The sequence below is a fragment of the Gadus macrocephalus genome, chromosome 4 (genome assembly GCF_031168955.1).
Source record: "Gadus macrocephalus chromosome 4, ASM3116895v1".
In the NCBI taxonomy this organism is placed as follows: domain Eukaryota; kingdom Metazoa; phylum Chordata; class Actinopteri; order Gadiformes; family Gadidae; genus Gadus; species Gadus macrocephalus.
The window spans coordinates 14,519,891-14,639,678 of record NC_082385.1 but is presented as its reverse complement, the minus strand read 5'-3'; the positions used below and the strand labels follow the sequence as shown (position 1 = coordinate 14,639,678).

The 119,788-nt window shown below is 45.4% G+C and overlaps 6 protein-coding genes and 1 long non-coding RNA gene across 20 annotated transcripts; 3 read left to right on the top strand and 4 right to left on the bottom strand.

Moving 5' to 3' along the window:
- Window positions 1-1,140: 1,140 nt before the first annotated feature.
- On the bottom strand, window positions 1,141-18,487 carry c9 (complement component 9). Of its 2 annotated transcripts, XM_060050405.1 has the most exons (11): window positions 18,342-18,487; window positions 18,094-18,184; window positions 6,689-6,839; window positions 6,260-6,404; window positions 5,827-5,965; window positions 5,531-5,737; window positions 4,885-5,125; window positions 3,889-4,008; window positions 3,586-3,761; window positions 2,916-3,150; window positions 1,141-1,493 (listed from the first exon to the last, which is right to left on the bottom strand). In XM_060050405.1, exons 1-11 carry the CDS (start codon window positions 18,413-18,415, stop codon window positions 1,336-1,338), a joined length of 1,737 nt encoding a protein of 578 aa, XP_059906388.1. In that variant the 5' UTR covers window positions 18,416-18,487; the 3' UTR covers window positions 1,141-1,335. The 2 variants fall into 2 exon arrangements, with proteins under 2 accessions (XP_059906388.1, XP_059906387.1); XM_060050404.1 differs by lacking the exons at window positions 18,094-18,184; window positions 18,342-18,487 and adding an exon at window positions 6,941-7,091 and having other exon boundaries at window positions 6,689-6,883.
- Window positions 18,488-21,214: 2,727 nt separating this feature from the next.
- LOC132454875 (uncharacterized) lies at window positions 21,215-24,758 on the bottom strand. Its single transcript, XM_060048421.1, is given in 3 exon segments — window positions 21,215-21,800; window positions 21,802-23,781; window positions 23,878-24,758. Coding segments are annotated over 3 exon segments (2,982 nt in total). The 3' UTR covers window positions 21,215-21,679.
- Window positions 24,759-30,694: 5,936 nt separating this feature from the next.
- On the bottom strand, window positions 30,695-31,903 carry LOC132456155 (uncharacterized). The gene is made up of 2 exons (XR_009525390.1): window positions 31,730-31,903; window positions 30,695-31,178 (listed from the first exon to the last, which is right to left on the bottom strand). It is a non-coding gene; the product is annotated as an uncharacterized LOC132456155 (long non-coding RNA).
- Window positions 31,904-49,026: 17,123 nt separating this feature from the next.
- dab2 (DAB adaptor protein 2) lies at window positions 49,027-59,279 on the top strand. 7 transcript variants are annotated; one of them, XM_060050392.1, is made up of 17 exons: window positions 49,302-49,634; window positions 50,997-51,126; window positions 51,211-51,247; window positions 52,591-52,860; window positions 53,351-53,490; window positions 53,844-53,942; window positions 54,431-54,562; window positions 54,757-54,840; window positions 55,008-55,034; window positions 55,180-55,230; window positions 55,356-55,418; window positions 56,087-56,704; window positions 57,347-57,482; window positions 57,705-58,334; window positions 58,427-58,611; window positions 58,699-58,791; window positions 58,879-59,279. In XM_060050392.1, the coding sequence occupies exons 4-16, from the start codon at window positions 52,737-52,739 to the stop codon at window positions 58,771-58,773; spliced, it is 2,364 nt and encodes a 787-aa protein (XP_059906375.1). In that variant the 5' UTR covers window positions 49,302-49,634; window positions 50,997-51,126; window positions 51,211-51,247; window positions 52,591-52,736; the 3' UTR covers window positions 58,774-58,791; window positions 58,879-59,279. The 7 variants fall into 7 exon arrangements, with proteins under 7 accessions (XP_059906378.1, XP_059906374.1, XP_059906372.1 ...); XM_060050391.1 differs by lacking the exons at window positions 49,302-49,634; window positions 51,211-51,247 and adding an exon at window positions 49,028-49,267; XM_060050390.1 differs by lacking the exon at window positions 51,211-51,247.
- A 1,135-nt stretch (window positions 59,280-60,414) lies between these two features.
- zgc:162472 (uncharacterized protein LOC553495 homolog) lies at window positions 60,415-87,142 on the top strand. Of its 4 annotated transcripts, XM_060050380.1 has the most exons (28): window positions 60,415-60,552; window positions 65,708-65,940; window positions 66,660-67,320; window positions 67,447-67,553; window positions 67,707-67,772; window positions 71,425-71,583; window positions 72,202-72,335; window positions 72,444-72,538; window positions 73,362-73,416; window positions 73,682-73,816; window positions 74,088-74,333; window positions 74,719-74,782; window positions 74,878-75,394; window positions 75,683-75,807; window positions 76,252-76,651; window positions 76,852-76,992; window positions 77,322-77,358; window positions 77,446-77,550; window positions 78,010-80,295; window positions 81,117-81,187; window positions 81,227-81,273; window positions 81,635-81,734; window positions 81,825-81,858; window positions 82,038-82,148; window positions 84,768-84,863; window positions 85,132-85,363; window positions 85,500-85,779; window positions 86,338-87,142. In XM_060050380.1, exons 2-28 carry the CDS (start codon window positions 65,714-65,716, stop codon window positions 86,446-86,448), a joined length of 6,642 nt encoding a protein of 2,213 aa, XP_059906363.1. In that variant the 5' UTR covers window positions 60,415-60,552; window positions 65,708-65,713; the 3' UTR covers window positions 86,449-87,142. The 4 variants fall into 4 exon arrangements, with proteins under 4 accessions (XP_059906363.1, XP_059906362.1, XP_059906364.1 ...); XM_060050379.1 differs by having other exon boundaries at window positions 81,117-81,273; XM_060050381.1 differs by lacking the exon at window positions 76,852-76,992 and having other exon boundaries at window positions 81,117-81,273.
- A 215-nt stretch (window positions 87,143-87,357) lies between these two features.
- LOC132456152 (rhotekin-like) lies at window positions 87,358-104,213 on the top strand. 3 transcript variants are annotated; one of them, XM_060050400.1, is made up of 13 exons: window positions 87,358-87,615; window positions 89,960-90,159; window positions 90,438-90,490; window positions 90,629-90,682; window positions 91,198-91,315; window positions 91,655-91,894; window positions 92,762-92,856; window positions 93,154-93,260; window positions 93,406-93,534; window positions 94,061-94,223; window positions 98,322-98,420; window positions 99,869-99,953; window positions 103,625-104,213. In XM_060050400.1, exons 2-13 carry the CDS (start codon window positions 89,987-89,989, stop codon window positions 103,626-103,628), a joined length of 1,320 nt encoding a protein of 439 aa, XP_059906383.1. In that variant the 5' UTR covers window positions 87,358-87,615; window positions 89,960-89,986; the 3' UTR covers window positions 103,629-104,213. The 3 variants fall into 3 exon arrangements, with proteins under 3 accessions (XP_059906383.1, XP_059906384.1, XP_059906382.1); XM_060050399.1 differs by having other exon boundaries at window positions 87,359-87,565; XM_060050401.1 differs by lacking the exon at window positions 99,869-99,953 and having other exon boundaries at window positions 87,358-87,565.
- A 148-nt stretch (window positions 104,214-104,361) lies between these two features.
- On the bottom strand, window positions 104,362-110,910 carry arid6 (AT-rich interaction domain 6). 2 transcript variants are annotated; one of them, XM_060050397.1, is made up of 6 exons: window positions 109,048-110,910; window positions 108,151-108,360; window positions 107,901-107,953; window positions 107,681-107,778; window positions 107,398-107,551; window positions 104,362-107,221 (listed from the first exon to the last, which is right to left on the bottom strand). In XM_060050397.1, the coding sequence occupies exons 1-6, from the start codon at window positions 109,073-109,075 to the stop codon at window positions 105,713-105,715; spliced, it is 2,052 nt and encodes a 683-aa protein (XP_059906380.1). In that variant the 5' UTR covers window positions 109,076-110,910; the 3' UTR covers window positions 104,362-105,712. The 2 variants fall into 2 exon arrangements, with proteins under 2 accessions (XP_059906380.1, XP_059906381.1); XM_060050398.1 differs by having other exon boundaries at window positions 108,151-108,313; window positions 109,048-110,409.
- Between the last annotated feature and the right edge of the window lie 8,878 nt (window positions 110,911-119,788).

The window sequence follows — 119,788 nt, the reverse complement described above, 5'->3', positions numbered from 1 at the left end:
TACAAATCCCTAGATTGTTTGGTAGGAATATATTGAAGCTAATGAATTGGTAACTGAGATTTTCCACTTCTTTGAGGAGTGGGAATCGTTGAAACCATGGCAACAGCACATCCTTGAGTTCCCATTTCAGGACTGATTCCTGCAATAAATGAATCATATCTGTTGTTAGTCATTGCATTTGCATCCTTCATTTACAAGGAATTGGCATCTGCAAGACGTGCTTTATTCAGAGGCGACAAATTCTTTCCTAAACTCTTGAAGCTAAATAATTTAGAAACTAAACCAAAATAATGTCTCTTCCTCTCTGCTACATTAGTTTCTCTGCTATTTGAGAAGCGTTGCAATTAACGCACCTGTGAATTAAATGTAAGATTGATTTCCTGAATCAGAGGTGATTGACATGTAAGATTGATTTCCTGAATCAGAGAAGAAATACTCTTGATAGGCAAGATATTAGCAAGCTATGTTGATTTGTAAAACAATTGGGCCAGTTCCCGTCAGAATATTGGGAGTTTAGCCTAGGGGATTGAAACAAACAGGATATATTAGAACAGGATAGGATTTGCTTCAAGCACTTGCTTGAGGTTTGTGTTCAGTTCCCCGAAACATCTTCATTCTGTTCATTATTTTAACTGCAGTAATATTTCAGAACTCACAAATTGAATTAATCCAAATCAATCAGTAAAATTGTAGCATCATTTCCTAATTGATATACCAAATAAAATATCCAATTTAACAGGTGAGATCATAATTACACATTGTCTCTGGTGTGCGACAGATTTTAGTTTCACTATTAATCCTCATCCTCATCATCCTCATCGTCATCCGCTTATCCGGGGTCGGGTCGCAGGGGGAGCAGCTCAAGCAGGGGGCCCCAGACTTCCCTTTCCCGGGCCACATTGACCAGCTCTGAGGGGGGGATCCCGAGGCGTTCCCAGGCCAGTGTTGAGATATAATCTCTCCACCTAGTCCTGGGTCTTCCCCGAGGTCTCCTCCCCACTGGACGTGCCTGAAACACCTCCCAAGGGAGGCGCCCAGTGGGCATCCTTGCCAGATGCCCGAACCACCTCAGCTGAGGTGTTCACTATTAATGTAGCATAAAAAGGCCTTGTATTTCATCAGTAAAAATAACAAACCACACAGTGTAAAAACAACAACTTTATTTTTGCGATACAGAAGCCATTTTTGTTGTTTCAGAAATCATGAAGAAGGCGCCTATATCATGGTGTGTGTGTGTGTGTGTGTGTGTGTGTGTGTGTGTGTGTGTGTGTGTGTGTGTGTGTGTGTGTGTGTGTGTGTGTGTGTGTGTGTGTGTGTGAGTGTGTGCTTGGCGCCTCAGCACTCCTCCCGGCCCTGGGCGGACCCGCTGCAGCCAGCCCCGTGCAGGCCCTCGGTACAGGTGCGGGAGCGGAGGCGGTGGCGGTCGTGCAGGCATGCCGACCAGGGGCTCCAGCAGCCCCAGTTCCCCAGCTGGGCCACCCTGGGCCGCGGCACTGCAACAACAACATTTTACATTGCAAACATTTGTAAAATGTGTAAACTTTTTTATGTTTATATATAAAGGTATACACATTTATACGGAAGATGATTCGGGCCACATCTGAATATTTTTGGACCATTGAGTTTAAAGTGAGAATTCTGACTTCAAAGTGAGAATTCTGCGATTAAAGTCAGAACTCGAAAAGAAGAATCCAATGTGTCCCGTACATTTAAAATAGAACACATTTACGATTGTTGAAATATAAGATAGAAATAGATCTTAAATGGCAGATGGACAAGGCACACTAGGCCATCTTTACATCTTAACCAACTGCTGCAGTGGTGTACTGATTGGTCTGAAATACATAGTCAATTGAAATTAAGCATATGATACAATCCCATACAATGCATATTATAGCATATGAAGAAGGTAGCCATGATGAATTTACATCCAGTGTGATTGAGTTTAACTGGGGGTTGAGGAAAAAGGACGTTTCCAACTGTGAACCCTTGAGTTGACGCCGTTTGAGTGATTTTACCTTTCGACCTCCGAGCTTTAATGCAACAGCAGCATTTGTATCAAATGCACAAACAATAGGGCAGAGAGAGCCCTGGCTGAGCCCTCTCGCCTCCTATCCCAGCTGCTGACCTCGGAGGGGTGCTATAGAGCCCTGTCCCCCAAATCATCCCACCTCTAAGAGCTTCTTAGTGCCTTGGGGACTCTGAACTCTCCCCGCAAACAATGCCAAGAATCAAGATGTACTCTGTTTTGTTAATATTGCCTGTCGGTAAGTTTGTATTTAAAGGATACATCCCAAGATATCTGTAAACAAGTTCTTACCTTCTTACCCAGATTGTGACAAGTTTAATTATAAATAATAAACCAGTGGACTACATCTGGTAAAACAGGCACACGCAAATGTGCTGAACGATATCGCAGCACATCCCTTTTTTTAGAGTTCACTCATCTCTGTCCTATCTCGTTCATGATGAGCAGAACTTTGTACATATTGTACCCGAACCAAATCCCACCAACCTTGGTCCCAGTGTTCATTAAAGCTAGCCGAACCATATATATTTAAATCCAATGTAAACCAGACGGGGTGAGATTAAACTTGTTATGCTGCTCATGATGTAAATTATTCCAGTCTATGCTTTATTTTGATCACATGTTTGAAGCTAACATCAGTACCTCATTGGACCACTATATAGTGCTAACACCAGCTATGAATTGTTTATTTTCAATATACTGGTTTCAATATAACGCAACACCATATACAGTTTTGAGTTTGAAGATAAGTAAAACACTTCAAACATGGCCTCTTTGTCATTTCCGCCCAGGTTTAACCACGTGTTCAACATTTACTACTCTTCAAGTCATACCTAGCCCGAAACAACAACACCACAAAGGATCAAATTATTTTCTCATCGCTCACAGTTAATGTGCGCTCCCTCGGGTTTGAAGTTCTGGCAGGCCAGGCCGTCGAACATGTGCGGGCAGAGACACAGGCAAAGGCCGTCGACGAGCGCCACCGTGCCCCCGTTCTGGCACGGCTGGCACTTGCACATGTTGTACTCGGCCACGTAGTCCGCGATGGCGCGCTTCAGGTGGGCCACCCGGGTGCTGGCGTCAGGCATGTCCAGCGGGATCACGGTGTAGATCGGCTCCGGCTGGAACACCACAGTGACGATCAGCGTGGTTTAATGGAAGAGTAGGAGTTGTTTTTCTCATGTTTATAATATTCAACACATGCGAAATATAAAATATAAACTCTCCCTCTCCCTCTCTCTCTGTCATTCCCCCACTCATGTATATATTCATTTATAAAGACTGAAATAGTCTGTAGTGATATAGTCCGGCCAATCCAGGGACTCTTGCTCACCTGGGTCCCTAGGCTGCATCATAGGCAAGCCTGTGTGTTAATCCGTGTCTGTATATAATCATATATTACTAACTGTAGATATATTATATTTGTATTATACTTGAATACAATTATCTATATTCCTCTTCCATCTAAACTCATATGTTACTTCTCATGATGTTGCCTTGATACAACCTTGCGGGTCAGATTCTAGGTCTAGGTCATTACACAATCTGTTCTCTACCTCACTGTGGATCAGGGCGGGGTTGTTTATGATCGACTGAGCCCACTGTCTGTACACGTCGGCGTCCATCGTCCCATCCTTCTGGACGGTTGTCTTCATGGCGGCGGTGGCTGCTATGTCGCCTCCTCTCACAAATACGTGCACCATATCCACCATGGCCTCCTGCGTATTGTCCCCTGTGTGTGAGATGGGGCAAAATTATCAGGACTTATTTGTGTATGTGCTTCGGTCAACGTGGATGAGTGTGTGAGTATGTGAGTTAGTGAGTGTTTTCCCAGGGAAATGGGATGAAAAAAAACAAACCTTCTTTTTTGGTCGTAACTGAATCACAATCCTTATTTTTGATATTGGCCGAGACTATGTCGGCCGCTTCTAGTTTTGCGCCAACTGTCAGACAATTTTTCAGTGTCTCTTCATTCACGTCTGAAACAAGCAGAGAACATCAAAAGGTTTACCCTTGACATTAGGACATAAAAAGGTTGGTAAGAGCTGTCATTTGTTAGATTTTTTGCCATAGCCATCGGCCAGCCCTGAGTGATGGTATCTATCTGGTTTAAATGCTCTGTGAATATCTGTCCTGGCTGACTAGTGCACGCCTCTTAGCCTGGAAACAAGACGAATCAGCAAACTCATGTTCTTTTTCCCTGGCTCCCCTCCCGTTCAAACAGATCTCCAGCAGACCCGGTCTTCGCATGGCGAATCATAGCCGTTGATCTAATATGGGCCGGGTTCGATACGATGATTCAGTTGTGGAACGGTCTGTTGACCCTGCTATCGCGACAGTATTAAACTAATTGGAAGGTACTTTTTCTCTAAAATAAGATGATCAACTTTGCCGCAGGCTTTGTTGATCCGAAAGACGTGTTTGCCATACTTCTGGTAACGGTTTAATTTACAGTACCGTTAATTTACCGTACAGCGCTACGTCACACGTCTCAATGCTCTGATGGTTTCTAGGTCTGTTCAATTGCTTCCAGAGGCATTTGTTCCTGCACCCACGGATATCGCCCCATGGAGAGCTGAAAATGAACTGAGAGGTTTAAGCCTTATACGAGAGATAGAGAGAGAGAGAGAGAGAGAGAGAGAGAGAGAGAGAGAGAGAGAGAGAGAGAGAGAGAGAGAGAAATAGAAAGAGAAAGAGAGAGAGAGAGAGAGAGAGAGAGAAAGAGAAAGAGAGAGAGAGAGAGAGAGAGAGTTTCAAAATCTCTCTCTCTCTCTACTGCTGTTCTCTGCTCTCAGCTTTGACCTCGGTTCAACCATAACAACACACATATAAAAATAAAGGAAAGCCAGACCTACCCTTCTTGGTGATGACCTCATTGTTGAGCACGTACACCAGCTGGTATTCCCCTCCGAACTTGCCGTAGCGCGTGTAGTGCGTTCCGTACATCTCCATGAAGTCAAAGTAGGCTTTCTTCTCGTACTGGAGGGGCAGGAACCGAACTTCGTTGAGGAACTGGTCGGCCACGCGCAGGCTCCGCGGACGCATCCGGAAGCTGGCCAACTGCACCCTGCCCTTCACCCTGACGAACCTTTGGCTCTGGACGCACACAGCACACAAAACGGGCTCCTCAGGGGTCAACGAGGAAGTTGGGGGGTGGGAGAGAGAGATGGGGGAGAGGGAAGGAGGTGAAGACAGAGAGGGTAGGGGGGTGGGAGAGAGAAGAGGGTGAAGAGAGGGGGCTAAAGAGAGTGGGGGTAGGGTAGGTGGGTGGTAGAGAGGGAGAAGTGTAGGGGGTGGGAGGGAGAGAGTGGTGAGGAGAGAGAGGGGGAGTGTAGGGGGTGGGAGAGAGGGAGAGAGGGAGAGGGAAGGGGGAGGAAGAGAGAGAGGGGTGAAGACAGAGAGCGGGAGTGTAGGGGGGATTGGTGGAGAGGGAGGGGGGCTGGGAGAGAGAGAAATAATAACATGGTAGAGACTATGTTCTGTTAGTTGAACCTTTCATACCTTCGTCGTGGTGGTCCCACGGACTTCTCTCACTATGTCCGATGTTTCATGTCCGGCCTCGATGCCGCCGCCTGCTGACTCGAGCCCTGTCCCGAACTTGAAGCTCAGTCCCCCGTCAATGCTGTGACTGTTTTCTTTCAGAACTTCGTTAACGAGGCTGTCGCTGTTCGAGTAGACTTCATTAGTAGCTGTTTCCTCGACATTTGTCTGAAAGAAAGAAAAAAAAAATCATTATTTTGTATCATAATAATTGTATCATTATTCTTCGTCTGACGATCAATAGCTTCTGATATCACCTCATAGTTGAGCACTGCAACGTTCCACGGAAGTCTAATCTGCGCCTGCTGTGTGGGGTCCCACATCTGACTGCAGAATCCGTGGAAGTACTCGTTGTAGAAGGGGTTTTGTAGCGGGGAAGAGCCCAGGATGTTGATCCTAGTGCGTTAAGGAGAGACCGTTGCCTCACTACCATCACTTCACACACGTTACACTCACTTAACACACGTCTTCTGAAGATGTCCCTTTGGGAGTCGAAAAAAGACCCAGAGGGATAAAGGCTCCCGTCATGTATTTTAGAACATATCTGTCACACAAAACCATAGCTTCACCAAAACAGAGACAACGTCTGTTGTTTCAAATCCCATGCTTCTACTCTGTTTGTGTGTGTGTGCGCACGTGCGCGCGCGTGTGTGTGTCTTCGCGCGTGCGTGCGTGCACGAGACCACCAACCCGTATCCCGCACTTCTGCCGTGGCGGTTGGTATCAAGCTCCCTGCTACGACACGGTTTCCGCGGCGGGCCCTCACAGTCCTCGTCCGATTGGTCCTCACAGTCGATATCGTAGTTGCATTCTAGATTTTTCTTTATACACGTGCCTGGGAGGGAGAGAGAGAGAGAGAGAGAGAGAGAGAGAGAGAGAGAGAGAGGGAGAGAGAGAGAGAGAGAGAAAGATGAACTATCTACTATCCTGGTCATTGCCTTATACTTTATCGTACTTCAGCGTTCAATTTTGAAACTGTTTTGGCCATAATGGCAATGTCCATGCCTATAAAGGACATCTTGAATTGAAGAGAGAGCGAGAGCGAGAGAGAGAGAGAGGGAGAGAAGACAAACAGAATGGTCTCCAAATCTGCCCAAGCGATGCAAACTAAACGGTTACCCGACTCGCACTGGAACTCCGAGATGCTGCAGTTTGGGGCTGGTGGATTGACACACGCCTCCTGCGCGGAGCAGGCCCCTTTCTCCCCTAGTGATCCGGCACAACGCTGCCCTCCGAACTGTCCGAATGCTGTGATCCCTCGAGTTCGACTCTGAACACATGGGGAGCAGTGCAGACAGGTGGAACACAGACAGATAGGGGGATGACAGACAGACAGGTGGATGACAGACATGTGGACGGCAGGCAGACAGACAGGTGGATGACAGGCAGACCGACAGGTGGATGACAGACAGAGGATGACGAACAGGGGGATGACAAACAGGTATGTAAAAGACAGAAAAGTTGATGACAGACAAGACAGGAGGTGGATGACAGGCAGACGAGGCATGACAGGCAGTTAGATGACAGACCGACAGGGGGATGACAAGCAGACAGATAGATGAATGACAGACAGATAAGTGGATGGCAGACAGAAAGACAGACAGGTGGATGACAGACAGAAAGATAGATGGATGACAGACAGGTGGATGTAAGACAGAAAGACACCAAATCAGTGTCAGGCTACTTCTAGCCTTGTAAGTGGTTTAAAATAACAATTTAGTTTTTACAATGAGACATGTCCCTATCGTTCCAAGCTTATAGCGTTTTGGTAGAATCGGTTAAAAACAGCCAATTTAAGAATGGATCTATATGCGCTTGTTTGCTCCCAAACGAACATTCCAACTCGTTATCATACCAAACATATCCCAGATCCATTTTACACCGGATTTCTCCTTTAAACGGACAGATGCACACACAGACAGACTGACATCAGAACCAAGCATCAGCATAGCAACAACAGCCACAGGAAGCCATATCTTTTAAACATAAATAATGCCAGCACTAAGTACCAGCACCAGAGAATGTAGATTCGCTTTTAGATTAGCTACAGTTTCTGCGCACGCAACTCTAGTTGTAATTAAACCCATAGCAATAATGTGGATACCCCAGTCGATAATGTAACAAATTTCTGAGCCCATAATATAATAACATTTTGCCTATAATGTTACAACGTATAACATTCGTTCACCACAAATGACACTCTAAAAAGCAGTGTGAACATTTAAATGTTTTTTAACTATTCAGCAAACAAAAGGCAACAAGCTGATTATCATTTTGGGGGCCACTCAATGACATGCAGAAGAGTCATCAACACGCCCAATGAAGTGGTGTGAGAAATACCGACTTTCTACTCCTCATTCACATATATGGTCATTTACATTTCCTACGGAGAAAATACTACCTCAGGGGCAGTATTATTCTGGAGATTTTCAGGGTACGAATGTCAGAATATGTTGTTCACAGATACGGCCCATCAGGAGAATATCAGGACTTACACGTGTGTCTGAAAGCAGCTAGTGTGTGAGCATTTGATTACATTATAAAAGTTGTCAATTTATGGTAACAGGGGTAATCGTTCAATGGAAAGTGTAGTATACCTTGCATGCAAATCAATTATTAAATAGCTTTTACTGTTATTCAGGGATGTAAAGTGCATTGACATTTTAAATGCAAGGCAACTACTATTGGTTAGTTGAAAATAATAATCATCATTGAGATTAAATATCTCTTCCAGTGTCCTTGCCAAGACAGGCAGCAGTAGCCTACAGTAACACAAAGCATGCACACAAAACGTAAAAACAAATATAACTGCAAGCGGTGATTAACGGGGTCCGAGCAAAATGAAAAGTCAAGAACACACACAGATATATGTGTATGTATGACACATAATTATGAAGGAAAGATGTTCCCCTTAATGCCATACTGTGCCTCGGCTTTCAGGTGACTGGGCTGCAGAGCAATGGCCGAAAGTCATGTTCAGCATGTTCGTAATTGTCTAATCGGGATTTGAACTGTCAAACTAAGCATCACCAATACAAGGCATTGTCCCATTGAGCCACTGACAAACATTAAATGTAGCCTCATTCACATGGTTAACATGTCTATTGATAAGCACACAACATCCAGAAAACTCCAACCAAACATTTCTCAAATGAATTAAGGGCTTTCTTAAAAGCAAGTTCCTGAAAAATCTTTGAAATTCTGGGGAAATTAAACATTTGTTGTGAAGAACACTGACGGAAGAAATAATAACATGACAGAGTTCATTATGAAGCAAAAATGGTTAATGAAGAAGTTCCCCTTAATGCCATACTGTGTCTTGGCAGTCAGATTCTTGGAAACTAATGAGCTGGAATGTTGATTGCCTAATGAATTTCAGGTGCTGTTCAATGTTGTGTTTCTTAATTGAGTGGCAATGACAGAATGTCATGTTCAGCTTGTTCATAATGCTCATAATGCTCTAATCGGGATTCAAACACTCAACCTCAGGATCACCAGTACAAGGCATTATCCAATCGATCCACTGACATTCCTGAACTGCATGAACCCTCATTCACATTGTGAAAATGTCTATTGATAAGCACAACATCAAGAAAACTTCAAGCACACATTTCACAAGAGATTTAAGGGCTTTCTTGAAAGAGTACAGATCTGAAAATGTGCAATGTTAATAGAATACATCTAATGATAGCCGTATGGTAGTTATACAATAACAAAATGGTCACGCGATATGAGAAATATGAAATTGTGGGAAATTTATAAATTTTTAGGGCATAAGACCCGATTTTATAAATGCATCTGATTCTAGAGATTAATATTCAGAAACAATTTTGAGTACAAGTCAATCTGTTGAGGAGAAATCAGCCTAATTCATGATTTTTATTGACAATAGTGCCACCTTTGGGTGCAGTACCACAAATTTGGGTTCATGGAAGGAGGGGGTTATTGGTAACCGTACCTGAATATTTCAAAGTCTTCGACTTACGGTGTAGGCTGCAGTATGACTTTTACAGAATTTGAGGGAAAACAAAACGTTACAGAAACAATAGGGGCCAAGCAGCTTCGCTGCTCGGACCCCTAATAATAAAACTAAACCAGTCCGCAGGGGGGAGGGGGAACATCAATATCGCAAGACATTTCGGGAGGCTCCAGGAGTGGAGTAATATTAAGTTTGAACAACAAAGTGTAAAGACATTTCGGGAGGCTCAAGGAGGAGTATGGGGAAGCATATATGCAGCAAAATTCAAATGGCAATGCAATTTGCAATTTGCAATTCAATAAGTAATTACGTTATGCAATTGACAATGCATTATGCAATTTCATAATGTAATTTGTAAATACGTTATTCAAAGTGTATTTTAATATGCAAAGTGACAATGCAATCCTCAATTAAATTTGCAAAAGTTATAACAATAAAAATAGAATAACATTTTGTCCAATTCTTTGAGTTCCTTTATTCAAGTTGAAAAGCTATAGCGTCCCCGTGATTGCAATCCGCTTCGCCAAGCTCCATGTGTTGCGATATTCAAATGACATTTCAATCCGTAAAACAAACGCTTTGCAAAAGATTTGGCAAAACGTTTTGCAAAACGTTTTCCAAAACGTAATCCAAAACGTTTTCCAAAAAGTAAATATGCAAAGTGGCAAACGTATCAGCCAATCAGCGTCTGGGCGGGAACTACGTCACTTTCTATTGCCTCAAAGGGTATCTCCACGGCGGGTCTCCCGACCATATGTTTCGCACCCAGTGCCTGTAGCACTTGGGAAATCTTTGTGTTTACCACACTGGCGTCAAAACGTACCAGTGAGGATAAGTCGTCTATCCTATCTCCCAGAACACGCACTCTATCTACTGCATCTGTGTCTTCAACACGATTGTTCTCCACATCATCGGCCAAACTTTGGAGCGTATCAATAATCTCCATTGGTGAGCATAGACCTGACACATACGAACTAGAAGTGAACGTGTGAACAAGGAAATTACGAGCAAGTGACGTAGTTCCCGCCCAGACGCTGATTGGCTGATACGTTTGACACTTTGCATATTGACTTTTTGGAAAACGTTTTGGATTACGTTTTGGGAAACGTTTTGCAAAAGTTTTGCCAAATCTTTTGCAAAGCGTTCGTTTTGCGGATTGAAATGTCATTTGAATATTGCAACACACGGAGCGTGGCGAAGTGGATTGCAATCACGGGGACGCTATAGCTTTTCAATTTGAATAAAGGAACTCAAAGAATTTGACAAAATGTTATTCTATTTCTATTGTTATAACTTTTGCAAATTTAATTGAGGATTGCATTGTCACTTTGCATATTAAAATACACTTTGAATAACGTATTTACAAATTACATTATAAAATTGCATAATGAATTGTCAATGCATAATGTAATTGCAAATTGCATTGCCATTTGAATTTTGCTACATATATGCTTCCATAGAGTAGGGTAATATTCGTTTAAGCAGCAAAGTGTAGTCTTGTGGTGGACTCTATCGACATAATTCACCATACCGTGATGTTGAAATGTTTTTGATCTGTGTTATAGGGAGGCTGTCTCTTTAATTGATCGCACGTCTTTTTTTGTCGATATGCTGGTTGGCGCAATGTTATTTTATCGCGATTTCTACAGTCTATAGACAGAACGTCTTTCCTGGGAGAGTTTGTCGACGGGGGAGCTGTTATTGTGTGTCGCTGCCTTTGTCTTGACGTGTGGTGTGTGAGCTTGTGTGCGTGTGCGTTTCTGTGTATGTTCGTACGCATGTGCGTGCTGTGTGTGTGTGTGTGAGCTGCAGGCTGCTTGGCACATGCGCATTGACCAACTTGAGCAACTGTTGCGACAGGCCTGCTATTATGATAACTAGAGTTTTCATGCACGCGTTGCCCTCGCTCACCCTCTAGTTGTAATTAAATCCATAGCAATAATGTGGAAACCCCAGTCGATAATTTAACAAATTTCGGAAAATAATAATCATCAGAGTTTATCATTGAGATTAAACATTTCATCCAGTGTCCGGGCCAAGGCAGGCAGCAGTAGCCTACAGTCACACATAGCATACACACAAAACATAAGAAAATTAAAACTAATACAGTCCGCAGGGGGGAGGGGGATATCAATATCGCAAGACATTTCGGGAGGCGAAATGGAGAAGGGTAATATAACATTTGAGCAACAAAGTGTAGTCTTGTGTTGGACTCTATAGACATAATTCACCATACTGTGTCACTGTGTAACATGTTTTCTTTCTGTGTTATAGGGACGCTGTCTCGCGATCGCGCGTATTTTTTGTTTATATATAACGGTCGGCGCGATGTTTGAATTTAACGATTTTTATGTGACAAAAAGAACGACCTGCCGTTGCTTGTCGAGGTGAGAAATTGTCTCTTCCCTTCTTTTATTGCAATATTATCTACAGTCTATAGGCAGAACGTTTTACCTGGGAGAGTTTGTCGACGGCGGAGCCGTTGTTTAAAAATATAACGTTGCCTGGGCAAGTGTGTCGCCGCGGTGTGGTGCGTGTGTGTTCTTACCTGTGCGTGTGTGTCGATGGTGGAACCGTTATGTTTAAAAACATAACGTCTTACCTGGGCGAGTGTCGCTGCGGTGTGTGCGTGTGTGTGTATGTGTGCGCGTGTGTGTGCGTTTCCGTGTATGTTTCGTACGCATGTGCGTGCGTGTGCGGTGTGTGTATAAGGCGTGTATGTGCGTGCTTGTATGCGATCGCGCGTTGTGGCGACCCGGCCCCAGGAATGTCTCTCTCACGCCGAAATCAACACACGCCAAGACCCGTTCAAAGCCTGGTAGGGCCCCATTAAATAATGGGGAAAAAACCTGCAGGGTCGGTGCCCAACACGGGAAAACCAAAAATCATACGCGTGACTTCGTGAGCCACGGAGTCACGCGGGGGAATTGTCTCTCCGGCCGGGCCGGTCTCGTCCCTGGAGTGGGAGGTCAATCCCGTCGGTGATGCCGTCCTGGTGATGCGTGCCGCGTCGGCGCACATCGTCATGGCGTGCAGGTCCTCTCGTGGCCGCTGAGGAAAGTCTGTTAAATCCAAGAGTCCTCCTGTCCGTAGCGGGTCCTGGAGGTGCTCGGCTCCGCATGGACTCCCGGTCTCCCCGCCTGGGAGAACAACAAACAGCCTTTTAAAGGTGTTCTCAGTTGCGTTGATTGAGGTTACGCAAGGGCTGCTGTTTGGCTCCGGCTGGTGGATATCGGAGGTATACGCCATCCACCACCTCTCCCTCTGGCCGCCTGGCGTGAGGGTTTGGGGCCGGGTTGCCACACTCCTCCACCGCTGATTGAAGCCTTGGGTCGTCTCTGAGTGCCCAGAGACAGGCGTCTCGGCGGGAAAGAGCGTCGGCGTTGGCGTGTTCCCTGCCCGGTCTGCGGTCTATCTGAAACTTGAAGTCCTGGAGGGCCAGGAACCACCTCGTTACCCGCGCGTTGAGTCCTTCGAGCTGGCCATCCACTTGAGTGGCGCAGTAGGGCTTTCAGGGTCAGGTCGTTTAGGGGGCTGCCCAGGGTGGCGAAGCCGGGGATAAACCTCCGGTAGTACCCTAACAGACCAAGAAACGACTTCACCTGTTTTTTGGAGGTGGGGCGGCGCCAGTCCCTGATGGCTGCGACCTTTCTCTCTTGGGGTCGGACGTTCCCCCGTCCGACTTGGTACCCCAGGTAGGAGGTCTCCTCCAGTCCCAGGCGGCACTTGGCAGGGTTGGCTGTGAGTCCGGCCCTCCTCAACTCTCCCAGGACCGCCCGCAACTGTCGGAGTTGGACATCCCAGCTGGCGCTGTGGATGATGATGTCGTCGATGTAGGCTGCTGCGTACGCCTGGTGCGGTAGAAGGAGCTGGTCAATCATCCTCTGGAATTTGGTGGGTGCGCCTTGGGCGCCGAACTCATTGAGTCTCCGGAAATCGTTACAAAACCTAAAGGTTCCGTCGGGTTTGGGGACTAGGACGATGGGGCTGGATCAGGCGCTGCATGACTCCTTGATGACCCGGAGCTGGAGCATCCTGGCGACTTCCTCCCGGATTGCGTTCCTACGGGCCTCCGGGAACCGGTAGGGGGGTACGCGCACCGTGACGCCTGGCACCGTCTTGATGTCATGTTGGGCCATCGTGGTCCTCCCGGGAATCTCAGAGAAGACGTCCTGGTGTTGCAGGACGACTTCCTCAAGGTCTTGTTTCTGGGCTGGGCTGAGGTCATCTCCCATGGGAACTACTGGTGGCTCGCGTCGGGCGGCCAGGACCAGGGTTGCCGGTGCCGGTGGGTCAGCTCGAGTTCGCCACTGTTTCAGGAGGTTGACGTGGTAAAGCTGGGTGGGTTTGCGTCTCCCAGGTTGCCGCACCCTGTAGTTCACCTCCCCAACCCGGTCGACCACCTCGTAGGGCCCCTGCCACTTGGCTAAGAACTTGCACTCTGCCGTCGGTATGAGTACCAGAACCAGGTCGCCGGGCCGAAATATGCGCAGCTGGGCTCCCCGGTTGTAGACCCGGGTTTGGGCTAGCTGGGCCTGCCTGAGATGGTTCCTGACGATGGGCCAGACCTGCGCCATGCGGTCCCTCACCTGCTCCACGTGGTCCACCATAGTGCGATGGCCGACCGTCCCACGCTTCCTTGGCGAGGTCGAGGAGTCCCCTTGGTCTTCTCCCGTATAACAGCCCGAAGGGGGAGAAACCCGTGGAGGCTTGGGGCACTTCCCGGACTGCGAACAGGACATGGGGCAGGAGCTGGTCCCAGTTCTTCCCGTCCATTTCCATGGCTTTCTTAAGCATCTGTTTCAGGGTTTCATTAAACGGCTCCACGAGGGGTGGTACACCGACGTCCGGAGCTGTTTCACCTGGAGGAGGCTAAGCAGTTCCTTCATCACCCGTGATATAAAACAAGACCCCTGGTCTGTGAGCACCTCCCTGGCTATCCCCCCCCGACTGAACAGGAGCATGAACTCCTTGGCGACCGCCTTGGCCGTGGCGGCGCGGAGTGGTAGGGCTTCCGGATACCTGGTAGCGTAGTCCACTAGCACTAGAATATACCTGTGTCCCTGGCTGGTCTTCGGGAGAGGCCCGACGATGTCTAGAGCTAACCGATCTAACGGTTCTTCTATAATGGGCATGGGGATTAACGGGTTCCGGACCGAGGGTCTCGGGGCAGTACGCTGGCAGTCGGGGCAGGCCTGACAGTATTGGACCACGTATTTTTTCACCCCGGGCCAATAAAACCGGTCCAAAATTCTATCTCTGGACTTGTCCATGCCCAGGTGAGCTCCCAATAGATGGGAGTGGGCCATGAACAGCACTTTGCTAACATAGGGTCGGGGTACCACTAGTTGTTCGGTCACTGTTCCCCCTCCCGCTCTCCTACCCGGTACAGCAGCCCCCCCCTTGTGCTGAAATGAGGGTGTGGCAGGCAACTCAACGACTCCCTCGCTTGGCCGTCGTGGGCGACGACATTACTCCAGGCGTGCTTCAAGGCGTCATCCTGCAGCTGGGCACTGGCGAACTGTCCGGGTCGATCCGGTCCTTTCCTCCCCGTCGGAAGGAAATCCGAGAACTCAGTGAGAGGCGAGCTCTCGGCTTCTCCTGGTGGGCCGGTCTGTTTGGTGGCCGTCAGGGTGTCCGGAGTGTCCAGGGGGGGGTGTTCCGTGTGGTTCCACTCGGGGGGTTCCCCCTGTCAAGTGGTCTGGGGTGCCCGGTGGGGTGGGGCCATCTCCCTCGGGTCCTTCGTCCTCGGTGGACGATTCTGCTGGGGCTGAGTGGCCACCCTAGCCCCGTAGGCGGGTCTGCTGGTTCGACCGTGTCATCGTGGCGGGCCCCGAAGAGGTCGGTAGCCCGGTTCGGGGTTCCATAGTCTGTAGAATATGGGGCAGTCCCTCCCAATAATAGGGGCACGGGAGGTGGGGTACGATCCCGGCCCGTGCCGTGTACATCCCTCGGGGGGTCCGCAATACTACGTGGTGGCAGGTCTCGTATGTGCATGTGTCCCAGTGCACACACAAGACCTCTATGGGTTCCCCTCGCAGCCCCCCAGCTAGGTCTGGGCGTAGGAGGGTCACGAAACTGCCGGTGTCCAGGAGGGCCTGCGTGTCCTGACTCCCTACCCGCACTGGGAGGGTTGGGATCCCGGGCTTCTGGTGCGCCCAACATGTGGTCAGGAGACACGGTCCCGACCGTCCCTGGTCGGCGAAGGCCGACGACATGGATATGTCCCGGCTCCCGGGACACTTTCGGGCTAGGTGTCTGGTACGGCCGCAACTGTAGCACCTTCTGTCCTCTCGGGGCTCCTGGGAGATGGTCGGGGGTCCCGATGGGGGTGTTCGGGGCGCAGGATTCGGTCCTCGCCGATCCCGGTGCTCCTTGGGGGGCCGTGAGGGGTTCCGGATGCTTTGACTCAATTGTTGAGCCACCTGCCAGTTTTCCAGTTCCCGGACCAGCTCATCTATCGTGTCGGGATGGTTGGTGGCGAGGGTTCTCCAGGCTTCGGCAGGGAGGTGACGGATGGTATTGTTGATCAGTACCCTGTCCAGGATGCTGGGTCCCTCCCCGTCCGCGAGTCATCTGCGGATCAGCCTCCAGTGTTGGGAGATTTGCGACCGCACGGCGCCCCGGCAGTCAAATCGCCATTCGTGGAAGTGTTGGGCCCCGGCGGCGAGGCTATGACCATAGTAGGCCAATATCGCTTGTCTCAGGGCCAGGTACTGGCTGGCGCGCTCCGGCGCCAGATCTTGGCTGGCCTGCTGTGCGGGTCCGGTGAGGAACGGGGGACAGGATGGGGGCCCACTGGTCCTCCGGCCAGCTCTCCCGACGTGCTGTCCTCTCAAAGATCTCCAAGTAGGCCTCCATGTCGTCGTCCGGACCGAGCTTGGTGAGGCGGCTGGTCGGGCGTCCTGGCGCGTCCTTGTCATGGCGTGCAGGTCCTCTCGTGGCCGCTGGGTAAAGTCTGTTAAATTCAAGAGTCCTCCTGTCCGCAGCGGGTCCTGGAGTAGCTCGGCTCCGCATGGACTTCCGGTCTCCCCGCCTGGGAGCGCAACAAACCGCCTTTTAAAGGGTACCTGATTTTCTGCCGCAGGTGTTCTCCATTGCGTTGATTGAGGTTACGCAAGGGCTGCTCTTTGGCTCCGGCTGGTGGATATCGGCGGTATACGCCATCCACCACCTCTCCCTCTGGCCGCCTGGCGTGAGGGTTTGGGGCCGGGTTGCCACAGCGTGCTGTGTGTGTGTGTGAGCTCCAGGCTGCTTGGCACATGCTTGCATGAGTAACTAGAGTAACTGGTGCGTCAGGCCTGCTATTATAGTAGTAAGATGTCTTTTTTATATAGCACCTTTAAAAACAATAGTTTACAAAGTGCTTTGACATAAGACAATTAGGAAGACATTTATTAAGAGAATAAAAATAAATAATAGGAATTCATACGAAAATAAAAAGACGGCGTCACGTAAAAGCAAGTCTATAAAAATGTGTTTTAAGAAGTGATAAAGAGGTTACTGATTCAGCAAGCCTTATCTCTGCGGGCAGGTCTTTCAAAGCCGAGGCGCCCTGGTGGAGAAAGCCCGATCACCTCTAGTCTTGAGCCTCGACCTTGGAACAGTAAGTAGGGCCCCGCCAGCGGATCTAAGGCTGCGAACAGGCTCGTACGGGGTCTGCATGTCAGTTATGTACCTGGGTCTAGATCACGACAAGCCTTAAAAGTGATCAATAAAATCTTAAAATTGATTCTAAAACAGACAGGGAGCCAGTGCAAAGAAGCTCAGACAGGAGTGATGTGATGTCTTCTGTTATAATATTATAGTAGTAAGATATTGCTCAAATCCGGATGAATTTACGTCTCAATTTATTTTGCTTCATGCTGGAGTGGGAATCTGCAATCACCTAATTGGCAGTACAGCAAACAAAGAAACACAAATGAGGACAGCAGTAGTGAACTAAAATGAGTCGGTAAAGGTTTCAAATAAACAACTATAAACCTCCACGGCGCAAATCCCCTTCTGAAAGCGTCCAAACACAGGAACGATTTTCTATTTGGAATATCTCTGTAATGAAACAGGAAACAAGTCATAACTCAGCCCCTAGAAGTATCTGGCTTCCGGGCCAGGCTCTGTGCTCCCCCCCTCCAGTATTTCCGCTATCGCATAGTAGGACTGCTCAATCCAAGATTACAAACATAAACGCTAATAATTGATCCATCTACTAGGGCTGCAAAATTAGTCGACTATGGATGAGTCAATCTTATTTTTTAAATCCATTGATCATTTAGTTATTCATCAAATACCAACCATTTGCAAAATAATGCTTTAGATATTTTAATTTTCCGTTGGAAAATGATTATGAAAAGTTATCATTTCATAATGGATTATTATGAAATGATTACTTTAGTTTTTCTTTGCTACTTGTCAGATAGAAGATTCACTAAGTAAGACATCACTTTGGATTTCCTATAATAATGCAATATATGTAATATTGTTCAATTAATTGAATGAAAATAATTGTTAATTCAAGTGGCACGATGCAATGCATGAGTTGACTCACCCTCTGATTGTGGCACGAATCGCACGTAGTCCACTGAGACCAACGGACGTATTGACAATCCACTTTTTCTGGATCAGGCAACGGGTTCCCCCTAAATAGACACACATATGGTAAAAGAGTTGAAAGTTATTGTCTAATATGCACCAGGACAAAATTGTCAGATGTAATGATTTGTCTTTTAAAATTTCCCCAAAATCCAAAAGGGCTCATGAAATTAAACCTAAAAATAAAGAAAATCAAAGGCCTACATTGCCTGTCCAAAAATAGTCAGAGTGAAAAACAGGCCATAGACGCTCAGCTGAAAAGCGTTTTGGGACATCATATCGAGCCCGCAAAAGAGGGGAGAATAAATGGTGTGCTGGGACTGGGTCTGACCCTTATGAACTCTTTCCCTGTCAATGATTATCCAAAATAAAGATGGACTTTTGTTGTCAACAAAGTTCTTACAGTCTTACATTTTGATCATGCAGATCAGATTTGTTAAAAAATCCTTTCCTGATGAATGTTTGGTCATACATGGAATTGCCAGTATTAATTTGTTATGCATTGTTTATTCAAAAGCTTGAAAGAATAAAGGACACCTCTTTCCTCTTTCAAATAACCTCTTTAACTGTTCCATCTCAGCAAGCATCTTGCTATTGATTAGGCGACCCCTTGTTGACTGTTAATCACCTCTATATCCTGCCTGCTGGTGGTTGCTCATATTTTATAAAGGGCTGATAATATGCTACAGCTTCATTCAACTTTGGATCTAGAGTGAGTTACATAGGAATCCAATTAATTTGAATATCATACTTTAGCACACATGTTAATGTTCCGATCCTGAGATAGCCATAATAATAGGGATCTAATAAGAGGGATAAGAGAGGAGTTAAAAGCAGTTTCATTTATTTATCATCCTTGTTCATTATTTGTCTGGTTTTGTTTGACGGTTTCTGTATTCGATTAGATATTATCTTTAACCTCAACAAATGATGCAAACTAGTACAATTTAAGGGAGGTGAACGCAAATACAGCAGTTCCAGTAATAGTTGCCTATGGGAGTGGCCTATGACCACCACTCAGTTGTTAATGTGGAATTGATCTATTCTATTTGTCAATAGTGCCTTCCCAGCATCTGACTGTCACAGAGTTGAGTCAGCTCACCTAACATAACTGACCCTTCACCATCCACCAACATTTTTCACAAGATTAAATTTAATCTTCTATAACATGCACCCATATATTCTGTAATAAATACATGAACATGTTATATGAACACAATATAAAAAAAAAAAAAAAAAAGATTGATTCTTGGTTCATTCACACCAGGCTAGATAAGGATTTATTAACAATAGTGCACTTCACTCATATACTTAGGCCTATAAAAAAAAGAGATACTACCATTTTTCATATATTTTTTCGGTAGCCTACCTATTGGACAATGATGCCTCGTCCTGATTGGATGTACTTTCTGTGAGTCTGCTACTAGGTGCTTTCACTCAGAAAAAGAGTCTCCCCAAAACACTATGTGACCGTTCCACTCTGCAGAAATTAACAGAATGAGAATAATGAGGAGTATTTCTGACAAACAGGCATTTAACACTATTCTAGTATTACCCCCAAATGCAATTATTAACCCTAAAAAAGCATAATAGGATATTTAAAGTCTGCATCCGAGTGAAGGTAAGGCTTCCCGTTCCCGGAAACCTATGTTAACGCTAGGTTGTATGGCCCACTTCGCTTATCAACAGTTAAACAAAGATGGTACTAAAAAAGTATCATGAAGTTGGATCGTAGCCATTGGGATAACACACACCCTCTTCTTTTTTTTTTTAATCACATTTGTGTTTGAATTCTATTCGAAAAAGCGGGCTCACCGGCTCTTCAACATCAAATCATTTTATTTGAAAATCATGATAATGAAAGCATAGGCTTGAGGATAAGAATATCAAGGCCAATTCTACTGTCAATACACCTCCAGAGAGGTGAGGGTTGCCCACACAGACAGGCACTGCGGGAAGATAACCTCTGCTCGCAGCTGTGTTCGAAATCGTTCCCTATCACGGATATACTGCACTATATAGGGTGCTCGCCATTTTGCACTATAGTGCACTTAAAATACCCCAAATTTGACTGTACATGTAGCCGGCGCGATCTGCATGTCGCCGACTACTGCGTTGTGTTCCGGTGCACTGAAGACTTTTGGTGAAATAAAACGCAGAGTTACGTATGTAACTCCGGTTCTATGAATCCTGGATGACCGCCAGAGGCGGTGCATTAAGCACTGGATTTATCCGTCTCGCGCATGCGCAGTTCGAGTACCTATACCAACAAGGTCACATGTGACCCTCGTGACACCGGATTGGCTATACAGCCCGGTGTCGACAGAGGATCTGTTCCCAGAATCTTCTCGCGAACCACGAGACTTCTGAGTGACCTGTAACTCTGGCGGTCATCCAGGATTCATAGAACCGGAGTTACATACGTAACTCTGCGTTCTATTTCATCCTTACTGACCGCCAGAGGCGGTGCATTAAGCACTGGATGGCCAATACCAACAATGTCACGAAGAGTCAAGGTGCTCATCTACTGATCAGAGAAAGCAGAGCTTGGCATCAGGGCCACGCCCATTGGATGGGGAGTGGCAACGTTGACCCGGTAGAACCTGGAGAATGTGCTAGGCGACGCCCATGACGCCGCGGCACAGATGGTCCCCAGGGGCACCCCTCTCAGGGCAGCCCATGATGTGGAGACGCTCCTAGTTGAGTGACACCTCACCCTGGATGGCGGGGGGCGGCCACTGGCCCCATAGGCGTGTGTTATGGTCTCCACAATCCAGTGGGACAGCCTCTGCTTTGTTAAAGCACGACCCCTGTTAGGGCCACCATGGCAAAGAAAAAGCTGCTCCGACTGGCGAATACCGGCGGTAGCAGAAATATAAGCCCTAAGGGCCCGCACCGGGCACAGCAGCTCAGACCCACCCTCCCCAGAAGGGGGGTCAAAGCGTGCTAACTGGATGGGCTGGTTAAGGTGATTGCGTGGCAGGGTCTTTGGCAGGAACGCAACGTTCGGCCATAGAGTGACACCCGAGCCATCAGAGTTCCACCTCAGGCATGTATCACTCACTGGTAGGCATGCAACTCCCCGACCCGCTTGGCAGAGGTTATGGCGAGTAAAAAGGCAGCCTTCATAGACAGCCACTTCAAACCCCCTTGACCCAAAGGCTCGAAGGGAGGAGATGACAAGGCTTCCAGCACCAGCGGCAGGTCCCATGCTGGAGACCGCATGGCTGTAGGGGGACGCAGCCTCAAAGCCCCTCTTAGAAAGAGGGACACTAATCTGTGGCGCCCTACCGTGGCGCTGCCAACCCTATCATGTAGGGAGGAGATGGCAGCGACATAGACCCTCAAGGTAGAGTGCGACCGGCCACTATCCAGGAGGGACTGCAGAAATTCCAGCACCGTGGTCACAGCGCAGTGCACTGGATCCACGGCCCTAGCCGCACACCAGTTGGAGAACAGCTTCCACCTGTTTCCGTACTGCAACCTGGTCGATGGTGCCCTGGCACTCATGACCGTACCCCTGACAGCCGCAGTGCACTCCCTCAGCAGTGGGTCGGGCCCTGCAGTGGCCAAGCCCAGAGCTGTAGGCGAGAGGGGTCGGGATGCCAGATCTGACCCCCCAGCTGGGACAGGAGATCCCTCCTGTCGGGGAGGCGCCATGGCGAGCTGCAGCAGTGGATACCAGAGCCTCCCCGGCCAAAAGGGGGCCACCAGAAGGAGCCGGTGGCCCTGCAAAAGGACCCTCTGGAGTGTCGGCAGAACCAGAGGCAATGGTGGGTAGGCATAAAGAGGCCTGTCCGGCCAATCGTGCGCCAGCGCGTCCTGCCCTAAAGGGCTGGACGCTTCTGCCCAGGAGAACCAGAGGGGGCAATGCGCCGACTCCTCCGAGGCAAAGAGGTCCACCTCTGCCCTGCCAAAGAGGCCCCACATTGACTCCACCACCTCGGGGTGAAGCCGCCATTCCCCCGGTGGAGGCTTCCGTCGGGAGAGGAAGTCTGCCGCCCGATTCTGGGCCCCCGGCAAATAGACTGCCCGTAGGCTGGCTAGACGGGGAGAAGCCCAAGTCCACAGGCTCTGGGATACCCGGAGTAGCCGTGCTGACCTGGTGCCCCCCTGGTGGTTCACCTGCGAAACCGTGGCCATGTTGTCCGACCGGACCAGGACATGCCGGCCTGTCAAATGGGGCAGAAAGCTGGCTAATGCCAGCTGCACAGCCCGGAGTTCCAGCACATTGATGTGTTGTGCCACGTCCCGGCCAGACCACCGTCCCTGCGCAGTCCTGCCCTGCCACACTGCGCCCCATCCCGAGAGGCAGGCGTCGGTTGTCACCAACTCCCGGCGTGCCGGGATTGCGCCCATGGGCACGCCTGCCTCCAGATACGCTCTCTTTCTCCATGGAGCCAGAGAGACAAGACACTGCAGGGTCACCTTGACCCTCCTCTGCCTGTGCCACTTGGCATCTAGGTGCAGGCTGTTCAGCCACATTTGGAGTGGGCGCAGGGACAGTAAGCCCAGAGGCACCACAGCTGAAGCAGCTGCCAGCTTGCCCAGAAGCTGAATAAAATGAATAAAAAGCAGCCTCCTGCCGGCTCTGAAGAGGGGAAGGAGGCGGAGGATGTCGTTCACCCGTCGAGGTGAAAGGTAGGCCTTCATGGCGACCGAGTCCAGGACCAACCCCAGATAGGTAACACGTTGGGAAGGGTCCAGGCAACTCTTTGTTTGATTCACCGTCAAGCCCAGCCGGGCGACGTGCAACAGCAGGCGGGCCGTGTCCTGGGCCACCTGGGACCTGGAGGGCGCACAGACCAGCCAGTCGTCCAGATACGGCAGGACCTTCATGCCCTGCGCCTGCAGGGGTGCGAGGGCTGCCGCCACAACCCTGGTGAAAACCCTCGGGGAGAGGGAAAGCCCGAAGGGAAGTACCCTGAATTGGTAATGCCTGCCCCGATAGGCAAACCTCAGGAACCGCCTGTGGTGTGCCGCAACCGGCACATGAAAATAGGCGTCCTTTAGGTCTATAGTCGTGAACCACTCCCCCCTGGCAACTACCCTCAGGGTGTCCGCCGAGGTGAGCATGTGAAATGGTAAAATTTTTAAAAACATGTTCAGGCCCCTTAGGTCTAGAATGGGCCTGAATCCGCCGTCTTTCTTGGTTACCAGAAAGTAGGCCGAGTAGAACCCCCCGGGTTGTAACTGAGGGTCCACTGGCTCGATCGCACCCTTGGCCAGGAGGGCGGATAGCTCCTGGGCCAGAGCTGCGGCCTTCGTCGGGTCGCGGACGACTGTCATCCTGACCCGTCCGAAGGCCTGGGGCCGGCGTCGGAACTGTAATTCGTACCCCCGGGTTAAGGTGGAAACCACCCAGGGGTCTATAGTACAGGCAGCCCAGTAGCTGATCTGCTGCTGGGAATAACAGCCGACGACCGGCCCCGTGGTCCTAGCGCCTGGCCCCCCAGCCTCTGTCGGCTCTGGAGGGGTACCGGTGAGGCTCCGCGGCCCGAGGCTGCCCGGGCGGGCGGGGGCGCGAAAGCTATCAGCGGGCTGCTGGGCGGACCGCCGAGACCTGCGTAGGCCCTCATCTCTTGCTGGGTAAGAGCGTGGTGGCTGGTAGCGGCCCCGGGGGGCAGCCGGGGGGGCTCTAGGCCTGCCAGGAGCGGAGACACTCCTGTGAAGACCCGACAGCTGCAGGTTGGTTTGCCTAGCTTGGGCAGCTCGCTCCAGCGTCTCCAGGGCAGCTGACCCAAACAGCTCCCCCGGTACCACTGGCACGGCTCTAAGGGCCTTCCTGCACGCCTCCGTCAGGGGCGACTGAGCCAACCAAACCTGGCGGCGAGTCTGGACCAGGGTGGACATAACACGCCCCAATTCCCTGGACATGAGGGCAAAGGCCTGTAGGGACGCGTCGCTCAGGTCCTGTGTAGACGGCTCAACTGCAGCTTGTTGCAGCGAGGTCGAGAGCGCCAGCATTAGGTGGGAGAGGGAGTTGCCAATCCGCCCCATACGTGCTGCTGCGTCATAGGCCTTCGAAAGCAGGTCGTCTGTGACCCTGCACTGGGGCCGAGGACACCTGGCATCCGGCCGCAAGGCCTGATCGGGGGTTAGAATGAGGGAGGCAATGGCGGGCTCAACGGGTGGCATACAACCCAAACCATACTGCGCTGGATCCCGCATGGCAGCCAAGGCTCGAGCACTGGAAGAAGGACGGGGGAGAGCCTTGGCGTCCTTCCAGCAGAGGTGTAGCTCCTTTAAATACTCCTCCGAAGGAGGGACAGAGAAAGGGGCTGTGGCAGGGCTGCGCCTGAAAAAGGCGCTAGGCTGGGCCAAGTCTGCCTGAGGAGCATCGAGCCCCAGGCGAGCCAGGGCCGTACGGATGACGGCCCCGATGGGGTTACCCTCTGTGCTGTGCCCAGAGCTCTGAGCAGAGGAGCGGGAGGCCTCCCCAAAAGCATTTGAGGCTTCCTCCCCCGTGACACCCTCACTGAAGAGGTTGGCTGATGCCGCCAGCGACAGGACATCGTCCGTCCCCGGCACATCCCCCAAGGAAGGGTCAGGCCGGATGTCAGCCACCGCGCCACCTGCCCCAGGTTGCAGGGTCAGGAGGAGTTCCTGTATCCTCTCCATATCGGACGACAAGCGATCCACCTTGGATGCTAGCTCGTCCCTAGCCCTTTTCCTGGGGGGGGGGCCTGCTCTACCCCGACGCCAAGAATGGCCGGGCTGAGCTGGAGGAAGTGGCGCCATTGATGGTAGGTCGACAGCTGCCGGATGTTCCACCGCTGCGAGCCTAGCCAGCCTGAGTGCCAAGGGCATGGAGCCGCAGTTCATACAGGCCCTCTCGGTAAGGCCCTCCCTCAAATGCTCGAAGCCGAGGCAAGAGGGGCAGCGATCATGGCCATCGTCAGGCTCAAGGAGGGCCACACAGGCGCCACACACATGAGCCATCAGCAGAACACTGGGAGAGGGAGCACTGCCTTCACCAGTGAGCTACTAATTCAAGAAAAGCCAAGAAAGTGTTACCGGGAGAGGACGCGAGAGCGCAGTCTTCACCAGCAAGTGACTGAAAAAAATAATTACACACTCAAATATACAGCAGTGTTCTCGGGAGAGGACGCGAGAGCGCTGCCTTCACCGGTAAGTGACTGAAAAGAAACACACAAGTGTTACAGGGAGAGGGCGCGAGAGCGCTGCCTTCACCGGTAAGTGACTGAAAAATAAACCCCAACAGTGTTACAGGGAGAGGGCGCGAGAGCGCTGCCTTCACCGGTAAGTGACCGAAAGAAATAAACAACAGTGTTACAGGGAGAGGACGCGAGAACGCTGCCTTCACCGGTAAGTGACTGACTGGAAAAACTTTTACCAAATAAATTTGGTAACCCAGAACACAGCCGAGCTGTTTCTATAAGGGAGCTATCAATAGCGAAATTAATCCCAGTAGTGAAAATAATCCCAGCAGTGTTGCCGGGAGAGGACGCGAGAGCGCTGCCTTCACCGGTAAGTGACTGCAAAAACTTGGAAGCTTCTACTCAAGGGAAGCCTTTCAGCGCTGTACAGACCAACAGCCCCTGGAGGACGAGTTCACCCGTTGCTCCGACCCTTGGTCGCGAGGCTGCACACAGTCTGGAGCGCGATCCTTTTCAAAAAGCGAATACGCTATCCGCAAGCGGTACTACAACATGCGTCTTTGCGAGAAGATGAAAGGAACAGATCCTCTGTCGACACCGGGCTGTATAGCCAATCCGGTGTCACGAGGGTCACATGTGACCTTGTTGGTATAGGTACTCGAACTGCGCATGCGCGAGACGGATAAATCCAGTGCTTAATGCACCGCCTCTGGCGGTCAGTAAGGATGAAATAGAACTCACATAACCACAAAATATAAACTGAAAGGATACAAAAATATTTGTCATTCTTTAATCTGTTACATTCACCCCTCTTTAATTTTGCCAAAATCCTTAACGCGTAGAGTAGGAAAGATACAAAACAAAGCTCATATTCACTTGGTCCAAGATAACCCTGGGGACATTCCCATACACAGCATATAACACTACTTACAAAAGTAAGTAGAAAGAAAACAGCAGTTGATCAGACTACTGCATCTTCTAGTGAATATGATGCCTTTTACACCCTACCAGATCTTGGAACACTTTCCCTCCCATATGAACACGTCATTACTCAAGTCATACAATACATGATAAAGAAAAGTATACCACAGCACCTAAGTCTCTCTTTGTTTTCTATCTAAAATAAGGTGAGCAAAGAAAATGTCCTTCTTTTGACCCCTTCAACAAAACCCTTGGTCCGTGGCTTTTGCACCATGTTCTCTATCAGACGATCAACTGCCTTAACTACCCAACCAGTACGTGTCCTTACTACATGTGTTTCGGGCCCTTGTGCTTGGCTGGGTGTCTGACTATCGGCCACAGCAACAGGTGAGGTAACATTAGGGGACTTTGTTGCACCTGAGTCATAAGCATCAGTTGGGGGGTCTGAGTCAGTGTCGGTCATGTGCGAGTCAGGGGGCACACTGCAGCCAGGTAAGTCTCTCACAGGCGAATCTCTTGCTGTAGCCATCGGCTTAATGTTGCTGTCCTTTCCTCGCATGCTGCTGAGCTATGCCAGCAGCCACATGGAGGTTCGCCATCAGTTTCTCTGCATAGGTCCTATAATCCACCACGACTGGATCCTTCAGGACTTGTTTGAAGACCATATCCACTGGGAGTCTGGGGACTCGACCGTACATCAAGTAGAATGGAGGATATCCAGTTGTTTCATGAATGGTGGCATTATAAGCAAAGGTCAAAGTCTGTATCTGTTGGGCCCAATGTTATTTGGCGGCTCGCGGTAGGGCACGCAGCATACTGCCAAGCGTCCTATTGAATCTTTCGGTTTGCCCATTTACCATGGGATGGTATGCTGTTGTGTGTGTTTTTGTAATCCCTGTGAGGAGTTCGGCAATGAGTTTAGTTTCAAAATTGGCCCCCTGATCGGAATGTATTCGCTCCGGAAAACCGTAGATTCAGAACACGTTATCCCATAACTTCTTCGCTACTTGCTTTGCCGTTTGGTTGACGCAGGGGAACGCATGAGCCAATTTTGTGAAGTGGTCTGTTATGACCAACACATCGACAGATCTTACTGTCCTCAGCACTCCAAAAATCAATGCACACCTGATCCATAGGTGCAGAAGTGCGAATGCTCTCCAAGGGAGCCCGGGCAGCTGGTTCAGGGGTCTTTGCAAGGATACAGCGTTGGCAGCATTTCACGTATTCCTTGATGTCTCTTCCCATCTGCGGCCAGAAGAAGCGCTGTCGTGCGAGATGTGCTGTTCTAGCTTGCCCTTGATGCCCAGCTAGATCATGCACACCAGCGAGAGCTTCGGATTTCAAACTAACAGGCAGCACAAACTGATACCTCTTCTCTCCACATAATGGGTCCTTGGTTACCCTATATAGAACTCCATCCTGGACTTTTAGGTGGTGCCACTGCTTGCACAGGGTCTGGCCTGTAGGAGCTAACCTACTTCTCCCTCGCCTAGGTGGTGGCTCACCCCTCTGAATGAGCCGTAGGACCTCCCTGATAATCGGATCCGTTTCCTGACTGTGCCTAAGCTCGCTGATGGAGAGGGCTGGAGGTGTGTCCCGTTCTGAGGGCACCGCCTGGGGAAGAGCCTTGAGAAACTGCGTCGCTCTTATCTCTGCCCCTTTTTCCCCACTCGATATGAGCTTCACCCTCAGCCCTTTATAACTTTTTCGGACTCAACTTCAGGTTGTGCTCCCGCAACCTCTGAAAAACAACTTCCAACCTGCTGAGGGCCTGCTGTTCATTGGGGGCAAAAATCAAGAGGTCATCTAAGTAGCACAAGAGACTGCTGAAGTTAAGATCACCAAAGATACTCAGCATCATCCTCAAGAAGGACGCCTGACCGTTGCAAAGCCCCTGCGGCATTCTGTTATACTCATGCAGGCCTAGTGGTGTTGTGAAGGCAGTATATTTCTTGTCTTCCTCATGCATGGACAGGTTATAAAAACCAGATCTGAGGTCCATGTTGCTGAAAACAGCGATACCGCCAAGGGCAGCCAAGCAGTCCGATTGATGGGGCAAAGGATGAGCATCCCTGATGGTTCTCCTATTCAGCCATCGAAAGTCTGTGCATATATGAAGATCCTAATTTTTCTTCCAAACCATCACGAGTAGGGAAGCATATTCACTCATTGATTTCCGTATGATTCCTTGCTCTTCCATCTCAGTGAGAACTTGGCGCAGCTTTTGATAGTGGGCTGGCGGCACTCTATGATACAGAAGACGGAGAGGACGGTCGTCAGTGAGACGGATTCTATGCACAAAGCCCTCGGCTTCTCCACAGTCTAGATTGTGCTTTGAAAATACATCTTGATACTTCTCAAGCAATGTCACAAGTTGGAGCTTGGTGGAGGGGCTCACTTCACATTGGTCAATGTCGACATTTCCAAGACCAGACTTCTGCAGTCTGTCTTTCAGGTAAGTGCCGTCATCCTGTTTCACATGCGTCACTTTAACAATTGTCGCTCTGAGAGGAACCCTGGAACAGTGTGAGGTCTTCAGCCACGACACAAGGAGAGACATCTGCCAGCTTGCGGTTCTTTCTCAGGGTGAGTGGTTTGTCTGAGATGTTTGTGATTTTCATGGGGGTCCAGCCATCTCCCCACAGCGGCGTGACCACTCTCCCCACCATGATGCCCCGAGGCACCCACCTGGAGGTGGTAGGCTCCACAATAACTGTGCTTCCAGGTGACTTGGGCACATTACTTGGCAGTCTACCCAACAGTAATAATAATAATATTGGAGGCGCCTTCCAAGGCACCCAAGGTCACCTTACAGAGCATAAAGTCATCATAAATCCTTTAAAAACAAGACATTGTGGGAAAAAAACAAAACAAAACCAAAACAAGACAAAGCAAACAAACAATCAAGACAGTGATCAGTTAGACGTTGTGTGCGAGTTTGAACGGGTGAGTTTTGAGTTGTGACTTGAAGGTTGTAATGGTGTCTGACTGTTTTATGTGTGGGGGGAGGGAGTTCCAGAGCCTGGGTGCTGAACAGCTGAATGACCGGGCACCCATTGTAATGAGTCGTGATGTGGGGATACATAGTAGTCCAGCAGAGGTTGAGCAGAGGGAGCGGGAGGGACTGTGTTCTTGGAGGAGGTCGCAGAGGTAACTGGGGGCTAGGTTGTGGAGAGCTTTGTAGGTGAGGAGTAGGGTTTTGTATTGGATGCGGTAGTGTACTGGGAGCCAGTGAAGTTGGATGAGGACAGGGGTGATGTGGTCAGATGATTTGGTGCGGGTGATGATCCGGGCGGCTGAGTTCTGACAATAGGTACTCTTGTTTGGGGAGGAGAGTCACCGCCTGAGTTAACTTCACCGTACCTACTTTTTCCAGCACATCTTCACCCCTCCATCTCGTGAGGCTTACCATCATCGGTAACACTTTATAATAACTACACACAATTCATAATTTATTAAGCATTTTTTACCTATTTGTTAATGGTTTGTTCACCATTAGTTATTTATTGTTCATACATAACGTATCATTAGTAAAGCATTTCTTCACACAGTTATAAATGGGTTTGTTCATAGTAAATAAGCCTTCTAAAAAACTATTAAATAATGGTTTGTTCACCATTAGTTATTTATTGTTCATACATAACGTATCATTAGTAAAGCATTTTTTCCACACAGTTATAAATGGTTTGTTCATTGTAAATAAGCCTTCTAAAAAAGTAATTTTACCATTATTATCTAGGTACTTAGGAATGTATAAGGCCGGTTAAAACCTGGAAGTTGATGATTAACAGACTATCTAGACCTACATTTGTTCATGCCTTAAATAAAATGTTATGATTTAGAAATAGGCCTCAACTAATAGCTGGGGTGTTAATACATATGTTACAAATACTTACCAATTAGGTTATCCATGATTAATTCATGAGTTACTACAGATTAGTTGACTACATGGTGTGAGCCCATCTAAAGTGAGCACTTTCTATGCTTTACAAAGCATTTATAAATGAATTGCAAACATAACCTGGACACAAATATGTATTATTCTATTTGGACATGCCTTCAGAACTATGCCTACGGATAGTTAGTGTTACTGCATCTTTAACAAGCACTTAACAACACTTCAATTCATGATTAACTCATGAGTTACTACTGATTAGTTGACTATATGGTGTGAGCCCATCTAAAGTGAGGACTTGCTATGCTTTACAAAGCATTTATAAATGAGTGGCAAACATAACCTGGACACAAATATGTATTATTCTATTTGGACATGCCTTCAGAAATATGCCTACGGATAGTTAGTGTTACAGCATCTTTAACAAGCACTTAACAACACTTCAATTCATGATTAACTCATGAGTTACTACTGATTAGTTGACTATATGGTGTGAGCCCATCTAAAGTGAGGGCTTGCTATGCTTTACAAAGTATTTATAAATGAGTGGCTAGCAGATACCAAAGAGACACAAGTTAAAACAAAATATTATTTTAAGAAAAGGGAAAGAAGCTATGTGCTGAAGTGCTGAAAACGTACAAATATTTATTTTAAACTACATAAATTCTTCTTTTCAACAAAGAACACACAACAAAAAAATACAGATAAAATATGAACAGTGGTATTGTACAGAAAATGTAAAAATTACTTTACAGGAACACTTGTAAAGCATAATACAAAATGCACATAATTATTTCTTTTTCAGTGGTAGCAGCTTACCACTGGCTTTAAGCGTGTTGACTGCGTCAACTATTTCTACATCGCCTAGAATTGTCAAGGCACAGTGTTCCGCAAATGCTTTCAATTTTGTGGAATGGGTATACGTTTTCAAAGCTTCCTTGTACTGGTCTGGGGCAGCAATGGAAAGCTCGGCGATTGGTGCATTGACCACCACTGTATTACGGTCAACACCGACCTTTCGAAATGCCCCAGACATGGTTCCAAGCCTCTTGTAGCATTTAAGAATCTTTTTGTACCGGGCCAAAGCCTGCTCGGGATTCCGGGCTGCAATTAAGAGAACATACAATTAGTGCTATCTATAGTAGGAGTTTTGTCATTTATATTACTGTACTCATACTGTACTCATCTTTAACACACACACACACACACACACACACACTATCTCCTTGCACACACACACACACACACAACGGCAACTATGCTCAGTATGTGTTGCCGGTGAGAGGCAGGAGAAGCTACAGTGGTGGAATGCCCACACACACACAGGGTGAAGGAGCACACACACAGAGTGAAGGAGCACACATACACAAAATCTACTTCCCCACACACACACACACACACACACACACACACTACACTACACTACACTATGAATCTAGTGTGGCTTGTCAGCTACACACTTAAATCTGATTTCAATCTAGAATATGAGATGACCACAAGCTATTCCTCTAAAATTCACTGTGTGAGTGCTAGAAACAATCACACAAGCAATGTCACATCATATGGGAAGAGCCAGCTTGGAGAACACAACACAGCGAACCAGGAGTGATCTAGCACCCAGGTGAGTGGAAAGTGGTGAAATTAGTATTTCTAACCTCTTTGCAGTGTTTTTTCCATTTTAACCCTCTTGGATAGCTTCTTTCTCCCTTTCCCCTTCTTCTTCCTCTTCTTGTCCCCTGAGGATGAGCTGTTGGATGACTCTGAGTCCGTACTCTTTGAACTCATCTCGGAGGAAGCTGAGTCCAGTGTAGAGACACTACTGGAACCGGCAGTTGCTTTGGGCTCATCTTTTTTAAGAGCTGTTTAAAAAGATTAAAATACAAACATAAAAGTCACAACACATAATACATAACAACACATATGTGCACGCATACAATGCACAGCCAGATCCTGCAAGTTCATGGTCCCACTTTTTCCCCCACTACTTTTTAAAGTAATTTTAACACTAATGTGAATGTTAAAACAACAATCACAATACTAATGTAAATTGTATTCGGGAGATATGCGAATAACAGGTACACAAACACACGCAGACTGAGAGTCAGACGTTCCTTTCATTAATTGATAGATGTAGCCTGCTGCCAAGCAATAGTAGTACTATTTCCGATGAAAGCAAAGACTGCCTCTTAAACCAGAACCTTACTAAGCGAAGACTTTAACATCATGAGTTTGCGGTTGTGTGTTAATAACAGCAGTTCAATAACCTGATGGACTGTGGAAAGGGAATGTGTGAATCTGCTAATATGGAGGCTTTGACTTTGGCCCAAAAAATCATATTCGAAGTTCGTTTGTTTATTAATATTAATATTCGAATATTTATTAATACTATTTTGACCATTAAATGCCTTCAGTAAGACCTGGGCTGAATCTGAATACTTAGTACATGCTATTTCTGTTCAGTGTCTACTACTTCACCGTACTACAGCTATGCGTAGAACGCCTCTGAAACTCCACCGGACGTTTGGATATGACGTATCTCCCCTCAGATGCCGGCAAAATTACCTTGATAAGTTACCTGTTTTCCGTCTTGTCATCGTTGCTATTAAATTAAAAATGTCTCTTTTTACTTAATTACTTACTTTACTTTTTTAATCTCTTTTCTTCGCCGCTTTCTACGACGTCTTTCTAAGCCGCTGTTAGTGTCGGGTCAGCCATCTCTTCTTCGTTCGTTACCAGACTCCGGTTGCATTGTGGGATAGCGTAGGGACCTACCGTTGTATACTGTGGCGGTAGTACGCATTCTTTAACGTTTTCCATACTACACAATGCGTACTGAGCATTCGGACGCGCTATATTTGTGGTGTACTACAAAATGCATACTATAAGAATGAGTATTCGGATTCAGCCCTGGATTGGGTTTTGCGAGGTTGGTTTACCGGCGTTGCTATGGTTACCGGTCTTGCGTGTTCCAACGGTTTATTAGGTTTCTAATAAATCGCTGTCTAATCAATACTTCAGTCACTGCCTCTTCCGTGGTCATTACAATATTATGAATAGACTGCGTCAGGTAATCCGACGTCTCTCCCTCTTGGCCTGCCCATAACAGGTTCGAATATTAAGGGCTGCCTAATATTTGTTCGAATTTTGATTTATATTTTGATATTCGAATTATATTCGAATTACGAAGTTCGAAGTCAAAGCCCACATTCTTGGACCACTCGGCAGATGACTGTGGCGGACTGGAGGCGAAGAGGACACGCAATGCCTTCCTTCTACCCTACTAAAAACAAACCAACACTTTGACTAAACATTTTGTTGGGAGACTTGCCGGATACTAGTTGTTCCTTGAGGAAATCTCTCTCCTTGGTCAACTCCTCTATTTTCTCAGTCATTCTGCCATTCCATTTTCTTTTTGCACATCTGCAACTCATGTGCTTTATTGTTTAGTGCCAGCTGTGCTGTGGGGGCTGCTGACGCACCTAAAAGAAATACATATGTCATTATTGAATGAATGTAGAACATCTAATTCAAGTCAAATCACTGGACACTGGACAAATCACAGGAATTCAGTAAAATGTCTTTCTTCTATTCAAGCACGGGTTTCATAAAGTAGCCTATAAAACATTAACTGTTAGCCTATTAAAGTAACCTCATCTGACAGAAAGAAATTAAACTAATGGATTTCAGTCAATTTCCTTTTCTAACGCCTGTATAGCTTATTGTTCAGGTATGCAGTGTGAAATACTATACAATTAGTTCATTACAGACTGCATTCAGAGGTTTTCATTCGGTTATCTTATACTGTCTTTATAATATGTTCACAAGATTAATTTGGTTTGCTGAAATCAGGAGAAACATGCTGAATTAATTTGTTGACGTTCCATGGTAGTTAGGCTACAGTAAACTCTCACTTATTCATTAAATTGCTGATGCAGTTCAGTGCCCCCGCATATGAGTAGCTAGCTACTATATGTGGCTGTACTGTATAAGTAGCTAGCAAGCAATCTACCTCATTGTCAATCAATGTGGGTTTAAAAAAAAAATATATATATATATTTATACTAGAGCCCGTCTACTAATCATATTAGACATTCTCTGTTTATACTCACCAACACTGCTGCCTTCCGCTTCTGTCTCCTCTACATGTTTTTTTCCTCTGGTCTGTATCCGTTTTCTGTTTGCCATTATTACTGATACTGTCCAGCAACTGGAACAGGTGGCTATATCACTATAGAATAAGCGCGAAACCTTTCTTTGTCCCACGTTGATGACGCTATTCCTACTTAACGCAGGCGTTAGATTATGTGGCAGCACGATCCTGGCGGCATCATTCACCAGTGCAATGACAAGATTCAGCAGTGTGAGAAACCTTCTACATCAGGAAGTCTCTAAACAAAATGCTTGGAAGCTTATTAAGTGGTTTCAGAGGAAGAAACTTTTGAGAAGAAAAATGAAATGCAGTAAATGCTATCATGGCATGGAGCTGAAGAGAAGAGGAAACAGTGTGGACCAATATGCTTGGTAAGAAAGGGATAGCTGAGATGAGATACATTCAGTTTGAATAGCATGATATGCTTTTTTATTGTAAAAAAACGAAGTAATTTATTTCTTCAACTTCATATGGGACTAGACTGAGCCTACTTGGGGTGCACATGTTGCACACTTGAAGAAAGTAACTCTAAACAGTGTGCTGGGAAAGATTGCCTTCATTTATTTACACATTTACACATATTTCAGCTCACTTCATAAGCAACGACTGCTTCCCTTTTCCTTATCATGTATTTTGTAGTTTATAGTAAAATATGGGGACATGTACAATTGTGCTGATTGTATTTTAATTGTATGATGCACCTCTCTAAATAACAACGACGGTATGTTACTGTTTGTTAGGATCTGTCGACGGGCTGCACATTACAGAAAGCCCACACAAAAATCTGTGCGGCATAAGTCAATGTTCAGTCATTCAAAGGTCTCTCTGAAAAATTGGATGCAATTCATGTACAGGTAGGTAAGCAATACATTTGAGTTTTAAGAAATCACCTCGCCATTCTGTTAATGTAATTGATTATGGAGCCATACTTTTATTAACTTTTTATAGTTTTACCTTTTTATTTTAATTGATTACTATTTGTTTTGTAGCTGAACATGTTTAAGCCTACACTCAATGTATTATGATTGCATTATTATTCGTATTATTGTAATGTATGTGCTATTGTTGAGTTAACATTATATTTGTCATTGCTTGTTATTATTGGCTATGTTAGTACTTTTTAGTGTTATGTGTTATGTGTAAGGTTAACAATAGGTATATAATATAACCACCTTTATACAACCCTATTAGCAAAAATAACTACAAATGTTATTCCAAGGAATTACCAGTGCATGACAATGCAAAAGTGACTTAACATGTCATTGAAAGCTAAAACAGATAATGCGTAGAAAGACTGTTGTGTTGCTAGACATGGTGGCTGCTAGGTAGTAGAGACAGAGAGCCTTTAAAGTTCAGCAGTTAAGTGAGCAAGGACCTTTTGAAATAGCACCATGCACTTGAGCAGAGGAAGTGTAGAAAAGTAAAACACACAGAGAAAAAGAGCCTATAATTTGAGTACTTGAAACATGCAAAGCATTTTCTTTTTAAAAATAAATAAAAGAACAAAATGAATAGTATAGAGTGCTCGGTTAATATGTGCTTGGTTGTCTGAATATGATGTTAACCACATTTCTATGTTGAAGGTTCTCGAATTATTTTTGGGTGCCGTCACGGCTGTTGATGTTTCAAACAAAACAGAGAGCTAGCATATTCAGCGGACAGGCAGCTAGTGGATCGTTAGGAGATGATTGCTGTATGTGACAAAATAAATGTTCTAGCTAAGAAACTGCGTAGCAAGACTTTAAGCCAGTCAAGCTGAATTAATTATTGAAGAAACAATACAGTGTATTGTTTTTTTTTTTGCTGGTCCCTTTGATTGTGTTAAATGTATTAACAGTACAACATTTTTTCGATTTACCTTTGAAGATTTTCACAGGGTCTTAGACTTAGACAAATTGACATGATGGAAGACAGCATTGCAGCCAGTTCAGCCACTCTGACAAATGGCCAAAAAAATAAGGGAGGCATGTGTGTTTGCGATGGAGAGGTTGAGGAGGCGGACACGTCAGCAGATTGGTGGGAGAAGGGAGTTTGTAGCTATTGATGAGAGCCATTTTCGACACAAACGAAAGGTATGTTTTTAGCTTTAGTTTACAACATTTTGATACTTGTGAAAAACAGTAGTTAATCTAGTTATTTTTTTATAGTAATATGATTGTATAATAGTAAAATATATAACTGATTATATCTGTATTGTTTTTTTCCTGTATAAGTATGGAAGAGGAAGGATGGCTGGTGGGTGGAGACGGCGGAAGTGGGTATTTGGGATGCTTGGCGTGAATGGAGAGGCAAGGAGGCCAGTTTTGCGCCTTGTGGAGAAGAGATCCAGGGGGCACCTCGTGCCTTTAATAGTTCACCATGTCAGACCAGGGACATCAATTATAAGTGATGAATGGCGTTCCTACCGTGTACTCTCAGGGCTTGGGTACCACCATCATACTGTGAATCACAGTAGGTGGTATGTTGATCCGCGTACGGGGGCTCATACTCAGCACGTGGAGAGGGCCTGGCGCTCTTACAAGGAGCAGATATGGAGACTGAGGGGCAATCGGTCAGAAAGTCTGCTCTCTGACCATTTGACCCTCATAGAGTGGAACGAGTGGCTGGCGAAAAAGCACCACCATGGTGCATTTGGTCGGCTAATGCACGACATCTCAAAAAAATATAAGTAGGCCTAGGTAGTTTTAATGAATTGTGCATGCATGTGTTTATATTGTTGTTGGTTTATTTTATGACAACATAAGTATGCATTAATTGTATTTTTTTATTTATTGTAATTTGCCTTTTTTTAATGTTTGTTCAATACCATTGTTCATAGCTTATTTTCAGTTCATTTTTTTCCCCCTGGGGTGTGATCTTAGTCACTGTTTAAAAACACAATTTGTGTTGAAAATAATTATAATGTATTTAGTTTTAAATAAATATTTGTACGTTTTCAACACTTTGACAATTCTTTCCCTTTTCTTAAAATAATACTTATTTGACTTGTGTCTCTTTGGTATCTGCTAGCTTTTGCCACTCATTTATAAATACTTTGAAAAGCATAGCAAGTCCTCACTTTAGATGGGCTCACACCATGTAGTCAACTAATCCGTAGTAACTCATGAGTTAATCATGAGTTGAAGTGTTGTTAAGTGCTTGTTAAAGATGCTGTAACACTAACTATCCGTAGGCATATTTCTGAAGGCATGTCCAAATAGAATAATACATATTTGTGTCCAGGTTATGTTTGCCACTCATTTATAAATGCTTTGTAAAGCATAGCAAGTCCTCACTTTAGATGGGCTCACACCATATAGTCAACTAATCAGTAGTAACTCATGAGTTAATCATGAATTGAAGTGTTAAGTGCTTGTTAAAGATGCAGTAACACTAACTATCCGTAGGCATAGTTCTGAAGGCATGTCCAAATAGAATAATACATATTTGTGTCCAGGTTATGTTTGCAATTCATTTATAAATGCTTTGTAAAGCATAGAAAGTGCTCACTTTAGATGGGCTCACACCATGTAGTCAACTAATCCATAGTAACTCATGAATTAATCATGGATAACCTAATTGGTAAGTATTTGTAACATATGTATTAACACCCCAGCTATTAGTTGAGGCCTATTTCTAAATCATAACATTTTATTTAAGGCATGAACAAATGTAGGTCTAGATAGTCTGTTAATCATCAACTTCCAGGTTTTAACCGGCCTTATACATTCCTAAGTACCTAGATAATAATGGTAAAATTACTTTTTTAGAAGGCTTATTTACTATGAACAAACCATTTATAACTGTGTGAAAAAATGCTTTACTAATGATACGTTATGTATGAACAATAAATAACTAATGGTGAACAAACCATTATTTAATAGTTTTTTAGAAGGCTTATTTACTATGAACAAACCCATTTATAACTGTGTGAAGAAATGCTTTACTAATGATACGTTATGTATGAACAATAAATAACTAATGGTGAACAAACCATTACCCAATAGGTAAAAAATGCTTAATAAATGATGAATTGTGTGTAGTTATTATAAAGTGTTACCGCCATCATCTCCAAAAACTGTTGGCCGTATGAAGGCACTTGTGTGTTGCTTGAGATAAGTTTCCAATAATCGTTCTAATTTTTCAGCACATATTTCAGCATGTTGGTGCCTACTATGATGTCGTCTTTCTAGCCAGCGACAACAAGGACTTGGACCATACACTTCACCCCATACAGATGGAGTTCCATGTCATACATGCACTTAGGGCTCACCTGCACTCCTCCACAGCCAACAAGGATGATGCGCTGCGGGAGTTGTTGCTGTTGGGTCAGGACGCTATCTGATAGCAGTCTCTGCTCTGCCTCTTCAATTATCGTGCAGGCCATTGACCCTGTGTCAAGGAGCCCTTGTAACTGAGCGCGGCGATTAACTGTCACTGGTGCATGAAATAACTTGCTGAAGGTCTCAACTGTGTGAATATTCTGAACAACTACTGTACAATCATCTGACATTGTTTTACAAACATTACCATACATCTCCTTTAATTCTTCACTTTCTTCAAGGGTCGATGTTTTAATGCTCGCACATCCCCTCTCCATATGTGAGCCATCCAGTTTAAACTTGATCTGCTTTGCTCATGTTCAGGCCGTGCTTGAGATAGCTGTGGCTGTGGAGGGGTGTTAATTCTTGGCCGGCACTGTTGGCACTCCCTCTTCCAGTGGCCGGGCTTGTAACAGCCCATACAGGGGCCCAGTAGTTGAGTGTTCAGCAGACTGACAGATTCTACTGCCGCGTTTCCACTGCAGGGTGTGGTATGGTTTGGTTCGCCTCAGTCCGGGAGGGAGGGGGCGGTATAGCCCAGCTCAGTTCCGAGGTCGCGTTTCCACCGCCGACAGTACCCTTTATGGTAGGCCGGATGTCGATCGCCGCGGCAGCTACGTAAACATCGTAAACAACGTCTTCCTCCCCAAGAATGCAGAGGAACGTCTCCACCTCCTTGTTCGCCCAAGCAAGCGTTTTACGCGACATGTTCATTGTAAAAAAGAATACCTCGCGGCTACTGTTTGTTTGTTTTTATCCCCACGTCGCCCGGAAGTGACGGTTCTGTCGACCAATCAACGGAGGGGGTGTGTAGCTCGAATTTTCCGGTACCCTTTAAGGCGTCTCGCCTCGTTTTCAGTACCCCAATGGAGGAGTACTGAAAACGAGGGCAAAACGAGTACGGCTCACGCCCACTTTTGGCGGTGGAAACGCAATCCGTACCGCACCTTTGCGAACCGAACCGTACCGCACCCTGCAGTGAAAACGTGGCATGCATCTACTCTGAACAATGGCTACAGGCCCCCTGCTGGGTGGCGCGACCGCTGCTGTCGGGGTCTTCTGCTCCAGCACACGGTTCAACAAGCCAATGAGAGACTGGACGCAGACACCCTCGGCCTGAGAAGAGGATGTGGGCCCCATTGACTCCGCGTAGCAGATAAGGTCGGTGGTGTTATTAGCAGGGACTGTCTCTATCGCTGAAGTCTGAGCATGAGCACCAATGTTCTTTGGCCTGAGACATTGTTCTGACCTCTCTCTGATGTTCGATGAGGTGTTCCTGAATCTCATTTGCTGTCCACTTCTCTGGTATTCTGCACTTTAGGACACTTACAAGAGCAGGGTCAGGACAGTATTTCACCAGCATCATCGTGACCTCATGAGAGGGTCGGGTCCTCACTGAAATGTTGTTTCAGGGTATCAAAGAGAGATATTCAGCTGGCCGCCGCAATGGCATGCTGCGCAGAGTAACTTTAACAATGTCTCTAGCCTTTCCCATTAGTCTTGACATTATCTCCATGGAGTACTCTTGTGGGGGGACACCCCGCTTATTCAGGTAGACACTCATCATTTCTTCCCATTCATGCACTGTGTGTCTGTCTGTTCCATCTCCCCTGAAGTAAGGTGGCTCTTTGACATCTGTCTTCATAACTAACGTTACTCCAGTAATGTTCAAGGTTTCATGTTCATGTCAGACTGTCCTTGTCCTAAGTTCAGACTAGAGCTGTGTTCGAAATCGTTCCCTATACACTCGTTCCCTATTCCCTATATAGTGTACATGATTTAGTGCACTATATAGGGAATAGGGAACGAGAATTCGGACACTACGCTGAACATTTCTAAACGTCATTTGCGTCAGTAAATGTGCCGGGTATTTGTGTGACGCAGACAGATGCGCCCACATCATGTAAACATACCAGGCACTCACGAGGAAAGCTGGAGGTTGTATTGATGTTGAATGTTACATTTCCTTGTTCAAGTATTTTTTTTATTAATTTTGAATGTTAAATATTCTATGTTAAATCCCAAATAAATTGTTGACATTTCTAAACGAAAGCCGGAGACTCCATCATTAAATGTATTCGTTTTCGCGGTTATTCAGCTTCTTCTTCTCCTCCGGAAAAACACGACCGCATTGCATTGTGGTATACGGGAGTAACATGTAGGGAACATCGTATGTACCCTATTTTAAGTCCACTATATAGTGCCCCTATATAGTGGACCACTGAGAATTCGAACACCCTACAAAATGGCGTGCACCCTATTTAGTGCACTACATCCATGATAGGGAACGATTTCGAACACAGCTTAGGTGTAGGAGTGTTTTGACTATCTGCGCTACCGATAGATCTGTTAGGTTGGCTAGCAATGTTCTCCCCTATCTCGTATGCTAATTGTGTAATGAGGTTCCCTAGGTCTGAGGAACTCGCCTCTGGACTAGGCACTGGCTGACGTGGAGAATGTTCATCTGTATGCGTGTGAGGGTATGAGAATACAGGGCGGCCCACTGGGCTAACACCACTAACAATGTCTGAAGCATCCCCTAATCTACGCATGTGCGGTGCTGGTGAATGTGCATCAGTGTGTAATGTTGTAGAAGAGAGTACAGGTTTGCCTAGTGCACAGCCCCTTTAACCGGCGTGCACTCCACCCTACTCATAAGCCTGCCCCTACCTAGGCTTACCAGCGCAGTGTCCCCACGACTAAAAGGTGTCTGCACATCCTTACCATCAGTCATTTTTGCTAAAGTTGTCAGGCGTTAGTGTGTTCATGATATAGTGCACTATATAGTGTTAAATATTTTAAGTACATAAGCTGCTCCCACATAGCCATTAGGAAGCAGGATCGAACACACAAGCTGCATTACCCTCACATAGCCACTAGGAAGCAGGATCAAACACTTAAAGGACAATTCCGGTATTTTGAACATTGAGCCCCCTTTCTGGTTTGTTTAGGATGAAATAGAGTGGGTGACACCGAAATTTGAACTATTAGTCCTTTCTCGGGTATTTGGCTCATTTTGAATCGCTCCTGCCTGCTTCACAATGGTTGTCTGTGTGCATACACAAACCTGTCAACCCAGCAACCCTAAACGTTCTTTTTCAAAAATGTGCAAGTAACCGAGTGGTTAGTGGCATTCGTGAAGTTTAAAAAAAAATGATCGGCGCAATATACGTTTTCCATCCGTGTTAGTTGCTAAATTGAACTATTTTTTCAGATACCTCACAACCGCATATAAACTTCCGCACTAAGTCCCACTCCGTGCAGCACCTACTTTCGACTTCCGTCGGCATCTGCCTGCACTTCCCACAGGCACACCACCCGCCCGTGATCCTGGGGGGACCGCTTCAGCCGGAGCTTCAGGCGCCTCCGTAGTTGCTAGCCTCCATCTCACGTAGCTCCTCTTGGGTGAATACTGGTTCAAAACGATATCCTCTGCCGTCAAAATCGAGTGCGTCCTCCAGAAGCCACCTTTCATAATCCATTTTCAGTGATTTTCTATGTGATTTTCCCTAATCCGAAGTGCTCACGGTACAAGACTTCAAACCAACGTAAACAGCCCACCTTTCCGGTTCGGCGGAGTAATATCATCGTGCAGTAATGAGTCTTCCAACTGAAATCAACTGGCGATAAATGTGCAATAAAACACGACAGAAACCATATATTGCGCCGATATATTTTTTTTAAACTTCACGAATGCCACTAACCACTCGGTTACTTACACATTTTTGAAAACAAACGTTTAGGGTTGCTGGGTTGACAGGTTTGTGTATGCACACAGACAACCATTGTGAAGCAGGGAGGAGCGATTCAAAATGAGCCAAATACCCGAGAAAGGACTAATAGTTCAAATTTCGGTGTCACCCACTCTATTTCATCCTAAACAAACCAGAAAGGGGGCTCAATGTTCAAAATACCGGAATTGTCCTTTAAGCTGCAATAACTACTCCAGCCACTGATGGCAGCACCTTTAGACAGGGGCGGAGCCATTACGTCACATAGGCCACGCCCACTTGACGGGAAAAAGCGCGTGTCTGAGTTGGAGAGGAGAGAGATTATGGCCCAATCTCAATACTTCCCCTTACCCCTTATCTTCCCCCTTACCCTTGAAGTTGCGCGTTCATGTGAGAGCTAGTGGTGTCTCAATACCCAATTTGATCAAGATTAAGGGATAAGATTGAGTGCTATGTACCCCTTATTTTTAAGATGATTTGAGAGCTCACTTGCTCCTCCAAGGGCTATCCCAGAGCACATAGCGAAACCGGGAATTTTCAAAAAAACATGGCTGCTTGAAGCGTGGAATATTTTACAGCTATCTACACAACTTTTTATATGTTTATAATGACTCGGTTTGATCTGAAATGTGCTACACGAACGATGCAATGCATAGTATTGTAGGTCTTAACTGAAGCTTTCAAACGGTAGTTTTAGGATACAATTAGCGCGTATACCACCACTCCATTGGCTTATATGGTAGCTTGCCAGCTAGATGGCCTGCAGCGGATTCGAATTGTATCCAAATCCGTTCGGTTCGTTTACCACAGTTCGGAGCATTCTGGAGATCTGCGGATTTCGGTTTCATGAAGGCATTGCCTTATGTAGCGTATTTTGCCTACTGTAGCCTACGTCCGATACAAAGGGTGTTTAGGACCCAGCGGAATGCATGCTCTCCAGTGCTGCCCGAGCCAATGAGACTTTTCCCGCCCCTCCCTTCAGCCTGTCAGCGTTCAAAACAAACTGGGCTTTAAACTTCGTTGCGCTCGTCGCCAGAGTTCTAGCCTCGTCGGCCGTTAACCCTTACATGTTACACTCAGTGCACCATGTTTTCAAATGCATTTAGGGAACATTTATTGCACAAAAAAGCCTTGCAAGTTGTCTGATTGCAGTCAATTAACACATTGCAAATAGACTGTGGGTCTCATTCATTTTTGTGTTTCTCCCCCAAACCCTCCGTCAAAGAAAAGTCCGCCTTTTTACTATCACGGACATGATCCTAATCCGAACCGTATCCGAAACCGAGGCCCAAAACGGTTATCTGAACCGAACCGTGGACACACTGATCCGTTTCACCACTATGCTACACACACCCTCAACTCTTCAACGATGGCGGCAGCATCTAAGATATATATATATCGCTCTTCTTCTCTGGCTTTTATTGGCGTTTCGGCGCTCTGGTGACGGGGCAGCCAGCTGGCGACGATGAATGATGAGTACCCGAAACCGAGTGGCGTCTCATTTCATAGGGGAAAGATCTCAGCCCTTGGCCCTTACACTTGCAAGTGCTAGGGTTAAGACAAAGACAAAGACAAAGCAAAAGGGGCAAGGGGAAGAATCGAGATTCGGCCATAGTAACCGCGGAGAGAACCGGGCTTAAGCCCGGGGCTTGAAGCTCACGATATTGTCCCTCACACGCGTTAGATACAATTCCCTCCCTTAAGCTTCATAGTTACGATACCGAAACATGCCTACTTTAACAAATAAAGTGAGTTAAAAGCGACCAAGGATTGGACCACTTTCTTCAAGAAATAACGCAATAGGGTCAATACGATTTTCTAACAGTTATCTATTTCAGCCAAATTTCCAGGAAAATAAAAAACGTATATTCGGGTCAATACAGTATTAGGCTAATTAAATGCATAATTTTCGCTTGACGAAATACATGTTATCATAACCCACTTAACGCCGAATCTATTTCCAAACATGGCATTTCCACTGAGAATAAAAGCCATGTATTTTTTTGGACGCAGACGCACTGATCTCTCGTGTTGCTGGAATTTCGTAGGAATCTTAAGAAAAAATGCATAATTTTTCGTAAGTTTAGGCAATTTCGTTATGACTTTAGATGTTACATTCCAATATTTGCAGGATTATCAACATATTTCCCTCTAATAAGTCGGTTTGTATACATACTTAGCAATTAAGTGTTTAAATGTGTTTTATAAATATACCTACATGTGATTCGAGAAGACTGTTGACAGTGGGATCTATTATACTTCACAATAACCATCTCACCTTTTAAACATTAGGGCTAGAGTTGACAGAAAGAAAAAAACATGGCTAATAACACTATTAAAAAGTCGGCTACTTCAGTCTCATGAGAATGCTAAAGTATGGTTGTCAACTAAGTGCAACTTTGATTTTCTATTTTATTTCCTCCCTAGGTCCACAGGAGGGCGTCACTGAACCAGGTTAGTAAAACGTGATAACGACGCAATGGCCTCATTGTATATTATTATTCACCGACTGTAAAGGGTTTTGAATATAACAATAAGACACAAAATAAACAGATCCCAATAACATTATACACGAGAAGATCAAGCAGTTAGTGTTTCCTTCCACGGACATATGGTATGCCGTATGACCAGCAAGGCTTGCACATTGCACAATGTCCCGGAAGTATCGCAGTGGTCATGTCATTTTAGGGGCTGGTGCGGAGTCAGCAAAGCTCTCCTCATAGGAGGAAGTGGACTGGATATAAATCCACTGGCGAAAGTCAAAACAATGATTCAGTTCGTTTACAGTTAGAAGAGAAAGGTCTTAAGGAGACTGATACAGTCCTGGTAATTAGGTTATTCCAGAAAAAAACGTTTGATGCAAATAATAAAATGTAAAAATATGCATTTTGTATGCAATTTCTAAAGTTTACTCATAGAAAGACAAAACACGTTGATTATAATCTCTCTTAGGGTCATATTGTTATGGATATGCATGTGGTAGATCTGTTTAACATTTTAAGTTCACTCTGGCTCCTTGTTGTAAGCGTATACTCTGTCTGGGGTTGCCCTTTTAACAGAGCTTAGGCCTAGTGGTTGAATTCTTGCCCCATTGGCGAGGACAAATATGTGCTGAAGTCACTGTTTTCGAGTCTGGCAGTTTCCTCTGAACTTGGTCAGGAAACTGGGGTGGGGGCTGGGGGGCTGGGGGGGTGGGTGAGGTCCTTGGCTAATATTTCTACTGACTAGAAGGACTTCCTGTTTTTTTGCGGGAGGGAAGGGTGATGGTTGGGGCGTCAGCACTGATTCCCAATTCAGGCAGCATGAAAGATCATAGTGGCTGCTGTTATGTATTGGCCATCGGTAAAGGAGGCTACTGGTTTTCAATATTTTTTTTTTTGGAATAGGCCTTTATGTATACCAATATGCCTAATGATGTATTGGAGAAAACAATAGGCCTATATATATAGAGGCTATCTAACCTTTTTTGACATGGTAATGCAAATGTAGGCCTCCCAATCATATTTAGCAGGAACACCTTCCATTTAGAACAACAGAACACCATGGACGTCCCAGAGTTTAGAACATGACTCCTGATTGGACAAAGGTCCAATCGCCGCCCGAATTGGCGCTCAACGTTATAAGAGCAGAAAGATGGGCGAGCAAGGGAACTAAATTGAGGACAACCTTAATGACTGACCGAAGATTATACGTCGGCACTGGTGGAAGGCCATTAACCGGCATCATTACCCCCCAAGCTGTCACGTGTGAAGCCGTGGTGTTTCTGACATGACAGAGGAAAGCACACTTCCCTTCCCCTTCCCTTCCCCTTCCCCGTTTTCTTTGTCAGCAAAAGTTGGTCTTATTTTTGTTCCTGCTAGCACCATGTGTCGGGTAGAGTTGGCTTTAAAAGTGCCTTTGGTCCAGTTTTCGCTCTGGTTTGTAGTTTGACATCGTCTTTTGGCCAATAGAAGTGACGGAAGAGTCTTTGTTTTCGAACGCAGTTCTTTGATGACGTTGGGCTACTCAATGACCTCGTCTGAAGGTTTTAACTCGAACTGCGGCCTTGTGAGGAGGGAACATTTTGACTTCATATCCTGATAAAAGATAATAATAATAATAATAATACATTTAATTTAGAGGCGCCTTTCAAGACACCCAAGGTCACCTTACAGAGCATATAGTCATCATTCAAAACTATGTAAAACAGACTAGGAATAAAAGGAAAACAGAGGTTAAACATGAAGAAGAATAATAATTAATAACACTCAAAGACGCCTAAAGTGAAGGGGGGACCTCACTAACCACCACCAATATGTAGCACCCACTTGGGTGATGCACGGCAGCCAATCGGTGCCAGAACGCTCACTACACACCAGGTTGAGGTGGAGAGTTAGGGATGAGGTGGAGAGTGAGTGAAAATAACATATTTAAACACTATCGACCATATTTAAACACTGTCGATCACATTTAAACAATATCGACCACATGTAAACACTATCGACCACATTTAAACACTATCGACCATATTTAAACACTATGGACCACATGTAAACCCTATCGACCACATGTAAACACTATCGCCCACATTTAAACACTATCACCCACATTTAAACACTATGGACCACACGTAAACCCTATCGACCACATTTAAACACTATCGCCCACATTTAAACACTATCGCCCACATTTAAACACTATGGACCACATTTAAACACTATGGACCACATGTAAACCCTATCGACCACATGTAAACCCTATCGACCATATATAAACACTATCGACCACATTTAAACATGCAAACCCTATCGACCACAATTAAACACTATCGACCACAATTAAACACTATCGACCACATTTAAACATGTAAACCCTATCGACCACATTTAAACACATAAGATGCCCTTATCGTCACGATAGGTGTGACACAGAGGAACGCAGGCAGTGAATCACATTCAGGAATGGGGAATCTCACCATAGTCTTACGGGTAGGCCGAGGTAATTCGCTCTACAGTGTCATCAAACGCCATTGAGAGCAAAGGATTGAACAACAACTTATAAGCAGTGGGACATGGTAATTTCTTAAAAGATTTTCTTCCTATAAATCATATTGTGACATGTAATATTAAATCCAAGAGTAGGCCTACTAGAAACTAGACCTCAGATTTCCCGCTTGTAAAATACTAATGATTTTATCAAAACAGGTCAGAAGAAGGCGGTTGATTCGCTTGAAAACCCACTTGGGTGCAGGTTACAGGAGAGAGGTTTGACTTTGGGCTCCATTATCTGTGTCTTTGGACGGGACTGAGCCTGGTCTGAAGAGCAGGATCAGCAGATCACATGATCCATTGCCAGGAAGGATGCGTTTCTCTCTATCTCCCCTCTCTCTCTCGCTCTCTCTCTCCCGCCCCTCTCTCCCCCCACCCCTCTCCCCCTCTCCCCCCCCCCCCTCGCTCTCTCCTGTTCTCTCTCCCTCTCTATTCCCCCTGTCTCTCGCTATCTCCTGCTCTCTGCCTCTCTTCTGTGCATGTCAGGGCTTTCTACCTTCAATACAGGCCTCTCCTTATGCTTCTGTGGAACTCTTATCAAACTTTAATGATATTGCGCTTTTTTCAGAGACAAGGCAGACAACACAATAATAAATTTGTTTAGAAAAGCAGTGAAGCACCACAGAGATAGATTTCAGACATCCATTCAAACTAAAAGAGTACGGGCTTCTTCATGGGAAGTGAAGGAGGTTTTAGGATAAAAAAATATTTTCAAATTGTGCAGTACTCATTTCCAATGGAAGACCCTCTCAGATGTGCGGACCAGGTAAACTCTCACTCTTCATGTTGATGAAGGAGGTCAGTGAAGGGGAGCAGCTGAAACGTTACACTGCACACTTGTTTGTACCCATTGATGTTGTTACAAACAAGCCTATAGCACAAAGGACCATCCCCGAACGGTGTCAAACAGACACATTAAGTGTTGGTGAGATGCTGAGGATGGAAGCAACACTCACAACACACAGCGCAACTCTGCTTTGGTGTGACCCCTCCTGCTGGCATCGCTGGCCCGCTGTCCCCTCAACCACACATCTTGGAAGGGAAAAACAGAAGCTTGCTTTGTGCCCCAGTACATCCAGACGTCTTTAACAACGTCATTTTCTCACATTTCAATACCGCACTAACTCTTGGCCCGGCTGCCAGGAATCTTCAGTGTGTGATGCAGAGGAAGCCAAATGTTGTGCAAGGCCAACATCACAGGAGTCACTCGACCAATCACGCCCTTGTGCTTCCCTCTTGACAAATGGCACTGCCTTTTGGTTTATATGTACCGGACTAAAAGTCTAACCACATACAGCTTTGGTGCTTTAGTACTTTATCAATAATTGCTTTGTAGGCCTAATGGTTATTCAATGCATTGTTCAGTATTCCACTAGTAGGCCTACATTTATATGGTTGCCCATTAGAACCCTTTTGTTAAGAATGGGGTTCCACTCTACTTTTTCCCCCAGAGGATTCTAGATTTAAAACCTCATGTAGGCCTGTTATATCAGTCAGGCAGGCGGTCATTGGTGGGCATATGATCCCTACAATTAATTGATTGAGGCAATTGAGTTTAGTCAGCAAAATCTATTAATATTGCGGATGATGCCAAAATATCCCAGCGAACATAGAAATATAATTAGCGGTTTATCATTTTATAGTTCGTTTATTTCGAAGACAGCTTTTGACGTTCTGTGTTTGCCATTCCTGTCTTGTCATCAGTTTAAACATTTCTTATGTCCGTGCAACAAGAGACCGCCCCTTTTAAAGAGCACAAGTTTTACCTCTTGCAGAGCTCTGGAGGAGGCGAAGAGTTAACTTTAGAGGTAGTTTCGTTGTGGCAAAGCCATTTTTCCTCCTGTCCAACGCTCGGCAGCGCTGGCATTTCGCGTCTTTTCTAAAAAGCTGATGTAATTCACTTCACCACCAAACCCGCAGCCATCTCTACACAGCTCTGCTGAACCTCTGACCGAGCAGAAAGCTCCCCGGGCTCTTTCTAACGGTAAGCCTGTTATGTAAACAACGTCATTTGCATAGAACATGACTAGAAAAACCCATGGGAACCAATGGATGTAAACCATGTTATTAGGGCGACATGGGACTCAACATGGCGCGGATCGGGCGATCAGAAACGCTCGGATCGATGATTTAAGTTGAAACTGCACAATAGTCGGAGTTTTCCATTAATTCCAGCTGTGCGCCTCTCCGCGCGCACGTCACTTAGAGAGGCGGTCCTAGGTGAAGCCTCTGTTTGGCATGTTGTAGTCCGCTTCTTGCGTTCTGCTTCAGTTGCTGTGCTTTTCTAAGTGGGCAAGGGGCGAAGGATGAAAGAGCTGAGGAGCTCCTTATTCTCCCACCAGGTTTATGAGGTGAGTTGTTTTCCCTCTCTCATTTTTATTTCTACTTTGAACCACAATTGCAGTGGGCCTACATAATCATAGACCAGACTACTGTGTAATCTCCCACTTCGGTTCAAGAGATGGCAAATCAAGGTGTGAATTAAATTCGTGTCTGAAATACAAAAGTTTTCTTTAAAAAGTGTGTGTGTTTGTATGTCTCTGTTCATGTGTGTGTATGTATGTGTGTGTGCGTGTGTGATGCGCGCGCCTGCGTGCGTGTGTGTGTGTGTGTGTGTGTGTGTGTGTGTGTGTGTGTGTGTGTGTGTGTGTGTGTGTGTGTGTGTGTGTGTGTGTGTGTGTGTGTGTGTGTGTGTGTGTGTGTGTGTGTGTGTGTGTGTGTGTGTGTGTGTGTGTGTTCATCACACACACGCATACATCACGGGTCCAAGTAGTGGCTATAGTCCATCTCCGGCTGCAGTCAGGGACTGAGTCATTCGTTGATTTCCTCCAGATGTGCTGAAGTTAACATTTCATTGCATCGTTTTTTCTCTCTCTCTGCACGCAAACTTGTTGAAATAGGTATCTGCGACTTTCTATATGGAGGGTATGTTGGTTTCAAGTGTTTGTCCACTTTTACCGTATCTGTGTTTAACGCATTCCTACCATGTTTTAGTGCCACTTGGGTTTAGGTTCATGGGCCTCTGATGTCTGTAGCTCACAGCTTGTTTTGTCCTGTCGGGGCTTCCAACGTTCTTGTGCAGAACTAATATGTAATCCTTTAACTAATATGCACAGTTCACTTTTTTTCTTTAAAAGCATTTTTACAAGCTTTTCCTTAATTTGCTGACACACTCATTCAGTTTGAGAATCTACAGCAGGACTATGGCACCACATTAGTAACTGGACAACTCTGGTCATGTGTGACATTCTCACTTCATGTTTATGGTTTGAACACGTCTTGAAAACAAGTCTTTGACGAATGCAACTGTTGTTGTTGCTCCAAAAAGTTATATAAAAATGTTATTTTTAATGGGTTCTAGTTTTACTGCTATTCTTGTAGAGTAACCAATTCACCATTTTGAAACCCCTAGTATTAGTTATTTCTTTGTTTACTGGAATACATTTTCTTTAGTTTTGTATGCTGCTTTAGGGTCATTGATATTGCTCGGCCTAATGAACCCAGTGACTTTTAAAGAGTCCTTATCTGTACCATCTTATCTGTCTTACAATTTCCTCTGGGAATCAATTAAGTGATTATATCTTCACAATTATATTGGGTGGCACTATAAATACCTACAACTACTTACAAGGAGAAAGCACAAAGCAGGCATTTGTAAAATAAATAACTGAAAAAAAAAAGCACTGGTGTTTCTTTCCTCGTGTTGTCTTAAGTCGGACTCCTTAGGGCCCGACATGGGGAGTCATTGTAGGACATTGACGCCACGTATCAGAAACGTAAACGTTGGGGTCACACTCTTCGGCTTGATCAGCTGAGCATCACAGGAGCTTCTATAGGGCCGGCGTAAGATTAACTACATTTAACAGCTCAACCTTTGCTCCCGGTCAACCTTCAGGCTGCTTAACCACTGTCACACACACTTCACAGGACTGTAGCATTGTCTCACCGGAAAATGCTACTAAAGGTATGCCCAGTGCAGAACATAATTCATTTTTATTGATTGTTTGTTCTGGATATATGGTGTTGGCTGAGATTGTATTCTCGTAATCGCTTTTGTATTGCACATTATCACTCTCTGGTGGTAAATTAGAGCACATGACATGTCCTTTAGACGTTGAACTCCGATAGCATATATACATCCGTTGTAGTTCGGTGGCTTGTGGACTCGTACAGATGTCAAAGGCTGAATTGCATTTTACTGTTTTGTTGTTTTGTTGCCAGCATAAATTATGTTTCTCTCTCTCTCTCTCTCTCTCTCTTGATTGGGGCTAGTATAATGGCTAGACTTGATCAGAAGACTTTGTCTATTTATAGTGCTAAATGTACTTTGATTGTGACTAGAGATTGAAACACTCTTCATCTCAGATTTGCACCTTTGTATCCACAGGTTCAGGGTAGCGTTTTGAACACATGCTTCGCGTTGTGCCGGCGAAATGCACATTTCTTGTCGCGTTGTGCCGGCGAAATGCACACTTCTTGGACCCCTGCATAACTGCTTGCAGTTCTAGTTCATAAATGTAATGACAAAAATAGTGTAAATTTGCATCAAATCTATCTCTGTGTGTATGTGAGTGCGTGCCCTGTCGTGCGGTCACAATCAACATTGTGTGTTTTTGCTGTGGTCATGTTGTATAATACAGCCTTATGTAATTAAATAATCTGACATACTGCAAATCTCCCTGCAAATATTTACCCCACACAACCCCATACAACAATTGCCATGTTTTAATGTTTTCCAATAAACAGCCACATCTCCCCCCCCCCCAATCCAATGGTGTGTTCCTGAATCCTCGGACGCCAGCCTTCCGAGCTGCACTTTTGACGTCATTTCCGGTCTCCGAGCATTTATAGCGTTCCCGTTCGTCTTTGTGATTGTGTCATGAAAATGGCTAGTTGTTGTTTATTGTTAGCTACATTAGCCTCTTTAGCAAACCAGCCCGAAAACAAACAAAACAACTTTACATTGTATTGCATGCACAGCAAGACCGTGCAATGCATAAATTGGTGACCGGAATAAAGTAGCAATGTAATCAATTCTGTAAGAGCATTTAAAATCAACATTAAAATGACCAACGTGGTACAAATACAAAGAAAATAAATCTCTTCATGGGCGCAGCCATTTTTTGTTGAGGGTGTCATAACTGTTCTCGGTCTACTCTCAGAATTCGGAGAGATGAAGACAAAAAGGGGGTGTGCCTCCGAGAAATGCCGCAAGAAAGCTGGGCAATTTCCCGACTTCCGACTCGGAAGGCTTGCGTCAGAGGATTCAGGAACACACCATAACAACCTATCTTCTCTCCTCCCCAGCCTCTGAGAATGTTCCAATGCTAAGCCCCTCCCTCTGCTGAGTCGACTTCCCCACCGTGAGGAGCTACAGTCCAGCTCATACCCGTCTCTTTTCGTCGTGTGGTGAGGCACCATCACCATTGTCATCATCGTCCCTGGCGACGTCCATGTCAGCGGACGTAGAGAACACGATGACCATGTCCACACCGGCCGCCGACCCTAGCCCCGCCTCCCCTACCAGCTCGCCCACCTCCCCTTCGTCCAAGCCCGCCACCATCAAGAAGAAAAAAGGTATTTGTTTTTTCTTAGTTTCGATGAATACAAATGTTTAATTGATCTCAACATACACTATGTTAGATTCCCATTACTAGCCTCAAGCCTCTTAGTTGTAGCTACAGTTAAAGCTTTAAATAGTTTATAAAAAGATTTAAAGACAAGAACTCCCTGTGTGGATTGACTCATGGGAGGGTGGGTTTTATTTTTGAAGAAAGTCTAGTTCAGAGTGTAAAGAGTGGTAGAAATTAAGTTAGATAGTGCAATTTCAAAAGGGGGGGAAAGGTTGTTAGGACGGTAGCAGTGGTCGACTCCCAGCCCAAAGTTTACCGGGTTCGCCCCCCAAATGTCCCTGTAAACCCTCCCTTTGTATCCACGGCGAGTCACTCTTGCAAACGAGCACGTGCTAGATGTCAGCATCATGGTTATCATAGTCAATATGATGGTTACAGTGTGGAGGCTAAACGGCACTTGTTGTTGTTGCTGCTGTTGTTGTTTTTTGCGCCAGTCCCGGAGAAGTCGGATGAATACCTGCTGGGCAGGTTTCAAGGGGACGGCGTGAGGTACAAGGCCAAGCTGATAGGCATCGACGACGTCCCCGAAGCAAGGGGGGACAAGATGAGCCAGGATTCCATGATGAAACTCAAGGTGACCGCCGGTTACCGTGGTAATGAGAGGTGTCAGTGTAGTGTTGCTAAAGATGATGTTGGGGCAAACTCATTCGGTTTGGGCTGACATCATCTAAAGAATGTAGTGTTTCTTTTGTTATGCAACTCCATAGATAAATACAATCATAAATAAAATCTAAATAAAATCATACTGTTTTATTGAAGCCAAGTAGGAGTTAGAATGTATGCAAGTGTTTTATGCTTTACTTTGAACGTGGATATTCCGAAGTCTATTTTGCTTCTGTTCCGACACGGCTGTGGGCTTGGGGCACACGATCAAGCCATTTGGCAAATCAGTTTTTCTATCACGGTAAAAGTGTTTTCTATTTCCAGGGCATGGCTGTAGCCGCTCGCTCCCAAGGAAAACACAAACAGAGGATATGGATCAACATTTCCATGTTGGGCATCAAGATCATTGACGAACGAACAGGGGTGAGTCTGCGGTCTGCGCCCCCCGATGGGTTCTGAGCAGGGTTTGAATTATGAAGGAGCAGGGGGGCGGGCTGAGCTTCCCCCAAACAAAACCTGAGCATCTGTGAGGGGAAAGTTTGAGGAGGGGCCTCCTCAAACCATCTTAATATATATGGGATCATTTCCCCTCTCTTCATTCAAATGGCATTCACATTATAATTAATACATTAGAATAGCATACATAATTATTTATGTATTTTAGCATACAACGTTGTTTAAACAATGTTTTTATCGTAGGTTTTGCATGTTAAACCTCGACATGAATTGCAAAATAAACAAGAATCCCGAAAAATCCCGATTTGCTTTAACCCTAGAATTTGAATTTCAAAGGAAACAAGTCATTATACTGCAAATGCGCAAAATTATTCCGTGATTTCTATCCTAAGATCAGTCTCAAAATGTCCTACGTAATATTGCAATAAAAAACGAATGTCCTTTTTGGGGGTCAGGTTATTGAGCACGAGCACTTGGTGAATAAGATCTCCTTCATCGCCCGGGATGTGACCGATAACAGAGCATTCGGCTATGTGTGTGGAGGCGAGGGGCAGCATCAGTTCTTTGCCATAAAGACTTCTCAACAGGTAGGTCGATATATACTCACTCACTCACATTATATTTGTACCTTGCACATGTCCCCCTGAATTATAAGTGTAGGTGGATGAAGTATCCAACCGCACATAGTCACTATGTAGAAGTATTGTTGAAAAGCGCTATTTAATCTAAATGCAGTAAATTAGAATGGCGACATGACATTCCCTGTTTTATCCTCCCGCAGGCTGAGCCGCTGGTGGTGGATCTGAAGGATCTGTTCCAAGTCATCTTCAACATGAGGAAGAAGGAGGCCGACGCAGCACAGAAGGTAACTGATCTTTACAATAATTATTTGAATGACTACAGTGATTGTTGTATCTAGTACACACCAAATATATTATTCCCAGCTGCTGCATCAGCGGTCATTTGTTGGATGCTATTCTCAAAATGTCAGTCCGACACAAATTCTGCATTAAGAAATTTTATTTTTAACAGGGGGAAAATGGCAGCGTCATTGTTGAGGTAGGTTTGAATTTTGTGGAGGATTTTCCTCATTGCTAACATTTGTCAACATTTATAAATTATATAATTGCAATGATTACATTGCAATGAATTGCAATGTAATTTAATATGTGACATGATCTGTGTTCTGATTCATTTTCTTCAGAATGGAAGCGCTGCCTTGCCCACTGTGGAGGGAGAAGCCAAACCTTCCCAGGTAAGAGGGGTCTGAGAATGTCCTAGCGGTTCACAATCCTCATTGGTTGATCTGGCCTTGCCACTTGGTTGAAGGAACATCACATGACACACTGACATGACACATGACTCTTTCTGTCCAACCAGCCGATGAACCAAGTGGATCTTTTCGGGGTCATGTCCACCCCTTCAGGCGACCTCTCCCCCCCCGTAAGTGCCCGATTATACACAAGCAGTGCGATCGACCCCTTGTTGTGTCCTGACATATGTGTTATGACCAGCATCATTGTTGACTGCGTTTCGGTTAGCTATGTAAGCTATGGAACAGTGTGGTACGGTACGTACCACACAGGCTTACCTGACAGGAACTTCAAATATGGGCGATGTTGGGACTTCCTGATGTCCTTTCATGGTAATGTTAGTACTGCGTTGCATACATAAACTACAACGATGAGTTTTGGCTACTATATGTTGTTTGTTTGTATTCAGTTTGTCCTTCTAAACTTTATGGCGCTCCACCGCATAACTTTTAATTAATGAGCACTACTCAATACATTGCACAATCTCAAACTCCTATCTATAAAAAGAGCCTTATTTCACAGAACAAAAGTCAAAACTTTGGATCTACCTTTAATTGAACGATAACAGCCTGTGAAACAAGTGTTCTTTATAAGAAATGAGTTTCGGTCCATGTTTTTTGATTTTGTAATCCTGTAAATCAATTGCTTACATTGTCATCTTTTCATCACATACAATTTCATATTTGTTAACAATGACCTTTTATCTGGCAACAGAATTATTTATAATCTTTCTCTCTCTCTCTCTCTCTCTCTCTCTCTCTGTCTCTCTGTCTCTCCCATTCTCCTCATGCTAACCAGGAGACTAATGATATTCTCTTGCTGGACTTGTCCGCGGAGGTTGACAGCAATCAGAATTGTATAAAGGGAAACCCGTTTGTCACTTCCTGTGCCCCTAGCACTTGGCCGTCTACGCAGACAGAGAATCCCTTTTCCTCCACGTTTGGCTTCTTTCCAGTGCCAAACAGTGACCCTTTCAGAGATGACCCCTTCTCGAAATCGCCCCCCACCCAGCCGGCGCACCCCCATAACGCACAGATCTCTCTGACTAGCAGGGATCAGAGCCCCGGCTTTACGGGCCCCGTCGATGACGAGGCCCTCTTCCACGGGGGCCAGGGTGGGGAGCAGGACCACGGTCTCGGCGGGCAGATGAACGGGTTAAGCAGGAAGGACATGATGTTGGCCCTCGGTCAGGGCCAGTGGCCGCTAGAAGGCGCGGTGGCCCAGGAGCAGAGCTCACTGGAGGCGACGGACATGCTATTCCAAAACCCTTTCCGCAACGCATCGGTGGCGAGTGCCTCCCCTCCTAACGGCGTAACGCACGCCACAAGCCCGACCTTTTCGAAGGACTCGGTGGTCCTCAGCCCACCCCCGCAGAACACTAAGGCTGGACGCGGTCGAAGGGCTGCTGGTGCAAAGGTGACATTTCAGTGCGGGTCATTGGCATTCCCTTGCATGGCAGTGGGGTAGTCGTTGGGTTAATTTGAGTATTCACAGCGCAACGTTTGGTCAAGGGTGACATCCTAACATCTCCCTTTCTGAGCACTAGGATTGACTGGGGTTGGCTTCTGGGCCTGGTGGTGTTAGACATGGCTTGCACTGGTTTTAGGTGAAATAATGCACTTTTTATGGCTGGATTGGTTCTGTGGGCGTGTGGTGTGCTTGCTCTCTTTTCCTCTCGATGTGCAGATCTAACAGGGGCGAGGTGCGTGATCATTGCATGTGTTGGTTGCATGACCCTCTATAACTCTTAACCCTCTTGACTTGTCTGATTGCTCAACGTTTAACTCTATTTGTTTTGTCATCTCTGCTCATTAATATGCATTCCTCACTACAAATACAGTGGTGGTAAGTTGTCTTTAGAGTTAGTCTTTTTTAATTCAAAAACATAATAAAGTCCATTACTGTAATAATCTTTTGTAACTTTCTGAGACATTTCAAGACTCCACTTATACGACCCGTATGATCAGATCAAACTCAAACGTATTTTTATCGAAGCATTTGTCAATAGCGGATGTTACCGTCTTGTTTTAAACTGTCGTTCCTCCCCATCCATGGTAGTCTACACCCAGTGATCTGTTCGGGGCCCAGGTGATGGCGAACGCTGGTCAGACCGGGGACTTCTCAGAAGAGGCAGACTTCTTCAGCAGTACGGCTCCACCTGCCCAGCCTGCGTCCTCCTCCCTCAGCGCTCTGGGTAAAACGCCCGCCATCTTGAGACTAAACCATTGTCTTATCCCCTCCTTTGTTGTTGTGCTCAGCCATCAATTAAAATCACACTCATCAGGTAGCAATAAAGGCTATGATGGTTTTTGAAGTCAAATATTGATTACATTTGTGGGAAGTAGGGTTTTTTCTGTGGCACCAGAGCATTTGTTTTGCATGTAAACTATAAGTACGATGCCTTTCCCAACACCAGAGAGTCTCCATCTGGGCCCCCAGGGGACCACCTGCGCCCCCGGCCCCACCATGTGGGGAGCCCCCCCAGCCTCCACCATGCACTCCATGTTCTCCGCGCCGGCAGGGGGCCCTCCCATGGGCTTCCAGGGGCCACCGCACGGAGGATTCCCCCAGCCGCATGCGTACGGCCCGCCCGGGTCTTGGGGCCCACAGGTCCCCGGTCCATTCGGGGTCCCGGGGATCCCCCAGCCTGCCACCGCCTGGATGCAGCCCCCTCACGCCGGCCCCGTCGGAGCCCCCGTCTGGGGCCAGCAGACCCCGATGAGCAACCCTTTCCAGCCCGCCGCCAGCCACATGCCTCCGCCCAGGCCTCCGCCCAGGCCGCCGGTGAGTGAAGCCCCGCCCAAGGTAGAGAAAAGCGCCTTCACCGCCCTGGACCCCCTGGGGGAGAAGGAGAAGAAGACGGGGAAGGACATGTTCAAGGACTTCGTCCTCACGCCGCCCGCCATCCCGGCCCGGAAGGGGGAGCAGGTCGCCGGCAGCAACGGAGGCGAGGCTTTCAACCAGTACTTTCAAAATAAAGTGGGCGGTATTCCTGTAGATGCGGAACACAGTGACTTTGACTTCAATCAAATGTCCCCTGGGAACGGTAAAGTGTTCGAAGGACGTTGCATTTGGATCTTTTTCGTGTTTTTGTATTGCATTTGTCATCAACCATCCCTTTTCCCTGCTTGTTTTCAGACGTTCCTAAACCAACCGGGCCCCCTGTCACAGCACCAATGGCCCAACCCGGACTTCTGGACGCTTTCTCCTCGTGTCCGGTCACGGGGCCTGCGCCTGGGCAAGTGCTGAACCCTAACATCTTTGACGACGCATTCGGGGCGCCAAATGCAGGCAGTCCCTTTGGAGCGCCACCAATGGCTATGGTACGGCAAATCTATCCAGATAAATAGTGTTGCACCCGTTCGAAATTCCGCTGTCACTCTTCTCATCCCAAACTGTTCTGTTGATAGCAAAGCGCTCCAGTTGTCCAGGCGTCTAACCCTCCGGATGCCTTTGACGACCCCTTCGGGAATCCCTTTGCTTGACTGTAACCATAGCAACAAGTGAGTGGTGCTGAACCTTTTTTAGTGGTTGAAAAGATACGCATAAACTGTAAACAATTATTATTTTTTTCTCTACGTTTGTTTCAGCGGGGCGACCTGAAGCTCATGAGTATCGGAATATGGCGATCATCATGTATTGTAGACGTCGGTTCACAGCTGCTGCGACGTACGAGGGAAACCAAATGATCCACTCCTGCCTCGACCCTCAGACGGCAAATGATGACAAAGAAAAAAAATACGCTTCAGCATCTCCACCTTTTTAAAGAATTTCGTCCTGTTGTAATAAATCAATTGTTTTCTTGAGTGTCTTTCAAATGCAACTGAATGTGATGTAAAAGGGAGTATTCAAAAAGGGAATGTTTTTGTCGTGATCTGCTGAAGGAATAAAGACACACTAAATGGTGGCTGGGGTGGGGGACACGTCTAAACACGTTCAATGCTGCAATGTTTGTGTACAACCAAATAGTTTATATAAAAGAGAGAAATAATCTTCTGTGTGTTGTTGTTGCTTCAGGAATAACATTGCGTCTGTTGTCATTCACTTTTGGAAGTCGTTGAGTAGCCTTCTCTGTTTTGTTTCTCACGGCTTGATTATCAGTGACGACAGCAACAATATGCAACACAGTGGGAGGGTTACAACTGTGAGCGAGATCTGTTATAGGTGGAACATGAGCCGCTGGAGAAAGTTGCAATAAACCGTGGCACTACAATTCTGAAAGTGGTCAGCAACAATACTCTGAAGCTGCAGCCTTCAACCGATGGATGAAGTGGCCGTATTGTGCCTCTCAAACATCCCCACAGCTTTATAACCAACTGCAGCCCCAAACAGTGACCACACAACGGCTTGTGCCATCAGACATGGTCTACGCTCACTCACCACAGTTTTTAAATGGTTATTTGAGAAGCTGAAGACTTGCAGCCGGTTTGGACATGTCGGGGCCTTATCCCGTGACCTCTGTAACAAGAGGTTTGCACCCACAGAACTAACTAGAATGGTGCAATGCCAGGAATTTGGAGCTGGTAGAGCTCCAAATGGCCCACCATTTCCCACAAATACAATAATTCCCAATTTTTTGTTGTGATTTATAATTGTGTGGAATTTACACACTTTATGAATTAAAAAGCAATGTAATACGTTTCAGCCACATTTCTTCTTATTAGGCTTTGCATAACCATCAGGTGTGCCTGAAAGTGGTCGTTCATTGTGTATAGGTCTACATAGGCCTCATCTGCCATGGTGATAAATAAAGGCATGTGATTTAATCATTAAGTTCAGTCTCTTGTTCTTAATGAGGCCATGCGGATTTAGAAAGTATAAACATGAATGCGATAAAAACGCACAAATGTTGTTCTTGCTAGAATGTAATAAGTGGAATTTATATTATTCGGGTTTAAACTGCGAGATAGGCACACGTGACACGTATACATAAATTATTGAAAAAGTATTTTGCTAATAAATGCATTACACCCTTATTGTTCACGTTCAAAATGAACCATAAATAATCTGCATTTAATACTGTTAAATATCCAGCAATGACATTGTGGCTTTCTATTTTGCAAACTTGCAAACGGTTGCAATTTCTTAGATTTGCGACAGAAGGACTACATCTCCCAGAATCCCCGGCGGGTCCACGGTCCTCCTGACAGCCTTGTGTCACAAAAATGGCGGTCTAACGTGTCCATGGAGTCTGTACTTCATTCCCCCACATGACCAATACATCAAGATAATTCCCCCTAAATACACTGCTCCATTTGAAAAAGGTATGTCTCAATAAGTGCAGCAGTAGTAAGTGTTCATAAATGCCACATGTTCGACGCAGGAAACATAGTTCCTAGTGTGTTATAGTGAGGATGCTGTGGTTTGTTGTTCATGTCTGCTGCCTGGTAAACAGTGGCGTTATCGATTCGGGGGTCGTATTGTTCAGCAATACAAGTCAGACGAAGCTTTTTAATTGTGCTGCTAGTCTTTGAAGGAAGCCGTGTTTATCGTGGCTCCTTGTGATTTTCAGTACACTGATCCGGATCACATTACACCAGCTTTGGTCCTATATGCCCACCATTGTTGTGAGTGTGTTTCTGTTAAGAAGTAACGTTACGTTAGCCTTCACACTGTTAACATAATGTCTTTCTTATGTGTGTCCTTTGATCCATAGCACGATTTTTTTTGTTTTGCTTCTTGTTCCCAGTAGTCACCCACAGGGCCGTTGCACCAAATCCTGGGCCCTGTATACAAGAGGTACTGATGGGCCCCTGATGGAAGACAGTGACACCCTTAACGTGTTTGAAATGTCCAATCGATTGCGCAATTTTGTTTAAGTTGCAGTCATTGCCGAAAACCCGGCCTCGCATAGGTACGTGGTGGGAAATGGAAGCAACGTTTTCAGCGCTTTTACGGATATCTCGGGATACTCCGCTTTGGTTTTGATCCAAAAACCCGACAGAGAGGTTTGCTCAAACACACTTTTAAGACCACCAACATCATTAGCTTTTTCGATCATTTGATCTTCCTCCTGCACTGACAACTGATTCGGGACATTGACAAATGGGTTGCGGATCCACTCATTCGTTCGCCGTGGATCTTTGGAGGATGGGAAGTAACGTTCAAATTCATTTGAAAGCGCAACAAGGTGATCGCGCACCAGCTGCGAGAGAATGGGCCCTGCCTCAGTCTCTCCCAAAATCCCCACTAATGTTTGGAACATATCGAATACTCCCCTGTCCACTCGTCGTCCCCACAAATCAAGCTTGGCTTTAAATGCAGCAACTTTATCTGCCAGTTCAAAGACAGTCGTCATTCTCCCCTGGAGTGTCAGGTTGAGCTGAGCTCATAGTGTGACACTGCTGTTGAACTGAACAAGTGAAGTGAGCTTAGGCTGCGTGCGCAGCCGCTGAAGCCAATACGTGTTGAGGACGGGACAGACAGACAGTTATGCCTGAGAAAAGAAGTTAAGACCTTGCCAAAAATGCAAACATGTTATATGCAATCTAACAACTGCATATATACTTATGGCATGTAAAAGAGTGACAGTATTGCGAAATAAATTGAGTTATTAAGTGTGCATGCATTTTGCATGAATTTGTAAAATTCATGCAAATTTGTAGAATTTGTAAAAAAAATAAAAAATTATTCATGTCGTAGCCTACTAACCTACGGCCCGGTTAGGAATGTCCCGTGGCCCGGTACCGGTCCGCGGCCCGGTGGTTGGGGACCGCTGTACTACACAGCATACGCGAACGTTGCGGGCAATGCATGACATGCAATACACCACTCATGGGTGGCAGCAGAGTCACCGGTGTTTTCGCGGGTGACATTCCAGGTGACATTCCGATCAAAGTGGCTATGGAAGAAGAGTGATGAAGCGCAGATAGGCGGTGTTATGTGCGCCCTTTAAATACCACACGAGATCAGGATGGGGAATTTGTTTCTCTGGTGCTTCCAATGCGAAGCCTGGACGAGGAGAGGCATTTCCAGTATTTTCGGATGTCGGCGCCAAAGTTTGATGATCTCCTTTCGCGAGTCATCCGATATCTCCCCGACTCTCACCAAAACCGGCCCTTGTCAGGGAGCAGCTGGCAGATTATTTTTTGCCAGATGCTGGCGTGTTTCCCCACCAGTACAATGTGCTACGATTGGGTTACGTATGCGCACTAACCAATAAATGTATATACATTGGTCACTTGGAAGCATGACTTTTGATTCATTAGTTATCACATTACACAAGTTAACTAATTTGGTTTACGTCAAACTCATTAATTCATATCCATATAAAATGTTTATACAACGAGCTACTGCCTTGACAGATTAATGAATTATTTAAGTGTATTTAAGTGTAGGCCTATAGCCAAAGCTATAGCGCATAATGTCCACAGAAATTATATGGTAGGAAACATTATTAGAGAAAAGGGGTTTATTTATCAAATACAGAAACTTGACCCACCATACACGCACACATTTTTCATTCACTACACACTCACGCTTTCAAATTTCATTCACTCAAAAGAGGCTACTGAACTTATGTTTCACACAGATCATGAACACTTATGTTTCACACAGAACGTGAACACAAAACATTACGTAATTAATTCAAATAGGCTAACACTAAAACAAATAAGGCCAGTAATAGAACGAATATCGGGTGACAAGAAGATAATTAAAATGGCTCACAATCCCGAATCAGCAGTTTGATGTCGCGCATCAAAATAGCACTTTGTCCCTGTGGAAGGGTTTGCATAAATTGGCACAGGTTATTAGTAAAAGAGACGTGAATGTCATTCTTATCACGTTCCCGCATCCTCTCATATGTTCTTCTGTAAATATAACCTATAGTGGGAATAATGTACAATATTTGCAGTATCGCCCCCACCGACAACGCATAGTATTGCATGGATCGGCGCGTCGCGTATCAAAAATTGTGAGGACGCGTTTTGCTACGCTTCAACGCTTAATGGCGGCCGAAGCGTCGCGTCGCGTAGCCTTCTGGACGCGTATGCGTAGCAATGCGTCGACTATGTAACGGCCCTAAGCCTTGTGTTACGCCCTCTACACCCCTACTGGCCTTTCAGTGGCAGTGCAATGGTCTTTGGGTGGTGCAGAATCAAGTTAATTGTGCACACCTGCGAAGGCTATCAGAGCGCTGCTCCGATGTGTGAAAGTGGGCGACTGGTTCACATCCCTGGATCTCAAGGATGCTTACTTCCACATCCCTGTTTGGCAAGCGAACAGGAAGTTTCTCTGCTTAATGGGGGTTGCATACGAGTAACAGTGCCTGCCATTCGGCTACTCCCTTGCCCTGCGCACCTTCTTAAAGTGTGTGGAGACGGTGTTGGGTACGCTCAGGGAAAGAGGGTTCTCCTTGTTCTGAGCAACTCTGAGGAAGCTGCGAGAAGGGACAGCATGCCGTGATTAACCAGCTCTCTTTACTGGGTTTTGCCATCAACTGGGAAAAGAGCTCCCCACTCCCCAGCCGGCAAATAGTCTACTTGGGCCTTTGCCTAGACTCAGCCATCATGACAGCGATGCTCTCGCCTCCTCGACGACACGCCGTCCTGTTGGCACTCTCCCGCTTTCGCATTCGCAGAAATGCCTGAGAGCCCTGCACATCGCGGGCGCCCAGAACTTCGGGGCGGACCTCATGTCTTGCGGCGTTCCCTGCCGAGATGAGTGGAGGTTACATCCCGACATTGTCAGAATGGTCTGGTGGAGGTTAATCCTGCAGGGCAAAGGTTTGCCTGAAGCGGTTATCAACACTATCTAGAGTGCTCGGGCACCTTCTACTTCTTGGCTGGCCATGCAGGCTGTGATGGTAGACCGGTCTTCAGCCATCCACTGGTCAAGAGATTCTTGCCTGGGGCTAGACGTGTGAGGCCTGTTTCGTACGTGCTTACACCATGCTGGGATCTTCCCACGTGTTGCGTGAATTGTCCAATATGTCTCAGGCCCTCTTGGATGTCCTGTCCTTCTAAGACGTTGCTCTTATTGTCTTGGTTTCTGCCAAGCGGGCCGGTGAGTTGGCCGGTGAGTTGGCCAGTGAGTTGTCCGGTGAGTTGACCGCTCTGTCTGTCAGCCCGAGCTGCTTGTTGCTTAACGAGAACAGCTCCTTTGGGAGGAACTGATGTGCCCTGTGACTTAGGCCACGTTTATACGTAGCAGGGTGTTTATAGAAACTAATGTTTCCCCCCCTCCGTTTTCAAAAATAAGATTGTGCACACAACATTGTTTTCAAAAAAGTTGTTGTTTACATCAAAACGCATAAATACGCCGTTGAGCGCCATTATAACTATGCCAAACCTATGGGCGGCAGTGTAGGGAGAAGGATAAAGCCATGCAAGCCAATCAGAATCCTCAGAATCAACAACAACGAAAAACACAAGCGTCTTCCTGTAACAAACAAACTGTAAACATAGGGCGCTCATATGACGTTAAGCATTTCCTGGCACATAATGTGACGCTTCAGAACCTAAAACCCAGTTTCTCCCCGTTGACACAACAACACATAACCAGCGTTTTCAGAAATATCCACTTTGGCCGGAGCTTTTAGAAATGATCGTTTTCTGTGATAAAAACTGTGTTTTCGTGTAAATGAGAGGCCAAACCGCGTGGAAATATCTGCGTTTTCCCTTCGTGTAAACGGGGCCTTAACTTGTACAATTATTTATGAAAGTATAGCACTTTATTTTGTGATTTAAACTCTGGGGTCTGTCTCCATACTTTGTTGCTGCTTCCGAGATTATCGTAACACTTGATCTTGGCTAGGGATCGACCGATATGGATTTTTTAGGGCCGATACCGATTTTTTTTTTTGTCAGCCTTAGCCGATACCCGATACACCGATACCGTTTTTCTTGAGCCGATATTTGGAGCCGATACTACCCTGCAAATCCAGAATTCTCGCGAGAGCATAATTTGAATTTGCTTAGCGAGTCACTCTGGGAACGAGCAATATACTCGTGTATATTCTGGGCCTCCCCTGGCCCAGAACATCAATCAATAATCAATCGCATCGATGTATCAATATAGGCGGGCCAAAAGCGTTGCTGTTTTACCGACTGGATACGGCAAGAGTCTTTATTCAGACTCCACTGGTTAGCTCCACTGGTCTGGATACGTCACCCCTTGTATTCTTCTGATATTTTCAAATGCATGCTTGGTGCCGCCCCTCGAGCTGGGCCATTTTCATTACTCGTTGCCAGACCCTACAGCTTTCTAGATGTGGGTCTGGATTTCCAGGCTAAGCCTCCCTCAATTTACATCATAAAAATGACACAATGATGATAACAAATGTTACAATGTCTCCATTTAAAATAATGTACATTTATTGAAGGGGGCACTCTTAAGGTCAGACGGATGGATGGATACATAGACAGTGGTCCAGTCTGTCAGGAAATGTAACACCGCATACTGCCTTTCTCTCTTCAGGAGAGAATGATTCGCAGGTCAAGGATCAGCGTTCGGCCCAACGTGGGGAGACCGGGTAGAGCTGGGGCCACCGCAACGGCCCAGGAGGCCCCTTCAACCCAGGATGACCCCCCAGTCGATCCTACGCCAGCAGAGGCCACTGCCCAAACGGAGGACGATAACAACATGACAGCGGCAGAAGTGGAGGACAATAACAATTCTACCACTGCAGGCTTGACGACCGCAATTCAACGGTGAGAAGCAATTGTTCTTATTGTTTTATTTTTTTATTTTTTTAGCTGGTGTAAGCAATTGATTTTAGACGCACTTTACGTTGACATGTTTAGCTAATTCACTCAGCAGCAATTCATTAATCAAATGCTCTGACAAAAAAAAGGGCAACATCCGGTATATGTGGCAGTTGCTGGCCTGTAAAAAGCCAATCGTTTAATTCTGAAATTATTGGATGGACTACCTGTCTGTCTAACGACCTACCCGCCTACATGCGCGCACTCTGTTTGTACACTCATTGGGCATGGAGGCCTGAAGGTAGGGCTGAACGATTTGGGGAAATAATCTAATTTAGATATTAATTTCGATGTTATTTTGAAAAGTGCCATTGAAAAGTGTTGCATCTCAAGCACCTTTGATTGACAGGCAAGATGTATTCCTCCAACAAATCAGGAAAGCGTTGCCCTTATTGGTCAGAAATTAGCCGGGAGTGGTCTAAAACTGAATAGGGGCAGTCAACTCAAAACATACAGCACATTTTACTCACTAATGGCTTAAGGATGGTTATGCCTTTCATAGTAATATACTCAAATAATAGCTCCTAAATCGTATCTATTTTCGTAGTTATTTTTTATGTTTTTATTAAAAGTCTCCGAAATATTGTGACCATCAATTCCTCACACACCAAACAAAAATAAGTTATGAAACATTGAAGTTTCTTCTTTATTTTTCCACTTTGCAGGGAAGCTGCTGATGACCATGGTGAGGCATCCACTGCCCCCACCACCACCACCTCCATCACCACCCCCGCCCCCACCACTATTTCCTCTTCCGCTAACCTTCAAAGAAGGAAGCGTGTCTCCGTCAAGCCCAAAGTCTCCGCTGCCCCGAACCGGGCGTCTGCACGGGCGTCGGCAAACCAGAACATCCAAACCCAAGCGTCCAAACCCCCCGCAGAGGAGGGGCTTGCTGGACCTCCGGGGTCAGACCTCGAAGAACCCATCACAACGGCAGCAGCAGCAGCCCACCATGTGGATCCAATCCCCAAGGCCCACATAGAAGGTGCCGGACCAGGGAACGATCCCACCACTCAGGAAACCCCCGTGGAGCCGACGCCATCCGAGAAGGCCCAAAATCTGGAGTCTCTTCCAGCGGGTCCGGCCAAAGAAGTCCCTCCAAAACCACCGGATGAGGCGCCGTTCTCCATCCCGGACAAGGAGGCGAGGGAGAACTCGGAGAGGGCCCGGATCCTGTTGGCCAAGGCCTCTAAGGTGGGGACGACGTTGCCCAAGAACATGCGACTGAGCCAGCTGCTGCACGACCAGACGGACCTGCAGAGGATGGCCAAAGCCCAGAGGCTCAGGGAACTGCTCCGGCAGGAGATGGGCAAGGAGAAGGAGAAGGTGGGTCATTTGAGAAGACACAGCAAGTGCTTTGTGAGAGACAAAGTGATTTATGAACTGTTTTTTATGTTTCATCATTTTTGGCACTCCCTTTTGTCTTTTTCCATTCATCAACTGTCTTTTTAGCAAGGAAACAGGAAGTCGAGATACCGCCTGAAGGAGTACGCCCTGGATCCCTCCAAGATGACCATGAGGGACCTGGTCCACTACCTCCCCGCGTCAAACCCCATGACGTGAGTCCCCACCCCCCCCCCCGGAGCCTTTCTGAACCAGCGGCGCTGCTCTACCGCTGGTCATTATGTACGTTGATGTGATGCTTGGATTCATCTATGGGCTGGGATTGTAGTTCTACGAACCGAGCGTGTTATGTTGTTGATTCCCTCCAGAGCCTATTTGGAGGAGTCCGTTCCAGAGGATGAGAGAGTGGTCCCAGCGTCGCCAACAAGAGAAGTGTAAGACTTAAGCCTGGTTTAGTGTTATCTTACCGTAGTATTACTTCTAGACAGTGGTTAGTGCTGCCGAGACCATACTACTTTAAGGCCATACTACTATAAGAAAGGGCTGACTGCCCAAAATAACCTTTTTCTAGATGGTATTTTACAATCCCCTCATGTGGATGCTCTCGTGGAAGAGTTTATATTTTGATAAAGGTCCCATGGCATGCTACTTTATGGATGCTTATATATGTGTGTGTGTGTGTATATGTGTATATAAATACGTGTGTGTGTGTGTGTATATATGTGTGTGTGTGTGTATATATGTATACACAACGGGTGGCTTAAATCCAGCGATCTGATTGGTTCATAACTGTTGTATAATGAGCGTATACATAACTGCTATGACGCCCAATCATTTTGTGAAAGTTTGCATATCACTCCGCGCCTGGAAGTAGAAACGGTTACAAAGTATAGAAGTAGTTGTATAAAAGCAATAGCACAGTTCACTGAAGCCTAAAAATATGTTGAATGATGGAGCGGGTGTAAATGTTGTTACTCCGGGAGTGAGCAAGGCGATGGAGAGACTAACGAAAGCGTAGGCACTCGGTGAGTGAACTGCTCCATAGGATAAATTGCCGGCGAACCGCTCTAGCCTAGCCTTCTCTCGGAGGGACGCTAAAGTGTGTTGCATAGCGACCGCCATGCATTTTGAAGGCAGCCAGGAGGGACTACTTTTTTGTATTCTTTAGAAAAACAGCTATTTTGACTTTCTTGTTTTTTTTTTCAATGTAATGTGTCTATGACTTTCGTTTTGCCATAATAGTAGCCGTTGTATAAAAGCCTACCACCTGAACAGTGGTATGATGAGCACGTACCACAGCCTGTCGTGATCTATTGCTTAAATATATATATATATAGTGGCAAGCCTGGTCGTCGGCGGCTGCGATTCCCGAAACGCTCGAGCACAATTGCGGTCCAACAGTTTTATTACTGCACCAAATTCTCTGGGCCGGCAAGGCGGAGAAAGGGGTGGTAACTTGGCCCCTTATGACGACATATGGGGCCGCAGTCGAAATCTAGCTCTCATGTTTCAAAGGCGGAGCAGAATAGCTGGTGCTCGTTTTATACCTAACGCTATTTCTAGCTATTGGGAGACCATAGGCAGGCTAGGGGAACTCGTATTAATGTTAGAAAACCTCATAGAGTGACATGGTACCTTTAACAAATTCCTTGAGCAGAGGGGGAGCCATACCATGAAAGATTTTATATACAAGTAAGATGTCTGCGAACTTAAAAATGTTTTCCCAGTTTAACACATCATATTTCATCAAGATTTTACAATGGTGATATGAATTTCATTTTTTTATCTACCGTTTTCAAGGCCTTTTTAAAATATGTTTCAGCTGAGCGTAATGTGGTCCGTCCTGCCTGTGTTCAGCTGCTAAGAGTAATTAATATGTGAGAAAATCATAGCATGAAAGTACAGCTTTGAGGCCTCTGTAATTAGATAATTCCTGATGTGTCTGAAATTTGATAAGTTGAATTTCATTTTGTTTGGGACTATTTTAACTTGTGTTTTAAAAGTGAGTTTTGAATCCATTATTATTCCCAGATACTTGAACTCTTGGACCACTGAGAGTCTTCTCCCTTCTACTGTCACATCTGGATCTGGATTGCTATTTGCAGATTTTGACATATAATAACATGATAACATACGTACCGTTTTATCAACATTTAGGTGCAGACATGAGTTTGCTAACCAATTTGAAATATTGACCATTGCAGCTGATAGTTTTTCTAGGGCTTAGCATGTCGTTTTTCTAGATTTTAGCATGTAGATATATGGCTGAGTCATCAGCGTACATCTGACAGGTGACAGTAGATAGACAGACTTCAGGTAGGTGTTTAATAAATGTATCTGAATTTAAACTATGATTAACCAAATCAAAAGCTTTGTTTAAATCAACAAAATAAAACATCCAGAACATTTCTGAGAGTTTTTGTCAAGTTAAATGCTGCAGCCACTTGACTTGAATAATTTGTTACGTTTCCCTCTATATTTAGTTCTATTGGTTTACTGATGGCATTTGATTTCCCTTTTAATTATTTTGAATTCTGCCAGATTTCTGGTATTTCCCCTAGCTTTAAAGCATTAATGAAAAATGTTGCCTTTGCCTGCATGAGTTCTTTTAAAACCTTATTTCTTAGTGTGGTATTAAAACGCCTTTCATGGACCAGTTTACTTTTGAGAGCCATCTTAAGGGCATGATTGTTTCATTAGTGACCGTATAGTCTCATTTATCCAATTTATCCAATTAGTGACCGTATAGTCTCATTTATAGTCCCATTTATCCAATCCATTTTTAGAGATATTTCTTACGATCAGAATCCTATTGTGGTCAGATAGCCGGTCAGATATTACAATTTGTGACCAAATTGTAATATTTCCTTTTTCTTCCTGGTCTATTTGTGAAAGCCAAGTAATTGAGTGTCTCTGATGAACTAGTCATCCTTGTTGGCCCTTCAATTATCTGTTGGAATTCAAAAATACTTGTGACACGTTTCAGCTCTTTCCTTTTTTTTTTATCACTCCAGTTTATGTTAAAATTATCAATAGTATTTGTATGATTTTTATCACATTCCTTCAAAAGGGCATTCAAGTTATCATAGAAAACAGTTTTTGTGGACAGTGGTCTATACATTCCAATCACAGTGAATGACATTTGGGCTGAGAGATATTATTTGAGAATGATGCATTCCAAGTCATTAACACAGGATATGTGAATTTGCGCACAATTTACTGTCCTTGACATAAAACAATATTCCGCCACCCCGACCATCAGCCCTCTTGCTCGTCTAAACATATTGTAGGCGTGAACATTTAATACGTCATCAGGAGAGTTTTCATTCAGCTATCTCTCTGATAAGACAAAATAATTCAACATTTGATTAATATAAAAGATGCTGCAGTTGATCATTTTTTGCACTTCGGATATTTAAATTTCCTCCTAATAATCTGCTGGGTTTTGCCTGAGAGTCCCACAGCCTGTGCGCCAGTTTAAAAGTCGGAAAAAGTTTGATACAGCAGAGTTTCCCAATCGCAGGATTTATCTTGCGTCTTGTCTTGTTCACTGATGCAGAATTTGTTTGTTTTTGCACTTGATCTTCCGTGCAAGATGTCACAATGCTCGGTAGATCACTGCTTTTTTTGTTATTAAGTCAGCTGAAAACTCACCCAGTCTGATGTAGGGAAGGGGCCATATGATGTTCAGGCTTTCACAAAATGTTGAACAACGCACTCCCATTTACAACAATCAGATTTAGGGCAGTGGAGCCAGAGTGTTACCTGGTAACCCAAAGCCTCCAACAGCAGGTTACGCAATAGCATGGTTTAACCCATAGAGGGCAAACTTATGAGTCAGTATGAGTCCATACTTGCATCATGTTCTGTTTTAAGACTACAATGTAAAGCACTTCCTACAGGGTTATGAGTAATTGGTAATAGTAATGTTTTTTATATATTTATAACTCAAATATATATATTTTTTATCACATTATTTTATCTCTGATAAGGCCCTATTTCACCTAATCAATACATATCCTCTGTTTAGGTCTTTTAGTATAATTTCTTTCTACGTATTTGTATATTTCAATTTTCCCTCCACAGATCCACAGAGAAGGTCAAGGACCCCGAGGATTCAAGCCTTAGGGCTGAGGTGGAGGAAGATGAAGATGATGAGGTGGAGGATGACGAGGAAGAGGGGGGGGTGATGGTCCCCAGGGTGAAGGTGGCCGAGGACGGATCTTTGATCATCGACGAGGAGAGGTGAGCGACGCTCCCACTTCCTTTCAAATATACATTTCCTTTTCCTGTCCGATTCCTTGTCCGTATCCTAAAGCAAAGTATCTACCCGGTTTAGTCCTAATGGCCACAGTCGCGTTAACCGGTAGAAATGCACACCGAAGGGTTTTCTCATCATGAAGGGGAATGGTCACTTGATGGGGTGATACTATTACTGTCTAATAATCAGGTAGCCAGACACTGCTTAAATACATTGGTACAAAACTTAAATGTATTTAAGCAGAGACCTACCACATGTAATCACAATTCATAAGCATATATTGTGTAAACCTCTATAAAGTATACATTGGATAGTGTAGTAGTAATAGTAGTAGTGGTAGTAGTAGTATTAGTAAACAATTTTCATTTTATTCATAAGGAATTATAACTCATGCAATCTGTCGATACGGTACAATTTGTCGATACGGTACAATTTGAAAGGTATGTCTTAAAAAACAGATCCATAGACAACTTAGACAATATTGTTTTCAAAGATGAGATCTTGGTGGCCCCAGGCCAGCTGGTTTCTGGAGCCGAAGGGTTGCAAAGCTGCGGGTTGGTCCGAGGTTTCTCTTCCTTCAATGCTTCTTCTGTTCCTCCCAGTTTGACGATCGAGGTGAAGAGGGCCAAGGGGCCCAACCCCGCCAATGACAGGGACGCCGTCTTTGAGCGCGGCTCCACCACCACCTACTCCAGCTTCCGGAAGAAGACCCACTCCAAAGCCTGGTCTAGCGAAGGTCCGATCCACGTGAACGACCTTCTGGGATCACACGCCAACTTTGTGCACTTTTTGAATGCATAATGTTCGCTGTTTTAATGTGTCTGTGTGTGTGTGTGTGTTACAGAGACGGACATGTTCTTCCTGGCAGTCAGCATGGTGGGAACAGACTTCTCCATGATCGGCCAGCTGTTCCCTCACAGAGCCCGATCCGAGATCAAGGTTACACCCAACTTCTATATTTTCAAAGCTACAATATATTTATTAACAGGATTAAAGAACGATGTGGTAAAACGGGTTGTCGATGCACAAACAAATGCCCTTTCCTCTATGGGCTCTTATGGCACATTTCCACCGGCAGGTGCACTCCGGCCCAGCACGCCTCAGCCCAGTAGTGAAGGTGCGGTATAGCCCAGCTCAGTTACGGCTCGTGTTTCCACCGCCGACAGTACCCTTATAATAGGGTGTGGTTTAAGCCGGATGGCGATAGCCACGGCATCTACGTAAGCGTCGTGATCTCATAGCAGCCTGACACAGTGTAGACTGCTAATAAATCCAAGGAAAAAGAAGAACGCAACACAATGAACAAAAAGCAACAATGTAGGACGTCCAAGAAGGATGTCGACATTTTCTTCTGTAAACGAAGCTTTCGCCGTTGTCCAGAAATACCTTGCGGGTACTGTGTTGGTTTGTTCAACGGACGTTGTATGTCGCTCGAATTTGCCGGCACCCTTTCGGGCGTCTCGGTACCCCAAAGGAGGAGTACTTCGAGATGAGTATGGCTCAATACGGCTCAGTCCGGATCACGCCCACTTATGGCGGTGGAAATGCAAACCGTGCCGCACCTTTGACCCGCACCCTCCGGTGGAAATGCGCCATTAAGACATGATTACTTTAATATAAGAAAGGGGCATATCATTACATTAAATGGAGTATTGTCGATACAAGCATACAGGTCAATCAGATGAAGTCCAGTACATTGTTGTCGTTATGATTTTTCATCACATGATTGTGTTGACCTGATCTTTTATGTTTTTTATCACAGAACAAATTCAAGAGGGAGGAGCGGGCGAACTCCTGGAGGGTGGACAAGGCCTTCAGTAAGGGTCTTCGTCACCACAATTCTTCCTTGCCGTCACTGGACCTTCCTTTTCTCTTCATCTTAGCACTATATCTTATTAGTGGAAATGTTAATCCTATTCAATGATATTGTTATCCCATCATGTTTTTCTCTTTGTCACTGAACAAATATCAACCACAGTGTTGCCTCCACCCGACGTGTCGTTTCTGAGGGATAATGGCGTTCCTTTGGATGGCCATTAAGGAACCTCCTCTCCTGATGGTTTGTGTTTCATGGCTTTTCAGAGGAACGGCGGAAATTGGATCTCAAGTTTTTTTCGAAGCTTCTGGAAAAGATTCTGGAGCTTCAGAGCCAGAAAAAGAGGAAGCCCAAAGTGCCCAGTGAGAAGAAGACCAGAAAACCTACGAAGAAGGCTAACGGTAAAATTAACGAATTATTTACTATGAACTGTAGTGTCATTTTGGAGGCTTTTATCCAAAGTGACTTTCAGGTAGGGGTTAGACAGTGACTACATAGACAGGTCATTCAGGAGCAGGTAGGGGTTGGATGGTACAGAGACGGGTCACTAAGGAGCAGGTAGGGGTGACACGGTACTGAGACAGGTTATTAAGGAGCTTCTTGCTTGAGGAGGCTCACATGTACCCCTCAGAGCTTGGGGGAGCTCACCAGGCACCTCCTGTCCCCCCCCAGGGAGGACGACCGCAAAGGACCTGAGCGACGTGGAGGAGGATCCTCAGGGGGAGGAGGAGGAGGAGGAGGAAGAGCATGACGGACAGGAGGATCCCGACTACGTGGGGGAACGGCACAACGTGGGTGACGTGCCCGAGACCCCCGTTGACCCTTCCTCAGCGGAAAAACCCGTCGAGAGCAGCCCGTCGGACCAGAAGCCCAAGCCCAAGATCAAAAGCAGAAAGAGGGCCAACAAGGAAGTGCAAGGTAGTGGATGTCCCCTTTTACTTCTTTGTTCCTTTAGTTATTCTAGGAGAATGGAAACATAAAAAAAAAAAAAAAACGTAATTGCTCTTAGTCGAACCAATGGAAAAATGCCAAGCAACAGCGTTGATGTATTAGATTTGACTTGAACTATTTCATCATTTGGGGCATTTGTTTTAAAAAGAAGCATAGCGTGATGGTTCTGTGATTGCGCGAGCGTTGAGACTTTCTCAATATGTTTTTTCCAAAGACCAAATGGATTTAGACTGAGGATTAAACCCTGCACTGTTGTGCCATGGGTTGCTGTGTTTTCTTCCCTTCAAAATGCTTTCCAATAGAAGCTTTGAGTGTGCACACGTTTATCTCTGTACTACATGCCTAAACACAGCGGAAACATCCGTACCCGAAGAGGCGGAAGCAGCAGTGCCAGAGGACGGTTCATCCATCAAAGAGTAACCATGAATAATGAATCCCTCCTCATTCAATGGACCTCGCGTCACCCGTTGGCTGCAATACAAACTCTAAACACACAACTCTGAATCCCCAGGCCGGAAGATGCTGAACAGGGGACCCCACCCGGCGACACCACGACCCAACCCGGCAAGCGGCCCCGGGCCAGGGCTGTTAAACCTGTCCTACCACCCCGCCGGAAGAAAGGAAAGGAGGCCGTCGCACTGCCCCCAGATTCACCAGCCTCGAACTCCCAAGATGCACCAGCCTCAGACTCCCAAGAGGCACCAGCCTCAGACTCCCAAGAGGCACCAGCCTCAGACTCCCAAGATGCACCAGCCTCAGACTCCCAAGAGGCACCAGTCAAAAACTCCCAAGACGCACCAGCCTCAGACTCCCAAGAGGCACCAGCCTCAGACTCCCAAGAGGCACCAGCCTCAGACTCCCAAGATGCACCAGCCTCAGACTCCCAAGAGGCACCAGTCAAAAACTCCCAAGACGCACCAGCCTCAGACTCCCAAGAGGCACCAGCCTCAGACTCCCAAGATGCACCAGCCTCAAACTCCCAAGATGCACCTGCCACGTTGGAAACCCTCGCAAGTGATGCAGAAGAGGTGAGTTGTGCTGGGTTCGGGCATGTTTGGTCTGGTTGAGGCTTGTTTCATTTAAAAAGGGTGGTGCACCCAAAATCTATTTTGGTTTCTTTTAAACATTGTAATATGTATTATATGATCTTCAACATTGTAATCTATACCATTCTTTCCGAGTTACGATGTCAAACTTTGTCAACATGCTCTGGTCTGACGTTCCTTGACACAAAGAAGTTTGAAAACCCCTGGCCTAGAATGTTGTTATTTAAAAAAACTTTCAATGTAAAGTATCTAAAGTGCTCTACTCTCAAGGTCGATGAAGAACCCTTTACCCAAGCCAAGAAAAGGAAGAAGCTGGAGTACGATGATGATGATGACAACGACAACTCCTCTCAAGATGAAGTCTCCCCCATTAAGATTGATCTCAAACCTACAAGGTATGCAAACCAAGATGGAAGCCATTTACACGTACATTTAGGGCTTTTAGCAGATGCTTTTATCCAAAGTGACTTACAATTGCTAGGTTAACCCATTCCGTGTATCCAACAAAGATGGCTAGCGTCAGATCCTACACAATGCTAACTACTTTTATCAAGTGCCAGGAAGTACAACATACAATAAGTGCGTACAGTAAGTGCCAGGTGTTGATAGGAGAGTAAGGGAGGAGTGTTGTTGAGGGTAAGGAGGGAGGCTATGCAGAGTCCAGGTGACCTCTGAACAAAAGAGTCTTGAGTCTCTTGCGGAAGCCCAATGCGCTGCTTGGTTTTTGTCTTAGAGCTTAGATTTTATCAATATTTCTACCATTAAAATGGTCCTATCCCACACATCATGGCATTCTAGAAGATGCTGTTCTTGGTCAACGTGTGATGATGTGGTTTCAGGTACGGCAGGATGCCCAAAGCCACCCAGCACCTGAACTACCCCGCCGCCGCCTCCCCCGGCCGACCCCCGACCTCCTCCACCCCCAGGCCCAGGCGGCCCCCCCACAAGACCTCCTCCTCCAAGGCGCCGGCCCAGGAGCCCAAGCAGTCAAAGCTGGTCATGCTCCGGGCCTCCCCGTCGGACTGCAGCGACGACGAGGACGAGGACGACGAGGAGGAGAAGGAGGATGCAGGACTGAAGAAGCCAGTTTGGGTGGGGTTGGAGGAGGAGGAGGAGGAGGAGGAGAACAGGCCCCGCGGGTCGGACCCCATGGGGGTCAGCTGCGCTCCGGTCTTCGTGCCCGCCAGCCTCCGCTCCCCGCGCCCGGTGGTGTCGGCGGTGGAGGAGACCATGGAGGAGGTAGGAGAACCTCCACCCAGCTCACGGCTTCACCCTCGCCCGTCCGCATCGCGCCATCACTCAATCACTCGTGTCTCAGTTGTGTTCGGCTGTTCTGTTACATCATTTAGTTTTTTCCCCTTCATTTGATTTTCCATGCATGGATGTGTTTCTTCTCATCCCCATGCCCCCCCCCCCCCCCTGTGCTCCATTCTCCTCAGCTTGATATTTTGGTTAATGTGCCCGACGATGTGCCCGACGTGTTGGACATCACCCAAGACTCCTCCCACCACGCGCCCTTTGAGCATGCGCAGAATGAAATGGACTCAGTACCATTTGAGCATTCCTTAGACCTGCTGGCTGTAAGTCCCTCTGAACCCCCCCACCCCCAGAACCATCACCTTGCTTCGTCATAACACCTTTAACCATATAATGATTATTATGATCCATCTGGTTTTTTTAATTGATTGTTTTTGGATCTCATCTTGTAACATCTGAACTTTGGCTCCATCACTAGTCTATTGAAATGGCACACTTTATTATGTTTAGGAAGCTTTTTCTTATTCCTTTTTTCTATTGCCTTACTTGTCCATGTTTCATTTAATGTCCCCATTAAAACATTGCATGTTTTATACCAGTTATTTTAAGGTGACTTATCTATAAAGCATTCTCCCATCTGCTCTGCTCCCAGGATGTGATCGACTTTCTGTCTCCAGATCATGCGGAAGGTACGTTACAGCCTTTGACAGGACTTTACCAAAGATATCGTTCTTTTCTCGCTGGATTTGCGTGACAACCATTTTGTTTTTATTCAGTGTCTGACAACGAGGCGGCTCACACCCTGCTGACCATCGGCAACCGCTCCCTGCAATCTCTCCTGGCCCACATCGAGGATCCGTCAGAGGCCGACTTCACTACAGGTGTGGTACAAGAGTTTAGAGCCACCTCAGTTTCACATAAACGACCACTTTTTGTTTTACTCTTTATAGTCCTTTGTCTCTTAAAGCTGCTCTGCGTAAGTTTCGTGGGTTATAAAGAGAGCAGAAGAGAGCAAGATTTAAACATACAATATCCTCAATCCCTCTCTGCTCCCTCCCTTTCTTATTTTGCTTTGGGATTCATGACATGCATTCCAGTCATGTACTTGGATACCCCAGAACCAATCAGGGATGAGATGCCCAAATTTGCCAGAAATCGAAATCGTCTCCTACAGAAACTGAAATAGGAACAGAAATTCTCACAGCGCATTTCACCCACTAATAGCTGACCCATGGCTGTGCCACTTCTAACACATGACACTCAAATAATAGCTCTTAAACCTGAAAAGCACCTTTTTATAAATCTAATCAACAACATATTCTTTCCCAATGTCATTACAGATTTACCGGCCGTCAGTGATCCGGGCATTACCAACCAGAAGGAAGACGTCGAACCCGATGGCGACTTCCTTGACATTCTCTCCGCCACGACGGCGCCTTCAGACGCACCCACGGTGGACTCGGCACATCAGGACATCAGTGCAACACACAACGATCCTGAAGCTCTAACAGTGGACAAACCCATTCCCGATACCCCTAATGCATCCGGCAGTAGCATTAGTGACGGCCCCCTCGCCGCTGTGAAGGCGGAACCAAAGCCTCTGCAAAGAGAAGCCCCCGTAGAGGCGGCGGTGCCGGTGGCGGCGATCAGTTCCCCGCCGAGGAAGCACGGGCGGTTAGCCAAGATCAAACCCAAGCCCAACCTGCTTCGGGCCTCCAGGGTCGCTCGACCTACGCCGAACGCCACGACAGAATCACACGAGGCTGACGGGAAGCAGACGCCGGGAGCCGCGCACAAGGAGGATGTGCCTGAGCAGGCGACGTTGCCAGCGGCGGTGGAACTGGAATCTTCTGTTCCATCAACGGGCCTTGTGCCACCATCATCTGCAGGAGGACTCCGGCCGCCTAGTAGGGATGAGATCCCAGAGGAGACACCTGCCGGACAGGATGGGACCGCAGGGAGAGGACGGGGTCTTGAAGTAGAACCACAATTGGAGACCTCAGTGAAGAAGGACCCTCAAGAAGAGGCCTCTGCAAGATTTACATTGGAAACTGTTCCGGAAGCGGCAACAGGGAGTGAACCTCGGACAGATCCTGCACCATCCCATCCCTCCTGTGACGTTGCGGCCAGTGGAATGCTGCCCGCGACTGCGGCAAAGGTAGCTGAAGTTGTACAGCCAAGACCCATGGTGGCGAGGAGGAGACAATTCCCCAAAGCCAAACCCAATCTGGGCCGGGGGGCCCGAACCGCTCCTTCTGTAGAGTCGGACCCGACTAAGGTCAGTCCGGTCGGGAACGCCTCGTCTTCAGAACCACAACCCACAGAGGACAAGGTGACGCCGCCGGGGCCAGGATCCACCCACGGCGCCACTGGTGACTTAAAAACGCACGGTCCTACCTCTCTGTCGCCGGTTACGTTGATCAAAGCGGGATCGGCTATCACGCCCACGGGAGCAGGGGTCGGCAGAGAGGAGGGGAAGGGTGACGTCGTGGACTCCCCCGGAGGAAGTCGGGCAATGGTAGCACAGGTACAAACCACAAAGGATGACCACTCAGACACCTCGAAACAAGACAACGTGCCGGCCTCGCTTGGACCAGAACCGAAGCCCGTCGCAGATCACGGATCACGCTCCGAAGTAGGAACGCGACCGAGAACCGCCCGGCGTGTGGCGGCCCCCACGCCCCTGCAAGCCTCTCCGAAGCAAGCCTCTGAGCCCCTCGAACCGGAGACCTCTGGATGCATGGGGGCACGAAGGTCTCGTGCGGAAGGGGCGCAGGAGACAAGCGGCCCCGGGGCCACCAGGACCCCCGCTCCGGCCCCTCAGCCTGCTCAACGAGAGGAGGAACCCTCCCCACCCGAAGGAGGACCTGCGGTGGGAGACGGGGCGGTGCGGCCGCCGGCGGGCTCCAAGGATTCCTTATCCGACGGTTCTTCCTCGCAGTCGGAGGAGGGGGTGGTCCGGACGAAACCGCAGTGCGTCCCGGGCACATCGAGGCGTCGCATCAGCCATGTCAAACCCAAGCCTAACCTGGGTCCTCAGGCCTCCAGGGTCAGCCACGTCAAGCAGCCCCCAACCCGGCGCCAAGTCCCACCGTCTCAACCCGACACAGGCCCCGGGACGCCAAGAGAGGCCCTCCCTTCGGACTCCCAAGGGGGGGGGGACGCCGTTGAGGAACACAGAAGGCCATCGAGGTCCTCTTCGGTTGCGGCTCAGTTGGATCCCGTGGTATCCTCCGCAAATGAAACAACGCTAATTCCATCTGTAAGAAGTACGCCAGATTTTAAAAACACAAGCCCTGCGAACACCGAGAAGTCGCTCCTCCTTCCGGACCCCTTCGATACGACCGAAGACGTCAAACCTCCAGCCTCGATAGCATCGTCAACATGGGAAGCGAGCGTTGAGGGAACAACGTCCAGTCACGGCGCCTCGTGGTTGGTTGAAAACCCCTTCACGGTGGTGGACGAGGGCGTTGACGAGGTGTTGCCTAGCGTGGCTCAAGCAACAGCACCCCCTGTTGGTCAGGAGAATTCAAGGGCTTCTAGGTGTGATCAGGCCTCCAAAGCTCCAGCATTTGAGCCCCTGAGCCGGCCAGTCGCAGAGACGAGCACACCCGCACCTCAGACAGGTCAGAGGAATAACTAAACTGACGTAAATGTGCTGCTTATAGAATTGGGGGACATGCAGTGTGTGTGTGTGTGTGTGTGTGTGTGTGTGTGTGTTAGAGCCCGACCGATATATCGGCAGGCCGATATTATCGGCCGATATTAGGCATTTCTCAAACTATTCGGTATCGGCATTTATAATGGCCGATAAATTAATTAAAAAAAAAAGGTTTGTCCACCAGAGGGCGCTCTAACGCCCCAAACCCGCTGATTCAGCCAGAGTTAGGCAGACTGAATGACGGGGTGTTGTTCATGTGTGCAAGTGTGTTCATGGTAAGTTGGCAACTGTCACGAGACATACATTGCTTGAATAACAATTAAAAGAACATCCCCATCAATTCTCTAAAGTCGATAAGCATGACTTAATTCAAGACTACCATGTCCAGTTTTGCTGTTGTTACGTGTTAGCTGAGAGTGAAAAGGATTTAAAGGATAACTACAAATAACCAATGTTAGGGAAATCTGTTTGTTTTGTTGCGCGTTTCTGGATTTTTTTTTATATTTATATATCGGCCGATATATCGGAATATCGGATTTTTAAATCACAAAGTATTCGTATCGGTATCGGCCTTAAAAATCCTATATCGGTCGGGCTCGTGTGTGTGTGTGTGTGTGTGTGTGTGTGTGTGTGTGTGTGTGTGTGTGTGTGTGTGTGTGTGTGTGTGTGTGTGTGTGTGTGTGTGTGTGTGTGTGTGTGTGTGTGTGTGTGTGTGTGTGTGTGTGTGTGTGTGTGTGTGGCAAACCTTCCTCCTGTGTCTCTAACGTCCCGGTACCATGCCCTCAGGGCTCCCCGTCCTGCCGGTCCCCTCCGACCCGGAGGAACCCTTCTTCATCCTCTCCCTCACCGAGATCCCCGTCTTCCCCACAGCGGGGGGGGCCTTCGGGGTGTCTGAGGCCCCCCCCAATCTGCCTGGGGCCGAGGCAGCCCCAGAGCCACTGAGGTCAGCGGGCACACACACACACACACACACACACACACACACACACACACACACACACACACACACACACACACACACACACACACACACACACACACACACACACACACACACACACAGCAGTAATGCCTCCAAACTGACAAAGCATGGTTCATGGATAGAGGGTGACTCCAACCTGAAGGGATGAACTAAATGGTTGTCAGTAATATATGCTTGAAAACCCCTAACGCAAATAGCTGTATTGTTGTTAACCATCAATAATATAGAAATAATAATACAAATGTAGAATACATTATGAGTTGATTTATATCAATGTATTTCTGCTGGTGATGTTGTACTGACCTCTCTGTTCCCTGGCCAGCGACCCAGTGACCCCTGCGACCCCTGCAGGGAGGTCATCAGGAAGGAGGTCCGGCCTCCGTCTGCACCAGGACGCCGGCTCCTCCCTCCCAACTCAGACGGTAGGCAGAGTTAATGAGGCGTCCTCGTACCTCAGTCTTCACCATGACAACCATGACAACCTCTCCTTCATCTTTAACCCTTTCTCACAGGCACACGTGACTGAGCAGCCAGACCACCAACAAGGTAGCTGGAGTGTCTGTCTGTCTCTCTCACGCTCACTCACTCACTTGAACAATTGAATAATACATTATTATTAACATGTGCATAATTATTTCTGTATAATTGACAGACCTGATAGATGGATAGAAATAAAATATTTTTGTTTGTGTTATTTCCTGATTTTGTTTTCACCATCTCAATAGACCCTGATCCAGTCCAAGCTCCAGAGCTACCAGAGGCTGAGGTCCGGTCTGTGGAGGCTGAACCTCCCAGTAAGAGGAGGAGAGCGTTGTCCGGTTCCAGGCAAAGGAAAAGTAAGGAGAAGACATTTTTATCTAAACACAACTGTGTGTGTGTGTGTGTGTGTGTGTGTGTGTGTGTGTGTGTGTGTGTGTGTGTGTGTGTGTGTGTGTGTGTGTGTGTGTGTGTGTGTGTGTGTGTGTGTGTGTGTCAGACATAGGCACACAGTTTGGACCGCCCTCTGTGAAAACTTGATTCCATTAGCATGTTTAGTAGGGCTGTAACGATACACAAATTCACGATTCGGTTTGTATCACGATTTTTGACCCACGGTTCGATACATCCCACGATTCTTTTAAATTTAAAAAGCATTTTATTTAAACAACACTTAAATACCAATTATCTTAATGTAACATTTAATAACAAATAATTTGGAACACTGAACAGATTTGAACCGAAAGAATACTATTAAAGTATAGCTAAATTAATAAAGAAATAACCAAAGATTGCAGTTGGAGGATGCTTTTTGCTGGTAGGCATAATAGGGCCCCTTTAACTGTTTGGTTGGTTTATTGAAATATCCTTATTAGCGCTTCTTATTAGGCTATGTAGCTTAAATAATGACATAATCAGGCCGTATAGAATGCAACATGTTTAATAGCCTAACTTTCAATAGATGAGGAAAAACATGAATGTCGCAATAACGAGGCATAGTGTTACGAGTAGCATATGTGTGTGCGGGAGAATGGCAGTGTGCGTATGCGTGTGTGAGTGACGTCAGCGAGTGAGTGGACGACCGAGGAGAGCGAGCGGTAGCGCGTGTGTCTAGTGAAGAAGCGAACGAGTCCGGTAGAATAAAGTACCCATTCTGTCAATAATCGGTGGCCGCTTCATTCCGACCTATAAGCAGACAAACTGCCAGTCAAATCACACAAAACAATAGAGACAGGATCACACAGGCAATTTTTTTCGCGCTTGGCCCACTCTGGATAAATGTCGTTCATATCGCATATGAGGACTTCGACGGCTGTGGAGAAATGCAATCCTCCGTAGCCACGGAGAGCTGTGATCACAGAGAGGGCATCTCGTCACATATTTACGGCATCGATAGGAGGGGGCGCTGTCAGCAGACTATTATTTAGACAAATTATTAGCAAATTTCAATCGGACAATTTGACCGAAGAGTTAGAAAGGGCATATCGCGCTTCTGCCTTCTCACACCGCGAGACAGGTTCGTGGCTTTGAGTATCGCGATTTTCGGTTTGATACGCGTATCGTTACAGCCCTAATGTTTAGCGATGGCATGCTTCTGCAGTAATGCTTCTGCACTTGAACATGCACTATCCACCACATCGTCTGTCACGTCGCTGGCTAAACAGACGATAAGCAAAATAAATTAAGCATTTGTTATTGAGGGTTGTTGGCAATCACTGGCTGCCAAACAGGCTTCTTATGTTTCCGGTAGGATGCCGGTAAATATGGGGCAAGGCTCAAGGGAATGCAGTGTTATCGTGTGTGGAATGTGTTTCCGTGTTGGAGGCACGGCATATCAGACGCAGGCTAGCAAAGTCTCGCTTCTGGAGTCTCCCTTCACATTTTCTACATGCCGGACCGAGGACATTTATTAGTGGCCCCTCCCTTAGAGTTGTAATAAACAGCAGTATAAACCAAAGAAGCGTGTTCTAGACTTGTTTAATCATGGATTTAAAGCGCCAGTAAGTCCACTTTTTCAGCTGGAATTCGAACACTATGAGATAAAACGTGTGAAAATGTGTTTGAATGTAAAAAATGTGTTTTGGGCTGAGAGTTTAGGGAAAGAGGATGCATGTTATCACCATAGTTACGGGCCAGGCCAACTTTATGATGCATTTTTAGTACCGTTGTTGTGTATAATGCTCAACTGTTTTGAGCATTATGATAAGCAATGTTGTATATGAATTCTGCCATACAACGTAGTTTTTGACTATAGGTGTCCGGATAGCCTAACCCTTACTCGGACGCGGGCGTTAAACACTGCTCAGACGGAGCTGCACCACTCATACACCATGGCGTTATACATTACTACTCCGAAAGGCCCAACTTTATCTCGGGCACCACAGTCAACCGCTGCCCAGACAGAGCTCCACAGGTCCACACAAACCGCACTGCCCCTTGGTCGTGACGTCAGACTGCCTCATAATAAAAAGCTAATCCGACGTCGCCAAAAGAGCGCCACCTGCGGGTTTTGGTGAGAATGGCAAAAACCTTGGATTTTCCCCTTTTTTCTCTTAATCGGGTACTCAGTTCAGTAACGGTGATGAAATGGCATAGATTACTATGTTGAAGATCATATAAGACAATGAATACTTTAAAAACAAAAATAATGTGGTTTTTGGTTCACAGGCTCTTTAAACAAATGCAGGCATGATAAACTATCTTTCCCATGCTAATACTGGAATATTTAATATGGCAAATATTCATTCATTTATTTTATATACCTGTCACTTGAAATATTTACGGTCTGTGTTTGTTGTAATATGTACTGTTCTCACGGGCCCGGCTCCCGCCTTATCGTTGGGAGGTATGCAGGACGCCTTGTAACGACTAAAGTTAACGACCAGGCGCTCTGTGTTCTTCAGACATGAAGGCACCGTCCTAAATGCAAAGCCAATGAGACTTAAGTGGGTGATCTGTTGTGTGTACCTTCTGAGCAGAGCCCAGTCCGAGCGCTGCTGACGCTGAGCCGGCTGAGGGGCCCCAGGACCCCCCCAGCAAGAAGAGGAGAGGGGCCCGTCGACAAGGGGAGCAGGGTGAGTACAGGCCACAGCCTTCAGTCGTATCGGACGACGGCTGGGTGCTACGGATCGGCACAAGTTCACACACACAGTTCAGGTTCTCACGGTTGGCCTACTGGACTTTTCCTGTCTGAAAAGTGTCAACGCATATGTTTGTCATTTTTTTAACCGAATGTTTCTGCGAGGTATTTAAATAGATATATGTCAAAATATGAAAATTCTCAAATCAACATTCCAAACTTGGCACCACGTGGAAACATTTGCGTATAACCTCATCCTCTAGCCCCGGTGGAGGTCCAGCCCAGGTCTACCGGGACGAGGCAGACCAGAAGGGCCTTCGCTGGGAAGGCCCCGAGTGCTGATGTCCCCCAGTCGCAGGGCTCCACTGACACACCACCACCACCAGGGTCCACTGGGCTTCTGGAGGCTGAGCAGGGCGGGCGTACCCCAGACGAGCCCGGTGACGCCAGCCGGCCAATAGAAACCCAACCTCCTAAAGCACCTGCTCTGAAGAGGTGAGTCGGAGAACGGGCAAGGTCCTGATCTTGGAGACAAGAAGTACGTTTTAAATGGAGGACCAAAGCGTTTCTTTTTGATATCGGGGATTCTCTAATCTATTTTTTTTTTTTTGTGGTTTATTTCACCTTGCAGGAAGCCCAAGGGGTTCCTCTCGTTCCTCGCAGGCCCGGTGACCCCGGGCCCCTCTGGAACCCTCGGGTCAAAGGTCAGAGCGCCGCCCCTCGCCCCGCAGGTCAAAGCGTCTCGTGGCGTGGCGAGAAAACCGGGCCCCGCCTCAGAAGGCGGTGCCAAGAAAACGCCACTCAAAGTCGTTTCCGTGGCACCGCAGCGCAGGCCGGCGCCGGTGCCGGTGTCCTGCGTCAGTACGGGCCCCGCAGAACCACGGCCCGCCACCTCTGGAAGAACAGCTGAGGTGACGCTGTCCACCCCGGGGCAATAACACTGGGGGGGGGGGGGGGGGGTTGTTTAATGGCTAGTTGAAGCATCCTTTAACAAGATGCTCTCACTAGCCCTCCCTGCTCCCTAACGACATGACGCAGGATGCACTGTGGCAGCAAGCAGCAGAGCTCCCCCCGTTTGATTAACTCTATACGTTTTACTCAAAAATAATAGAAAGGATATCCAACATTGAGTCAAAAAGTGATTTGGGGGTTTACTAGTGGTTAACGGGGCCCTATAGGTGCGTCTTTTTGATTTGCCATTAGAAGCCATTTCCAAATATTCTAAATATATATATCTAAAAAGAAATTGGTGGACACTTCCACAAGTGGAAGTGTCCACCCAGATGTACGGGGGATATCTCAGCCTCCCAGCCTATCCAATGCACCATACTAGCTGGTAGTAGATAGATTACCCAACAGCCTATCAAATGCACCGTACCAGCTGGTAGTGGATAGATCACCCAACAGCCTATCCAATGCACCGTAGCGACTGGTAGCTCCTGTCTAACCCTGTGCTCCCTCCCCTACAGACGGCCCCGCCCCACCAGGAGGACCAGCTGAGCGTCAGCAGGGGGGACGAGGAGCCCACCAACGTCTCTCAGTACTTCTTGAGCGACATTTTTACAGAAGTGGACGAATGAGTGGATAATCTTTTTTTAATTATTAGTATTATTTTTTTCATTTAGTTTGTTCTATATAGAGATATTAAAGATTATTCAACTGTTTAAAGTTTATGTGTACTATTTATTTGCTGCTGTTTAGTATCTAGGTTTCAAACACTCTCATTCTGACCTTTTGTTTGAATTGAAAATAGATATACCATAACTCCTTTTGTGTATATTTTGGTTACTGTTAGTCCTCTGATGTATATTAGTTGGTAACTCCTCAGATTATGACCATCACTCATGTTATGTTGCTTGAGCAAATCACAGAACTTATGATTACTGCATCTCTGGCCTGTTGAAAAAGGTGCCAATTGTAACCTCATGAAACCATAGTCTTTGTAAAGCTGCCAACATTCTATTCTTTGTAAACCCACCAGTGTCATAGTGTCAGTGCTCATTTTTGGGTCTCGTTTCTCAGGTTAGTGTTAAGTTTACTGTCTCATACCCAGCAAGTTACCGTTTTCGAAAATGTTCTGTACTTACTGTTTTTTGCTTGCGTTCTGCTGTTACTAGCTAAATGTACCATTGTTTTAAGTTGTCAGTGATAAAAGGCGAAAACATTTCGGACACAGTTTAGAACCACTTCAACAATCCATTGTCATAAATTACTTCATTTATTCATCCTTTTCTTTCCTGTAAGATATGTTAATAAATCAAGCCTTGGATACAAGTGGAATATTTTTGAAGTTTATTTCACGAGCATTACTGTTTGTTTAGTTTCTCATCAATATGTCTGAACTCGAGCTGAAACTGCTGTTATACATTCTTGAGAGCTGACAAGGCACTGTTCTTCCCTAATCCGTTCCAGCAAGCGCCCTAGTGGCGAGTGTTGGGACTGTCCAAGTACGCCCTCTAGTGGCGAGTGTTGGGACTGTCCACATACGCCCCCTAGTGGCAAGTGTTGGGACTGTTCTTTTGTACTATTAAACTCGCAGCACAGATTTGTCCGTCTATCCTCGGTTATCCCGGGTTATCCTTCCCCATCCAGGCCAAAAATCGGGAATATCTGAAGATCCGTTATTCCTCTCGGGTTGTTGAACTCCTGAGCTGTCGTTGGCGCATATTGGACATGGACATCTGTGACATCAACGCGGTCAGTAGAATATATATTTCCCATTATACCTTAATGATCTGCTGGAGCAGGTGAGTCAATATTTTGGTAGGATTATTTATCAGCTTTGGTCGTTTTGTAAGGTGGACTGAATTGTCTTATACGAGGACGACTCGGGTTATTATTATCAACATTGACCGCGGCGCTATGTAGGCCTATCGTAATTAAGTCCTCTTTACATTCAAATAGTAAATTAGATGACGAGTTGGTCCTGCATCACTGAATAGTTCCCTGAAGGAATGACCATTGACGGCAGGTGATGCAGGTTATTGTTTAAATGTTGGAGCCTTCCATGTTGAGGGCCACATTGACGGAGAATCTGTAATGCACATCTTATTGACTTGACGGCTTTTTTTTATGTGGGGTGGAATAGTACGTTTAAAATGTTGAATCCAAGCCATAATGATAGTTTAGAAATAAAAATATGTTGAATGAGATTATAATTTTGATATTGCATTAAATTAAAACCTAACCATTAAGTGAATTTATATATATTTTATTATTATTATCTCAGTGTTATAATTACGTCAGACCTACTAGAATAAATACAAATAATTTGATTCCTTTTTGTATCCATTTTCACATTATGCATATTTTGTCTAAACCTTTGTGTCAATAGCAATGATAAATTCAATTATTTGTCTTCACACTGTTTTGAAGTGTAAGTGAACAACAGCATGTGTGGTTCAATCAGCTTAGCTCAGACTACCCTCAGGCTCCACATGGGCCTCACGTCACATGGACTGAGGCCCAAAATCAAAGTGACATACTGAGAGCATTAAGAGCTAAGAACCTTAATGTGCCTCTTATGTAAAAGGTGTGTCTTGCTGCTAGGCTATCAGCTACCCTGCTACTATGTGACCATGATGGTACCATGCATGCTACCTGATATCAGATACCAGGCTACAATGTTATCATGATACCTGCTACTATGGAATCATGCTACCCTGCTAAGATAACCTCTGCTACATGCTGCTATCTGCAACCATGTGACAGTTACCATGGTGTCTTTGTTCATGTTGATGTAAATTAATTTGGTTTATTCTTCCTTTGATGACATGTTTCAAGCAAACCACAATTATGAATGGTTCCTTCTCCACATAATGGACAACACCATATAAGATTTTATCAGTTTGTAGATAAGTTAAAGACTACATACATGGCCACTTTGCCATCTCCGCTAAAGCCAAGACGGACCAAAGGTTTACCTGGGTAAATTAGAACATGTAGGCTTATTTACCATTCCACCCACTTCCAATAAATTGTTTTCTTTCCTGTGTTCGGGAAAGGCTTCATGAACCACCTCCAGAACGCAAGTTTGTTTACCTTGTGTCTCTGTTGTAATAAACCAAGTGTTAGGCATTTACCACTCTCCGAGTCATAACTAACCCGAGACGACCATACCACAAAGGATCGAATTAGCTTTTCATCAATGGACACATGCATGTTATGAAATATGTTTGCTTTAGTGTGAAGGAGAAGTCAGTGAGGTTCAACCTGACTGGCTAGTAGAAGTTTCTGTGTCTCATGCAGGGACCTGGCGACCAGTGACTACACTGTGATTGATTCATCCTTCTTCCCTACATGTGAACAGTAGTTCATTTGTTGTACTGCTGTTTACCGCTACTGCCCACTTTGGAAATAACTCTTCTAATCCACAATAAGCGATTGACTCAGACACGAGTCACCATTCTGAACTACTTCTAAAGAGGCGTATCTGAGACTGACTGCACGCTTTGTGTCTGATTATTGGGTTACGTAACACTGATTAACTTTCTCTGCATTTCCTGGATTACAGACTTTTTTGTAATATATTCAGGGCTGAGGTATGAGCTCCTTGTATCTTTAATGTCACATTCCTTTGGCCCGCACGCTTTCTCTAAGCCGCTGACTGAATTTAACCTAAAGGCAGAGCTACTGCACTTGCTAGGTTTTTACTTCAAATAAACTGACTATTAATGCACTTACCCATCTATTTCCTTTAAAATTTTGCTTATGGAAGGTTACATAACACTTTGTGAATACAAATACCTTTTGGTTTTTGCTGTAGCAGCAAATTGACAGCGAAACAAGGGGAACCGGTCTGCATGTACAGACACCCTGAACCCCCCCGTGTGTGTGCTTGGTGGTCCTACACCCCTGAACCACCTCCCTGTGTGTGCTTGGTGGTCCTACACCCCTGGACCACCTCCCTGTGTGTGCTTGGTGGTCCTACACCCCTGGACCACCTCCCTGTGTGTGCTTGGTGGTCCTACACCCCTGAACCACCTCCCTGTGTGTGCTTGGTGGTCCTCCACCCCTGGACCACCTCCCTGTGTGTGCTTGGTGGTCCTACACCCCTGAACCACCTCCCTGTGTGTGCTTGGCGGTCCCCAGGACGGGGAGCTCCAGCGGCAGATCGAGATGGAGGTGCGAATGCAGGAGGGGGCCAGCCGGCTGCTGGCGGCCTGCTCCCAGAGGGACCAGGCCCTGGAGGCCTCCAAGAGCCTGCTGACCTGCAACGCACGGCTCCTGGCCCTCCTGGGTCAGCTGCAGCGCATGAGAGAGTCCCAGGTCCTGCAGAGGATTGGTCACAGGTCAGGGGGGGGGGGGATTCAAACAGTAGTTAGGGGGAGGGGGTGTAGGAATATGTGGCCTGGGAAGCCTTGTCAAAATACTTTAATTCATAAAGTCCTAAAGTTCAAACTGACTTGACTTGAATTGAATGGATTGATGAAGGGGCGGATGAATTTATGGATAAATGGACTGGTGATGAATGAATGAATGGTGAATGTATGGAGATGAACTAAGATGAGTGTATAGCTGGATTGATAGTGAATGTAGACGGGGAAAGAAGGTATCTGTTTCATTGCAGGTCATCGGATGCCAAGGACACACTACCCTGTACAGGGAAATTAGCCATTTCAGGTGAGACATGGCTCATTGGTTAAACAGTGAGAAATCCTACATAAGCAGCCTGATTCTATAAACCCAAGGCGTGTTAGCCTACCATGCCTCACGCTTAGCGCTGTACATCAATACTGCGTGTGTTGTGCCCCTCTGTAGGTCTCAGGATCCCTCTCATGTGGAAAGACTCAGAGTACTTCAAAAACAAAGGCGGTTAGTCAACCAATACCCAGATACAGACCGTAACGAGAAATGATCCTTTACAATTGTATATGTATTTATGAAAAATATGTTTTGACAATAGTCTTTTCCTTCCTTTGTAGTTCCTTTGCTAGTTCTTTATTTAGTTGTATTCACTCATTCATTGTTGTTTTTTCTTTCTTTCTTCGTTGGTATTAGAAATTGTTTGAAATGAATGTGTCGTTAAGTCACCGAGACGGGAACTCGGGCAGATGCATAGACAAACATGTATTTCGACACCTTGCCACTCCCAAAATGTCACTCTAGCGTGCCAATGACAAAATATTTATTCTGTTATTAAAACACCATAAAGGCTCTTATGTTTGTGTGTTGGCTCTGACTGCCAGTGGCTCTATGGCTCAATGAACTGGAATGTCTGTGTTATTGCTATTGGAACTGGAGCTCTATCTCTGTTCGTATTGGGGTGTGTCCCCAAGGTCTCTCCCTCTCTCTCACGCTCTCTCCCTTTCTCCTCCATTCTCTGGTAGAGTTACATCAGTGTGCAGTGTTCTGCCTGCTCCAGTGTGGTAAAGACATTCGTGACACTAACCTGGCGGTGGTGGACCGGACGCTGACAGACATCTGCTTTGAGGACACAGTCTTATTGTAAGTGTAGCATGCTGACCCCCCCCCCCCCCCCTCCCTTTCGTATACATGCTGTACAACAGAAAGAAAAATCGCCATTAATCGCTTTTTGGTCAAAATCGACTCAGAATCTTGAATCAAGGTTCAGCCATAGAACCTGGGGGTCAAAAACCCTGTGTCACTACATTAATACAGCCCCCCCTTCCCAAACGTGTCTACCAACTTGACGGTACTACTATTAAATAATTGATATTTTATAATTGATATTTATGCAAATCAACCTTGCTGAACCTGGGATTGACCCCCCCCCCCCCCCCCCTTTGACCCCCGGGCTCTGCCCCCCCCGTGTCTGTTCTCCAGTACAGAGGTGGAGCCGGGATTCCAGCTGCGGGTGGAGCTCTACAGCAGCCCCATGGCGGACGACACCTCGTCGGGGGCCCGGAGGCTGAGTCTCCTGGGCAGCACCCTGGGGGGCCAGTCCGGCCGCAGGATCCGGGCCGCCTTCGACGCCGCCACGGCCTGCGGGAGCGGCTCCGGCGTCGGGGGCGGAGAGAGAGCGGAGGACCAGCGCCCTGCTCTGGCGCCTCCCCCCGTCACACTGTGAGCCCAGAGCCACCGCCGCCTCCCCAGGCTCCTAGAGGCACTGGCGCCGCCCGGGGATGAAGCTCGATTCTACACACCTCTTATAAGGATCCTATATCCCGAAATCGAATTGGTGTTGAAGCGTGCTCTGAAACACCTTTTGTCACGTAGACGCTATTTTTAGTCCTCTGCAGGGTAGAGAAACCTCACGCTATGTCTGCTATGTTTGCTATGTATGTATGAATTCCGTCTATGCGAGAAGCTGTCGCTAGTCAATCTTGATTTAAACCCAGCGTAAACATCACCCCAACGCAACCTCCTGAAGAGGTTCAGACAACGTTTGTCCTCATCTCTCTGGTGTTCCCGCCTGAAAAACATACAAACGCTTTTTATTAGTGTGATTTGAAGACAGATTCAAAAGACACTCCTCAAAGGACATAGTCTTTTTGAACCTCATATCCCAGGCTTTTTTAAATAAAAAGTCAGTATCCACAACTGATGGATTTCATTTGTGTACACTTTGAAAACACAGTGCAATATAAGTTAATATCAATGGAAACATGTACTACTTACTATACAATGGCACAAAGCACAATTCAAGAAAAATAATAAAAACACACCATAACAGGGAATAATTGATGCAAAGAGACAAGAATACAATATATATATGACATAACCAATGATTTCCTGAGGTTACCGATTGTTTCTGATACATTGTTTTTAGTTTTATGTTTTCCAGATTTCTTCTTTCTTATAAAAGCTTTTTTTTTCATGCCCCTTGGGGTCTTGGTTAAGGGGGTGTCATACATACAAAGCCTGTGAAGCCCTTTGAGACTCTTAACTGTTAAGGGCTGTGACAATGAACAGTACTTGTCTTGTCCCTAGGGGCCCGAGGTTCCATCTGTTGGGCCACACTACACTGACAATGGATCACGTACAGGACAGCTTCAAGACTCATGACCTGTCTCTGACCGCCACAGGTCAGTGGATCTCTTGGAGTACCTCACCAAATTTATTTGTCTGCAATTCTAGCACCTCCAAGAGTTTGTTAAATACTGAAATCTCAGCAGAATGACCATAGGATGTGTGTGATTAGTAAGACAATTTGTGGTTTCCGTCTCAACCCATTAAGACCCCACTAGTCTTAATGGGTTGTTCAGCAACCATCGTATTGATGATGTAATTGACAAACTGTCTGCAAACAAAAAAATCTTCTTATTTATAAGTATGCTGCCCAATTAGGCATATATTTCCTTGACAGTCACCTTTCCTTCTAGAGGACAGTCCGTTCTGGCTGCCTCTGTACGGCAGCATGTGCTGCCGGCTGGTTGCTCAGCCCGCCTGTATGACCAGGCCAGTTGTTATGGGCAGATTGAGAGTCAAGGTAAGCCATCTGTCTACTCAATGTGTCTGTCTTTCTGTCTGTCTGGCTGTTTTTTGTCTGCCTATTGCATTTTTTAATTTAGAATCTCTTCGTTGTTTGTATTTTTCCATTACTTTTTTGTAACCCCATACTTCCACCTATTTAGTCGACAGCGGACGCTGATGGCTGGGAGGATATATACGGTGTCCTCAGAGGGCCATCTCTGCTCTGCTACCAATGTGAAAAAGATATGCAGTCAGACGAGCTGCCGCTATTGGTAATCCCTGTTAACAAGGTTGGTTCAAATGAAAACAGTCCCTTAATTCCTTTATATGCCTCTTAATTTAATCCCTTGTTCGACTTGTATTCAACTGTGACATCTATTACAGTTCACAGTATCTATCATGTGTGTATTGATAGTATTTGCCCTTGGCTTAAAATCAACTTGGTACATCATCGGCGAAAATACAAAGGGAAAATAACAGAATAGTAATAAAAGTATTTAGATTCAATCCTATTCAATTGATTTGACCACCAATGCCTCACTTGGTGTGTGTCTGGAATCTGTAAAAACACAGAATTATTATATCTTGATTGAACGATCTATGGTTGACCGTTGCCTGCATGAATAGTTCATAATCAGCTAAAGTTTGTATTTATGTTGTGTGTGAACAAAAAACTAGTTTTAAGGTGTCTTATGCACACACACACACACACACACACACACACACACACACACACACACACACACACACACACACACACACACACACACACACACACACACACACACACACACACACACACATTTTCTCTTTCAGAACACCATTGTTTCTGTGTCAGAAGAAGAAGTGCTTCCAGCACCAACTTTGCTGATCAGCACCAAGTGTCACGGCGAGAACATAGCTTACACAGTGGCTCCTCCCACACCTCAAGACACCCAGCGATGGCTGGTGCTATGCCAGCAGCAGCTCCATGACCTGAGTAAGTTATGGGTATTACATGCTAGACAGACAGACAGACAGACAGACAGACAGACAGACAGACAGACAGACAGACAGACAGACAGACAGACAGACAGACAGACAGACAGACAGACAGACAGACAGACTGACTGACTGACTGACTGACTGACTGACTGACTGACTGACTGACTGACTGACTGACTGACTGACTGACTGACTGACTGACTGACTGACTGACTGACTGACTGACTGACTGACTGACAGAATAGAGGTGTCGTGCCAAGGTGGATTCTTATTCACTTAAATAGACACGTGTCGAATGTTTGATTCATCGTTTCAGTGTTTTATCAACAAGGTTTTGCAAAGCAACACATGTACGGCTCATCTATCAAAGTAAATACTTTTATTCCACTGTACGTTTGGGCAAACTTCATATCATTCATAGCACTTTGACGAGACAATTGATAATGTCTAGCGAGCCTACACGAAAACCAAGGCGATCATATATTCTTCCCTCTATAATGTGGCAATGTATGTTTTTAAAACAATATAGCTAATGGCCACTAGAGGCCATTAGCGGCAAGGAAAGTGTCTCAGAGATTTCCTTATTATGCAATTGGATCTCCTGTTAATCCCTGTTAAAGTTTATTTACCGTTTTGGTCAACATGGCACCGGGTTTGAATGACATTGTGATATTATAGACCTGCAAGCTTGAAGGAAGCAGCCAGATGTGTAGCCTCAAGGATACATTTACCACCCTTTCAGTGGCAGTAATATCATCAACAGCTGGGTGCATGGCACTTTTAAGATATTGAAGTATGAATAGGCTACTATATTACTTGAACGGTGAAAATCATTTCGGGAAACATAACAGAAGGGTCCAACTTTTCACTGGCATATTTTGAATACCAAATAACATGTTGTTTACCTATTTTAACATTGTAATCATTGTGACAGGTGAGTCAGGTCTTGCCTTTATGAGTCAGGAGCAGCCAAATAATAACAAAATAATAATATAGCCTACATAATCGTCATCAGCCCTCATCGTCATCCCCTTTATTTTCTGTACATGTTGGCCCCGAAAGAATGTAATCACAGTTCAATGCACTAATTAGTTATTCAGAAAGGAAAGATGCAAACAATATAATCAATTTAAATTATTAGCTTACTCGTTTCAACTCAGCCTGTAATCAGTAAGTGACGCAGGCTGCGCCGGCAATATCAGAGCTGGGCGGTAGTGTCTCTCTGTGTGCCCAAAGACCTGCTCCACTGCATTCCAGTGGCTGCCAGTTGAGATACCAGTTGTGAAGTTAGTTTGTTACCGGCAATCCCTCGATCTGTTCCAGTTACTTACTGGCACTGAACATATTTATTTTTGTTGTTATCATTTGTTGTAGTTGTTTTATTTTGTTTATTGGTTCAAACTTGATTGTTATTTGGCCGTGGGAAGAAATCCTTAAAGAGGGGTTCTGATAAAATGGGCCATTTGGCAAATCATGCATTTAAACGCAAATAGTGTTATTCAAAAGACTCAACTGATTTGTCACTGCACACCGTGACACCGCAACCTTTTTTCTGCTTCATGTTGACCCTTGAAAATATTGAGACTTGGCTAGCTAGCATAATGAGACATTACTATCTCTAGAAGCATAATGAGACATAACCAGGGCTCTCAAGTTTTGAACTGAGTTCAGAGTGAGATTTTGTTGGGGGGGGGGGGGGTATATTAACATGTAACATGTAACCCTTAAGCAACACCAGTAGAGGCATATACTTTTCCATGAACTTTTAACCGTTGCAAACGTGCAAAAACATAATTATATATTTGTGTGGCATTCAATCCAATGCTTAAAATATATCTGTGGCATTCAGGAGTAGGCCAATGCTGTGGTAAAGTGTGTAAAGTATGACCAAGTGTTTCTTTTTGTTCAATAGATAGAACTTTATCAGTCCCCTGTAGGAGAAATTTGTTAATGTTTGTACCTATAAAACAACAATGGTAAAAAAAAAATACAAAACATGACGGTAACTAAGTCCAATCTGAAGGCTCTACTTAACCTAAGCGAACAGAACTGAGTAGGGGAGGGCGTAGCCTAACTAGTTTGTGAACGAAACGCAGCGCAAATTCAATATGTATGAGGCTTTAATATAATCCCGGACGATTTTGAAATTCCGCCACACACTTTTTTAAAAGTGTCTCAAAAAGAGGGCATGTCCGGGCAAAATTGAACGTCTGGTTACCCTACGTACGAAACCCATTTGAGTCTGTTCCACTGTTAAATAGCGGCCCAAATTGGTGGGCGCTATCCTGGTAATACCTCTGCGTGAGAAATACGAAGTGTGGCGTTTGAGCGTGTGCATAGGTTGAATTGCGTGTGTCTCACGCCGAATGGTTGAGACTTGAGAGCCATCATAACTATCTCTAGAAGCATATTGAAACATACATTTCTAGAAGCATAATGAGACATTACTTCTCTAGAAGCCTAATGAGACATTACTATTTCTAGAAACATAATGAGACTTTACTATCTCCAGAAGCATATAGAAACATTACTATCTAGAAGTATAATAAGACATTACCATCTCTTGAAGCATAATGAGACATAACTATAGTTCAGTGGTTCTGACACTTTTTATACTGTGTACCATACACACACACATACACACACACGCACACACACACACACACACACACACACACACACACACACACACACACACACACACACACACACACACACACACACACACACACACACACACACACACAGAGCAAGTGACAACATTAAAAATAACAACTGTACACCAAAAACCTGTTTGAAAATTGTAAGGCTAGATATAATAACTGAACTTCCATCATGTGGAAGTTCACCTCAGAGGAAGACGCACCTTCCTAATGAGCAGGGTGCGCCGCCTGCCTGTGCGAACACAGTCCTGCGATGTCTGGTCGGTCAAGATCAGCTTCAGTTTCAGGTGTGGCTCAGAATCAATCCTGTTCAGGCATTTCTTTTTTATGATGGCAAGTGAAGAGAAGCCTTTATTACACGGATGTGGTCGCAAAAGGAAGGAGAGGGCACACGGCGTGGTCCGAAAGTGCAGGTATTCGCAGTGTTGCTGTTTCCAAAAGTCAGACAATGACTGCCTTCTGAAAGCAGACTTCAATGTTTGTTGCATGACAAATCCCCTTCTAACCAACAGTGAAGGCCATTGGCATTTCAGAGGTTTCGATGCTGAACAGGTTTCTCATCCAGTTGTTCGCTTCGGCACTGAGAAGTATTCGCGGAACTGCACAATGATGTTGTTCCTGACTATTGAACCTAGGAATTTGACTGCTTCAATCCAACACGTTTTCTCAGGAAAAAATGTACTGTATTTTTCTTTCAGTGCTGCGTGTTTTTAGCAGTTGCCGTCAGTTTAGCTTGTAATCGTGGATGTTTGCGAACGCCACAACCCGTCTATGCTGATATTGAAACAAAAATATGACAGGAAAGGCAAAACTTATTTTAAACCCCATTTAAATGATCTCATGGTTAATTTTGTTTTAATTCATACTATTATTTCGATATTATTATGTTTGAAATAGGGCGAACCACTAAATAGCGCATTGCGTACCACCAGTGGTACGCGTACCACAGTTTGAGAACCACTGATCGAAATATCATTGTCTAATTTAAGATTGTCAATAAATCCTAGCTTATTTAGAATTCATCATAAAATACTTAATACAAATTAATAATATTTATAATATAAACACATTTATGTTACATTTAAGTTTTATGCTGTTGAGTATTGGAATCTAGCTGTTAACATTTTATATTAAATATAGCTGGAGCATATCATTTACGCTCCATTGACTCATCTCAAAGCTAATTGGCAGAAAGACAGCAATCAACAAAAACCTGTAGACTTCACACCCAAAGAAAATAATTGGGAATGAATGTCAAAAGAACATGCCGAAAGGAATTCATTGTCTAGTTTATTATACGTTCAAAGGACTGCTGTGTACGTCCGCGGGTTTACTTTCAGAAGGTGTCTTAATCACTAATTACGGGTGGCGATCATCACTCGCCTGAATTAATGACCTGATGAGGAACACATGCTCTTCTTTCACCACAGACTGCTGGCAGCGATGTTGCACCAACCTCATGAAGATTGAAGAGCCGGCGCCTCAGAAAGCCTCCGCGACCCGGCAGGGTTCCTTGTATCATGAAATGGGTACGATATGCCACACGCGCCCACCCCCTCACCCCTATGTCAACCCCCAACCCCACCTCACCCCCTCACCCCCATGTCGACCCCTCACCCCCATGTCACCCCCTCACCCCCGTGTCACCCCCTCACCCCCATCTCACCCCCTCACCCCTATGTCAACCCCCAACCCCATCTCACCCCCTCACCCCCATGTCGACCCCTCACCCCTATGTCACCCCCTCACCCCCGTGTCACCCCCTCACCCCCATCTCACCCCCTCACCCCTATGTCAACCCCCAACCCCATCTCACCCCCTCACCCCCATGTCGACCCCTCACCCCCATGTCACCCCCTCACCCCTGTGTCACCCCCGTGTCACCCCCTCACCCCCGTGTCAGCCCCTCACCCCCGTGGCACTGCCGCACCACTGGAACCACCGATCACCGCCCTTGCAAGACTTAAAATAAGACAACCGTAATGGTGCCCTCACTCTCGGCCCCTCCACTCCTTTCCTCCGCTAGTATAGTGTGGTTCCCTCACCTGTGATTGACAGGCAGGATGGATTCCCCAAACCAATTATGGAAGAGGTTAGTCGGGAGAGGTTTTAAATCTGAACTAGTTCATACAGAGGCAGGTGTAGACAGTGGTAGGGGCCTTCAAATAGAAACAGATATTCTTAACTCGCCTCTCACTCACTTATAGCTTACGGATGGCTGTGCCATTTATAAAGGATTACACTTAAATAATCGCACTTATAAGCCTGATAACGCCAGACCTTTCGTTTTCGATGCGTAATCAACGGCTGCAGACCAAAATGTTTCTGAACGTGATTTGATAAACCAACCATACAAGTCAGAGCAACAAAACATCTGATGCATCAGCGGCAGCCATCTTGGTTGTTTTTTAAACTGCCTCAGTGGTGCCACAATAGGGCACTCGCCTGTGCATTCACTGTATCAAACCAGAACTTATTAGAAACGGTTGTGACTGGCGTAACACTAGAACTCCTGTAGTTCGTCTGTTATGCGTTTCGGTTAAAGTTGGACCATACAGCGGTTAGTTCTCTTTGTCATTTTAGAACGGAAATTGGAGTGAAGCCTAGAATGGATGACAACCAACCTGCTTCAGAACAAACCAAAGCAAAATAAACCATACAATCTGAAGGGTGCCTTCCTGGTGTGATAATTACAGAAACAATGTGAAGTATTTATACTAATAAGGTGTTGGGCAGAAAGAAAATAAGGTTGGGTTTGGTGACCCCAAACTGAGAGAATAGAGAATGATTGTTTCTCGTTTGATTAAATGTGAGGACATTTTTGTCGCAAAACACAAAACACGTGAGCCACTGAGAGAAGATTGCGGCCATAGTTTGTCAACATTGGAAATGGTTCCATATTATATTGAATCTGGTTGTCCTTTAAATAGTCACTGTTTGGTCCTTGCTTGTCCCCTGTCCCCTCTTCCTGCTTTAGTAACACCTTCTGCTGGGGAGGGGCATGTGGTCCAGGATTTGTCTGCAGAGATCACTGAACTTCTGGTGTCTTACTATCAAGAGAGGTGAGTGTGATAGTGTGAAGTGTGAAGATAACATGATCTAAAAAATTAAAAAAAAACTATTTAGAGCATGTATAAACTCAGACCAATGCACGTACCCTGAAGAATGACCTTTATCAAGATCATGATTAATCAAGATAAATCAATAATGGCACTCCTCTGCCAACACTATGGAAACTAGCAGCATTGTTCACTCTTGTCCGTTTTCAGCATACATTTCACTGTTTGCATTGCATTACACACACACACACACACACACACACACACACACACACACACACACACACACACACACACACACACACACACACACACACACACACACACACAGACACACACACACATACACACACACACACACACACACACACATACAAACACACACAGATTCATGTCATGCCCGCTGAGGTTTAGTGTAAAGCTCCTGGGCTATATTATGGAACAATAAAGGTCTGTGTTGCTGTAGAGGCCCGTGCTTTCTACACACAGCGCCTAATCCTGTTCACACTTTTCTGACCAAACACTCGTCGTTTTACGTGGCATGTGGTCATATTTATGTCACTGAACAATAAGGACCCACAAACAGACGTCACATTTCGGCATACACATGTCCATTGAACCAACTACTGATTGAGTTTATTTGCAGACAAAATGTGCCAATTTCGACTCCAGGAGCTGTGGGATTAGTGAAGGTTTCAATTAATTTTACTCTGAGGGTCAGAGCTGCCCAGCTCGTCACATCCACACACTCCCTGGCCGGGTGGATCAGGGTTGGAGTCGCAATTTAAGGAAGGAGAAAATCCTCCTCCTATTGGTTGGAGGAGGATGGCAAAAAACATAGGATTTTAGACATGTTTTTCTAAATTAAACTTTTATTATTAAGTAAAAATGACCAAATGTTCATTAAATGAAATAAGATAAAGGAATATATTTTAGCACATTTAAACCCAAAACTAAAAGACGACATCTTGTGATCACTGGTGCCTTAAACATCGTATTCGATGAATAGCTATGGATGGCTTGAATCTACCCCCCCCATCAGAAATCTTAATAATATATGTAGTAAGAGATTCATTATGAATTAATTTGAACCATAGATGCATATTAGCTATTCAGCTAACCGTGACTGTAGCTCTGGTATATAACCTGATCTGTGTAACCCGTCCATGTCAACTAAACCAATAAACTAAAAACTAAATAATAATAATTAAAGTTGCTATAGGTAATGCTGTACGATTGGAGAGTTTGAGAACAGAAAAGAAGGAGCATGATGTTTCACCAAAACCAACCACCGATCCTCCCTTCCATCTCTGCTCTCCCTCCCCCACTGCTGCCCAGTGCAGCTCATCAGTGACCCCTTCTATGAAGGTCTTATTGAAGCAAACGTCTTTAGCATGCGTACACTAGAGTCACAAATGTGTAATAGTAAATTTGAAGTCATAAATATTTATTTTGCATGTGTACACTAAAGTCACAAATGTGTAACCGTAAATATTGTATGTACCATTGTAAACCCAAAATAGGGGCTACGAGTTCACAACTCCTTTGTTACAGGTGCCCAAATCCTATCCTGTGCACCACAACTTCAAAGAGTCATGCACTTGAAACTTTTGCTACAATCATTGCAGCGCAGTGGGTGCAAAACACATTCGCACACCCGTGTTTCATAATCTGAGAACATGCACAAAATTCATGCATTTGTAAACCCAAATGTGAACTAATGCATCAGAAGTTGCACATCTGTGAATATTTCCTCACAAATAAAATGATATAGATCGCTATGTTCATTGAGCATTTTAATGAGCAAGCACAAGTCCATCGATACAACTGCTCTATCTAGAATCTGCTGCTATGAGTCTCAGCTGTTGTTTTTCTTGTAGATATTTTTGCAACATGTCTAGGTGGAACAAGGATCGCAAAAGGGCACATTTCATATGACATATATTTCGTAGGAAAATTTACTGTGAATCACAAGTGTGAAATCACATGTGTCAGCCATAAAATGGAGAGTGACGTCATCAGTCAAAATAGCTGTACCCCCGAAGCTCAAGGTATAATTTGAACACTGCTAACCCAGATGAGATGATAGATGAGTAAGAATTTCCATGGAAACGCTGTGCTCCCCCAATCAGACTCATTGCTGTTCTCCGAACCAATCACAGAAGAGATGTCCTGAAGCAGGGGTGCCCCAATATGTCGATTGCGATTTAAAAGGTTGATCGAAAATGTAGTGCGGGTAGATTGCGTGACATTCCAAAACAGAAATGTATATAGATTTTTTCATCATTATTATAGATATATTTTTTAATTCATCCCTATGGCTTTTACCACCATTGTCTGTCAGACTTTGACAAATGGTTTCAAGACTTTGCTTTACTCGAAACAATCGCTACATTTATGTGCTACCCATTTCGGGAAGATGTTGAGGTTGATTTCCTAGCATCAAAAATTGCAGCACTGTTTCAGCTGATCTCGTCTGCAGTGGAGGATCACATTTTGATACTTAAAGCTGATATTGAGCTAAGTCCAGGACTCATGGACAATTTTGGAATTTACTCACAAAGGGAAAGTATCCTGCTACCTCCGGTCATTTTTAGAGTAGCTCGCAAGCTGAAAATGTCTGGGCATTCCTGTCGTGAGGGTCAGAAATAGGCCTAGAGCAATCTTTAACATGTCACCTCTTACTATACGTGGTCCTTTTTTACATTTTTTTACATTTTTTTTGTCACATTCCTGGTTATCATTCATCCTCACATAGTAAATCAACCAAACCCACAACTAAAACAACATGATTAATCTACATATACAAGTGTGAAAGACATTGTTACGTTGTACACGCCCAGTAAATATAATCCCCCATCATCGAGTGAGCCATCTGCTTTTGGCCTGGCTTTCATATCTGTCATCGTGTACCAAAATGAGGCCCATAGTTTCAACCTGAGACTTGCAGATATTTTGATAAAATATTTAATCACAGCAGAATATGAAAGTCAACATTGGACAGTTGAATAACTAGATAACATTGTAGTGTTTGTTACTGTAGCTTCGTATGAGTGAAAATAATTATATTTTTATCAACAATGTCTGGTTATACGATAGATGTAGGCGTGACAAAATAATGCCTGCAGAAGTCCAGCCTGTAAAAAAATAAACAGATAATGTCGAAAATAAGTTGATGTCATTAGATCCACTAGTAGTAGTAAATTGAGAACAATCCTATAACACTTCACCACTATGCACAATTTGGTGGTGTTCGGATACCACGCTGATGCTGTGACATTGAAGGGAACATTAGCTTGTACCTTCAAGCTAGACATTTTGCGTGCAAGGGTGTATTCAGTGTGATTTTATGACATCCTGGCCCACATTTCTTTGTCGTAAGAGGTTTGCGATCTGAAGACAAGATGTCCTGCTAGACAACAAACAACTAAAGATCATTATCGGGCTTCAGAGTCCGACGTCATCCCCTCCAAATGACTATCATGGCAGGGGCCACACTGCATTGAATAGAGGGCTCAGCCAGAAATGTTATTTACGTGACCAAACCGGTTTTTAATGTGGTCTGTTAAATGAAGTGACAGCCGCAACCGCCATTCATCGCAGGGTACACACTACACACAGACGTTACGGCTGTTGTTCATTGTTGATGATAAAACCTGTTTTCCCCTTTGCAGTTGACCTTGAGGAGTGAGGATGATGGACACAGACTAGTGGTGGAGCTCTCCTCCCCTCCACCATGTTTAGGGAAACAAATCACTGCGGAAAACCCTTCTTCTCACCCCAGGTTGAACTAGTTCTCTCTGTCCTTTTCAGCACGGCATGACCTATGGTTACAGTGTGTTGTTGTTTTGCATGGTGAAGGTGATCCCTCCCTATGATTGGATTGGCTTTTAATTATACTTTTTGATGCACACTGGAAAACCTTACAACCATTGTCTTATTAGTAACACAACTGGGTATCCATGTTATTATGTTGAGAGATTAAGAACACATAGTATGAATGATTTAAGATAATTGTGCAGCGCCATAGCTGGGACGAGTTCCAGACAAAGAGATCAAGCAGGAGATATTGCTAAAAATAAAAGGTGTGTCGCCGGGCGGGAATTCACGTCCATTGTGTGTTGCATTTCTCTTCATATATTGTCTAGACGTTTGTGTTTCTCAGGATTGTTGAGTGATTTGTATCTCTTTTGTGTTGTTTTATATATGTAACAATGATAGCTATGTCATTCAGACTATAAAAATAAAGAAAACTATAAATCATCTTTCTGTCAGTTGGGCAGTGTTGGCAGATCTCAGGTGACAAGAAACATTCTAGATCCTGGTAAAGAACATTTAGTCTGCAGGAGACTTTTGTGTAAAACTGTTATATGTTTATATTTCAGTTTATATTTCAGTTACTTTTCAAGCATTTGGAAAAGCATAAAGAATTCTTTATTCTTAACAGGTTATGGCATTGACCAATGCAGCTGCTGTGTCAAAGTTACAATATATATAAATATCAATGCAAGCTTAATGCTGCTTCACCATGTTTTAAATGTAGAAATATATATAAAAATATGAAATAAGATTAATGAAAATAAATATAAGTATTTGTTCAATCAAATAATAGTGTAGTTACAGAACTGAAAAGAAAATAACCGGTGAGGCATGTGACGTAGTCAATGTATGTACATAAGTACAAAATATAAAACAAGAGCACATTATAAAAGCATGTCATTGCTCACACGCATTTAAGGTCAATCTATATTCCATAGTTCATATTTCTATTTACATTATATGTGTATATATTTATATATATATATATATATATATATATACTTTTACATTCTTAGTAAGCTCAATCGTTCAGGTCACCTGACTTGGTACATTATTCCAGAGGGTTTTGGAGTAGTCTACGTGCATGAAAATGCTTTCATACACGTAGCGCCTAGGCCTATAGCAAGGATACTCTGCACATTTAACATTTATTCAAATTAAATGGACTGCATTTATATATAGCTCTTCTGACCAGTGGTCACTTCAAAGTGCTTTACAATTATTGCACAACATTCGCCCATTCATGCTCAACCGGGGAGCAGTTAGGGTTGGGTGTCGTGCTTATTGACACCCCAACGCTCAGCTAGGAGGGGCCGGGGATTGAGCTGGGAACCTTCCGATTGCCTGTCAACCCACTCTACCTCCTGAGCCAGTGATGCCCCGTATTACTCTCTGAAAGTTACAATGTCGTTTTCCTATAATTTCAGAAATTGTACTTGCAATTGAATAATATAGACTTATTTCACGTACTGTGATCACTAATGACACAATAATTATGGTATTTTCCTGAGCATAAAAACTAAACAAACACAATTTGTTGCAGCATAAATCAAAAAGCTGTACATAAGCAACAAAATGAAAAAAAGAAAATAGTAATTTCTTCGGTAAATAACAAAAAAATCCTAACATTTTTTTCTTCTGACTTGTATACATGCTACCACTTGGCCACAAAGAACAGAGAGAGTTTCTAAAGATAATCCCTGAAAGGCTGAAGAGATGTCCTGATTTGTCAGAAATGAGCAGGGAGCTGTCTAAAATCCCAATTGGCTCATACGAAGGCAGGCTAAGTCAACAGGAATCAGATGTTCTCACAGCACATTTCACTCACCAATAGCTGTCAGACGGCTCGGGCCACTTCTAACATATTACCCTCAAAAACAAGCTCTTCAATTGTATCTACAGCACCTTTAAGTGGTATTGCGTGATTTGGTGAAAACATGTCCTTATGGTGAACAGGATATGATCCTCTTCAGCTTCATGATCTCTTCAGTGGTGAGTTGAAGCAAGGGGGGGGAGGAGGAGGAGGAAGGGTTGTTCATCGTCATCCCTTTCCACGCGACGGCCTCCTCTCTCGGCGAACGTGTGATGTCCACGCTAGCCTGGGCTGCTCTCCGGGAGGAGCCCTGGAAGTCCTCTCTGGCCGCGGGGGGGCTCCAGCTCCCCCCCAGCCGGAGGGGGAAGGGGTGACCCTGTCCATGGGGGTCTCTGCTGAAGGCCTCCGGGGTTCGGTGGAAGTCCAGAGGGGGGTCCCACCCCGGCGGCCCCGTGCCGTAGACACCCTTCAGGAATGCGCTGGACAAGGCCAGCTGCTGGTGGTAGCCGGGGCCCGGTGGGTAAGGGTCGCTGTGGCCACTGAGGCCTGGCGGGCCGTAGTTGGGTTGGGGCTTCTGCCTCGGGGACCCCAACCTGGGGTCCCCCAGGGGGGGATTTCGAAGGGTTCTCAGGTCGAAGGGTGAGACCTCAGAGTCCATGCACAGGGCAGCGTTGGTGGGGCTGGTGGTGGTGGTGGTGGTGGTGTTGGTGGCGGTGTCTCCTTCGCCAGGGAACAGTTTGCTGGCTGGAGCGGAGGATGAGGAGATGAGTTTGATCCAGCCATGCAGCACCGACAACGGGATCTGTATCTCCCTTTTGCCGCTCTCTGCGTGCTCCCTCTTCAGGAAGGGCAGCCTGGCGCCGAACTCCAACACGTCTCGCCTGAGGCTCTGCTCGCTCTCCGCTCGCTCGTCCCACGCAAAACTCGGACCGCCGTCCGCCTTTGGAGACACAATCGGTGACCGGACTCCCGGGGGGGTCCTCCGGGGACGGGCCGGCGATGCAGGGGGGCTTCCAGACGCACAGGTCCCGGGTATGGTCTTCAAGTTCAGGACAACGTCCTCCCTGGCGCCGTCGGGGTACGGTGGCGGGCTGCCTAGATACTGGCCGTCACCGGGGTCTTCTTTCCCACACGGCGGCGAGCCCTGGTCCCTCTCGCGGCTCGCCGGGTACAGAGGGGAGGGCTTGTTCAGGAACTTGGGGTTCTTGTTGGCGGAGGGCGGCGCAAAGGACGAGGCGGGGCTCTCGCGGGCCTCCGCGCGGGGCGCCCAGCCGCTGAGGTTGAGCGGCTCCTTCAGCGGCTCCGACAGCCCCGTGGAGGGATCGTACTGCTGGGCCAGGTAGCGCAGGTGCTCCAGGGACTTCTGGGCCGCCTCCATGGGCCTCTGGCGAGGGGCTGGGGGGTGGAAGGCTTGAGGCTGAGGCACTGCCGGGGGCGGCGGTGATGCTGGTGGAGGTGGAGGGGGTGGGGGTGTTGGGGCACGGGGGGCCAACGGGGGAGGACCTGGGGGGGGCCCCTTCAGCGATGGAGGCATGGGAACGTAGGTGGACAAGACGGGGTAGGAGGTGTGGTAGTAGTGGGGGTAGTGCACAGGCAGGGAGATCACCCTCAGGTGGGAGTTTGCGTTGCTGCGCGGGGCCTGGAAGGGCAGCAAAGGGGAAGGGTAGGTGTTATTCTGGGAGAACTAAGGAACCCCCATGGAGATCTTTCCAGGTTTAGTATCGAGGACGAATTGCTCAGCGTAACTTCAATGATCTGTAAAGGTGATCATGTGGCAACATGGTGTATAATATGAGCAGAATGAGCGTACGCGACCTGGTGGAGGGGGGTGCCGGGTAACAGCCTGCGTTTCAACGGCCTCTGGCCACCACCTTCCTCCAGCAGACCGTCACAGGGTGGGCGCTTCTGAGCGGGCAGGATGGCCCTCAGCTGTCCCCCTTTCAGGTAGCATTCGTAGGGCAGTAGGAGTCTGTGTGGGAACAGGAGGATACAGAACATAAATCACCCTGGTCTGCTTACTTCGGGTGAGAAACTAGTTCAGCAGCAGCAGCAAAAAAAAACAATAAGCAAGAGTGTAATGATTGTAATTTGGACCGACTTTTCGTAGTGTCTACGGGTGCAGGTCGCAGCGCTGGTACTTCGGGGGTTGCCACCCAGCGTGTTGTAAACCTGTTTCCACAGCTGGTGGGTGGTGACCTGGGCCAGGGGAAGCAGACAATCATTAACTGAACTGAAAAAAGGCGGATTGAATTATAAATGATCGTGTTTGGTTTGTTCTGTGCATCGGCATGTTGGTGACTTATTCAGGTTGTGTTTACCTGGTGGTAGCCCCCCAAATCCTTGACTGTCTTGTACATCAAATACAAATCGACTAACCAGGAAAAAGAAAAACAGAGGAAACTGTGGTAAGTCATTTGTACTTGTTTATACAGACACACGACAGGGCCATCGTGAACAATAATGTATAATGTCCAACGGACTCTCACACAGGCACCACGTCATAATGTTACAAAAAGACACAGGGGGAAAACATTAGCTAAACACAGATGCTCACTTCTCAGTACTTACTTTGTTTGAAGCCTAAGTGTGGGACTCTCTCGATGGGCGTGTCCCTCTTCTTCATGTTCAGATAGAGATCTTGAAGAAAAGCTTCCTCTGACATCTCATCTGGCTCCTTCTGTTCCTGCACTGTCATCGCCTCCTGGACCTTTCCATTGGCCATGACGCAGGGCTGAGAACACGGAGCACACAAACAATGTGCAATAAGGATAAGGTTGTCTGCAAAGAAAAGTTTTAATGTTTTTTTAGAACCACAGACCCACAAACAATGAATTAAAATGTTCATGAAGCAGTGCAGAACTTAAATGATGAATGATGAACACAACTTGTACTACACTGATATTAACCAAGTTGGTGTGCAATTTTATTATATCCATCAATGTTGCACATTTTTAAGTTGGTTTGGACTTATTTGCATTATATTTTTACTGCCATTAGAAATTAGTTAGAGTTATTGAATTATTGGATACAAAGTATATAGAAAATTTAATAAATGCATACAATGTGAATTTAATATAGTCCATTAAAAATAAGATGAAGACTAATAAATGTCACCATGAACGTTCTTTGATTAATGGAACAATCATGTATTTATGTCAACAAAATCCATGGCCAATGACTTTGGAGCCTCTCCCTGAAGTCATGCCCAACAGCTTTCTTTCTGCTCATATAAACACATGGAAAATAATAGCCTGAGGGTTTCACTAGAGAAAACTAAACTAATTACTAAACAAACAAGAGATGTATTTATGTATGTATGTGTCTAGGCACCGGTCTTCCAATTTAACATCAGCTGATTTCTTAATTCAACATGCAAAAAAAAAAAAAAAAATCTCCCAAAATGTCTATCTTAATTTAAACATTGATGAATTAATTCTGAATAATCTACGTCTAAATGTTTCTTACCTTTTTCTACTGATGGTTGCAATTTCATAGACCCTTAGAAATCAGCTGATTCAGGGTAACCTACCAAGACTACTGGTAGCAGTATGTTAGTGTTACCTCCAGTGTTCTGCAAAGAATAAACTTAGTGAAAACAACAGAGGTGTTTTGAATGACAGAACGGCAACTGCGATGAGGGTGTATACTCCAACCTCTTCCTTAACAATGTCGGACCGGTTAAACCTGTTTGAAAATGAACGCAACGGCATCTTGGCATCACCTTATAGTAAATAAAAAACATAATATTAGGATCCTCATGCACAAAACTGTATTCATTGTTTGGAATAAGAACATAAAATGAATAAAAAATAAACATGAGAGTTATTTTATATTAACTGACGCATGTAGTGTGTTTTGTAATTTGAAGAAACAGAAATTCTATTTATTTCAGTACTAAATTAATAATATTGCTGATTAGTGGTTTTAAAATGTGACAGATTGCCTATGCCATGACACAGCTATGAATACGAGTGGAGTGACAAAAGTTTTTTTTTTTGGAATGACAATGGCCCTAATTCCGCAGGGAAGGGCTGTGGAATTGAGGATGCTTTAATTATAGATATTAAATAAGAACCTGTGTGAGGGGTTGTTCACCTCTTCGTGAGAGACTTGAGGAAGCACTGACGGCATGAGAATAGATTTGATTGAGGGACTGCTTGTTGTGTGTGTCATATTGACCTACAATTATTCCATTGCCAGTTGGTTATTAGGATATTGTTATGATTATGATGGTGAATGAACATTTGCGCAGGTCGAGCGTAAAATGGCGAATAACTGAAAATACATAACCGTCAACGCTGATTACAAATCAGTTTGTGCATCTTTTAACACTTCATTGTGCGGCTCTATGCATGACTTTTTAAACAATGTGTCTTGTTTTTATTGGACCATGATGATTGATGGCGTTATAGCAAAGCCACCACATTAGCACAAGAGGTCGACAGTTAGATTGCAGCTGTCTGAGCTGGCAGTGTAATTCGTAAAACAATGTCATTAAACTGAATTCCAAGTTTAGAATGTCATCTATTAAAAAATAATATTAGTGTGTCACACCTAACAATTATAAAATAGGCTGCCAAACACAGGCAGGGTTGTGTATATATTTCTTTCTCCTGAAACATAATATCTTGGCCAGTATCTATATGATTTTAATACTTTTACCCAACCAGGAATGTATTTGGAGATACAAATTTTGTAATTTTAAGAACAAATTGGCACAAGGTTTGCAAAAAGATTGCACATCTTATCACCAAGTTGAATTCCAGAGTGATGTCTTTGTGTTTTGTGCAGTGTGAGGTGGAATGCTGTGCTGACGGAGGCTCTGCTCCACTGCTGAAACACACAGGCCACAGGTACATCGCTCCAGCCCCGCTCCTCTCAATCTGATGCTCAAAACCTTTAGAAGGAATTTAGTCCGGTTGGTTATCAGGGCAATATAAGACCCTTTTAGTGCCTAATCTCAGCCCCAATGACAATTTCAAGTAATTGTTTCTGTCCAATCGGGGTGAACCACTTTCATTCAGGCATCATCCAATTATTTTTTTAATTCAAACACCTTCGTGTCAACATCTCTTGGCAACCAGAAGAACAGTAATTTGACCAGTGTGCGGGCATAGGGTTAGGGCATGATTCAGTTTAAATCTTGTGTATGGTTGGATTGCAGTTCTGGGAATTCAAATTGATGGCATGGGGAAATGTAACTGGCACCTGTGAGTGAAACTACAATGGCCCTTTGTTTGAATTGAGGAATACATAGCTATTTCAGTAAGAGGAACTACCGGTTGCCACAAACAGGAAAGATTTGTTGAGGATAAGATTTAAGAACATGTTAAATAGTGCAATAGTTATTCAAATATTGATGCAATGCATCAAGACCGGACCGAGACAGGTCAATGGGTAGCTAGCCTGCTCCTACACAGCTTCTTTTTTTTCTGTTTTACGAGGAACTAATTCCACTATTTGTCTCACAGGGGTGTTTTTGAAAAGTGTGTCAATCATGCTGACATAGCATGGTTGACAATAAACATGGAATGTTAATTAGCGTGACTGAGTGATCTCTGTATTCATTTTTGTTGCAATCCGTCAAAGACATATTGTGTCATTTGCAACCTCATAGTGTAGACATTTTGAGGAAACAACTTTGAAGGACAGAAAAAAAGTCTTTGTCTATTGTTTGCAGCGCAAGATAAACCAAGAAGCACAGCGTGTAACGAATTGTTCCATGACACCTTTGCTCTTGACAACCTCACAGGCATGCTCCCGATAAGGAAGTCTAGTTTATAGATAATAATTATGAGGCCCATATTTCCTTTTAACAAACCAACCCTAATCTTACAAGGAACATGCATCTCTCAAATATATTGACATAAATATCGATATTGGCCATTGTATTTTAGAGATTTATGGGCTTGTACATCGTAATGTCTCATTGTTAAAGGTTGGGATTTGCGAAACGCTAGCAGATTTTGAAAATACACAACTCAAATGGTCCTACCCCCTCTCCTTCAACGCTGACTCTGACTCCATCCATTCCAAGTACCTGGACGCGCAATCATGCACGAGCGCGAACACAGATGCGCGAGAGCGAGCCAGGCTAGCGTAGGTTTTCGTTAAACAACATGCAACATTAAAAAAACAACATGGGGATGGTGGCGTCTTGTCTGCCATGGAAATTGTCTTCTACTGCTAGGTCCAAATGTGGATTAACTAGTTCCAGTAGCTACCGCAGGATAACAACAAACAGGAGCTTGCTCTGGGTCACGAGCTCTGGGTCACGAGTACTGCACGAAGGGGTTGCGCGCAGGGCGCGGGGGAGTGCAGTACGACCGTTTGATTGACGTACTTACTGTCCAATGCAACTCGGTGGCTCTGGAAATCATTGGCTGGAGTTTTTCGAGCCCTGCCCGTTCCACAGATGATTGACTTGTTTAATTTCATGTCAGTACTTCTAACTCAGCGGCTGTAAGTGGGTTATGATAAGGATTTCAAGTAATTCTGCAAAAATGGCCAAAAAAGCGAATTCCATACCCAACCTTTAAGCTTCGGAGCATAGTAAGAGCAACAGCTCTAAGATGGTAAAGTTAAAATGAGAGGAGAAAAGAGAGCAGAATGGCAGTTGATGGCACCTTCCAAGAGTTTTTCAATTGTCAACGAGCAGGCGAACTTCAAAATTAGGTAAAAATTTTGATCCTGGCCTCTGTTGTCGCTGCACTGTATGTGCTAACTGAACACCGCAAATATGAACTGCTACACGATGACTTCATTTTGTGACAGGATCACATTGGGACTGCGTAACAGGCGGTTCTCGGTGAGCATGCAGCCGGACAAGGAGCTGATGCTGGAGTCGGTGATCACCAGGGCGTTGCAGAGCTAGGAGGTGAAATGGCAGCAAGTCACGCTGAGAGGTCAGACCAGGTCGGAGACTTGTGACACCAACTCCATAGAGTGTTTAAAGGCAGTAACAAGGGCAACGCTAAAAATAAGCCTCACCATTATAGCAGCAATCAGCTAAGCCCAGTACCCAGCGCCCAGCACAGCAAAGCTGAGCACACCTGTGGTTACAAATACAGCCGCTCCCCGTCCCATTCAAAGGGCGATTACCCTGTTAGTGATGCACAATAACAATCACCCGGGAAGAGGGGACACAAGTGACTGTGCCCAGCATCTTAAAATGTGTATGAGATAAAAGAGGATGATGAGGATGTTAATGTTGTGGTCCTGAGCAGCATCACAGCCAGCAGTGAATCACAGACGATTGTCTTTTAATATTGACACAGGTGCTGATATTACCGTCTTACCGCACACAGGGCCCTATTTTAACGGTCTGAAACGCAAGTGGAAAGCGCAAAGCGCAAGTAGCTTTGTGGGCGGTTCTACGGCGCTATCGCTATTTTACAGGCGGATAAATGACACTTGCGTCGCGGCGCAAGTGTCAAAAGGGTTGGTCTGAAGCAGCCTAATTACCCGTAGGTGTGGTTTGGGCGTAACGTCCAACAAACCAATGAGAGTGCCAGCTCCCATCCCCTTTAAAGGTGCGGCCACACCAAACGCGTATCTCGCGTACTTCGCGTATGAAATCACCATTTTTTCCATAGGGAACAATTGGTTTACGCGCGTATTACGCGTATTATGCGTAATACGCGTATAAGCAACATTGTACGCGCGTATTGCGCGTATGAGGCGCGTATATTTACGCGCTATACGCGCGTATTGCGCGTATATCGCGTACATTTCAAGAGTTCAAAAAATTTAACATTTTACGCTCATACGCATGACGATTAGCCGTATTGCCCAATCAGCGTTGAGCTTGACCCGACGTCACTGGCAGAGAGTAGTGAGCTTGGACAGAAGCATACGGCCGACATCTTTCTTTATTCTGTGTGGAAATAGTAACATAGTTACGCCATTAAATGCTTTTATGGAAACATTTCTAGCGAGAAATGTGCATTTTACTTTCATAATGTTCGCTCTGTGAATGTGAAGGATGTTTGGTTTGATAGTTATGACGAAGAGGGAACGTTCCGTTCACTTGCATGGACAGAGTCTCTGGTTACTAAGCAACCTCAACGTCTTGGCGGACTATTTCTCTGCTGATCAACACTACAGACTACACGAACAGAAATGGAGGTGGATCAAAATCTCATCGTCACCGTGTGCGGCCGTCCTGTCCTGTACGACACCACGATGGTGTCGTACAGGGACAGGAACAAAACAGAGAGGGCGTGGGTCGACGTGGCAGAGGATATTGGCGTTCCTGGTAAGATCAGTGAATAATGTGTGTGTGTGTGTATTTTGCTTGGCTTCAGCTATCGGTGTGTGTGGGTTGTGTGGCGTATTGCGCGTATTGCGCGTATGTGACCATTTTTGACACAAAATGGTCAAGCAACATTTTATGCGCGTATCTCGCGTAAAAAGTACGCGAGATACGCGTCTGGTGTGGCCGCACCTTAAGAGCCATGAGCGCATTTGAATCGGACGAGTTTATATTTTGACAGCGCGTTTGCAGTCTCCGATGAGACGGATGCACATGAATTTCAAACTGCAAATGGCTCAGTTTATTGCCAAATAATATGGCCTAATTCACACAAGGGGTTTTCTTCCACAACTTCAGAAATACTGAGTCCTCAAATAAATTTCGCCAAAGAAAACGTAAATAATATAACATATGATATGCGGTAACTGATCTATTTAATGAAATACGCAATACATTATAAACATTGTTTCTTATCAGTATTGTATGCTATCCTAATATGCATGTGTCTCCGCGGTAATAGACATTGCCATTGATTGTATTATGCGTTACGTGTTTAGTTTGCGTGTGTTTAAACAGAGCACACACGTGCGCCCGCATTCATTCATTCTTTTTAACACTCACTCGCGGTAAAACAATGTTTTTCACGATCAAATACTCATCAATCCTAAAAGTTATGGGCATGTAGGCCTATACAATGTCTGTGTCAAGAAAATATGTGTTTGCTGTACGGTGTTTGCAGATGCATTGATTTAAAAGTACAACTTATTACCGCTGCATCAGCTGTTCTTTCCCAAATAATTTACCAAGAATGTGCGGCTAGGTAGATGAGAGAAGCAAAGTGTATGCGCGAGGTGCACAAGCAATCCGTATGCATCGCATGCGCATGTAGGCTATGCATCCGCCCTTAAAATAGCATCTGAACAACGCGCCACTGACTTTAAACCAGGTATTTCCTGGTCAGTAGCGCAATGGTATTCAGCAACGGCAAAATAGCGTTTGCGCCAGAACACGCCTCCTCCTTCCGCCGAACCGCCCCTTGGGGCGCATGATCAATCCCTAATTTACCGGCGAGTGGCGCTGGTGGGAAAATAACGCTCTGTCGGATTCCGTACGGATTCCTACCGTGGTAAAGTTAGTTTTATATTGGACGTTGGATATTCGACACATTCGAAAAATCAATTTAGCACTGGCTTCGATGGACGAATTTGTGTCAAACCAACTTAGATGTGTTAATACAAGGCCTACCTATGTAAAACAAAGCTTATTTCTTTAAAAAAAAAAACACCATTTGATTTTATAAAAAAAAATTATGTTAAAAAAGGCTATAAATCTATTATGCGGCTTGACCTGTTGACCTACACATATACACATATCAAAACACATCTGGTGAACTCAGCTAACTGCCCCACACATAACACAAAGCTTATTTTCTCAAAACACCTACCCTTTGATTTTATATATAGTTTTTACTCAGAAAATGCTATAAATCTATTATGCGGCTTGACCTTTTGACCTACCCATATCAAAACACATCTGGTGAACTCAGCTAACTGCCCCACACATAACACAAAGCTTATTCTTTCCAAAATCCCACCTTTTGATTTTATACTATTTTTTTAATGTTAAAAAGGCTATAAATCTATTATGCGGCTTGACCTTTTGACCTACCCATATCAAAACACATCTGGTGAACTCAGCTAACTGCCCCACACATAACACAAAGCTTATTTTCTCAAAACACCTACCCTTTGATTTTATATATATTTTTTACTCAGAAAATGCTATAAATCTATTATGCGGCTTGACCTTTTGACCTACCCATATCAAAACACATCTGGTGAACTCAGCTAACTGCCCCACACATAACACAAAGCTTATTTTTTCCAAAATCTCAGCTTTTGATTTTATACTATTTTTTTAATCTCAGAAAAAGCTATAAATCTATTATGCGGCTTGACCTTTTGACCTACCCATATCAAAACACGTGTGATGAACCCATCTATCTGCCCCACACATAACACAAAGCTTTTTTTTTCCAAAAACCCACCTTTTGATTTTATACTATTTTTTTAATGTTAAAAAAGGCTATAAATCTATTATGCGGCTTGACCTTTTGACCTACCCATATCAAAACACATCTGGTGAACTCAGCTAACTGCCCCACACATAACACAATGCTTATTTTCTCAAAACACCTACCCTTTGATTTTATATATATTTTTTAATCTCAGAAAAAGCTATAAATCTATTATGCGGCTTGACCTTTTGACCTACCCATATCAAAACATACCTGTGACCTATGCTATATAAGTTTGCGTGCAAAAAATGTAGGCAGGCTGTACTTTTTATACACACTAAGTAATTTAATGAATAGGTCAAAAGGTCAAGCCGCATAATAGATTTATAGCATTTTCTGAGAGTAAAAAATATGTATAAAATCAAAGGGTAGGTGTTTTGAGAAAATAAGCATTGTGTTATGTGTGGGGCAGTTAGCTGAGTTCACCAGATGTGTTTTGATATGGGTCGGTCAAAAGGTCAAGCCGCATAATAGATTTATAGCCTTTTTAACATTAAGAAAATAGTATAAAATCAAAAGGTGGGATTTTGGAAAAAATAAGCTTTGTGTTATGTGTGGGGCAGTTAGCTGAGTTCACCAGATGTGTTTTGATATGGGTAGGTCAAAAGGTCAAGCCGCATAATAGATTTATAGCCTTTTTTAACATTAAATTTTTTTATAAAATCTAATTGTGTTTTTTTTTTTTAAAGAAATAAGCTTTGTTTTACATAGGTATGCCTTGTATTAACACATCTAAGTTGGTTTGACACAAATTCGTCCATCGAAGCCAGTGCTAAATAGATTTTTCGAATGTGTCGAATATCCAACGTCCAATATAAAACTAACTTTACCACGGTCGGATTCCGTACGGTTTTGAATGACCAATAGCCGCGGCTATTAGTCATTCACTCCGGCTATTAGTCATTCACTCCGGCTATTAGTTATTCACTCCGGCTATTAGGTATACAGAACGAGCCCCTCCCTCTTCTTTGCTTGACCACTAAGTTTGAAGGCTGTCTAACAGAGCTGCAGTGCCTCGATGTTTCGCTGTAACATAAAGCTGTGTTGTCTTTACTAGTTTCACTACAATGTAATGACCACCATTAGCTAGTGGAAAATACATTTGTGTCTAGTACAGCGATATATTTGTATATGTTAGGCTATATATTGAGATGGCAGTGTGCGAAATACCCGACAATATTCGGGGATATCCTCATCCCCAGATTGTTCTCGATATGCAGTAGCCAGCTAGGCCATAACATTACATAACATGAACATGAACTGAATAAATGCCAGGTATATAGCATATCAGAGACAGGCACACAATCAGTGCATTTGCAAATGAGAGCCTGCAGTATGACCGATCTTGTGACATGTGGTCGGAGAGAGTCGTGTGTGTGTGTGTGTGTGTGTGTGTGTGTGTGTGTGTGTGTGTGTGTGTGTGTGTGTGTGTGTGTGTGTGTGTGTGTGTGTGTGTGTGTGTGTGTGTGTGTGTGTGTGTGTGTGTGTGTGCAGGGGCGCAGATGGGATTTTTGAACTGGGGGGGACCAAGCTGTCAGCAAATTATTTCAACTCAATAAGTTATTTTTGTGTAATTTGGGCTTTAACTAGCGCTCAAGTAGTTACTTTCGTAATAGCCTATGGGCCAATGGTTTGCACTGAAAGGGTCAGGTTGATTTGGCTTTGTATATGTCATTATCATGTCAACTTCCTTTCCATCTGTGTCGCCTCCTGTCCCTCCTTGTTCTGTCCCTGCTTCTTCTGTCTGTATTCCTTCTTTCCCTCCTTCCTCATGCAGTCTTTTTCTACTGTGGCTGTCCCCTTCTTCTGTCTGTATTCCTTCTTTCCCTCCTTGTTCTGTCCCTGCTTCTTCTGTCTGTATTCCTTCTTTCTCTCCTTCCTCATGCTGTCTTTTTCTACTGTGGCTGTCCCCTTCTTCTGTCTGTATTCCTCCTTTCCCTCCTTGTTCTGTCCCTGCTTCTTCTGTCTGTATTCCTTCTTTCTCTCCTTCCTCATGCAGTCTCTTTCTTGACTGACAAGGGCCTGCCTCACTGTCATCAGGAATTGCCTGCAGGCCAGGAGGATAATGTTGACATTTTAAATCTTATAATTTCACTTAACAGTTGCTTATTAGTGTGCCTGGAAAAGCACACTACTACTATCCACCATAGTTATTATAATATTGTATCATTCTCTACGTTATTCGGTCGACTACTCCTCCCAGTTTTGGTCGCACACACACAAAAAGGTACCAAAACGGCGGCTCGGTGGGGAGATTAGTGCTCTGACTTTTCTAAGCCGAAAAGTTTGCAGATAAATCTCCAAAAATCAGGCCATAAAAATGTATGGGTGTGTATTGGTAGAATGTTCACAGCTAGAGTGTGTGACATTATCACTTAGAGTGTAGGTAGGTAGCTAGCTAAAGAGAATGACAAGGTATGGGCCAGAGCCAGGCACACTCAAAATGTCTTTAGGAATTTTCTAAGATTATACATAAAAATTAAAAAAACATTAAAGCTATTCACCCACGGCATAAAAATACTTTTATTTTACATTTAGCCTACTTAAGGTAAGAGTAAATGCCGTTTATTAATGTCACTAGCTACTCAACAATACATTAGCTGCCACATTTGGGAAAGTCAACAGGCAACAGGCGTAGGATAGGATAGCCTACTTACTTTGTTTGTTTTTAAAAAAAAAAGATTGTTTTTTGCTGCTTCATTTTGTTTCTTCATTGCACCCGCTCTGTCATAATGATCACCGCAACAGGTACAGGCGCGGCTGAGCAACCAGTTCCTCTTTAGGACCCTGGGGAGTGAGAGTCGTGCCTTATGGTGTGTTCAATTTACACTGAAAGTCGGAACTTGGAGCTCGGAACAACGTAACCCCAAAGTTGAGTGCTCCCAGCGCGTCCCAGCCTCACAAACGTAAAAACAAAACATGTAACTACTTTTTACGTGAGTAGCAGATAGCATGAATTCTATGTCTGGCTGGTGAGATTAATCCGACTTTCTGAGTTGGAGACCCAACTTCACAGGGGGTTCTGATTACAATTCTGACTTGGAGCACGGAAATTCTGACATTCGTGCACAACTGGAACGCACCATTAGTCGTAGCACACAAACGCCAGGCTCTCAATGCGTGCTGCATGTAAAATAGTCGAACTAACGGAACGTTAATCCTCTGTTTTACCGGCGGTGTTTGTCCCCTTATGTAGTCTAACTAACGGAACATCAATCCTCCGTTTTACCGGCGATGTTTGTCGCCTTATGTAGGGACAGAGTGGGGGGGTCACTATGAATCTGAGGGGGACATGTCCCCCCCGTCCCCCCCCCCATCTGCGCGCATGGTGAGCTTAAATATGCTACATTTAAGTGACCTTTAGTGAGATGGCCTAAAACGGAATACAAATGAATTATTCTAGGACATAGGCTTTCAGGATCAATGTAATGCACAACTTTGCCCCTCCCTGTTAAAATAACGCGCATCGCAACAACTTTAGCCAATGCAGGCTCCTATTGCTTTACCAGTGTGTTTAAAGTGTGTGTGCGTGTGTGTGTGTGTGTGTGTGTGTGTGTGTGTGTGTGTGTGTGTGTGTGTGTGTGTGTGTGTGTGTGTGTGTGTGTGTGTGTGTTGTCATGTAGGCTATAGATATAGATTGATTGTCTTGGCTCGCTTGCATCCATGAAATATTGTAACGTCAAGTAGAAACACTTCCTTCAACAACTTGCTCTACCCACACACACACACACACACACACACACACACACACACACACACACACACACACACACACACACACACACGACTCTCTCCGACCACATGTCACAAGATCGGTCATACTGCAGGCTCTCATTTGCAAATGCACTGATTGTGTGCCAGTCTCCGATATGCTA

Coding starts and splice junctions, on each gene's coding strand:
- dab2 (XM_060050389.1), top strand. CDS start 52,737: ATGTCAGCGGACGTAGAGAACACGATGACCATGTCCACACCGGCCGCC. Junction 52,861..53,350: donor CACCATCAAGAAGAAAAAAG/GTATTTGTTTTT, acceptor TTTTTGCGCCAG/TCCCGGAGAAGTCGGATGAA. Junction 53,491..53,843: donor ATTCCATGATGAAACTCAAG/GTGACCGCCGGT, acceptor TTCTATTTCCAG/GGCATGGCTGTAGCCGCTCG.
- zgc:162472 (XM_060050379.1), top strand. CDS start 65,714: ATGATTCGCAGGTCAAGGATCAGCGTTCGGCCCAACGTGGGGAGACCG. Junction 75,808..76,251: donor ATTGATCTCAAACCTACAAG/GTATGCAAACCA, acceptor ATGTGGTTTCAG/GTACGGCAGGATGCCCAAAG. Junction 77,551..78,009: donor AGAGGCCGACTTCACTACAG/GTGTGGTACAAG, acceptor ATGTCATTACAG/ATTTACCGGCCGTCAGTGAT.
- arid6 (XM_060050397.1), bottom strand. CDS start 109,075: ATGAAATTGCAACCATCAGTAGAAAAAG. Junction 107,779..107,900: donor ATTTGGGGGGCTACCACCAG/GTAAACACAACC, acceptor CCCCTGGCCCAG/GTCACCACCCACCAGCTGTG. Junction 107,552..107,680: donor ACCCGTAGACACTACGAAAA/GTCGGTCCAAAT, acceptor GTTCCCACACAG/ACTCCTACTGCCCTACGAAT.
- c9 (XM_060050404.1), bottom strand. CDS start 7,076: ATGCCTCGTCTGCCTGTCATCCACCTCCTGTCTTGTCTGTCATCAACT. Junction 6,405..6,688: donor GGAGTTCCAGTGCGAGTCGG/GTAACCGTTTAG, acceptor TCTCCCTCCCAG/GCACGTGTATAAAGAAAAAT. Junction 3,762..3,888: donor AGTTACGACCAAAAAAGAAG/GTTTGTTTTTTT, acceptor TCTCACACACAG/GGGACAATACGCAGGAGGCC.
- LOC132456152 (XM_060050399.1), top strand. CDS start 87,542: ATGGACATCTGTGACATCAACGCG. Junction 87,566..89,959: donor ACATCTGTGACATCAACGCG/GTCAGTAGAATA, acceptor GGCGGTCCCCAG/GACGGGGAGCTCCAGCGGCA. Junction 93,261..93,405: donor TGGGCAGATTGAGAGTCAAG/GTAAGCCATCTG, acceptor CCACCTATTTAG/TCGACAGCGGACGCTGATGG.